The sequence below is a fragment of the Carcharodon carcharias genome, chromosome 7 (genome assembly GCF_017639515.1).
Source record: "Carcharodon carcharias isolate sCarCar2 chromosome 7, sCarCar2.pri, whole genome shotgun sequence".
Classification (NCBI taxonomy): Eukaryota; Metazoa; Chordata; class Chondrichthyes; order Lamniformes; family Lamnidae; genus Carcharodon; species Carcharodon carcharias.
The window spans coordinates 12,222,100-12,340,998 of NC_054473.1; the positions used below are offsets into that span (position 1 = coordinate 12,222,100).

Below are 118,899 nucleotides of genomic sequence, written 5' to 3' on the forward strand. Positions count from 1 at the left end.
ATGCCGGATGCAACTGCTGGCCTTGAGCTGCAGAAAAATAAGGAGAAATTACTTTAAAATACACTTTCGTTCTTATGATTCATCAGGAATGCTTTCCAAAATGATTACATGAAACAGTGATGCAATGACGTGCAGAGCTTTCTCCGCCCTCACAACACGCCCTGCAAACAAGCAGCCAAGTTAACCCTTTAGACCATAAGACCATAAGACATAGGAGCAGAAATTAGGCCAATCGGCCCATCGAGTCTGCTCCGCCATTCAATCACTGCTGATAAGTTTCTCAACCCCATTCTCCCACCTTCTCCCCGTAACCTTAGTGCTAACAATTGATTTTATTTTCATTCACCACACAGCTTTTGTTTTGCTATGGTGCATATACTATTAAATTTTAAGTGTCTAAATTTACAGATATGTTTGGACAAATTAACCCCTTGGGCTCCTAACCAGAGCCACAGTGGATTTTTAAGTTTTTTTTTAAAACTGCTGGCAATGGCTTTTCCAGGGCCACATGAGGATTGACCCCCCCCCCCGCCACAGCCAGAGATAGAAGCTTTTTTTACAAATTCAAAAGCTTTGCCTCTCAGAGACTTGTTCTTAACCGTTCAGGCCGTTTGCTGTCTTTCGAGACAAAGGGCAGAATTTTCCATTCGTCGGGTGAGCCTGGCAGGAGCGGGTGGGAGTGGTCGCGGAACCGACTGCTGCCCACGATCGGCTCCACACCGCGATTTCACGAGGGCAGGCCAGTTAGGGCCTGCTTAGCATGGATCGTGAGCGATAGCGCTGAGCGTGCGGGCGGTGGGGGGGTTAGGATGGAGAGTCGGGTCCAGCGCTCTATCACGAGTGCACGCAAAAGAGCGCTTCAATCTCCCCGAGGCGCGGAGCTGCCTCAGGGGGATTGAAACGATCGCTTAAAAATAAATAAATAAATACCGTAAAAAAATCAACGAAACACAGTCCCCTCATGTGACTGTGTCACGTGAGATGGGACACGTTTTTACTTTTCAAGTGCGGTTTTTATTTCATCTGTAACAGCTTCGGGAAACCTCATCACGCTCGTGGATGAGGTTTCCTAAAAAAAGAAAGGTAAAGGCCGCTTGGCCTTTTCTCCTGCCCCGCCAATCGTCAGGTTGGACGGGCAGCGTGAATTTGAAATGAATTAGTTCGTTAATGGCCTCAATTGGCCTTTCAATTGTCAGCGGGTGCACAGCCAACTCCAGTGAGTGCCCTCCAAGCGAAATAGCGCGCGACAGCGCAATGGTGTCAGGACGCACGCCTGACATCATCGCGCGTCATATTACTCTCCGGCGTGTCGGGCGCGGACCCGCACGCTGAATGGGAAATTCTGCCCAAAGTGCTTGAGAACGAGAGGTGTGGAAGTTGAGTGACTGCAGGTGCTTATTTCTCTGATGTGAAATCACCTTTGAAAACTACCAAACTTGGGCCAAGTTGTTTCTGACCATAGAACCATAGAGCCATAGAAAGGTTACAGCACAGAAAGAGGCCATTCGGCCCACCTTGTCCAAGCCAGCCCGAGGACACCCAGGTGCCCTTTCTAATGCCACCTTCCTGCACCCGGCCCATAGCCCTACAGCTTACAGCACTTTAGGTGCAGATCCAGGTACTTTTTCAAAGAGTTTAGAGTTTCTGCCTCTACCACCAACTTGGGCAGCGAATTCCAGACACCCACTACCCTCTGTGTAAAAAAAGTTCTTCCTCATGTCCCCCCTACACCTTCTGCCACTTATCTTGAATCTATGTCCCCTGGTTCTAGAATTCTCTGTCAAGGGAAACAATTTTATCCTGTCCACACTATCTATTCCCCTCATAATTTTTGTACACCTCAATCAAGTCACCTCTCAGCCTTCGTTGTTCTAAGGAGAATAACCCCAACTTATCTAATCTCTCCTCGTAGCTACTGACATCGGAATTGATAAAATAAATTGACGTGAGTGGCTATTTCAACCATTCAAGGGGAAATTTACCTGAGGTTTAAGGGGATAAATAAATTTTTATTTAAAAAAGAAAACTCTAACGGAGAAACAGGCTCGGTGGTTCCTGGGCATCAAAAAGATAAAGGACAGAGTTTTCCGGTTCCACCAGCAGTGGCGATCGTGGCGGGCAGGAGCGGAAAATTCAGAGCGAGGCCAAAAGTCGAATTTCCGCTGGTGGGAAAGTGGAATTTACCCCTCAGTCCTTTCACAGCAGCCGCTAACGGCAGGTCCACATACCCACTGATCCATGTGGGGAGCCCCGTTTGCACACATTAACCTATCATGAACGCTCATAAAAAATGCATCTCGCCAGTGTCACGTTCTCCCTCCTAATTACCTGCCACTCCAGTGGGAAATGATAGACCGGTCTAATTAATGACTGGATATGAGTGGCGTGTACCTGCCCACCTTCACTTCCCCTGTGACCTCGAGGTGCGTACAACATTGCAAACCCACCTGCAACAGCGCTCTTGCCATCTCTCACTGGCACTCAGGCCCTTCTCAGGCTAGAGTGCTAGAGTGGCAGGGCGCCAGCAGGCAGGGCTGTTCACACTGGGTGTTGTGGGGCACAGCTAAGGCTGCTCACACTGGGTGCTGTGGGGCACAGGCAGGGCTGTTCACACTGGGTGCTGTGGGGCACAAGTAGGACTGTCCACACTGGGTGCTGTGGACACAGGCAGGATTGAATTTGACCAGCATGGAGATGGGGCTGGGGAATAGCCAGAGACATGAGGGTGAAGAGAACAGGGGAGAAAGGGGGGATGGCAGGCAGAGGGATGACTGTGGATTGAGGGAGCTGGAAACCAACATGCAAGGGGTGCACACAGACTCGGGAGCGGGGTGGTGGGTCTTGGCATGGCATGAGAGGGAGGAAATGCACACAGACTCAAGACTGCTGGAAGGGGAGTTAATGTTGCACAAGAAAGAAGAGGTACACAGAGGCTCATGACTGTGGGAAGGAGAGTTCTGAAGGAAGCAGGCAGATGAGTGTCAGTCAGTCATAGCCCTGGGACTGAGGCCAAATGGCTGTGGTGACATATTAAAGTCTTTGTTTACCATATTGTCGGGATGAAATTTCTTTGTTATTCATTCATTGGGTGCGGGTGTTTCTGGCTGCATTTATTGCCCTTGAGAAGGTGGTGGTGAGCTGCCTCCTTGAACCGCTGCTGTCCATGTGGTGTAGGTACACCCACAGTGCTGTTAGGGAGGGAGTTCCAGGATTTTGCCCCAGTGACAGTGAAGGAACAGTGATATATTTCCAAGTCAGGATGGTGAGTGGTTTGGAGGGGAACTTCCAGGTGGTGATATTCCCATGTGCCCTTGTCCTTCGAGATGATAGCAGTAGTGCATTTAGAAGGTGCTATCTAAGGACCCTTGGTGAGTTCAGATAGTGCATCTTGTAGATGGTACACACTGCTGCCACTGTGATGGAGGGAGTGAATATTTGCGAATGGGGTGCTAATCTAGTGGGCTGCTTTGTCCTGGATGGCGTTGAGCTTCTTGAGTGCTGCTGGAGCTGCACTCATCCAGGTAAGTGGAAAGTATTCCATCACACTCCTGACTTGTGCCTTGTAGATGATGGACAGGCTTTGGGGAGTCATGAGGTGAGTTACTTGCCGCAGGATTCCTAGCCTCTGACCTGCTCTTGTAGCCACAGTATTTATATGGGTAGCCCAGTTCAGTTTCTGGTCAATGGTAACCTCCAGGATGTTGATAGCTGGGGATTCAGTGATGGTAATGCCTTTGAATGTCAAGGAGCAATGGTTAGATTCTCTCTTGTTGGAGATGGTCATTGCCAGGCACTTGTGTGGTGAATGTACTTGCCACTGTCAGCCCAAGTCTGGATATTGTCCAGGTCTTGCTGCATTTGGACATGGACTGCTTCAGTATCTGAGGAGTCACGAATGGTGCTGAACATTGTGCAATCATCAGCGAACATCCCCACTTCTGACCTTATGATGAAACAGCTGAAGATGATTGGGCCTAAGGCACTACCCTGAGGAACTCCTACAGCAATGTCCTGGAACTGAGCTGATTGACCTCCAGCAACCACAACAATCTTCCTTTGTGCTGGGTATGACTCCAACCAGCAGAGGGTTTTCCCCCTGAATCCCATTGACGCCAGCTGAGAAACAATAACGCAGCAGCACCCTCTCTGGAGAGGACTGGAGAGCTCCACCTGAATGGTCCAAACATCTAAATCACATCTTCAGAATGCCAATTGTTTGCTCTAATCTGGATCCCGTGCATGAATATACTGCATTGTATCTTTCCTCTGATGCACTTTGTGACAACAAATGGGTATCATTAGCCACGTCTTCAGTGGTTACCTCTCATCACCTAGCAGCCAACGCTGTAAGAGCCTAGGGCTTTCAAAGGCACCGGGGAAGAACTCAAGATGCATGTGAGAACTTGCAGATTACCTGGCGCAAATATGTGTTATCTGCCTCTGGCTGTCGCAAATCAGCTGTACATTGAGTGAGTGGAGGCTTTTTCTGCCAATGAGGATCAGTGACTGCTGCCAGAGAGCTTTTAAAGCCAGATGTGTGAAATCGATGGTACCCTGCACTCTTGGGAAGCTGGAGATTGCTGCAAATCCCACAGCTCCAGCACCCTGGTTTGCTTCATCCATGGTGAACTGGATGTAAGGGTGTGCCTTACTGTAAAGGGCATTGTTGGCTTCCCTTTAATATTGTGTGGACAACTGAGGGATGCTGCATAGGTCCCCAGTGGATCCCTGGAATGAGCCACTTGCAAAATAATTGAGCGCGGCACACACCTTTAGAGCCTCTGGCAATGGATGGTCTCTCAATCCATACAGAATCAGACCCTCACAAGGAATCTGGCAGATATGAGCCAACACATACCCGACAAGCGAAGGCATTGGCAGCACTGCCTTATGCTCATCTCCAAGTTTGAGAGGCGTCTCCTATAGACCCTTGGAAGTGCAATTCCATATAATTGGTCTCCCCCCCCTTAGCATCTGGGCTGTCATGAGGTCACTCTGGCCCAGGTCCCTCAGGCCGAGGCTCTTTCCTGAGCCCTGCCAGGCTGTGATGGACCCTTCTTCTCCTCTTCAGTCTCATCCAAGCCATCAAGAAGGCAGCGTCCCCAGTTTGTCCTCCTTGTTTCTATGGACAGATAGATGAGAGACATGATTGCATCTTGCCCTGCAACGATCACCCTCCATCGCCAATCCAGGCAGCCACAGGGAGACCTGTGGCTGATCTCATTCCATACACCCATCCCCAGGTCCACCCTTGCAACTGAGGCATGTCCTGAAGGATCAAAGGTGGCTGAGCAGTCCACCCCCAAACCCTGACCTCCGACCCACAACCCCCGCCCCGACCCCCCCGACCCCACCTGACCCCTGACATGACAGCGCATTCGCAAAGAGGCTTGGGTCTGGGTTAGTGGTGCCATGTGCTGTTACCCTCAGTTAAGGCACTGTTGGGCTGCCTCTTTTTGACTAGACTACAGTCCAGTACTAACTTAATGACTGAAAGCATTGTTCCCTGTAAGTCATGAACATTCCAACTACAATGTGTACGGTTTTTTGGAGCGTGTTGCATATGTCCTGCAGCTGTTTGATAGTTTGGGATGTAGTGACTGAGGGGAGTGGGATGTAGTGACTGAGGGGAATGGGATGTAGTGACTGAGGGGAGTGGGATGTAGTGACTGAGAGGAGTGAGGTGTAGTGACTGAGGGGAGTGGGATGTAGTGACTGAGGGGAGTGGGGTGTAGTGACTGAGGGGAGTGGGATGTAGTGACTGAGGGGAGTGGAATGTAGTGACTGAGGGGAGTGGGGTGTAGTGACTGAGGGGAGTGGGATGTAGTGACTGAAGGGAGTGGGGTGGAGTGACTGAGGGGCATGGGATGTAGTGACTGAGGGGAGTGGGATGGAGTGACTGAGGGGAGTGGGATGTAGTGAGTGAGGGGATTGGGATGTAGAAACTGAGGGGAGTGGGATGTAGTGACTGAGGGGAGTGGGGTGTAGTGACTGAGGGGAGTGGGATATAGTGACTGAGGGGATTGGGATGTAGTGACTGAGGGGAATGGGATGTAGTGAGTGAGGGGATTGGGATGTAGAAACTGAGGGGAATGGGATGTAGTGACTGAGGGGAATGGGATGTAGTGATGGAGGGGAATGGGATGTAGTGACTGAGGGGAATGGGATGTAGTGACTGAGGGGAGTGGGATGTAGTGACTGAGGGGAATGGGATGTAGTGACTGAGGGGAGTGGGATGTAGTGTCTGAGGGGAGTGGGATGTAGTGACTGAGGGGAATGGGATGTAGTGACGGAGGTGAGTGGGATGTAGTGACTGAGGGGAATGGGATGTAGTGACGGAGGTGAGTGGGATGTAGTGACTGAGGGGATTGGGGTGTACTGACTGAGGGGAATGGGATGTAGTGACTGATGGGATTGGGGTGTAGTGACTGTGGGGAATGGGGTGTTTGATCCTTCATCCCTTTTCACATTCTCTGCATGGATAAATGGTCAATCCAACCAACTCAAATGTTTGTTCCCATCCCTAATGGACCTTCACAAGAATGCACACCATGAGTTAAGATGCCCAAATCCTTCAATTTTCATTTGACTCATGTTAATATCTCACAGCTGAGCCTTGATCTCCATGTCTTCAACTGATAATTATTAGGGTGCCCCTTCAATCAGCCCAAAGGTGCAGTAGTCGACTCGTCTCACAAGGGCCTCAGATGCTCCCCTGGTGATTTTTTTCCAAAGTTATTTATTAACTGCATCACCCCATTGGGCTGTTGACATGATGGTGCTAAACTTCCATTTTGAGACCAGCTTCCAAGCTCTCCCTGTTACTATCCAAATCCCTCCTATCTCTCCGGTCACTCCCCTGCATCCCCCTTTAACCCTGGAGCCAATTGCCACTGTTGTCGACATCCATGTTTTGCCCAAACCGTTTACTGTCAATGTCCCAATGCCCCATATAGACCTCACCTCTCCCCATCTTGAGGCCATATGCACTGTGATGTAGACGGTCCCCTCTCCATGAAGCCTTCGAGTACCCCCCCACCCTCCGACTTACCAATTCCCCAGTTACAGGGTGCAGATGCCCCCCTCCGCCATCACTTACACTCTGGAGCCGAGTGACGAACCACCCACCCCAGGACCTCAACTATGAAGGACTGACCATGCCCCATACATCATGCTGTGCACAGCCAACAGTGCCCAGGCAGGACTCCCCCCTGCATGGACCAGGACCAGGGCATGTGTGCCATGCTCAGCCCTGTACCATGGCCTGCACAGCCCCAGGGCTCCCTTTGATTTCTAACCCCGACAACATGGCCCCAGTCCCAGGGCTGACAGACACTTCTCCCCGCTCTTCATCCAACTCCACGAGTCGCGAGTCTGTGTGCACTCCTTCCGTCCCGGGTTCCTCACGTCCACTTCCGATCATGTCTCTGCCTCCCAGCCCCTCCCCTGCCTTGTCCGGCTAACATCCACCCCCCCACCCCCGACCTTCCAGTCGTGCCTCTGCCTACTGCCTCTGCTCCACCCCACTTCCCTTTGATACTGAGCAACCTTCGTGTCGAGTCAGGGCCAGCCCTGAGTTATGGCGGCAGCAAGGCCGAAGGTGGGTGAACGCTGCGTGTAAAAACCTCGGAGTGGTGAGTGAAGCTCCCCAGTTACAACCACTTATACCTGGGTCATGAATCAGGCCGGTCTAATTACCCGCGGGCAGGCCACTTAATCTGGAGGGAGAATGTGATTCCGACGAGTTGTGTGTTTGATGAGCAGTCACAGTACTCCAGGTTATCACATAGCAATTTTTTAAAGTGCATAAAAATGTTGAATAGAAATACATAAAGGAAGGGGCAATTGACAAGGAAATGAAATCACTGAAACTGCAGATTAACCCTTTTGAGTACTTGCATGTTAGCTAACTGCCAAAACTGATTTCTTTCTGGTGATTAGACAAGGTGGCTGAAAGATGACCAAAGGTGTGAGCTTCAAGAAGGTTTGTAGAGGCACAGAGAGATGTGGTGAGGGTCGGGTGAATGAACAGACAAGCGAATTTGATAAACTGACTTCCATTTATTCTTCCTGATGGTGGGATCATACTGTGCACAAATAGGATTGCCAACTGTGATTAAATGTACTCCTGGAGGTTTCGTCGCATGACTTGCCCCCATGCTGCAGCCATTAGTCGGTCAACACATCCATCCTCGGGACACACTGCCTTCCAACGTCAACTGTGAAGCAAAAAGACTCATCAGCCAATTGGGACGATGATTGACTGTCGGCCAAACAGCCTCCCCGCCCCCCCCACCCCTCCACCTCCGTTTCCAATATTTTTATATCTGGTAAAAAGAAACGTTCAAAGAAACTGACGCCCCCCCCCAAAAAATTAATGTCCCAATTATTTTTCTCCAGGGCTCTATCTTCTGCTCCTGGAGACTCCAGGCCAATCCTGGAGGGCTGGCCAACCCTGTGCACAGATTGGCTGCTCGGCTTGCCCACATGACCATGGGGACTGCCCTTCAAAACTAAAAGTGGCTAAAAGTGCTTTGGGACATCTTGAGGGTCTTGGGGTGGGGGGGGGGGGAGCTCCACTTAAAGTCAAATTCTGTCCTTCATGGCTAATAAATAAATGAGGAGAAAGGTGGGGGGGGGGGGAGGAGACGTGAAGCATAAAAGCATTGATAAATAAACACAAGAGGGAAATCAGAGAAGAGGGACGCCCCAGGGCAAGGGGTTTGCCATGAAGAAGCCAAAGGGACATGGTACCAGAGAGAAAGAGCCAACTGACCTCACCAACATGGCGACCGGGCGGGGCCGGCGGGGGCACGGGGAGGGGAGAGAGGCGGGGCGATGACGGCACGCGCCCGCGGCGGAGGCGATGAAACGTCTGCGCGTCAGAGGTCGGTGTCACGTGGGGCCGGCGTCCTCCAGCCGAGCGGCGACAATGTAACAACAGGCGCTCAGCTCAGGTGTGTGTCCCTAGGCTGGGGAAATGTAACGAGTTGCGGGGGGGGTGGGGAATGTGTCCATTGGCGGCTGAAGGCGGGAAATGGGAACACTTGGGAATGACGTGTGTGTGTGTGTGTGTGTGGTGGGGTGGGGTGGAAAGAGTGGAAGGAACACACAGAGAGAGAGAGAGATGGTTCTCTTTAGTGAACTTGTTCATGCTCAGATTCTCTCTGTTGCATCCACTGAATTGTGAACCCGGTCAGTACCGCTTTAAATTGCAAGTCTGAGCAAGAATGTTCAACTTTGTTTTAAAGGAGGTATGGAGCAATGTTTCCTATTGGGGAATGGGAATGGGAGTGAGGGAGGAGTGGGGAAGGGTGGGGGGGGGGGGGTAGTAAGAAGTAGTAAGGCCCTAGGAGAAGAGATGTGCAAGAAACCAGTGGGTTTCATTCCTCCTCTAAAGATACCCTTGTTGAAACCTGCCCCCTTTGACCAAGCTTTTGACCAGTTAATTTCTCCCATGTGGCTGGTGTCACTTATGCATGTGTTTCGCAGTACTCCTGTGAAGCGCCTTGGGACGTTTTATGTTAAACGTGCTGTATCAGTAAGTTGCTATTGCTGTTCATTTGTGTGGTGTGCCCTCTTGACAGTGGAGCCAGAGATTGAAGTTAATCATAAATTGTGTGTGGACATGTTTTGCGGGGGAGTAGTTGATATCCAAACAGATCATTTTCTTAACGCTGGCCAAAAGTTTTCTGAAATTTAAAAAAAATAACCCCCAGCATTTCCAGGAAATGCTGGAAAAACTCAGCAGGTCTGGCGGCATCGACAGAGTTAACGTTTTGAGCCTGTATGACCCTTCTTCAGAGCGCTCAGACCGACCAGAAACATTAACTTTCTGTTTTTATTTCAGATTTCCAGCATCCGCAGTATTTTGCTTTCGTGTTATATTGAAAAAAAAAAGCTTCTGAGCTGTTTTGGTCCAATATGGAGACGCTGGTTTTTATTTTTCTCTCTCTCGCGCAATTTGGTTATGAAGGGTGGGTAAAGAAAGTGAAGCCCGGTGTAAATCTGTGATTCGTGTTTGCTCACTGACTGACTTTTAGGATGTTCGGTGGTGCCCGGCGTAAATTTAAGCTGTTGGAACGTTTTATTTTAGAAAAATCACACAAAGTGGGTGCTGAGTAGTCTGTGTTTTTTTTTGAGAAAGTGCATGCTAATCTGCGATAGTGTTTTTCAGAAACATTTGTAAATTGCTAGTTTCATTCTGACTGCTGCCTTTCTATTTGTTTCTCAGTTTCCTCTCCTCTGTAGGTGGTGGTTCTTGCCGCAGGCTCCTATGCTCAAAATAGTTGTTTTTCATTCATTTGCTATTCTAATGTACGCTGTCATTGCCAAACTTTATTCTGTTCTCACCCAATGTGCATACACAGATTGCCTATCAGGGCTCATTTGTGGGGATCAGGAGTGAGGAGATGCTGATGGAGACTCCCCCCCGCCCCCCCCCACCTCCCTTCTCTCCAGAAGGGCACTGAGGTCAGCTACCATGCCTCTGTCTTGCCACCAGGGCTGAGACCAGCTGTCGCTGCGGTGGGTAGACCGGATATCGAAGCTACAACTCCCCTCATCTGTGTAGCTTTCTGCCAGACTGCAGGTGCATTTTTCAAAGGGCTAAAATCTGCAGACTTCATGTCAAAAATACCCCCCTCGCATCCTGTAGCCGAAGACGTAGAAGTTGACAACGTGGAAGGAGGCAATCGGGCCTTTGTGTCTGCAGCTGACAAGTACCCCTCCAGCCCGTGCCCGCGTTCCAGCTCTCCGCTCACAGTTGCTGTCGGTCACTTCGAGAGCCCGTCTGACTTTTTTTAAATGTTAATGAGCATTCCTGCCTCTACCACCCTTTCAGGCGCTGAGCTCCAGATCCCCAACACCTTCTCGGTGAAAGAATTCCCCTTCGAATCCCCTCTGGACCTCCCACCTCTCAACCCTGAACCTATGTCCCCTGTTTATGGAGTGGGAGGGGGAAGATCCAGTTGTTGTAGCCCATGTAGGGACCAGTGACACAGGTAGAACTTGGAATGATGTCCTGCAAGTGAGTTTGAAGAGTTGGTGGGGGAGGGGGGGATCTAAACCAATATGCAGAAGATCAAAGGTAATCATCCCTAAATTGGTACCTAAGTCCACATGCTAATTGGCATAGGGTCAAACAGATTAGAGACTTGGCTCAAAGAGTGGCTTGGGAAGAAGGAGCTTTGATTCATGGGGCACAGGAACCAGCGCTCCAGGAAAAAGAGAGTCGCTCCATTGGGATGGGACCAGTGTCCTCGTGATTTGTATAACTGGGACTTTGGAATAGGACCTTAAACTTTTATTCATTCACAGGATGTGGGTGTCGTTGGCTAGGCCGACGTTTACTGCCCATCCCTAATTGCCCTTTCTCATTGGGCATTTAACCGTCAAATGTAGGTGGCAGATTTCCCAGATGGGCTTTTATGATAATAAAAGTCGTCGTTAGACTTTTAATTCCAGATTTTAATTGAATTCAAATTCTGCTCTCTGCCACGGTGGGGTTCGAACCCAAGTCCCCAGAGCATTACCCTGGGTCTTTGAATTGCCAGTCCAGTGACAATATCACTACACCACCGGCTCCCCTATCGGTGAGGAGAATTCAGGTGAAGGTGGATTTAGGAACCCAAAGAGAAAAGTCGAGACAGTAGAACAGTGTAGCGACACGGATAAAAACAAACAGAGCGGGACAAGAAGAGACAGGCAGTTTAACGGTAATTGTGCATCAGTGAGTGAGGCCTATGCAGGGATAGCGATTTTTTAAAAAAAATGAAATTAAAGGTTTTTTCTATTTGAATGTGCGGAGCACCCACAATAAGGTAGATGAGCTAGTGGCACAAATGATGCCTTAGATCTAATTGCCATCACAGAGACGTGGTTACAATGTGCTCAAGGTTGGGAAATAAATATTCCAGGGTGCGCAGTATTTTAAAAAAAGACAGATAAAATGGAAAAGGAGGAGGGGTAGCCCTGATAATGAAGGACGACATAAGGACGTGAGGGAGGGAGGACCTTGGCTCAGAAGATCATGGATTAGAATCAGTATGGGTGGAGATGAGGAATAGCAAGAGTCAGAAAATGCTGGTGGGAGCACTTTATAGGCCCCCTCACAATGATTATATTGTAGGACAGAACAGTAAGTGGAAGTTGTTGCTCATTTGCACTTTAAGGATGCGTGTAATTCAGTTTTTATAATGGGGGTGTGGGGGTGCAGAGATGGATGGAAAGTACGATAACCTTCAATCCATGTTGCCCAAACCTGCCGTTTTCCAGCAAATTGAACATCATTTTCCTGGTGGGAAAAAGTTGGGAAACTTTTGCACTGGTTTCGAAATCACTTTCCTTGCTGATTTTCGCTGAATTATAGTTTAGAGCTTTAATCTTTGTTTCCCTCCAAGTTTGCGATCCGATGTGATTTCATCCTGGATGCTTTGAAATAGGGACAGGGAGCGTCGTCGTCTCCTCCCCCGACCCCACCTCTTCTCAGGGGCTCGACACTGCCGGATTCCCTCACCTCCCTCCGTCGCTGCTTACTAGACCTGAAGCCCGTTTCTTCCAACTTTTCATGGCACGCCCTGAATTAAGATGATGAAGAGTTTTATGTGGATGTTGATCATCAACCTTTAGATGCACTCAAAGGGCCCAAGATAACATTATAAAGCAGTCTGAATTTTGCGATTAGAATGCACTCTTCACTCATGCTGTGGCATAATAGTAACCTGAACGTGATTAATTTGAACTTGTCCAATCTCTTTTACAGGCTTAAAGTCTAAGGGTTTGTACCAAGTGCTACTCGTGGCCGACATGTGTGGGCGCACTGCGTGCTCGCTGGCTGCCGATCAGATCAGACGTGCCTGTGCCTATCGCGATGGGCAAGGGAGGAGAAGGGACCCTGAATGGAGAGACGGGGACCGAGACAAGTACAAGCCCTCGTTCAACAGATGCCCGCATTCTAACAGCCCGGTGCTGGTGTCCAGAAAACACTTTCACAAAGTAATTCCTGTCCCGGTTTATCTAATGTGTTTCTTAGCGCTCGGGGAATGGAAAGACTTTTACAATTTATTTGATTTTATTTGTGCCGATGACAGTAAATTGAGTCATTGCACCCCCCCCCCCCCACCCCTTGCATTCAATCCAAAGTGAAAAGAACTTCCGGGCAGTGGGGAGAGGAAATCAGACGTGTTACTTTCTGCCACGTTTCTTTTCCTTGCTGGGGTACAGTTCCTCAGGTACTGACTAGTGCGTAGTTCCAAGTGCACTGGCAGGGGTGCATTCCCAGGCTCACCTGACTGGGAATTAAACACAACTACAAAAGCAAAACATTGCAGGCACTGGAAGTCTGAAATAAAAACAGAAAATGCTTGGCATATTCAGCAGGCCGGGCTGAATAACTCCGCGCTTAACCTTTCAGGGTGATCAGGACCTTCCGTCAGGTTCGGTGAGCTTATTTTTTTTCTCGTTCTGGCAAGGCCCCAACTTTGGCCCGTTCCCGTGAGAAGGTGATGGCTCCTTATTGATGGTGCTCCCACACAGTATTAGGGAGTTGCAGGATATTGGCCCAACAATATGGTGCATGTCAGGATGGCGTGTGACAAGGAGGGGAGCTCTGAGGCGGTAGGGTTCCAATGTCATTGTTCTACTTGCCGCTCTTGGTGTTAGAGGCTGCGGGGTGAAGGGAGATGCTGTTGAAGTGAACTCGGTGCGCTGTCGCAACGTGCCCTGTAAGATGGGACATTGGGTGGGGTGGCAGGGACACCAAAATAAACTGCTACCTCCTAGGTGCTGACAAGTGTCAGGAAGATATAATTCTCATAATGTTCTTGATTGGTAAGGGGATCAAAGGTTACAGGGAGAAGGCGGGAGAATGGGGTTGAGAAACTTATCAGCCATGCTTGAATGGCGGAGCAGACTCGATTGGCCGAATGGCCTAATTTCTGCTCCTATGTCTTATGGTTTTATGGTTATTGGAATTTATTGCAAAATAGAGTAATAGTAGAGTGTGTGTGTGTGACTTAATTGGATTAAAGGCAGCTGGTCTGAAGGCTTTGATGTAAACATGGGGGAAGTTTAGAATGTAAGGTATAAAAGGACATTTGCATTTTTAAATCAGACTAGATTGTTTTCAGAGGAGGAGTAAAATGCGTCACCTGGGCCAGGTGAAGTTTAGAAACAGTGTGTTTATTTTTCCCAAAGATTACTGGTAAAACTTAGTGCTCAGAGAGGTTTTTATTATCAGGAAGACAGAGAAACAATGGGAATTTGCACTCAAAGGGGAAAATCTGAAGGCTGCTGTGTAAGGGTATGCAGCTTTAAGATTCAACAAGTGTGAAAAGCCTGCAGCCTGTATGCACCAACCTGCTGCCCCCAGGGACTGAAGTGGAGAGAACTCACTTTGAATTCGACTCTTCAGGGCATCGCTTACTTTGCCTGGGTCTTTTAAAATCAATGTGTCTTACCGTTGCCTTAATGAAGGTATAACTGGGAATCAGATTAACGAGGGGATTTAAAAGATATTGTAGCGGTAATTTGTAGACATATTTATGTTCTTACAATCTTCTCTTTCTATTAATAAATGTTTAAGTTAGTTGTATAAAAACCTCCTAGGACTCAGTGGCCTTATTATTCCTGAATTCCAAGCCCACATCTTGAAACATACATAATTGAAAATTAGTTGTAACAGTTGTTTCAAGTTTACGTCTGGGATCTGAGCAGCTCAGCATTTACCATCTGCTGTGTCATAACACGAGCTTCTCGTGTGTTCTTATACCTGCGCCCATCCAGCCGAGTGTTGAGTGCTCCTTCACACACTTGACCTGAGCTGGGCGGATGGTGCAAAGGCCCGGAGGGCTCTCGGCATGAGCTGCAGAGGTTCCAGTGCCTGGCGTTGACAGGGCTGCGTCTGTACACCTTCAGCGCAGTGGTCCCACCCCCCCACCCCCCCCTCCTCACTCCACCCAGAGACGTTAATGTTTGGGTCTTGCTGCAGGTGAAGTCCTTATAGTAGGTCAAGAGGAGGCGACTGTGTGCTTTCCCACTCAATTTACCGGGTTCGTTCTCATGATTTTCTATGGTGGGATTTGGACACCGCGATCTGAGTTTGCTAGTTCAGTACCCTTAACGTGAGATGCTGCAGTTGTACAGGTCCCAGCTGCACTGTAACACGTACCTTCATTGTGTGTTTGGATAGTGGGTGTTAGCACCTCTTTTTTTTTTTTCAGCTGCTGCAGGGCCAAATCCGAACTTGTTGTCATCCAGAATCAGCTCGTGTGCTCTTTCCATCAGGAACCCCAACCCGGGGCAGGGACTGAGCCCGCACTGAAGATGGGGGCAGGACCCGTTTTATCTGGCCGACTGACTCTTTCTTTCTGTTTGTGTTGACAGGATGCGGAGAGTGCAGAGCCTATCCTGGCGGCCATGCGTTGGGGTCTCATTCCATCCTGGTTTCGGGAGAGTGATCCCAAGAAAATGCAGTACAACACCAGTAACTGTCGCAGTGATGGGATGATGCAGAAGAATTCGTATAAGGTGTGACCTTCAGTAAACACTCACCGATGATCTACCCCCAATAATCTTTTTTTTTGGTATTCTTTCATGGGATGTGAGTGTGCGCTGGCAGGACGAGTATTTGTTGCCCATCCTTAATTGCCCTTGAATTGAATTGCTGTGGGTCTGGAGTCACGTGTAGGCCAGGCCAGATAAGGATGGCAGATTTCCCTCCCTAAAGGACATTGGTCAACCAGTCGGGTTTATACGATCATGGTCATGACCGCATTTGCCATTAATGATAGCTAGCCGTACATTCCAGATTTATTAATTGAATTTAAATTCCGTCAGCTGCTGTGGTGGGATGTGAACCCATGTCTGCAGAGCGTTAACCTGGGCCTTTGCGTTACTAAATTTTTCCAGGTAATTCTGCTTTTGTTTTGGATTTCCAGCAGCCGCAGTTTTTTGTTTTTACCTTTGCGTTGCTGGTCTGGTGACATTATCACCATGCCACCATCTCTCCCTAAGTTCATTATCATTGTGCCAGACAACTAACTGGATTACGTATCACTGAGAAACAGGCCATTCGGGCCAGGCTGCTGCTTATGCTCCAAACATCCCTCGTGTTTATCCAGCTTCCCCTGAAATTCGTATATGTTGTTCACCTCAACTGCTGCTGATGGTTAGTGAGTTCTACATTCTAAATTGGGACTCAATTCCTCGGAGGAGATAAGGTTGCGAGGAGATCGGGTGGGTTCCGGACAGATTAGATAGGGAGAACCCGTTCGCATTGTTTTTTTTTTATTCGTTTAAGGGATGTGGGTGTCGCTGGCTGGGCCAGCATTTATTTATTGCCCACCCCTAGTTGCCCTTGAGAAGGTGGCGGTGAGCTGCTTTCTTAAACCGCTGCGGTACACGTGGCGTAGGTACACCCAGAGTGCTGTTAGGAAGGGAGTTCCAGGATTTTGACCCAGCGGCAGTGAAGGAACTGCGATATATTTCCAAGTCAGGATGGTGAGTGGCTTGGAGGAGAAACTTCAAGGTGGTGGTGTTCCCATCTATCAGCTGTCTTTGTCCTTCTAAATGGTAGTGGTTGTGTATTTGAAAGGTACTGTCTAAGGAACCTTGGACATAAGATTTAAGGTAGTTGTCAAAAGAAGCAGCGGTGACATGAGGAAAAGCTTCTTCACACAGTGAGCAGCTGGGATCTGGAATGCACTGCCTGAGAGTGTGGTGGAGTCAGGGTCAACTGAGGCATTTAAAAAGGAAATTGTATCATTATCTGAACAGGAAGAATAAAGGGATATTGGAGGCGGGGGGTGGGGGGTGGGGGTAAGGCTAGGGATTGGCAGTAGGTTAATCGCTCCTCTGGCAAGCCAGCACAGTCACAAAGGGCTGAATGGCCTCCTTCTGTGCTGTAATTATGGGAAACCCCCTCTTTGAAAGTTGAAACGAGAATATTGCAGGTCCCGAAACAGAAACTTCAGAAGTGTCTTCGAAATCAGGGCGTTTGGATCCAGGCTGCGCAGCCTCAGCTGTACGACACCTGTAACCATCTTAACCTGGAAAAACTCAGCAGGTCTGGCAGCATCGGCGGAGAAGAGCACAGTTGACGTTTTGAGTCCTCATGACCCTTCAACAGAACTAGGTTCTGTTGAAGGGTCATGAGGACTCAAAACGTCAACTGTGCTCTCCTCTGCCGATGCTGCCAGACCTGCTGAATTTTTCCAGGTATTTCTGTTTCTGTTTTTTGTTTTGGATTTCCAGCATCCGCAGTTTTTTATTTTTACCATCTTAACCTGTTCTTCAACAGGATCCTTTCATTAAAGGGCAGCGCTGTGTGGTGTTGGCTGATGGATTCTATGAGTGGCAGAGGCATTTTGGTGAAAAGCAGCCCTACTTCATCTACTTCCCACAGACCTGCGAGAAAGAGGAGGTAAGAAGGAGCTTGCGTTTCTGTCGGGCCTTTTACAATCCCAGAACGTCCCAAGCCTCTCTTGTAGCCAGTTCAGGTAACTCTGAAGTATAGTCCGCTGCAGGGAATGCAGCAGCCAATTTGCGCACGGCAGATTCCCGCAGATAGCCTTGTGACAATGACCAGGTCGCCTGTCCGTTTCTTTGTAAGTGATGTTGGTTGAGGGATAAATAGGGAGCCAGGCTCTGGGGTAGGAGTACTTTGGAACCCTGAGGGAGTAAATGTGTCCGTCCAGTTTCGGGGGGGGCGCAGCCTGGCACTGGATGAGAAAGTCCATCCGAACGGGGTTCAGCTCAGGCAAGAGTGCTGCACCGGCCTTTGGCCCAGCAGTGCAGTCGGGGCCTGGCGTTGCGCTTTTAAGGTTCTCGATGCCTGGCACTACCCGGGGACGCCTGTGTCGTGTCTGTTCTTCTGTCGACATGTGGCCCACTCCTTCGTCATCCAATGTGTCCCTGACTCTGGTCACGTTGGCGGCCCACGCTGTCCCTCCTGTCAGCCACACGACGCCAGACTGGTGGAGGTGTGGGTTCTTCCCCTGACCGACTGGTAAAAGGCAGCTTCTGCAAGAAGGCACGGAGACCCCCACCTCGCCCTCCCCCCAGGCTTATAAACAGGATGTGTGTGTCATAATCGAGGCCGTTTAGCTGGTGCACGTCATTTGAGAAGAGGTTCCACGTACAGATATTTCTGCAGCGTCTGAAGGCATGAAGGGGCTGTCTGGATGCGGAGGCGCACTAGCACCTGACTGCCCTCCCTAAAGCAAGAGATTCAGCACCATGGCACAGACCAGTGCACCCTTTTGTCCCAAGGGAAGTTGATGAGCTTCTCCCATAACGGGATGACAACCTCGGGGAGGGGCCCAAGCGGCCAGTTTCGTTTATGACCGGTGCTCGACCCCACTACGTGTTCAAAATATAATTCTTGCTCTAATAATCTCCATTACCACAAAACAAACATTGCCAAAGGCAGGGAGGCATTGATTTGCCCTGGCCTCTCTTACCCTATCTTTTTATAAATTATTTAATTCTGCTGAGTGTGTCCCCAGCAATCGGCTTTTAACCCTGAATCAGTTATTTTACTTGATTAAATTAATGGAGTTCTGATGGTGATTGCTCCCACGTCAGCATGTTTCCAAGAGGATAATCAGAGTGTAGGAGAGGGATCTGTGATTAGCTCAATGTATTTAATTAGCCAAAGAGGGAGAGAAGACTTGTGGAAACAGCGAATAAAAATTGTTGTCACTATTACCTGCCCGTGATTCATGTGGACATATGGAAATCCAACTTGTTTAAAGACTGCCTCTCCTCCGAACACCTTCCCCTCACTGTATGGTTTGATCCATGACTGCGCTACGTGGTGTGATTTGCAAATCAGGATGTCCCTTTTCTGCCCTATCTTTCCATTAAATTGAATTATCTCCACGGAATCGCACAGTGCAGAAGAGGCCCTTCAGCCCATTGTGTCCACACCGACACGTGAGAAACACCTGACCTACCTACCTACCAACCGAATCCCCCAGAAATGAAACGAGTCGGCAGTGAGCAAACTGTCTCTCCGATATCAGAATGGGTGCAATTCTGTCATGGCTAAAGCACAGAGTAACTGGGGAGAGTTGCTCTATTTGGACCGCGCAGTAACCTGACCCACGTTGGCTTTATGCAGCTGTGGGGTGGGAATGGTATTATTTCCTGATTTTTTTTTTTAAGCGATATTCTCCTTGTGAAAATAAAAGAGAAAAATTATACGTTTAAAAATTGCCAGCTATAGTTCCTGGAAGCAGATTCATATGCCGTAGGTTACACTGGACCGCTGTCCTGGTTGAAAGCGCAGCAGCCATTTTAGTACAGAGCAAGATCCCACACGCTGCCTCTTGTCTTAATAGAGTCATTATAGCATGGAAGATGTTGGTTGGGTCCATGTTAACCCTGCGTCGAGCAATCCAGTCAGTCCCATTCCCTCGCCCTATCCCAATAACCCTGCAAGTTTTATTTCCCTCGTGTGCCCATCCAGTTTCCTTTTGAAATCATTCATTGTCTCTGCTTCCACCGCCCTCGTGTACAGCGAGCTCTGGTCATTATCACTTGCTGCATTTTTTTTTAAAAAAACAGTCTTCCTCATATCACCTGCATATTACTTGCCCCAAAACTTAATCTGTGACCCCCAGTCCTTGTATCATCAGCCAATGGGAACGACTTTTCTTTGCCTACCTTATCTAAACCTCTCATAATCTTGTACACCTCTAGAAAATCTCCCCTCGATCTCCTTTGCTTCGAGGAGGATAACCCCAGCTTCTCCAACCTAACCTTGTAGCTAAAATCCCTCATCCCTGGAACCGTTCTGGTAAACGTCCTCCGCACCTTTGCAAGGACCCTCACGTCCTCCCTGAAGTGTGGTGACCAGAACTGGGTGCAATGCTCTAGGTGTGTCCTAACCAGAGTTTGGGATCAAGGTTCAGCACAACTTCCCTGCTCTTGTATCCAGTGCCTCTCTCTCTGTGTTCTTTTTCCTGCCCACCTTGTGCAGATTTACCAAGTCACCGGAAGGTTAACACCCGTGTGTTGTTGTTTCAGGTAGATGGCGAGGAGTGGAAGGGTCGACGGCTGCTCACCATGGCGGGGCTCTTTGACTGCTGGAGACCTCCGTGTGGTGGAGAGGCGCTTTACACATACACCATCATCACAGTGGAGGCTTCCAAAGCTATGGACTGGATCCACGACAGGTATGTAAAGGGAGCAGCCACATTTGTTGAACGTTAAAACCTTGGGAAAAAAAAAACCAAGAGATTTTTTCGGTGCGAAGGGGAGGGTCGAGTTCTGTCATCCCTCCGTTGGTATGTCTGCCCAAGCACTGCAGCTTGAAAAGTATTTTGCGACAACTGTAACCTGAGCCCCAGACCAGTTAATTCTGCGCAGACCAGAAACTAGAAATGATCTAGTCTCTGGTTCAGTACTATATAGCTCCGGGCAGTCCCTTTACATGTATATTAATCTCTAATGTACTGGTTATTAATTATCTTGTGTATTCTCAAATCTAAATTAATCAAAAATCCCTTCTAGACCCAATATGTAAAAAGAAACTCTTGAAACATGGAAGCAATGTAGAATTTTATTTGAGGCATGAAGTGTCCTGTTTGCAAACTGATCTGATTAGGAGCTGAAGTCAATTGTGAATGCTAACGGCTGGTGCAAGTTCCTTTAGCCTGGCTTTTGTTAACTCGCAGTCGTTTCCAGGTCAGGCAAGTGGGGAGATGGTGGCGCAGTGATAATGTCACTGGGCTAGTAATCCAGAGGCCCAGTCTGATGCTGTGGGGACACAGGTTCAAATCCCACCATGGCGACATTTAGATTCAATTAGTAAAATTTTGAATTCTAGCCTCAGTAAGGGTGACCATGATGACTATTATCAATTGTCGTAAAACCCACTATGCAGGAGCAACACGAGTGGCGTAACAGGATGCTACCATCAAGCCAAAAAGCCGTCCTGCCTATCACACAAATGAGTTAATGTGGTATGTGAATTTCAGTGGCAGCATGTAGTAGGCTGTACATCTCGAAGACTGGCAGATCTTATCAAACAGCATGTCCCAGCCTCTGTTCGCAACGAGCAAGATAACAGACCGCACCCAATCAGCCGGTGTTTGCAAAATTCAAAAACAGTGTCCAACGTTAGATGTGATGCCGCGATAGGACAACGCATGCTAAATAATCCTCGGCGTGCCAAGAATTACGCTGGCAACCAATTTAAGATTGTCAGCCGGGCTCAGTGTGGTGCGTTTGCGTGTACTGGATTACACAGGGACCTGTCCTTTACAGACAGAAAGAACATTTACATACACTGCATCCGTTTCAGCTAAACAAAATAAGTGACAGCCATTCACTGGTTTATTCCTCAGGACAAATGCCTTGACCAATCAGAGTCGAGCTGCCTGGTTTAATTTTCAAACAATGCTTGGCAGTTAACTGTCAGTCACCAGCAACTGGTGCATTCTCCATGGTAACGCCACTACCAATCAGAGTCCACTTGCCAACCAATCAGCATGCACTTCTCATTCAGCATAGATTGTTGTCCCCCTTTACATTTGGTTTTCTTGCAAATTGTCATGATGAGCGCAAGATGAAAAGCTTCGACAAAAAACATCTCTCTTCAGCAGTGCTCAAGTTCCGTACTACCAAACGACCAAAGAATAAATATAAAAAAGGTGGAGGTTTTAACTGGCTTGCTTTCTGTAAAATTGATCTGTACTCTGATGTTTCGGTCCAAAGCTTTTGCCATTCAAAATCTTCTCCGTCAGAGCTCATCCACAGCCCTGCTGCTCTTGTCTTAACTCGCAGCAAGTCTTGTTTCCCTATTACCCCTGCACGCTCGCTCTCTCCCACGTTGGCAATGTTTTGATTTTAAAATTCTCATCCTTGTTTTCAATCTTTCCATGGCCACTCCCACTGTGATCTCCCCCAGCCCCCACAACCGTCTCTGAAATATCTGCGCTCCTCTTAGACTGGGGCTGTTGAGCATCCTCAGTTTTAGTTGCTGTGCCTTTGGTGGCAACAGCTTCAGTATTTTTTTCCCTCGTTCGTTTGTGGGATGTGGGCGTCGCTGGCTAGGCCGGCATTTGAAGCCCGTCCTAAGTAGCCCTTGAGAACGCAGTAGCTTGCCAGGCTGATTCAGAGGGCATTGGAGTTACATGTAGGGCCAGACCAGGTAAGGACAGCAGATTTCCTTCCCTAAAGGCAGATTGCCAACCCAGATGGGTTTTTACGGCAATTGACAATGGTTTCGTGGTCACCATTAGACTCTTAATTTCAGAATTCCCCCACTAAATATCTCTACCTTTTTTTTTAAGACGCTCCTTAAAACATAAGCTTTGACCAAACTTTTAGTCACTTGTCCACTTGTCCGAATGACCCCTTGACTCCTCCTTCGATTTGGTGTCACATTTTACTCTTGTTTCCTCTTAACACCCAACCCCCACCCCTCCATGCCCCCGGTTCTCTCCCCCACCCCCCACCCCGGCGGTGGTAAAGTACAGTAGCTGGGAAACGAGTATATGTGAGTATTATCTAGATTTCCCCTTAGCGATGTCTGACAGCTCGCTTAAAGCCCGGATCGTCTGGAGCTGACCCAGTAAGGTATCACCGCTCCATCCCATCCCACCCTCCAGAGTGGAAGCAGAGACCCTGTTCCACTTTGTGAGTCAGCGCTGCCCCTATGTTTAGTTTGGGCGTAAGCAATCCTGCTGAATTTTAATTAGAAGACTTTAAGAAGTCAGCCCAGGTACTGCTGCCTGCGTGTTTGGGTCAAGGATGGTGAGATGGGGATGGCAGGGGAGAGGTGAATGGGATAATGGAATTGGTTAAATATAGAAATTTGACAACAAGCGTTTTGTAGGTCTTCACCTGTATTAAACGATATAAGCACTATATTAATGCAAGCTGTTGTTGAACCAACTGCATCCCTTATGCACAGGGTCAGTAGGAAACAGGCTGTGAACTCGATGTTCAGTTTGTACTTGGTGAGATTTCAATTGGTGGCTCACTCTTTTTCTATTATATATATCTCCCCTTCTGAAAGAAAAGACTTTTCCTCATCTCTGCCCTCAATGGGCAACCCCTTATTATGACCCTTAGTATGAGATCCTCCCACAAGAGGAAACATCCTCGCCACATTGACCCTGTCAAGACCTCCCCCCACCCCCCCCCCACCAAGATATTATATGTTTCAATCAAGTCACCTCTTACTCTTCTAAACTCCAGTGGATACAAGCCTAGTCTGTCCAACCTTTCCACAAAAGACAACTCGTCCAATGCAGGTATTAGTCTGGTAAACCTTCTCTGAACTGCTTCCAATGCATTTACGTCCTTCCTTAAGTAAGGAGATCGATAATGTACATAGTACTCCAGATGTGGTCTCACCAAGGCAATATAACTGAAGTATAACCTCCTTACTTTTCTAATCAATTGCCCTCGTAATAAACGATAACATTCTATTAGCTTTCCTAATTATTTGTACTACCTGCATACTAGCCTTTTGCAATTTGTAGATCCCTCTGCATCTCGGAGCTCTGCAATCTCTCACCATTTAGATAATGCTTTTTTAATCTTCCTGCCAAAATGGACAATTTCCCACATTATATTCCGTTTGCCAAATCTTTACCCACTCACTTAACCCTCTGTATCCCTTTGTAGCCTCCTTATGCCCTCTTACTATCCTAACTATCTTTGTGCCACCAGTAAATTTAGCAACCATGGGCGGAATCGTCCGTGCCCATTGGCATTGGGCATGTTCGGTGGTGTGAGTGGACAAGATGGCGAGAAGGCCAGAAATTGGTTTCACAACGTCGTGAAACCAGTTTGCAGTCGTCCGCTCAGCCCATCGATGACAGGCCACGTTCCCTACCATCAGACATCGAGAACCTCGTTATAATGCATCAGCATATCGTTATAAGGCCAGCCCGCCAGACTCATTCCCGCCCCCTGCTGGATTGTCCGCCTGGGTCGCCGGGAAAACACGCCGATGCAGAACATGTCTTGACACGTGTGACGTGCAGAAGTCGGGATTTACCGCCAGGGCCTTGCTCCCATTGTGGTTACCCGAGGAGCAGATGATGCTGGAGCCTGGCAGCAGCGACACACTGGACGCATGTCCATGGCCTGCTGGGTGGATTCTCATGGACGTGGCTCCACCATGAAGCAGCGCATGGAAGTTGGAAAGTCTCCTTTTGAGGCTCACAACAGATGATGGTCGAGGTGGTGGGAGAGGAAGGTCCAGGATCGGTTGGCAGAGGAAGAGGTGTCAGGGGGTGAGGTTGGGAGGGGGGAAATGTAGGTGTCGGGTAGGTCGAGATTGGGAAAGGGGGGAATGTAGATGTCGGTAGGTCAAGATTGGGAGAGGGGGGAATGTAGATGGGTGGGTTGAGATTGGGAGGGGGTGTATGAGGGTGTCGGGTGGGTTGAGATTGGGAGGGGGTGTATGAGGGTGTCGGGTGGGTTGAGATTGGGAGGGGGTGTATGAGGGTGTCGGGTGGGTTGAGATTGGGAGGGGGTGTATGAGGGTGTCGGGTGGGTTGAGATTGGGAGGGGGTGTATGAGGGTGTCGGGCGGGTTGAGATTGGGAGGGGGTGTATGAGGGTGTCGGGCGGGTTGAGATTGGGAGGGGGTGTATGAGGGTGTCGGGCGGGTTGAGATTGGGAGGGGGTGTATGAGGGTGTCGGGCGGGTTGAGATTGGGAGGGGGTGTATGAGGGTGTCGGGCGGGTTGAGATTGGGAGGGGGTGTATGAGGGTGTCGGGCGGGTTGAGATTGGGAGGGGGTGTATGAGGGTGTCGGGCGGGTTGAGATTGGGAGGGGGTGTATGAGGGTGTCGGGCGGGTTGAGATTGGGAGGGGGTGTATGAGGGTGTTGGGTTGAGATTGGGAGGGGGGGGAATGAAGGTGTCGGGGGTGAGGTTTTTGGGGAGGAATGAAGGTGTCAGGTGGAGTAAGGTTGTGGGTGGGAGGGAGTACAGGGGAGGAGGGGCTAATGGAGAAGTTGGCAGCTGGGAAGGGAGGGTAGGAAGATGTAAGGGAAGGAGTTCAGAGGGGGGAAGGGAGGGAGTCCAGGGCAGGAAGGTGTGCGGAGAGGGGAAGGAGTCTGGGGGGAGGTGGGGCGGGGGATGGGGGAGTGGGGGGGGGAGGAGGAGTCTGGGGGGGGGTGGGGGGAGGAAGGAGTGTGGAGAGGGGAGGGAATGTGTGTGGAGGAAGGATAGAGGAAGCAGTGAGGTTGCCTGAGGGAGTCAGGAAGGATGAAGGAGTAAGGCTGCAGGAAGAGGTAAGGCTTGAGGAAGGAGTTGGGGGGGGGGGGAAGGATTAAGGGTGTCGGAAGGGGGAGAGACTAAGTGGGGTGGGGGAGGTGGCAGTGGGAGGACTAAGTGGGGGTTCCCAGAGGGATGGGGTCCGGGGTGGGGAAGGGGTCTGGAGAGGGGCACGTCCAGATGAATGTGCAAGGGGACCAAAGTGAGGTTGGGGTGGTAGGAGGGACCGGTGAGAATGACCGAGGGCAAAGTGAGGCAATGGGATGGGAGAGTGAGGGTCCGATGGCAGCGATGGAAGGGACGGCGAGGGTGGTTGGTGGGGACCCGGAGACAGACACACACCCTGAGGATGGGAAGGAGGAGGTCGCGGAGGTGAATATGGATGGGGGTGGGATTTTCAGGAAGACAGGGAACGTTCATGTTCACCTGGACATCCTGAAGGGAAAGGCTTGTGGCTGGTAGGTCACAGAGGGGAGGTGGAAGGTGATGCAAGGGGGGGTCAACTGTGATGGGGGAGAGAAATGGGTGACTGGAGGAGAAGCGTACAGGATAAGAGAGCGAAAATGAAATTGAATTAGCACCATGCTGTCCAAATGGAAAGTGAAATGAGAGTCGTGGTGGGTGACATCAGGTGCTGCATGGGGGTGTGATCATTGGCGATGCAGGTCGGCTCAGATGGTCAACTGAAAGAGAACCCCAGCAGGCGGCATTGAAAATGCTCAGGACACCGAGATGAATGAGACATGGGAAGGATCCGTGTGTTTAGGAGAGTGCTCGTATGAGACTCCCAAAGGCCCTCCCACACACACACGCACACTTCCTCCTCCGGCATCACTCGTTGGCCGGCCGCTCCCATTGAGGTGACAGAGGACGAGGTTGAGGGGGTCACATGTGAAGGGGACTCAGCAGGAGAGAAGAGTCTCTGAGATTCCTGAGTGGGTGACCCAGGGGTTTCCACTTGCCCCTCGTCCTCCTCCTCCTCATGTGCCCGAGGACCCTGGCCTGACTCCTTGAGGGGAAGGAGCACCTGGAGGGATGTGGAGGTGCTCCATTTCCCTCTTGTATTGTCACTGCAGGAACTCACCCGTGGCTCCCGCGATGGAGTGCAGGTCTGTGCACATCTCTGCCTTCTACTGGACCAGGGTCTCCATAGCATCCGTCATTCTGCCCATGGAGACCTCCACATGCACACGTTAGTACCACTTCAGTAGAGAGCAGGCAGACGCACTCTTCCGACTCTCATGCCACTCTGTTGAGGGCTTCCAGCTGACTCTCCAGGATGAGTTGGAAGGCTGAATTCAGAGGTTCGTCATCTGACTCGGACCTCACAGATGCCTCTTCCCCAGCAGCCCTCCGAGTGACAGGGAGCTCGGCTGAACCTGCCTCCTCCTGCTGCAGACACGTATGCGTACAGTGACCACAAGATTGTGAACCCGGGCCTGCTGTAGATCTAGGTCCCACCGAGGTGTGTGTCTCTGCACTGGTGCAGGGTTGGGGTAAGCGCTGTGATGGGTCTTCCAGGCTGCTTATTTCCAACTTTTCAATGGAGGAGGTGTCCTCTTGGCTGGAGGTGAGGACCTGGACGGAGCTGAGGGACTGGCTGGCTGAGGTTGTCGGTCACTTGGCAGAGCTCCCTGTGAACCAAATTAGAGATAATTAGTGCGTGGCAACAGAGTCAAAAGCAGGAGAGAGAGCACTCACAGTTGTGTTGAGAGAGGGATGATCCTCAGGACGGTGTTCATCACTGACCTCACCGTTGCTGCAGGCATAAGAACATAAGAAATAGGAACAGGAGTAGACCGTTTGACCCCCCAAGCCTGCTTCGCCATTCAATAAGATCATGGCTGATATCTTGTGTTTCGATTCCTACATTCCCTCTGATTCCCTTGCCTAACAAGGACCTATCTACTTCTGCCTTAAAATTCTTCAGTGACTCCGCCTCCACCACCTTCTGAGGCAGAGAGTTCCAAAGTCACACAACCCTCTGAGAAAACATTTCTTGTCATCTCTGTCCTAAAACAGTGCCCCCTAGTTCTGGACTCACCCACAAGAGGAAACATCCTTTCGACATCCACCTTGTCAAGGTCATTCAGGATCTTGTATACTTCAATGAAATCACCCCTCACTCTTCTAAACTCCAGTGGAAACAAGCCCAGTCTGTCCAACCTTTCCTCATAAGACAACTCACTCATTCCAGGTATCAATCTAGTAAACCTCCTTTGAACCGTCTCCAATACATTTACATCCTTCCTTAAATAAGGAAACCAAAACTGCACACAGTATTCGAGGTGCAGTCTCATCAATGCCCTGTATAACTGAAGCATAACATCCTTACTTTTATGTTCAATCCCTCTCGTAATAAAGGATAGCATTCCATTAGCCTTCTTAATTACTTGCTGCACCTGCACACTAACTTTTTGTGAGTCATGCAAGAGAACACCTAGATCCCTCTGCACCTCAGAATTATGCAGCTGTTCTCCATTTAACACTCTGCTTTTGTTCTTCCTGCCAAAGTGAACAACTTCACATTTTCCCACATTAAACTCCATTTTCCAGATCTTTGCCCACTCACCCAACCTATCTATATCCATCTGCAACCTCCTCATGCCCTCTACACAACATACTTTCCTACCTATCTTTGTGTCATCTGCAAATTTAGCTACCATGTCTTCACTCCCCTCATCTAAGTCATTGATGTAAATCGTAAAAAGTTGAGGCCCCAGCACAGACCCCTGTGGGACTCCACTCGTCACATCCGGCACAGTCCACATCCTCGTCGGTCAACACGATGGCACGCTCCTCAAAGTGAGTGAGGGGTCTAATGTGGGCCACTCCACACAACACCGCACCACCACCACCCCCCCCCCCCCCCCACCGCACCCTTTGGTGTGGGACCTCTCCCTGCTGATGTGAGCCAGCTTCTCCTGCATGAAAACAGATGGGGAGAGTGTGAGCAGGACACATGGCACCGCGTGGAATGTTTGTGTGGTGAGTGGAGCCATGGACAGGAATGCTTGCTACCCTTAATGTCCCCATTAGCACAATTCTTAGCTAATATCACTACCGTCAACACCCCTATGTCCTTTTGTCTGTGACATCTTTTGGCAATCTCTTTGACTCCACCTATCACTGGCCCTCTATCCAGCTCTACCTGTCCCACCCCCCCCTTATATTTCACCTCATTTCTATATTTCCTCAGTTCTGTTGAAGAGTCAGACAGACTCGAAACGTTATCTGTGTTCCTCTCCGCAGATGCTGTCAGACCTGCTGAGTTTTTCCAGCTATCTTTGTTTTGTGTTGTGACAGGAATGAGGGCGTGAGCTCGGGAGGATATGAGCCTGATGGAGACGTGAGGGTGTGAGTGAGAGTTAGTGATGATGTCCCCTGAGGTGCGAGGACCCCTGTGGATGGGTGAAGGGTTTGAGAGTGTGTGAGTTGAGAGTGATGAGAAGAGTGAGTCACCCTGGTGGAACAGATGAGACCATTCGTCCTTTAGCGGCACTGGGTGGCCGTCCTCTTTTGCAGGGCATTGGCGCCGACCCCCCCCCCCCCCCCCCCCCCCCCCCCGCTGCCACCATGCTGGATTGGTGATGCCGCTGCTCCTCCTGCGGCCAGAGCGGGGTTAGGGGACATCACGACCGGCCTCCACAGCTCGAGGGACGCGTCACTAAACCTGGGGGCTGCGGTCTTTTTGCCTTTCGAGGCCGCCCTGCCTTCTGTGCAGCTGTCCCGGCGGCTGAAAGCCCCGAAGGGTGTGCGCGCCGCTGGACTTTAAACATGGGGTGCCCGGCGTGACGAAGCGGCGAGGCGATGGCGTGGCAGTCGAACGAGGGCCCGCCCACCGTGGAAGCGAGAATGCAGCGGGTTTGGGATGATACACTGTGAAAAGCCGCCATTGCGGCCAGTGGGTAAAACATCGTTTCACCCGCCCGTGGACCACACTTAGTGCAAATTGGGGACGATTTCACCCCCATCCCTTCTGTCCCTTCACCCAAGTCATTGATATAAATTGTAATACATTTGGCAGTGCGTTGTAATTATATACTGAAATGTTCACAATGGGGCAATCATTTTATTATCGTACACGTTTTATTGATTGTCGATAACTATGTTATGAATTGAGTATCCGTTTGATCTGAGTCATCATCACAATTCGGCACATTGTGATTTTTCAATAAACCAATGATCCATCTATCCATGTAACTCCTTCCCCATCTCCGCCTCTCCCTGCCCCGTGCTCTACCTCTCTCCCTCCCCTCCCCATCTCTGCCTCTCTCCCTCCCCTCCCCATCTCTGCCTCTCTCCCTCCCCTCCCCATCTCTGCCTCTCTCCCTCCCCTGAACTCTCTGTCCCCCCGCCCCCCGCCAGTAGAATGCCAGCTATCCTGGATGGGGAGGAGTCCGTGCGGATGTGGTTGGATTATGGGGAGGTTCCGTCCATGGAGGCTGTTAAACTGATCCACCCGACAGAATGTATCGCTCTTCACCCAGTCTCCACGGTGGTTAACAACACCAAAAACGACTTCCTCGAATGCATCAAACCAATCGAACTGGGAGTTAAAAAGGTAAGGGGGGTCTTATTTTAAAAAAAACTAGAGTTGATACGAATGACTGGGCAGAATGCGGGGCTGGATGTTTGTGTTTTTAATTCAGGAGCGTGTTTCTTTTTCATTCCCGACCCCTCTTCCTGAATGACCCTTCCGAAGGTTCACATCCACAACCAGCAGCCTCTGCCAGTACCTTGCTCACTCTCCAGCTGTGACTCCAGATACAGTGCAGGCTATTCAACTGCAGACTGCATTACGGAACCAATTCTCATCCCTGATGTGTCATTCACTTTCTGAGCCCCGCCCCCTCCCGGTGGGCAGTGAGCCCCGCCCCCTCCCGGTGGGCAGTGAGCCCCGCCCCCTCCCGGTGGGCAGTGAGCCCCGCCCCCTCCCGGTGGGCAGTGAGCCCCGCCCCCTCCCGGTGGGCAGTGAGCCCCGCCCCCTCCCGGTGGGCAGTGAGCCCCGCCCCCTCCCGGTGGGCAGTGAGCCCCGCCCCCTTCTACTGCTGCCAATCACGTAACAGCACTGACTGGGGGTCAAAGCTGTAAGATTCCTCACCCAGATGGATGACTGTCAGATTGGGAGGGACGTGTTACCCAAATTTCATTTTTAAAATTTATTCCTTTGTGGGGTGTGGGGGTCGCTGGCAGGGCCACCATTTGCTGCCCATCCCTAATTGCCCTTGAACTGTGCGGCTCTCTAGGCCCTTTCAGAGGGGCAGTTAAGAGTCACCCACATCGCTGTGGGGTCCGGAGTCACATGTAGGCCAGACCGGGTGAGGGTGGCAGATTCCCCTTCCCCTAAAGCGGATTAGTGAGCCCGATGGGTTTTTACAACAACCGACGATAGTTTTCGTGGTCACCGTTTACCGAGATTAGATTTCAATCCCAGGTTTGTTAATTGAATTGAAGTTCCACCAGCTTCCCTGGTGGGATTTGAACCCTTGTCCCCAGACCATTAGCCTGGGCCTCTGGGTTACTAGTGACATTATCAATACGCCACTGTCCCTCCAGCCTGTTTGTGCCAGGGGCCATGGGGCAAATAGTGCCCATCAAAGTGTGCCCTGCGCCCCCCCCATCCACAAATGAATTCCCCCCCCCACCCCCACGTCCGATGCGCCCTTCAAGTGAAATTTTAGCGTGTGGTTGCCAGGATGATGCAGTGGGTTAGATGCTAGGCTTTGACCACCGGGCTCAAATCCCGATAAGTGCTAGGCTGACCGGGTAGAGATCGGGCGATGGCGGTGAAGGGTTAGTTGCTGGCGAGTTTTGTCAATCTGCGTTCAGTTCCGAGTGGTCGTGGAGCCAGGTTAGCGACGTCACTCGGGGTGATGGCTGCGAGGAACGGCGGCAAGGTGGGTGGTGTTCTGACGCTGAGTGGCTCAGTTTGGGTGGAGCGGAGAGGCAGGGTAAACCTCCCCGAAGACGCTTCCAGACCTCCCTCCCGGACGTCGCGTCTGCAAAGGGTTTGGTGCGGGGCGGGTGCAGCACACTTTAGCTACGCTCTGGCGTTTTGCATCAAACCTCCAAAGGTGGGGCTTTCTTGCCGTTAATTTAATCCGGGTCCCAGAGATGAATGGGGGTGGGGGGGGGAGTGTTGTTACCCTATGTTGCTGGATAGGGATTCAGTGCCTGAAAGAAAACCCTACAATTTCAACACTTCTTAATGACAGTGCCCCCCACCGCCCGCCCCACCCCCCCCAAACTCAACAGCTCGCATGCCTCCCGAATTCTCAACCCTGGGGGGTCATGCAAAGTCTGGGACGTGAAATTGGGGTCGTGCCGGGAATAAGTTTGGGAGCCACTGCTGCAGGGCCCCTGCACTGAAGGGTCTGGGTGCTTGCGAACGACTTCCTAACCGGCTCCGCGTTTGTTTTCCGCTGAATTGAACCCCCGCCCCCCAGTTCGGCGGGGTGGCCCAACAGAATCGAAGTGGCCTTCAGGCACTTGAGTGGCCGCCCTCGGGCCGTCCCCTCTGATTGAGGTCCCCGGCCAACGCGAGCTGCCAGCCGATCAGAGGCTCGTTGCCGTTTGGCGCCACCAGGGAGCGGTGGCTGCTGGAGGAACTGCACCCACCAGGGGCCCAGGATCGCCAAGGGACCCCAGGCCAATGGTGAGGGTCCCCGGAAGGAGCGGGGGAGGCAGGGGTCGGACACAAGGGCCAAAGGTGTTAGCTACCATTTAATGAGCCTACTTGACATCCAACTCAAGCTGGGAATCCCGTGTCAGCCCCTTCCACCCTCTGACTTATCCTGGGGTGTAGGTTGAGGGGAGCACCCCCGCTGGTGAGAGACTGACATGGGCTCTTTACCGTGATTCAGTGAGCCCGGCTACCATGTCCATCTTTGTGACTGGATTAAATCCAACCCAGAGTTAACACTTTCAGTCTGTGAGCAACCCCCACCAGCCACTCCCTCTCCCTCTCCCTTTCTCTCTCTCTCCCCCTCTCCCTTTCTCTCTCTCTCTCTCCCTTTCTCTCTCTCTCTCTCTCCCTTTCTCTCTCTCTCTTTCTCCCTTTCTCTCTCTCTCTCTCTCCCTTTCTCTCTCTCGCTCTCCCTTTCTCTCTCTCGCTCTCCCTTTCTCTCTCTCGCTCTCCCTTTCTCTCTCTCGCTCTCCCTTTCTCTCTCTCGCTCTCCCTTTCTCTCTCTCGCTCTCCCTTTCTCTCTCTCGCTCTCCCTTTCTCTCTCTCGCTCTCCCTTTCTCTCTCTCGCTCTCCCTTTCTCTCTCTCGCTCTCCCTTTCTCTCTCTCGCTCTCCCTTTCTCTCTCTCGCTCTCCCTTTCTCTCTCTCGCTCTCCCTTTCTCTCTCTCGCTCTCCCTTTCTCTCTCTCGCTCTCCCTTTCTCTCTCTCGCTCTCCCTTTCTCTCTCTCGCTCTCCCTTTCTCTCTCTCGCTCTCCCTTTCTCTCTCTCGCTCTCCCTTTCTCTCTCTCGCTCTCCCTTTCTCTCTCTCGCTCTCCCTTTCTCTCTCTCGCTCTCCCTTTCTCTCTCTCGCTCTCCCTTTCTCTCTCTCGCTCTCCCTTTCTCTCTCTCGCTCTCCCTTTCTCTCTCTCGCTCTCCCTTTCTCTCTCTCGCTCTCCCTTTCTCTCTCTCGCTCTCCCTTTCTCTCTCTCGCTCTCCCTTTCTCTCTCTCGCTCTCCCTTTCTCTCTCTCGCTCTCCCTTTCTCTCTCTCGCTCTCCCTTTCTCTCTCTCGCTCTCCCTTTCTCTCTCTCGCTCTCCCTTTCTCTCTCTCGCTCTCCCTTTCTCTCTCTCGCTCTCCCTTTCTCTCTCTCGCTCTCCCTTTCTCTCTCTCGCTCTCCCTTTCTCTCTCTCGCTCTCCCTTTCTCTCTCTCGCTCTCCCTTTCTCTCTCTCGCTCTCCCTTTCTCTCTCTCGCTCTCCCTTTCTCTCTCTCGCTCTCCCTTTCTCTCTCTCGCTCTCCCTTTCTCTCTCTCGCTCTCCCTTTCTCTCTCTCGCTCTCCCTTTCTCTCTCTCGCTCTCCCTTTCTCTCTCTCGCTCTCCCTTTCTCTCTCTCGCTCTCCCTTTCTCTCTCTCGCTCTCCCTTTCTCTCTCTCGCTCTCCCTTTCTCTCTCTCGCTCTCCCTTTCTCTCTCTCGCTCTCCCTTTCTCTCTCTCGCTCTCCCTTTCTCTCTCTCGCTCTCCCTTTCTCTCTCTCGCTCTCCCTTTCTCTCTCTCGCTCTCCCTTTCTCTCTCTCGCTCTCCCTTTCTCTCTCTCGCTCTCCCTTTCTCTCTCTCGCTCTCCCTTTCTCTCTCTCGCTCTCCCTTTCTCTCTCTCGCTCTCCCTTTCTCTCTCTCGCTCTCCCTTTCTCTCTCTCGCTCTCCCTTTCTCTCTCTCGCTCTCCCTTTCTCTCTCTCGCTCTCCCTTTCTCTCTCTCGCTCTCCCTTTCTCTCTCTCGCTCTCCCTTTCTCTCTCTCGCTCTCCCTTTCTCTCTCTCGCTCTCCCTTTCTCTCTCTCGCTCTCCCTTTCTCTCTCTCGCTCTCCCTTTCTCTCTCTCGCTCTCCCTTTCTCTCTCTCGCTCTCCCTTTCTCTCTCTCGCTCTCCCTTTCTCTCTCTCGCTCTCCCTTTCTCTCTCTCGCTCTCCCTTTCTCTCTCTCGCTCTCCCTTTCTCTCTCTCGCTCTCCCTTTCTCTCTCTCGCTCTCCCTTTCTCTCTCTCGCTCTCCCTTTCTCTCTCTCGCTCTCCCTTTCTCTCTCTCGCTCTCCCTTTCTCTCTCTCGCTCTCCCTTTCTCTCTCTCGCTCTCCCTTTCTCTCTCTCGCTCTCCCTTTCTCTCTCTCGCTCTCCCTTTCTCTCTCTCGCTCTCCCTTTCTCTCTCTCGCTCTCCCTTTCTCTCTCTCGCTCTCCCTTTCTCTCTCTCGCTCTCCCTTTCTCTCTCTCGCTCTCCCTTTCTCTCTCTCGCTCTCCCTTTCTCTCTCTCGCTCTCCCTTTCTCTCTCTCGCTCTCCCTTTCTCTCTCTCGCTCTCCCTTTCTCTCTCTCGCTCTCCCTTTCTCTCTCTCGCTCTCCCTTTCTCTCTCTCGCTCTCCCTTTCTCTCTCTCGCTCTCCCTTTCTCTCTCTCGCTCTCCCTTTCTCTCTCTCGCTCTCCCTTTCTCTCTCTCGCTCTCCCTTTCTCTCTCTCGCTCTCCCTTTCTCTCTCTCGCTCTCCCTTTCTCTCTCTCGCTCTCTCTTCCTTTTGTCTCGCTCTCTCTTCCTTTTGTCTCGCTCTCTCTTCCTTTTGTCTCGCTCTCTCTTCCTTTTGTCTCGCTCTCTCTTCCTTTTGTCTCGCTCTCCCTTTCTCTCTCTCTCTCTCTCTCTCTCCCTCTCTCTCTCTCTCTCTCCCTTTCTCCGCAGATGCTGCCAGCATTTTCTGTTTTTACTTTGGATTTTCTAGCATCCGTAGTATTTTGCTTTGTTATTTATTATTCAGCGAGACTGAAAGTGAAGTTGTTGTGATAGATCACACAATGACTCATCACCGCATCTACCTGTAGCCCTGAAATTGCACTTTCTACCTCAAACCTCAAAATAAAAACCTAAACATATTAAGGAAGTCAGAAATATAGTTCTCCCCCCACCCCCCACCCTCCCCAAACCAGCTCCCTCCTTCAATGCGATCATGGCTGATCTTTTGCCTCAATCCACTTGACCGTCCTATTTTGGTGTCCCTGATTCCCTTCGTATCCAAAAATCTATCAGTGTTGAAGATACTGAACACGAACAGCTCTCTGGGGTTTCGAAGAGAATTTCAAACATTCACAGCCCTCCCTGAGTGAAGAAATTTCTCCTCATCTCAGTCCTAAACGGCCGACCCACTTGTACTGATCTTAAGAAACCCCCACCTCCTACCCCACCCCAGCTCTAGACCATCCAGCCAACGGGAATCCGCTCCTCTGAATCGGCCCTTGTCAAGCACTCGCAAGAACTTTGTGTATTTTTCAATGAGGCTGCCTCTCATTCCTCCAGCCCCTGATTAATGCAAATTAAAAAGGAGAGGTAGGTGCGCTAAGGTTGTTGCAGTTGCTCCCTTGTGTCATGCAGGTGCAGGTAGAAGGTGGATGTGATTAGGAGTTTGTCTTCTGTTGCGGTGGTGGTGGTGGGGGGGTGGGGGGGGTGGGCAAGGCTAGCTTTGCTGGCTGTGATTTCTCTCGAGTTCTCCAGCCAGTCGTTCCGCAAAAGCGGCACAACACTGTCATCTAGTGGTTAAACACTTGCGTTGTGTCTTCCTGTTGAAATAGAAGCTCGGGGTGGGGGGTGGGGAGGGGGCGGGGGGGTGGTGGAGGGGGGTTGGTGGCTGGTGGTAGTGGAAGAACATACCAAACAAAGGAATATTTCAAGGACAGTACCTTTAATTTAACCTTTAAAGAGCATTTATTTTTAAAAATAAGTAATTGAGACAAAGGCAATTTTTGCACACTTTAAAACCACAGGATTGGTTTTTCTTTGACAAGCACATAACCCCAGCTTTCAAACTAAAATTGCTTTTCAGAATTACAGTTCGCAGCACAATTAGGGTTTAATAAATAGTCGTTTGAGATAAAATGGATTTAATTTTTGGGGTGACAATTGCACACACGATTACTTGCCCCCTTGTTAAATTGTTTCTTGCGTGCAGAAGCTGACGGACTGTTTGGATGTTAACTCATAGTAATGTATGGTAGAAAAGGAGGCATCCAACTCCCCATCAGTGCTGACGATAGAGTTATGCAGCATAATGCTGCTTTCGTGCTCTTGGTTCAGAGCCCTGTAGGTTACAGCACTTTAAGTGCCCATTTAAATGTTTTTCAACTGAGATGAAGGTTTCTGCCTCTACCACGCTTTCAGGCAGAGAGTTCCAGCACCCCCCCCCACCCTCGGGGTGAAAAAAATTCTCCATTCCTTTACCGTTGACCAGAAACTGAACCAGACTAGCCATATAAATACTGTGGCCACAAGAGCAGGTCAGGGTCTAGAAATCCTGCAGTGAGTAACTCACCTCATGACTCCCCCGAGTCAGTCCACCATCTACAAGGAATGTGATGGAATACTCTCCACTTGCCTGGATGAGTGCAGCTCCAACAACACTCAAGAAGCTCAACGCCATCCAGGACACAGCAGCTCGCTTGATTAGCACCCCATCCAGAAACATGCACTCCCTTCATCACTGACACACAGTAGCAGTAGTGTGTACCATCTACAAGATGCACTGCAGGAACGCACCACAGTTCCTTAGACAGCACCTTCCAAACTGGTGACCACTACCATCTAGAAGGACAAGGGCAGCTGATAGTTGGGAACACCACCACCTGGAAGTTCCCCTCCAAGGCATTCGCCATCCTGACTTGGAAATATATCGTCATTCCTTCACTGTCGCTGGGTCAAAATCCTGGAACTCCCTTCCTAACAGCACTGTGGGTGTACCTACACCACAGGGGCTGCAGCGGTTCAAGAAGACAGCTCACCACCACCTTCTCAAGGGCAATTAGTGGTGGGCAATAAATGTTGGCCTAGCCAGCGACACCCATATCCCATAAATGAATTAAAAAATAATCCTCCAGGCGATTGTTTAAACCTATGTCCCTGGATTTTGATGTTTCTCCTAAAGGAAATGGGTTTTTCCTATCCAGGTCCTTCATAATTGTAAACACCTCAATTATCTCTCCTCTCAGCCTCTACTGTTCCCAAGAAAACACAAAAGTGATCTTCCTCGCAGTTAGAATTCTCCAGCCCTGGCAACACCCTCAAAACACCCTCTGCACCCTCTCGAGTGCAATCACATCCTTCCTGTCATGCCATTGCCACCAGGCAGCACTCTAGCTGTAGCCCAGATAGTGTTTGATATCGTTTCGAGTAGAACCTCCTCTGTACCGCCCAGATTCCCCTGGACTAGGGTATCCGTGTGTCCGCAGCCACATCAACTTAAAGACAGCGGTTAAGCGAATGTGTGACGGCGGGGAGTACGGTGAGCTCTGGTCGAGAATCGGCAGTTTAAGAGATGAAATTGGGAGCTCAGTATCGTCCAACGGAACTACTTCTACGCAAGGTGCTATGTAGAGGTTTAGCAGCCTCTGTTGCAACTTACTTGTAAGGCACTTGCCTGAGGTGGGAGCAGTGTGTGTGCGCGTGTGTGGGTGTGTGTGCGTATGTACCACAAATCTCCCCATTTCAATCTCCACCTAGCTAGCTAATCTCGGTTAGGTTGCCTCACTTGGGACAATGCTCTCTCATTGGGCTGGCGAAGGCAGCGCGGGTTCAGCCTCGGGATGGCTACCCAAGGACCCCTTGTGTGGGGCGGGAAGGAGGTACGTGGGTGTGGAGGGAGGGGGCTGGTGTGTCAGGGGCATTGGAGCCGCGTGTGTTTGGGGATGTCCGGAAGGATTTGCTCAGCTGTGTGGTTGAATTGCTTCAAATTGGAGTTTTACTGCAGCTCCACCAGGCCTTGATGAGACCACTTCTGGAGTACTGTGCGCAGTTTTGGTCTCCGTATTTGAAAAAAAAAAGATATAATTTGTGCTAGAAGCAGTTCAGAGAAGGTTCACTCGACTCATTCCTGGGACCAAGGGCTTATTTTATGAAGGAAGGTAAAACAGGCTGGGCCTGTACCCATTGGTGAGAAGTGATCTTATTGAAACATGTAAGATCCTGGGGGGATTTGGTAGCGTAGATACCAGGAAGATATTTCCTCTTGTTTTGGTGGGTTGGGGCGGGGTGGGAGGAGGGGGTGGGGGGGACTACAACCAGAGGGCACAGTTTGAGAATAAGAGGTCTCCTGTTTAAGCTGGGGATGAGGAAAGCCTTTTCTCACAAAGGGTCGTTACTATGTGGAATTCTCTCCCCCAGAAAGCATATCAGGCTGGGTCATTGAATATATTTAGGGCTGAGTTAGGTAGATTTTTGATACTCAAGGGAGTTGAGGGTTATGGGGAACAGTGGAGTTGAGACCACAACCATATCAGCCATGATCTTATTGAATGGTGGAACAGGCTCGAAGGGCCGAATGGCCTACTCCTCCCACTGTGGCTGGGTCAGAATCCTGGGACTCCCTCCCTAACAGCACTGTGGGTGTACCTACACCACATGGACTGCAGCAGTTCAAGAAGGCAGCTCACCGCCACCTTCTCAAGGGCAACTAGGGATGGGCAATAAATGCCGGCCCAGCCAGCGACACCCACATCCCATAAAAATATGTATATTTTTTAAACTTCCTGTTTCCTGACTTAACTGTAGAGATTAAACTAACTAACTGCCTATTTATGTGAGACATTGGAGAGTGACCAACAAGGGCAGGCCAGCCAACATGAAAAAGGGAAAAGGATTAGCTCATTTATATTTAAGGAGTTTTTATCCCGTATGTGTTAACCTGGAAAAATGTTGAGGAAGCCGTTTCTCCTTCCACCCCAGTCTGTGGTTTAACTATTTGTTAATTCATTCCTGGGACGCGGGTCTCGCCAGCTAGACTAACATTTATTGCCCATCCCTAATTGCCCCTTGAGAAGGTGGTGGTGAGCTGCCTCCTTGAAGCGCTGCAGTCCATGTGGTGTAGGGTACACCCACAGTGCTGTTAGGGAGGGAGTTCCAGAATTTTGACCCAGCGACAGTGAAGGAGCGACTGCCCTTCAGCTGGGACACAAAGGCACCTTAACTGGTTAACTCCCACTAATCAAATTAGGTGAAATTAAATTAAACAATAGCGCATGTACAGGGACTGAGTTTGTTAGTGAGGCCAGGCAGAGGATGGAAGGGACAGTAACACAGAGGGTCACAGCCTCTCCTTAACTGCAACTCAATAATCACCCGCTCTTTGCCGCAGTCCTGGTTTTCATTGTACGCTTCACAGACTGCTCTCAGAAGGCAGATGTGCTGAGTGTGGAAATGCTACACGTCTTTAAGTGAAAGACAGACAGACTTGCCGATTCAGGATAGTTTTTCACAATCCCAGAACGTCCCAAAGCACTTTACAACCAATGAACGCTTTAGTGAGTGGCGTGACTGTTGTAACATAAGAAACGTGGCAGCCAGTTTGCACAAAGGAGATAAATGATCAAATAATCTCTCTCTTGTGATGTTGATTGAGAGGGAAATACTGACCGGGACAGCGGGGACAACTGCCCTGTGCTGCTTTGAAATAGAGGCCATGTGGGATCTTTTACGTCTACCTGAGAGGGTAGCCGGGGCCTCAGTTTAATGTCTAACGTGAAAAGTTGATTCCGCTGACAGTGCAGCACTCCCTCAGTGCTGCACCCAGTGTTCCAGCTGGCCTTGAACTACCATATAGTAAAACCTGAAAGAAGAGTAGGGGAATCCTGGCCAATAGTTACCCTGCCAGTCCTGAGCACACTAGCACTCCAGTGCAGTACTGAGGAAGTGCTGCACTATCAGAGGTGCTGTCTTTTGGAAGAGATGTTAAACCAAAGCCACACCCACTCTCTCAGGGGGATGCAGAAGATCCCATGGAACTATTTGGAAGAGCAGGGGAGTTCTACCGGGTATCTTAGCCCATCAACATCACCTGGCCATTATTGCATTGCTCTTTTGTGGGAGCTTGCTGTGCAGGAATTGGCTGCCACTTTCCTAGATTTACAGCAGTGACCGCACTTCGGAAATACTTCACGGGTTGTAAAGAAAAGTTCTAAGATTGTGATCGGAAATACTTCACGGGCTGTAAAGAGCTCTGGAAAGTTCTAAGATTGTGATCGGAAATACTTCAGGGGCTGTAAAGAGCTCTGGAAAGTTCTAAGATTGTGAAAAGTGCACGATTAAGGCAAGTCGTTCCCCAATCAGTTAGCAGATTGGTTATTTATCTCGTGTAGACTCTATGCGTGCTTGCTGTGTACAAATTGACTGCAGCAATTCAAAAGGAATTCTTTGGCTGTGAAGCACTTTGGGCCATTCTGAAGGCAAGGCATTAATGCGGGCTCTTCCCTTTCAAAGAATATTTGAAATTAGATTTTCTTTTCCTTTCCCAAACTCCCCCCCCCCCCCACCCCACCGCCCTCTCCCTTCCACCATGCAAATAAACATCTCAAATCTTATGTCACGTTTGAATTAGGACAGAAGGAAACCATTCAGCCCAACGAGCTTGTGCTGGCGAGAGTCACCAATTAGTCCATCTCCCCGGCTTTTTTTCCCCCCATAAGCCTTTTACCATAGCCTGCGCTTTTGGTCGATAAAACCAATAGGTTTGTAGATATTTACAGGGTAATTGTGTGTTATATGTGAGGCCATGTTCTTCTCTGTGTGTCTTCCAAACGTTGGTCAAAAATCTCCCGGCATGAAACTGGATTCGCCCCAGTTCAGTCAGCAAGAGAGCATTGGCCCTGATGAGTTTGGTCTTTTATGTGTGTCCCCCCCGTCTGCTCTGCCAGGAATCCAAACCCACGGCCAGCAGCAAACTGATGATGAACTGGCTGCAAAACCCCTCTCCCAAGAAGGAAGAAGTCGGCGCCGGGAGTCCGCTGAAGGCTAAGCCGGAGACGCCCAAGAAAAGCAGCGTGGGGCTGATGCAGATGTGGCTTCAGAAAACTGAGGAGCCCTTGGCCAAGAAGCTGCGCACCACCTGAGATACGCGCAACACCGGCAGCCCGGCGAGCTCAGCTCCGAAGTGCTTCGTTGCAGATTGAACCTCGATAGGCGGCATTGAGTGAGCGTCGCTGGTCCTCACCAGATGTTGCAAAGGCGTTTGACTTGACTAGAAATTTCTAGCAGTTTTGTTCTTTGCAAAGTTCCAGTTGCCATGTTGTGCATTTGCCTAAAACAGTTAGAAAGGGAGGGAGGGGGGGGGGGTGGTGCGGGAATGGCAAATCGAGCCAAAATTAAGAAAACCCAAAACAAAAACAGAATTACCTGGAAAAACTCAGCAGGTCTGCTGCCAGACCTGCTGAATTTTTCCAGGTAATTCTGTTTTTGTTTTGGATTTCCAGCATCCGCAGTTTTTTTGTTTTTAAGAAAACCCAAATTGTCCACAGCAGGACCGTCAGCCCTATGCAGAAGAGAACGGTTAAGATTTCGGCACTCGTTGACTGGCAGCCTCATGCTGACAAGGCTGCCTGTCGTGTGGCAGTGCACGAGAATGTACAGAGGGGAGAAACCATCCTGAGAGTGGGGGCTGTTGGAGTGAGCTTTTTTTGTCCTGCTTTTGGCTGTGCTGCACCCATCCCAGGTAGCGGTGCGTGCCGCAGTTGTTACATAGTCCTGAAGATAGGCGAAGTTGGGACTCTGCCCAACATTCAAGGGGCCGGGTCAGTTTAAATGTTGGCCACAGATGGGATGCCTGCCCGGGGGAGAAGGGGGAGGCATGTCAGACGATGCCGTTGATTTTCACGCAGCATCCGATATCATTCTGTATCACTGAGATTGGCCTTCAGATTTTTAAACTCTCCCACTCCCCCCTTCAGCTCCTGCACCCCAGCACCTCATATGACCATTGCCTCATTGGAGAGCAGGTTTGCAAAGCGGGGAGAATCCTGACCTGCAGCTTGTTTTAAAGTAAGAATTAAATGCAGGGGTCGGTCTTCTCTTCGAGGTCAAGCGAGGACCCCATTTCCTCCTCCATTACCTCCCCCACCCTCACTCAGGACGTTGAGCTTTCCCTTCTCCTGGTTGCCTAGTCTCTCAGGATTTTGTTACAGTCTGTGGTTTTTGTTTCCTGCTCAGTGACGTTAAGACATTCAGGTTTTCATTGTTGCATTTGTTGCTGTAATGCTTTTTGAACATGCTGCATTAATTATAGTCACCCTAGTTATTAAAGCTGAATAAATGTCTGCCTGTCCGCTTAATTGTGTGCAATTCATTCAAACGTGCGACTGCTGGCGAAGGGATTTGTGAAATCTCAGTTGAAATTTTGGAGGAGTAGGGAGCGAGGTTGCTGGGTGACGCTGCAGAAGAGAGGGATTATAATGAGGGGACTGGTGGCACGGTAGATCTGGGTGATGACATCCTTATGTGTCAAGTTGCTTCCCATATCTACTCCGACCCCAATTTAGCCCATTACTGACCACCTAGTACTTGGACTTTTTCCTCAAGTGGGGGATAAACACCAACACAGACTGGATGGACCATTTGGCCTGTTGCCGTGTTGCAGCTTTGCTTCGGACAGGTGAGTGCGTCTGGCCTTGACATCAAGGCAGCCCTAGCAAAAGGGTCAGTGACCTTCCCTCAATCATAAGGTCAGAAGTGGGGATGTTTTCGCTGATGATTGCTCAGTGTTCAGCACCATTCGTGACTCCTCAGATACTGATGAAGTCCATGTCCAAATGCAGCAAAACCTGGACAATATCCAGGCTGAGGCTGACAAGTGGCAAGAAACGTTCATACCAGGCGATGACCATCTCCCCATGACATTCAGTGGCAACTGCAGCAGTTCAGGAAGGTGGATCACTGCCACCCTCTCAAGGGGGGAGCAATTAAGGATGGGCAAAAATACTGGCCTTGCCAGTGACACCCACATCCCATGAATGAATTTTTTTTTAAAAAAAGGCACCTGGACAGTGAGTGTTGCCAGGCTATTGGGCTCTAGAGGACTTCACAGCCAAGTTCAATCTTTTCCTCGCCTGACCAATCGCTGGATCGCTGCCAGGAGTGAGCTGTGGCAGATTGCTTTCCTTCCCACCCTCAGGAGGATAGAGGCCGCTGGAGGATGCAGGAGGCGCGGGGGATAGTTGCATTTGATTACTATCACTTAATGTAGTCTAAACCGGTGGGGCATTAGGACCCTGAAGGAATGATATCTGCTGGGTGGACTGGTCTTCCGTAAATTAACTGAAACAGCAGGAGATATAAAATTAATACAGAACAAGATTTAGCACCGTGCTTTAATTAGCTGTTTGCTCTGAGAAAGGAGACAATTACGTTCAACTGTAGTAGAGTTTTCAGCTACTCTCTGTTCTGACTTTCTGCCTTTCTGGAAAATAGGACCTTCTTTCCTTCAATGACTATAACACTGGCTTCACTGTCTTGTCTGTGGGTTAAAGATTTCATTTTTAAATTCTGTCTCTCACTCTGGACATACACCTAGAAATTCTTCAACTCTTTTAACCCACCCTACCACCCCACCCGAAAAATAATTGTTTGAGGGAGTGTGGGAAATCTTAAGTCTGTCTCTCCGTTCTGTGTCTTGAGGATGCAAGAAACATGTAGTCTTGCTGCACTGGCGATCCTGGTGTGTCGGCCAGGCTTGATGGATTAACCTAAGTCTTTCTTGTTCATTAATTTTGCACGTTTGCTTCAAGTCCACCATCAGCACTTGTACCTTCAGTCAACCGGATCCCCTCCCTAAACCACCACCTCCTTCGGACTCCCCTCTCCTGGTCAGCAACCCAATAATATATTTATTCTTTTTTCCCTAAAAAACCATCCCCCCACAACAGGGCCATCTGTTACTGGTGTCTGCATTGTGCTTTCAGAACCCTTGTTCTGCTATTAACACATTCTGCTCTCACCTTTATGCCACTATCAGCACCACCTTTAGGCTTTACCACTGCCATTAACACTCACTTTGTCTTATGTCCATATCAATCTCTCCCACCGATCCCTGACCTATTTTGCTCCGCCCCCTCAAACAGTACAAAATCCATCACATTTCTACTTCACTTTGGCTCTGAAGAAATCATACAGACTCGAAACAATTTTATCTCTCCACAGATGCTACCAGACCTGAGCTTTTCCAGCATTTTTTTTTTCTGTTTTTATTTCAGATTTCCAGCATCCGCAGTATTTTGCTTTCGCACTCCTGATAACCTTTGGCTCAGTGACCACTGTCTTTATTATGTCTCTGTGAAATGCTTTGGGATATCAGCACAATTTACATCAAAGGAATATTTCTTTTTAAAAAAAAACTAGAAAGCCACTATCTTTGATACACCAGCCACATTGTTTTGCTGCAAGCATGCCCTCATATATATATATATATATATATATAGCCTTCCAAATTCATCTCTGCCAGCCCATCCTGTGATAATTTTACACTTCTCTCAGCATGGAAGCCAACCCCCACTTCAAAATAACCAACAGATTTGAGATAGCAGCAAACTCTATGATGCTTGGGTGGCAAAGGGTTAATGCAGTAGTAATTGTGGGTCATTGAGGGAAGATTTTGGAACTCGGATTTCAGTATTTCTTTAACACTTGAGAGAAGTGTAAAATGATCACAGGATGGACTGACAGAGATGAATTTGGAAGGCTATTTATAATATACATATATATAAGTGCTCACGTCTCAAGAGGTGCGAGTGCTACCAACTGAGCCAGGACTGATCAAGGTGAGGGATGGTGGCGTGGTGAATGATGATCACTGGATTCCCAATGCCCGTTTAACTACTGAACTCTTCCAGCTGAGATCAAGATATTATAAACATCTCCCCCTCAGGGTTTGGCTAACTGATTTTACAGAGAGTGCCATCAGACTGTCTGAGAAGTGGGAGCTCTTTTCCTTTGAGCTAAATGATGATAGGTTTCAATAAAGGAAATGGCAGCTGACAGAAGTGTTTCCCCTGATCACTGAGTCAGTAAATATGAGATAACAATATTCACTTTTGGTGATAGATTATTTTTTGAAAGGGTTATTAGAAACACTGATGCCGGGAGAATCCATAATAGCTTTTTATAAGTAGAATGGAAAGGTATTTTAAGAAAGTCTCGAATGGGTTTAAATGATCACTCAGAGCTAGCACAGGTGCAAAGGGCTGAATGGCCTCCTGCCCTGGGTAGATCCTGGAAATTAAAATGTTTCCATATCCACCACAATTTCTCTTGTGGTTTTAAGTTAAATATTTTGTATTTCAGAAGTACAAAGTACTCCTACAACTGTAGGCCTTACAGTGGATGAGTGCAGGTGTAGGAAGACTCAAAAGGAGTTCACGCAGTCCCCTTAGTTGACACCTCAACCACTACCTTTAAACATTCATTCCCTCCACCCACAACAAGGTGGCAGTGTGCACCATCTCCTGCTTTGACAGCACCTCCCAAATCTGTAACTCCATCACCATGAAGGACAAGGCCAGCAGGTACATGGTAACACCTTCACCTTGGTTCATCTCCACATCATGCCAGCAATCCTGGCTTGAAATATATTGCCGTTCCTTCACTTGTTGGGTCAAAATTCCGCAACCCCCTCCCTAACAGCACTGTGGGAGTGTCTTCACCACACAAACGACATTGGTTCAAGGAGACCCAATACTGCCACCTTAAAGGTAATAAATGCTTTTTAGGGTGTAGGTGACACCTACACCCTAAGAAGGCACTCCATGTAAAATCTACAGCCTCAATCATTATGGGAACTGTGATGCTTCATTCTGCGTACTGTGCCTGTAAATACTAACTGTCCACCCCCAGACCTTGAACTGACCATTAACACTTTTTAACCCACTGACTGACCAACAGTGCAAATCGTAATTTTTTTTGCAAGCATCAACGAGCTGCGGAGTTTGCAATGTATAAAAGCTAACCAGCGGCTGAATCTGATGCGATGCATCTGGGGTACTGAAATAGTAATTTCACAGTTATACTATCAGGGCTGGTTTGTAATTTGGAAGTAGATATACTCTGCTGAATGCATGAGTGAGGAAAATTAGGAATTATAAGATTGCTCAGCAGTAGCACCCCACCGAGAAAATTAAATGTAATGCATGCTGCAGGAAAGAGCGGGGGATAGAACAGGTAGGGTCGTATAAACATGATTTTAGATCTAGTAATCAACTCATCATTCAGTGTGATTTTGGAACATTGATTGCACAGCATGAGCTGCATTAGCGAAACAAGAAATAGACCAAGATTTTTAACAACCGCAGGGGTTGTCAAAGACAGAATACAACAACACCTGGGGCTGCTGTTGGACGTTTGCAGGGAGGTGGGGGTAAGATGAAATGCTGCTTTGGAATGGCCCTTTTGAGTTCCACTTGGTGTTGAATGTAGCTGCAGTGGGGGTGTTTCAAAACTGGCCCGTACTCCAACATTGCACTCCGCCTGGATAGGCAATGAACAGTGTGGGGTGAATGGGGACAAGGGAGAGGGGGAAGAAAGCATATAAAAAAAATCTCTACTTCCTGTTACCCCCACAAAAAGCATGGCTACAGTCGAAGACTGGAATGGACCCAGGTGCAAGTCCACTTCAAACGATCAAACATCCAACTGCCATTAAAAACAAAAAAACTGCGGATGCTGGAAATCCAAAACAAAAACAGAATTACCTGGAAAAACTCAGCATCGGCGGAGAAGAAAAGAGTTGACGTTTCGAGTCCTCATGGCCCTTCGACAGAACTAGTTCTGTTAGGGACCCAGATGGGCTTTTTCTTTTAAAATGACAATCCACGATAGTTTCGTGGAGACCAGCTCCAACTCCAGATTTTTAAATTAATTTATGCATTGAATTTAAGTTCCACCAACACTCCCGTGGTGGGATTTGAACCCGTGTCCACGGAGCATTAGCAGTGACATTTCGACCACGCCGCTGGTCTCCCCACAGATTGCTGGGCAAAATGTAGGAGGGGAGGGGAGTGTCAAACTGTACAAGGAAAGGGACTGGGACTGAATCTTCTTTTTGCCGGTGTGGTTTGTCCCAATCGAGGACTAAGTGAAACAGAACAGACAAAAAAATTTGGAATAACAAAAGCCTTTTTATTCAACAGATGGGAAAAAGAGTCTTAATGCCAACGTGCTCCATATGATAGTCTGTGTTTATATATATATAATATATAATATATATGCTGTTTTTCTTTAATGTAACAAGTCCTCAATACAGACATGAAGGGTATTTAAAATTCCCTCTGATTTGCAGATACTCATTTCCTAAAATTGTACGAGTTATTATTACAAGTGACCATTTCACAAAATCTGTTTTCAGACGCAAAAGATCCCAACACCATCCGGTTTTTTTTTTGCATCACTGACCAAAGTTTGAATTTTTTTTTCCCCCATAATTAGCAATAAAATTAATGAACTGTGGCACTTTCTTAGAAACCTCTCGCCCTTCCCGATTTGACGAGAGCCTTTTCTTCACGGAAGAAACTAACCAACGGAGGCCATGATGACGTCGACAGGAACTTCATCTTTACTCCGTGCGGTCACTTGCATCGTCACGCCGTCCATCAGGGCGAGCCGGGCCCGCACGAGGAGGTCGTGACCTCCCCGGAAAACGCCTGAAACGGGGCAGAAGAAAACGTCAAGGGTGCAAGGCCAGGGCGGGGGGGTCAATGTCACTTTAGGGATGGGGGTGGGCAGCAGAGGGAAGAAAAGTTGCACAAAATACAGCACAGAAACAGGCTCTTTGGCTCAACAGGTCCATGTTGGTATTTATGTGCCTCACCAATCTCTTCCCACCTCTCCATTTCGCTCCATTGATATACCTTTCTATTTCTTTCTCCCTCGTGTGTTTCCTCTAGCTTTTCTTTAAGTGCCTCTATGCTTCTCCCCTCAACTACTCCCTGTGGCAGCGAGTCCCACATTCTAAAGAAGATCCTCTTGAATTCCCTGCCGGATTATCAGTGACCACTTATATTTATGGCCCCTAGTTTTGAACTCCCTCACAGGCAGAAATACCTTTTCCATATCTAAGGTACAGGATTGTTTTGGCTTATTTAAATGTCACGAACTTTTGACTCTGGTTTTTAAAAAGTTAACCTCAAACCACAGACATTGGGTTTGCTGTTGTTGCTGCTGGTAACAATCACGGAAAGTGGCCACTGAACAGAAAACAAATTTTGGAAGCTGCAACAAAAAAAGTGACAAAAGGAGGCTCCTCTCATGGTAGCTGGAAGCCGTTAAGACTCAGCCTCAAAACCGGGAGAGGCAACATGCAGACGACCAGGAGGAATTGATTCGGCAGACACTCACAGGCTCTCCTCCAAAACAGCAATCTGGTAATCTTGCGTTCTGAACCATCTTCCATGGTCGAGAGTATAATTCAAAGCCCTTGCTTACTGCTGTTTGGCAGTCAAATGAAGTGTACGGCAACCTTGATGCCTGGTATCAAGATTGCCGTACACTTCATTTGAGCCTCTGCTCAAGGTTAGCTCCAGTACTTGAAATCAGTAGTAGGCATTCAGCTTATTTCAACAGCCAAGATACCTCGCTGCAATCTTGCTGCGGAATCTTACCAGTCTTCGGAAATATGCTTCAGGTATAATAAATGACGCTGCAGGGAGTCTGGCAGCCTGGTGGACCAGCAACACAGAGGGAGAGTTCAAATCCCATTTCAGCAAGTTGCTGAGTTCAGTAAGTCTCACCACACGGGATGGCTTCAGAAAGAAACGACCTTAAGGCAAGTGAGCCCAACAGCCTCTCACCATTACCGCCCTCAACCCTCAGCCTGACTGGTATATGATTCCGACCCCCATAATATACAGCTGATCTTTAACACACTATGTTAGAAGCATCACGCTGCCAAAAGGAATGAGAAAACTATCAGATGGGTGGATGGATCTATCAGTAACTAGGACGAGAATGAGATCGTCGTCATTCAGTTAAACCTGTGAACCATTGGTATCTGGGGAGCTGCCACTTTGCCAAGTTACGTAGTTATTATTACAGACACAGCTTTGAGCCCACACCACATCCTCCACCACCACCATCCCTGGGCGTGTCTGACCCCATCAGGTGGGCTTGCAGCGATCAAAGGCAGGCAAGACGTGAAGTAACATCTGAATTTTGGCACAGCAGAAAATGAACAGAGCCCAGCAGTAGGCTGTTGCCGGCCAGTTGATGGCTCACTTTTGCATTCTTGCAAATTTGTGATGGCACCTACTGACAGGAGTCTGATGCGGGCACGCTAAAGGGCACATTGGCGCCCTGTTGCCAACATCACTGGGCTGGGATTCAAGTTCCTTACAGTTACAGCTGGCTTCCCCTAGTTTTCTCAGTCACCCTGGAAACTACTGGTTTCCAGTGTCCACGTGCCAAGGCAGTGCAGTCACCCTTAAAGTGGCAAAGCATTTCTCCACAGGTAGGTAGGAATAACCTCAAGGTCAAACTAAGGGCATGGTCGTGCAGCGGGTTACATTTCAGTAAGCTTAAGTTCCAAAGGAGCATTTTAAAATCTGAATTCAGTTCTAAGATGATCCGGAAATAAATAAAAATCTGGTATCAGTAAAAGAGGCCATGAAGCTGTCAGATGGTCATAAAAACACAACTGGTTCACTGATGTCCTTTAGGGAAGGAAACCATCCTTACCCAGTCTGGCAAATGCAACTCCGATCCTATCTGAATGGCTGCCTCTTAACTTCCCTCTGAAGCGATCTAGTAAGCTACTCAGATCAGGGCAACTAGGGAAGGGCAATTAAATGTCAGCATCGGCCGACACAGACTCGTCCCCAGAATCTTTTTTAAAACCACAGCGGCCAGAGCAACACAAATCAAAGTCTGATGACATTTTAACCATGTTAAAGGCACTATATAAATACAAGTTGTTGGTAGGCATCGACACAACCACGTACAACAGACCAAGCCTGAGGAAGACAAGTAGAGAATTTGCCATGATCAAACTTTCCTTCCACACTCACAAGAAACAGATCTCTTGAATACTGTTAAAAGTTGTAACAACAAGGGGCTTCAACAAGATTGCTGGGTGTGCTCAATTCACAATGTCCTATCCTAGTTAGAATTGACCACTGCTTGTTGGAGGGAGGTTAGGGAACCAGCTTACCTGCTAGGTAAAGCGTGTGCGAGTTCTTATTCTCCGGCACCTTATCAGATCTCTCACATGGCTGCATGCCCAGGAAGTTAACAATGTTATTCACAGCCTCTGTAAATACAAGGAGTGCAAGGCTTATAAGACGAACCATATGTGGCATCAACACAGTTCCTGGCCCGCACCCATCTGCCACAACTGTCTGCAGTCTAAGCCCAATCACTAGCTCACAGGTACGTCATTTACTGCTGGATATTGAAGATCACAAGGAAGCAACAAAACATTCAATCCGCTCCTTCACTCAGATGCACCACCAACACTATGTGTAGCTAACACCAGTGTTGGACAGGAGCAGAGCCAATCTCAGGAGACACACACACTGCATCCTTTTCAAAACTGCAGCAAGATGCAAGACAGATCACACCACACCTCTAGGAACAAGAGGGGTTTTACTTGCAACACAGTCACAGTACAGAACATTCAGACCATCTGTATCATCTACAGATTAGCACTATGTATGCTAACCACTGGTCCCTCCTCACCCTCAAGTGTTTTCATGCTCGACAAGGCAAAGGTCTCTTCCTTCTCAAAGTCACATCCCACCTCCTCCCAGGCTGCGCCAAAGTTAGGTTTCAGGACTTTCTGGATGTGATCTGCCACAGTGATCTCCACATCTTCCAGCTAAGAGGCAAAACAAAATAAAGTTGGCGGTGAGCAGTGGTATCTGGCATCTTGCAACAGCAGCTGCTACTCTGTAGCGAACGGTTACTCAGTCACATTCAAATTTAATATGGCGGGGTGGGTGGGGGGGGGGAGGCGACAAGTACAGAGAATCAGGAAACGTGGGCCCTCAAGGTGCTGCTAAGGACTCTCATTTACATTTACTGAAAACGTCTTCAACATATTTGCACGAGGGCTGCTAGTCTCAGATTGCACACGATTTCTTGAGCGCTGGTAGTTTTTAATTTACAGTGCACCCTCCCTACTGCACTAACACGGGCTTGAAGTTTGAGTTAAATGTAAGTACAGAAAATTTATGGCACAGGAGGCCCCATTCAGGCCATCATGTCTGTGCTGGCCAAAAAAAGCTATCCAAACTAATCCTACTAACCTGCTCTTGGTCCCCAGCCCTGTTGGGTACAGCATTTCAAGTGTATATCCAACTATTTAAAAAAAAAATGTTATGAGGGTTTCTGCCTCTACCACCCTTTTGAGTTCCAGACCCCCACTCCCATCTGGGTCAAAAAATTTCTCAAGTCCCCTCTAATCCTTCTGCTGATTACTTTAAATCCATGCCCCTGATTATTGGCCTTTCTGCTAAGGGAAACTGGTCCTTCCTATCCACTCTATCTTGAGACTCCTCGATTTTATACAGTTCAATTAAATTCCCCTGAGCCTCCTCTGTTACAAAGAAAACAAACCCAGCCTATCCAATCTTTCCTTAGGTAACCTTCTCCGTTTTTGGCAATATCCTCGTAAACCTGTGCACTCTCTCCAAGGTGATCACATCCTTCCTGGTATGTGGTGACCAGGACTGTACTGTGTTAGAATTTGCCCGATTCCTATAGTCAATCACATCGAGGAATTTGACTTTGTGTTAACATCAGTTGTTGGCCAGAATAGCTAATGCTGCCTACATTCCACGTCAGGAGTGAGTATTGGGTATTGGCCAAAACAAAACAAGTCCCCAAGCAGTATCACATACTCAACTATTTGAGAGTGTCTAGGTCATCCTGTTCCTTTTATGATATTAGCTGCTTAACAGTTAAACCCCCAAGATGGCCATTATGTCAAGTCTGGAAGTTGGATGAGAAGGAATTCTCTTCAAAGTACATTTTGGGCATCACATGATGTAACACGCAAAGGATACACAAAACAGGGAACAGCTCCTTTAAGGTCAGAACTCATCGAACAGACATCTACAAAGGCCAAGTTTGATCACCCCGGGTCTGCGGGAAGCCAGATTGTATGAATCTATTGTATGACCATAATAGTTATTTTAGCTATTGGTAGCTGAGTAATAAACTTGTATTTGGACAACACACTTGAGCCTTAATCACAAAGAATTATTTAACTGCGCTTAAAAGAGTTCTTAACACGCAGTACTCAAGCTGTGGCCTAACTAAGAGTTCTATTCAGTTCTATCATAGCCTCCTTACTCTTCTGTACTTTGGCTAATAAAGGAAAGTATTCCGTATGCCTTCATAACCACCTTATCTACCTGTCCTTATACTTTCAGGGATTCGTGGACATGCACTCCAAGGTCCCTCTGTTCCTCTACACTTCTCAGCATCCTTTCATTTATTGTGGATTCCCTTGCCTTGCTAGGCTTTCCCAAATGCATTACTCTGCACTTCTCCAGGCTGTATTCCATTTGTCACTCCTCTGACTACCCCAGCAGTCCACTGATATATTCCTGCAGTCTATAGCTTTCTTCCTCACTGTCAACCAAATGGTCAGTTTTTGAACCAAGGGAACACTGCACTGTTGGAGAGGCCATCTCTCAGATAAGGCATTAAATCAAGATCCTATCTGCCCTTTCAGGTGAACATAAAAAAAAAATCCCACAGCACTATTTCGGAGAAAAGTTGGGGCATTCTCCCCAATGTCCTGGCCAATAAATATCCACCAATCAACATCACTAAAATAGATTACCCAGTCAGCTGGCTGTGGGACCTTGCTGTGCACAAATTGGCTGTAACACACTTTGGGACGTACTGAGGTAACCAAAGATTCTATATGAGTAGAAATGCTTTCCTTTTACTGCATCACTAAGGCTGAGTATATTGGACTCAATTGGGTGTAAAGGCAGAATGACTCAGTTACACTTACCACATACTCATCTTCATATCCCTCCTCATCAGCTTCTCCTGTGTTAGGATCACAATCTTTCACGGTGAACTTTAAAGTACAGCTAAACGTACAGGACACTAAAGGAGAGGAAGGTATGAGCTGTAAGTTCAAACAGGGCTCAGAAGAAACATGTCACATTCATACATCAAGGAAGGGAGACAAAATGGCAAGCGTTAACTCAGTTGCTTGCTACAGCATCCTAACACTGCATGGGATACGTTGGCAATGAACATTCAACAGCTTGAATTTTTAAATGTCAACAGGTCGGTTGCGACTTCCTCATTGCCAATCTTAGACCTATCAGATGCAGAATTATCCACAGTTGCCCCAAGGGTCCAAATCATGTTCCTGTGTTTTCCTTGATGCACTGTATATACATTGAACACTTAGATTGACAGATGGGCAAGGGGATCAAGAAACATGGATCCAGGGTGGGTAAATGGAGTTGAGATCTAATTTAATGGTGAAAAAGGCTGGAGAGACTGAATAGCCTAATCCTGTTCCAATGGCCCTGTGGCAGTGGGTACATCGTTACCAGGCTCGAACCCTCCAGCTTGAGCTGAATTAGTTATTGAGTGTTGGAGAACTGGCTATAAGTGGCCCCAGCTTCCTTGTGCTAAAGACAGGGAATGAATATCAATAAATGATCCTCGTCAAGAAGGGCAGTGGTGTGCATGTCTAGTAAAGGAATGGTTTTGGGCTCCGCTATGGTACCACTCATAGTTCCTGCTGATAATCAATGTCAAGGCTCACAGCAGAAACATTACCCCAATTCAGCCATGGAGTGAATCTCACTTACAGGCTGCAAAATGGCTGAGGTGAGAAATAATTTTTTTTTTTTTAATTTGTTCTTTCGTGGGATGTAGGGATCGTTGGCAAGGCCACTATTCGTTGTCCCCTAATTGCCCTTGAACTGAGTGCCTTGTGAGACCATTTCAGAGCTAGCCACATTGTTTTGGTCTGGAGACACATGTAGGCCAGACCAGGTAAGGATGGCAGATTACCTTCCCTAAGAAGGACATTAGTGAACCAGATGGGTTTTTACGACAATTGATGGTAGTTGTCATGGTCACCATTCCGAAAATATTTTTATATTCCAGATTTATTAATTAAATGTTAAATTCCACTGGCTGCCCTGGTTGGATCTGAACCCATGTCCCTAACATTGGCCTTGGCCTCTGGATTACTAGTCCAGTGACATTACCACGATGCCACCATCTCCCCAACATGTTGCACTAATGTTCTTGTGAAGTTGAGCTTAGTCACATAACTTATGAAGTCTAGAGACAGATAGTACAGCAGAGGGCCATAGAGGAGTGGGAAAGGAGAAGGAAGGAGCTGGGACTAGACCTGGCAGGGTACTTGTACCTAGAAGCACCAGCAGGGGTAATTGGAAGTTTGAGAGCTGCCCCTCCCCATGGGAAATAAATTGCAGAGGGGGTGTGTTTCCTATCATTTCTGCCAATAATATCAGTGCAATCCAGGCAGAAGCAGCTGAGCTAGGGCAAAAGATCAGGGTATTTTAAACACATGCGAGTTGCATTCAAAACCACTAGCACTGATATTTTCCCCTACCTTTTACACTTCATATGATTAACTAAATTAAACTAATTCTAATTAATTTTAGGAGAAACTTGAAGCGTAAGCTAACCAGCACACTTTGAGCGCAGCTTCCAGATTGTATGCCAAGCAGAAACTTTACCCTCGGGAGTTAAACAAGTCTCAACTACACAAAATCCCCCGGGTAACCGCAAAGCCTTCCTCACCTGCTGTTGGATCTTCTTCCGGCAATGTCACCAACGTGTAGCAGATACCTGGCTGGTTATATGATAAGCTGGCCGCTGGGATACAGCACACCACTTCATAACCTTCTGTGGGTTCCATCTGCACTGTGACGTTTTCCAGGATTTGATCATTCAGGGTATTGGTACAATCAAACTGTATAGGCCCAACAGAAAATAATTTAACAAATGTGATTTGATAAGAATGCCACTGTATGGAACTGGTACTAGAATTTTGGAGCTAGCAGTCAGTCCACACTCCCTTCATCTGTGACCCTCAGCATCCTCCAGGCTTTCACACACGCAGCTTACCCAATTACGGGATGTTGAAAGAGTTCAGATTCCTTTCTGTTTCCTCTCTTCAACAAAAAGGCAACCAGGGCCGACAGTGTCATCTCAGCTTTCACACAGTAAGTGAAAAGTCCCTCCTCTATTACCAAGCACTTACTGGAACTTTTAATCCCCCCTCCCCGTCATTTCACAGCTAGTCAAAGCGGTCAACAATGAAATCAGGGTAATGCCAGGTGCAATCCCAGATCTGTGCATCCAATTGTTGGTTGTATAATCAGAAGGTCATGCAAATGGTCATTGCCTGGAACGTGCGCGGTGCGAAAGTTACTTGGTCAATTTTTTATCACTCAACTAACATCACAAAAATAAGCTACCTGAGCATTATCACATAATTGTTTGTGTGAGCTTGCAGTTTGCAATGTGGCTGTGGTGTTTCCTGTATTACATTTCAGAAGTACTCCAATGGCTACAAAGCACTGTGGGACACCATGAGGACGTGAAAGGTGCTATATAAATCCAAGTCTTTCTTTCTTTTACATCCCTTGACTCCAGGGTGTATGGTTCCTGGGACATTACAACAGTGACTACACTTCAAAAGTGCTTCATTCGCTGTAAGGTTCTTTGGGAGGTCATGAAAAGCACTGTATCAGTGAAATGCAAGTCTTATTTTTTTCCCCTTTACTGCTGTTTCAGCTCAAATCAAAAAGTTAAATGGTCAGCACTAAGGCTAAAAACAGCACCCACATAGAAACGTGATGAAATCGTAAACACAAAGATTAATCATTCTGCCCATTCAGCTTTGGGACACAAGCGGAGAGGAAACATCCGAGAGGTCTAGGAGTCGCTTACCTGGAAAACAATGTGACTTGCGAACGTGTGCTTGGTGCAGCGGATAACATACTCTGTCTCTGATTCTGTGAGGGGGACAGGGTTGGGCGACGACTTGAAAAGTGAGCCGAGGTCTTTGAACTCTGGGACGGCAGCAAGTTGTTCTGAAAAGGAATGAGATTTTCATCTGTACCGATGGTTCAGTGAATGCAGCAACTCTGAATTTTGCACTACAGGCTGCAACTGCTATAGTCATAGTCGTCCCTACCTTGGAAAATGTCCTGCCTGCTTGATGCCACCTTCTCTGGCATTTTGACTGCAGCTGCTGGAGAGATTTCTGGAATAATAAAATGTCAGTTAAAATTCAACAGAGCAATAGGGAGAAGTACTGTTGGGGAAGGAAAGATTTTCCAGAGAGGGCAGGCTTCAGCTCCAGAGCAATTCACCAAGCTCCTCAGTGATCCACAAGAAGTTGTCCCATGTCCTTCAGCATGGTTTCGGAAGGGGAAGAAGGAAGAAAAAGACCCAGCTTTAAGCATTTTTCAGTAGCCAACTGACCTATATCTGTCCTTCCTTCAGGCAGAGAATAATTCAAACAACCTTATGTGAAGCTTTTTTGAAGGAATGCAACACCAACAGTGCTGCAATTTCCACACTTCTGGAAGGGGGGGATTTTGAGGGAAAACTTTTGAAACCCAGCCATTATTAAAATATCATTCAAGATAAAAGATGACGAGAATCATTCAACTTAACTTAGCTCATTTACCTACTGGGGGGTGGGTGGGGGGGATTTCTGTCTCTACTGCCTTAGCGAGAAACTCATCCCATCTTTCAAACCCAAAAACTAGTAAACCAGTGAAGCTCATGGTGCGCCTGTGTGGGGAGTGGGGGGGGGCGCGACAGAAAATACTGCTCTTTGAAAAATGCACCTACCCGGCTTCTGTTCAGAGATGAGAGCCATCGACAGCGGAACTGATTTCAGGTCAAAGGGTTTCTCAGTTGGATCCAGCGTGTAGTGGTGCAGCGCTCGCTCCAGGCCTGGAATGGATACTTGTAGACCTGGACAAGGAGAAATCACATTTCTTTTTAAATGCTCCTAGTGTGAAGCGTTTTAAAATCTAAAATTTGAGATGCATTATGCGTTTTATTCTATAGTCATGTGGTAGAATAGAGCTTGAGTATTGCTGAAGAAAAAAAGAGACATGTCTAAGCTTTTCTTCTTGCATTCACCAGGGCACTCACAAGGATATCAATATAAGGGGAAAAGAACAGTTTATACTGCACGTGAAGAGGAAAACAACAATCAATCAGCATCCTCTTCACATACAGCATAAATTGATGTTTTCCCCTTATCTTGGTTTTCCTGCGAGGTGTCCTGATGAGTGCAAGACAAAAAGCTTAGACATGTCTCTTTTTTCAGCAATATGCACTTTACTCCTTTACTCTCTTCCATGTTCTTCTTGCAGCTATTGAAGATGCTGATGCTGGAGTACGAGAAGCATCTGTCACCTCATCCAAGTAAATATTTATATTTCAGCTTAACTAGTCAGGTCTCTTCACCCCACCATTGGCAGTCATGTCTTGAGACAAGCTCTAGAATTCCCTCCCTGAACCTCCCCACCCCTTCACCTCTGAGCATCTCTCCTAACCTTTCTTTCTTTGATTGGTGCCAATTTTGTTTCATTATGCTCCTGTGAGGCACTTTAGGTCATGTTACTAGGTTAGGGATGCTTTATGAATGCAACTGGTGCAGTGGAGAGTCATTTGATAACATAGGGCATCGGAGCACAGCCCAAACCTCTCCTCACTCTACATCCAAACATGTGAGCTGTCCTGCAGAAGTCACTGGATAGTCCTTAGGGGTGAGATCTCTAGCTAATTTTCCCATCTCTCTATTCTCAGCAAAGGGGCTCTGAGGCCAATTCTGTTCATATGGCTGACACCTGTTAACTTATACATGAAAATAATTCAAACTGGAAAAAAAAAAATCAGGGACGGAAACTGGCACCTTCTTGGGTTCCATGGCCCATGTGTCAACACAGGGTGGTTTATTCATTCGTTGAGCCTTTGGATGGGGTGGAGTTTGCTGCAGATGTTTATCGTCTATTAAAGTCCAAGTGTTAAAGCTGGGAAGACAATCAATATCAGAATTTGATGCTCCTTACCATTGAGGATGTAGGCGGAGTTCAGAGCCTTCTGTTTCTGCTCCAGCACACTCAGGTAGAAGGTGGCTCGATCTCGCACTTCGTTGTCATCATCCATCATGCATCTGTGCAGAGTACAGAGTTGCATTAGAGCACTTAATGGCAGCGGGACCGGCAACCAGAGGACACAGATTTAAAGGTAATTATAAACGAACCTAAGGAAACGAGGAAAACATTTAAGAAACGCACCGAGTTGTTTTGATCGGGCAGGGGGGAGGAAGCAAATTCAATTATAGCTTTCAAAAAGGAATTAGATAAATGAAAGGAAACAAAACATTTCGCAAGGCTCTGGAAAAAGAGCAAGGGAGTGAGACTAGTTTAGCGTCTCGTTCAGTGATCCGGCAGAGGCCTGATGAGCCAAAGGGTCTCCCTTTGTGTTTTTTGATTTTAGGATTGGATTAGGAGTTTGCATTGATGCTTTTGAGGAAAAGGACACTGGGGCTGTGACTTTGAATTGACATGAGTGTGCGCACGCACATATACATACACACACACACACACCATAAAACCTTTAATTACATGCATTTTAATCTATATTCTGGCCATTTATCTTTAGCAACAGTACAAAATTTTAAATAAAGTCCAGATCCCCTGATTTAAGATCAGAGCCAAGAGGACAGGCAAGTTGAATTTTCATTTCCACTGGAAACCTGTCAGATCATATCAGCCCTCCTTGTAAATAGGCTCCCTGACAATATCACCAGCAGAGAAGCTGGAGGTTGCCTTGCAATTCAGGTTGCCAAAATCCAGGATCAGAATGGAGTTTCCAAGAATTGAAGATTAATCTCCAGACACTGCTGCACACAACCCAGGATGGGATGATAGGGATGTTTAAAAAACAGTTTCTCTCACGTTTCTTTCAACACTAAAGTATATTAATTATAAAAGTATTGGAGATGGGGAAAAGGCTGGTTGACTGACACTCAAGGATTGCCCAATTGCATAACTAAATCTTTCCAATTGGTCAGAAAGACAGGTGCACCATGAGGTTGTACAAGTTAAAAAGTCAATGAAGGGATCGTGGGTTGGATATAACAAAAATTAAATATAAGACATAAACAAGGCTGAGGGGACTTGACAAGGTAGATGCTGGGAGGATGTTTTCCCTTGTGGGGGAATCTAGAACTTAGGGACACAGTGTCAGAATAAAGGGTCGTCCATTTAAGACAGAGATGAGGGGGAATTTCTTCTCTCAGAGGATCCTTAATCTTTGAAATTCCCTAGTCCAGAGCGGTGTGGAACCTGAATCATTAAATAAGTTCAAGTCTCAGTCAAACAGATTCTTGGGTTACGGTGATCAGGCAGACAAACAGAGTAGAGGTCAAGGTTCAGCCATGATCTTACTGAATGCCAGAGCAGGCTCAAGAGGCTGAATGGCCTACTATTGCTCCTATTTATTATGCTCTTATGGGGCTGGCAGGTCATGTGATGAAACCTCCAGGAATGCGCCAACCAGAATTGGCAATCCTACTGCTAACATTGGGAGCTCTAATGAGAGCATAGAGGGCCTCCAAAGCCTGAGCAGCCCAGGCGAAGGGAAATGGCCACCATGTCCTGGCTATTATGTTCCTGGGTTCAGGTGCTCCCAGGTCAGTCTGAAATCACAATCCCAAATGTTTTCAATGTTCCTGCTCAGGGGTTTCTCTCTTATCCTCAGTGGCATCACAGAGCACTCTTAACATGGAGGCAAAAAAAAATTGCATTTGCTTATTGAAAAAAATAACAAAGTTACTCAATGATTAGGTAAATGTAGTTTTTGACAGCAAGGGATTTTGGGTATAAAGTCATTTCTATCTAAAAGCAGTACAACTTTGACTCCCAACATTATTTACAGTTCCTTTATTCAAAGTGAATTAAGCTCCAGTGTAACATAAAGCAATCCTAAGATGTGCAAAGGTATGCAGAACCAGTGAATTATTCCAGTCAAATCCGACTTCACTAACCTAGCACAGAGGCTTGGCAAATAATGTAGCTCCACAACTAACCAGTAAAAGGAGACAAGGGTAGTTTGGAATGTTGTCCAGGAATGGATGTTCTTACTTATTTCTCAAGATAATTGGGTGAAGAAGATAAAAAAAAAGAGTAGGACAGACAGCCCACTCAAGTGTGCTCTGCCAGTCAATAAGATTTTGGCTGATCTTCGATTTCAAATGACACCCTGCTCTATCTGCATATCCCTAGATTCCCTTAGATCTATCAATCTCAACTTGAATATCCCATTGAATGAGCATCAGTTAGCCCTCTGGGATAGCGAATTCCAAAACTTCACAACCAGCGTGAAGAAATCTCAGTTCTAAACTGTTGAACCCTTAAGCAGAGACCAAGATCCCTCATTCCAAACTCTGCCATCAGGAGGTGGGGGGGAGAGGGGGGAAGGGGGGAGCATCCACCCTGTCAAATTCTCAAAGAATGTTGTGTGTTTCAATGAGATCACCTCTCATTCTTCTAAATTCTACAGAATATGGGCCCATTCTGCTTCATGTCTCCTCATAGGACAGCCCACACATTCCAGGTTCAAAGGGATTTACTGGGCTTTGTAGAAATTAAGTATACAATGAAAACTACTATTAATAATAATAAACATACGAACATTCGAATTAGGAGGAGTAGGCCACTTGGGCCTGCTCCATCATTCAATAAGATCATGGCTGATCTGACTGTAACCTCAACTCCACATTCCCGCCTACCCCCGATAATCTTTCATCCGCTTGCTCATCAAGAATCTATCTACCTCCGCCTTAAAAATATTCAAAGGCTCTGCTTCCAAAGCCTTTTGAGGAAGAGTTCCAAAGACTCTCAACCCTCTAAGAGAAAAAAAAATATCAATATATGATCATATATATTCAGTACACCTAAGCATATATTTATGCAGAATTCATATGTTACAGTTCTCAAGCTCAAAGGGTTAATGGTTACCAGGTCTCGTTGAATTCTGAAGAATTTGTTCTAACACCCACATTTTAGACCTCTTTCACTTTGTCTATGTGTGAATCTGCATGTTTCCACATTACCTCATCCAATTAGCTGTAATAACTTCAGAATCACTCCCCAAAGCTTCAACAGGAGGCAGCCACAGGGCTTGAGCAAGTTCTCTCAGGAGTTAGCAGTCAGAGCTACTGTGAAGTTTTAAGTTCTTGAATAGCTGGCACCACTAACCAATTATCGCACAGCTGTGAGACGTATGTAGCTCTCAAGGCTGAGCAAACTTAGATAGCCTGTGAGCCCCAGTGAATATCTTTATCAATTAAAACACTATCTGACTGGAACCCTTTTTACCAACTGAACGTCACAGAATTAAACAGCACAATTAAATGGCCGTAGCTGGCCGTTTGACCCACTGGCCTGTGTTAGTTCTTTGAGAAAGCTATCCCAATTAATCCCATCTCCCACCCCACACAGCCTTGTAGAATAGGGCATATTCCACCGCTTCAAATATTTATCCACTTTCCTTTTGAAAGGTACTATTGAGTCTGCTTCTGCCACCCTTTCAGTCAGTGCATTCCAGATTATCATAACTCGTTGTGAAAAAATATTTTTTGCATGTTGTTTCTGGTTCTTTTGCCAGAAACTTAAATCTGTGTACTCCGGTTACCAATCCCAATGTCAGCAAAAACAGTCGCTCCTTATTTATTTTATCAAATCCCTTCATGATTTGGAACACCTCTACCAAATCTCCCCTTGACCTCCCTCTGTTCTAAGGACAACAAGCCCACTATATCCTTGTTGCCAACAGGAGGTCACTTAAAACCTAATGTCAGTATAATTAATTAATCCTTTCCTTACAAGGTGTCTCTGTGCCTCCCTGCTGGGAAGTGCCTGATCTCTGTTCTGCAGTTTCCCTTGACAACGCCACAGAGATCAGAGGCTCACACTGAGGATGGGAAACAGCATGGTATCTGAGGTACAGGAATAGCAGGTGCTGGCGGAACCCTGCAAATCCAAACGATTTCGGCATGTATTTAGCACTGGTCCAAATCTGTGTTAATGCCAATTGCCTTTGCTCTCTAAATAGATTTATCTTTTCAAATTTTGAATCAAGTCTTTTAAATGAGTTATAACGATGTTGGATAGCCCTATGTCTGATCCTTCAGGTTTGAAATTCCGAGTGCTAATTTAGCACACTGGTTTTCACACACAAAATTGTCACTCGAACCTGTTTAAAACAATCATAAAACCTTTTAAAAATAATTCCTGAAATTTAATTGAAAACAATTTCATTAAAATGGTATACAGTGTAATTTAGCAGCAGCTTACAGAGCAGGACACTTAAAATTATCACAGGAAATTTCAGCCTCTCCAGATTGAATATAAATCAGTAACTTTCACAGCATCAGGGCTTTATTGAGAAAATAAACAGACTTGTACTTATAAACCATTGGGATATCCAAAGCACTTTACAACCAATTAATTACTTTGAGGTGTAGTCACCGTTGTTACATAGGCAAATTCCCCATAGTAAATATAAATAGCTAAAACCAATTCTAATGCAAAAATGTATCTATGCTTACAGATTTTAAAATGCCTGTCAAGCTTCTCTATTTGTACCATTTGGCAGCCTTAAAGGGAAAGTAAAGTCTAGGGCATGCAGTCTGTGCACCTGGCTGTTAAGTTCTCCTGGGATTTGATAACATGGAATCAGCTACGGGGCTGAGAGAAGATTGTAGTCCCCCCAGTACACTTGATGGAGCTTCCCCCAGACACCTCATTGTCAACACAACAACCCAATAGCCTGGAGACAATACAGCAGGTCTTAACAAACTTAAGGTAAAACAAAAAATCTTGCATTTATATATCAACTTTCATGATTTCAGGACATATTTAATTGGCTGAAGAGTGCTTTGGGGAGTGTAGTTAGTGTTATAATATAGGAAACAATTTTCTAACCAGCAAGGATCCCACAAACACCAACCCTCTCAATGACCAGATATTCTGTATTTTTTATTGAGTGATGTTATTTGAGAGGTAAATATTGGTTTACACACTGGGGAGAAACCTCTGCTGTCCTTTGGTAATGCATAAATCTTATAAGTTCACTTGAGAGGGCAGACAGAGCCTCAGTTTAACATTCCACCTGAAAGATGGCAACTATAAGGGTATACTTTTCCTTCAGTCCAGCAGTGGGAATGTCAGCCTAGATTGCAACTGGCCATTTTTTTTAAAAAAGAGCAAGATTATATTTCAGGAGAATTTTATTTCATTATATTGTATTAAACAAAGTTCTCCCCTCTTGTGCTTTTCCTTTAAGCAATTCATTAAGAAATCTAACCAACTATAATTATAAAAAGCAACTGACAGTGATATTGTGTAACTGATCCGGTGGGCACCATCGGTGCTCTCAAACACCAGTGTTAGGCATTCACAGTGATCCTAGGCGCCAGGTTGCTATAAGACTTCTCCAATAAACACTCTTAAAATGTGCAAGTACATTTTGAGGTGTTGTTGATTGCAGATGGATGAGTTTTGCTCCAGAAATGTGATTTGTCTGCCTATGCTTTTACAGCGAGATGACACCAACCATACATTTAGAAATTAGTGAAAACGTCCCCATAATCTGCTTCCCCTCCTCTGGATTCTACCCGAGTAATTTCTCCCATAGTAAAATGTAATTTGGCCTATTTTTTATAGAATGTGGGCATCGCTGATAGGGCCAGCATTTGTTGCCTATCCCTAATTGCCCTTGAATTGAGTGGTTTGCTAGGCCATTTCAGAGGGCAGTTAAGAGTCAACCACATTGCTGTGGGTCTGGAGTCACATGTAAGTCAAACCGGGTAAGGATAGCAGATTTCCTTCCCTTAAGGACATTAGTGAACCAGATGGGTATTTACTACAATCAATGATAGCTTCAATGGCTTTATAATGTAGGTCAGTGAAAATAGGTATGGTAGGGAATGGGTCTTGGTGTTAAGACACAGCATTAGTGAACCAGATCGGTTTTTATGACAGTTCAATAGTTACAGGGGCACTTTTACTCATATTAGCTTTTTCTTCCAGATTTATTTAATTAACTGAATTTAAATTCTCCAGCTGCCATGGTGGGATTTGAACTCATGTCTCCAGATCGCTAGTCCAGATTTCTAGATCGCTGGTCCAGATTTCTAGATCGCCAGTCCAGATTTCTAGATCGCCAGTCCAGATTTCTAGATCGCCAGTCCAGATTTCTAGATCACTAAAAAATCAAGTTATTGACTAACTTTATATTCCAGATTTATTCACTAAATTTAAATTCCACCAGCTGCCGTGGTGGGATTTGAACCCATATCCCCAGAGCATCAGTCTGGGCCTCTGGATTACTCGCCCAGTGACATTATCAATATGTCACGGTCTCCCATCCCACTGTCCCAAATGCATAGACACTTGCAATGGGACCTCCCATCTTCCACTAATTTGTCTTGATGATTATTTCTAATGAGAGCGCTTGGACAGTGTCAATGGTGAGATATAACCACGAAGGGCACTACAAACACATTAATGTGGAGCACTCTTACCTCCAAGTCAGAAAGTCCTGGATTCAAGTGCCACTCCACGTTCTTGAGTAGATATCCTAGATTGATACTTCAGGGTTGCACTGAGGGAATACTGTGCTGTTGGAAGTGCCTTTTTTAATGGATGCTAAATCATTTGCCCACTCAGGTGGACTTAAAAGGCGCCAAAGCATTATTCGCAGCAAAGCAGGGACTTATCCCATGCTTTGGCCAATATTTATGCTTTAGGCATTGGTTGAAAGATATGACCTCATCATTTATCTTATTCCTGTTTATGAGAGTTTGCAAATATTTAGGAACAGAAACTACGCTTCAAAAGTACTTCACTGGCTGTAAAGGGGTTTGGGATGTCCCGAGGTCGCACAAGATGATAAATAAATACTTGCCTTTTCTTTTCTTTTATAGTTGAGCGCAACCCTTTTTCATCCAATGCTCTTTTTTTAAATTTGTTCACTGGGCATGGGCATTGCTGGCAAGGCCAACATTTATTGCCCTTTCCAAAGTGTCCTTGAGAAGATGGTGGGGAGCCACCTTCTTGAACCGCTGCAAGCTGTGTGGATTGTCATTTCTCGTAAGGGGTTTGATACAACTGAGTGGCTTACCGAGCCATGCTGTGGGTCTAGGGACATATAAAGGCCACACCAGGTAAAGTCGGCAGATTTCCTTCCCCAAAGTGACAACAACTACAAAACATATTTATATAGCACCTTTAAAGTAATAAGACATCCAAAGGACCTCACAGGAGTATTATAAAACAGATGACCAAAAGTTTGGTCAAAGAGATAGATTTTTTAGAAGTGCTTTAAAGGAGGAAAGCGAGGTTGAGAGGGCTAAAGGTGTATGGAGACAATTCCAGAACTTAGGGACTAGGGAACTGAAGGCACAACCACCAATGGCAGAGCAGTCAAAATTGGGGATGCTCAAGCAGTCAGGATTAGAGAAGTGCAGATTTTTGGGAGCATTGTGGGGCTGGGGGAGATTACAGAGGTAGGGAGGGGCGAGGCCATGGAGCGATTTGAAAACAAGGATGTGCATTTTAAAATCAAGACGTTGTTTGACTGTAATGTAGGTCAGTGAAAACAGGTGTGGTAGGGAATGGGTCTTGGTGTTAAGACACAGCATTAGTGAACCAGATCGGTTTTTATGACAGTTCAATAGTTACAGGGGCACTTTTACTCATACTAGCTTTTTCTTCCAGATTTATTTAATTAACTGAATTTAAATTCTCCAGCTGCCATGGTAGGATTTGAACTCATGTCTCCAGATCACTCGCCCCGGTTTCCAGATCACTCGTCCAGTAACGTAACCATAATGCTACTACACCCACACACACTGGCTAGCAGGGCTCACCACATGGCAACTAGGATAGAGAACCTTGACTGATTTTTATTCATTTCTTCCTATTTCTAAGTTATCCCATCTCTGCTTGAGATCAGCTAACAGATGAGAAAAACTGTAAAGAGCAATCTCTCATCTTCCTTCCACCCCTCCCCCAACAAATACCTAAAAACACTATTTCTATTTGCAAAAAGCTGAGCTACACATATTTTATTCCGAACAGTCAGCCATATCGCAAACCTTCAGAGAACAGAAATGGAGCCAAGAGAATACTAACAAAGTCACGGTTAAATAGAAACACTTGCATCAGAGCTTTAAGTATCTGTGAAGCTGACGCTGTATTTCTGAACATGGTAGAAATATTCCACTGTATCCTCAGAGATCAGTACAATTATACTGAATAGTGTACCTGCCCCCTTTATAACAGCATGCTTAGAGTGGGTAAATTATACTGGGAGGGCTGACAGGACTGTACAAGAGGGAAATAGAGCAGTAAGTCATTCAGCAACTCAAGCCAGTTCCACCATTCAATTAGACTTCCTTCTAAGTATATATGCCATACATAAAGTAGATAAAATTATATTGAACAGAGTTACTTGCACTGTGTACCTGTTCACTGTGGCAGTATGTTCACACTGGGTCCTTAACATTATACGATGAAGGTTATCTGATTTGTGTACCTTACCTCTTCAACAGAACGCTTACACTTGGGTACATTTCTTCATTCTGGGCTCCAAACTTCGCCAAAGCACTTACAGCAGCTGCAAAAGTTTTAAAGGAGAGAGATACAATTTCTTAACGTGCAATAGTGTCAAAGTTAACATGGACGCAGTGAAGGCAAAATTCAGCTCTCCAGCTTCAACATCGGAAATAAGGCAATTTCGCTTGAATTTCACCCAAGCGATTTGCATTGCAGGACCCAGTGCAGCTGTCCATCAACGCACACAGGAACTCCATTATCTGCTCCTTGCACAAAGTGAAAAAAAAACTCCAAGAGAAGGCAGTTTGCTAGTCAGTCCTGCTGCTGGACTCAATATCTATTCCCACAGCCATTGGTGCACTTTGATTGTAGTATGTACTATCTATAGGATGCATTACAGTAACTCACTAAACATAGTTTGGTAGGAGCCACAGGGCTGGGGCACACTACCACTGAGAAAGGACAAGAGTTTCAAGGTCATGGGATCACCATTCAAGGCTCCCCCTCCAAGTTTCACATGATAATGTTGGGATAATTTATACCATGCCTTCATTGTCTCTGGGTCAATAGCATGGAATTCCCTACCCAGCATCATCATGGGCTCATGCGGGCTTACCACCACTTTCTCAGGTAAACTGGAGATGGCCAACAGGTGCAATCTTGTCTGCATCACCCAAAATCCCAGCCCCGAGAACAGACCCAGACATGTAACTTCCACTGTTTTAAAATCGAACGAAACATAAATAGCAAAATATCACACCAAGTCCACCTTCCAAACCCAGAACCTCTACAACTTGGAAGGATAAGGGCTGCAGATGTACGGGGGCACCAGCACCTGTAAGTTCCCATCCACGCCACACACAATCCTGACCTGGGACTATATTGCCATTCCTTCATTTGTCGCTGGGTCAGATCCTGTAACTCCCTTCCTAACAGCACTATGAGTGTATCTACACCACATGGGCTGAGCAGTTCAAGGGGATGGCTCACCACCCACTTTTTCAAGGGCAATTACGGAAGGGCAATAAATGCTAGCCCAGCAAGTGACGCCCACACCTCGTGAATGAATAAATATGGCATGATAACGTGGGAGAACGGGATCCTAAAATCAAGAAATGACTTGACAGCACTGAAGGAAGCCTTCGACCAATTGCTCCAGTGCTCCATCTTCATTATCTGCTCTATTCCCATTTACCTGAATCTTCTTACACTGTTGCTTTCCAAATACTTATCCAATACTGTTTTAAATTATGTTATACACTCTCTCAATAATTGTACAAACTGGGGAGCTGCCCAGCCCTTGGGAAAGCAACCTGGCACACATTTTAAAAAAAAATCTCACCCAGGGTCCAAGCAAACACACACACTTCCAAGCAGGGACTACCGGAATGCGATCAGAAGGAACCCGTTAATCTGCAGCACAAATGCTAATTGTTGTCCAAGCTGTGATCAAGTGAAGCCTGAAACCACCTCTTAACCACAGGAATGGAACCTTTAGCTTTCCCCACGGGCAGAGCGAGTGATTAATTCATTTTAACTGTGGGCAGTAAGGCAGCATTCTGGGTAAACGTAAAATTGAAGAGAATTATTGCATATAATGTAAAAAAACGGTAAAGCCAGATAGATCACTTTTCTCCAAAAGCACTTGTTTTTATTGCTTCTTTCTCTGCCTTCAGAAGCTCACTGACAACCCTCACCTTTCGATCACACCTCTGGCTTCCACACCCCACACACCAGTTTCTATTTTCCTTCCCTTTCCTGCTTGATCATCTTGTTAACCACTCTGCGACCCATGCTTTACACAAGAAGCATCACTGGGAGCAGACAAAGTGCAACTCACCAGCCCGGACCTCTTCGTTCTCCAGGATGACCCGGTTGTAGATGAAGCGAATGTATTTCGAAGGGTTGGGGGTCCTGGCCCCTTCCCTCCCGAGCAGGTGAAGGATGCGCGTGGCAAGGACTGTAAACTCACAGTCCTCGATGAACTCACAGAGGTGAGCTAACCCCGTCTCCTTGCTCTCCGGGTTGTCCTCGATGATACAGATGATGCATTCCACGATGGCACGCTTGTACTCAAATCCACCCTGAGGGGAAAATCAGAAGTCAGAACATGAGCCAATTTCCCAATTGCTCCACTGCTTGTGGAGTCACGTCACCTATAGGCTGTATAATAATAGAATATAATTCCATGGCTGAGTAGACAGAAAATCCTCAGCTGATTTACTTAATGGAAATTTTGAATTAACATGGAAAGTGCTATAAAAAGTGCCAATTAAGTCAAAAATGGTACGCGACACCCCAGTTTTACAAGAACATTTTTGATAGTCCCATTTTCACCCACTTACTTTATTTTCTGTGGTATTTATAAAAGTTGGCATGATAATGTGGGAGATCGGGATCTTAAAATAAAGAAATTAGTTGACAGCACAGAAAGAAGCCTTTGGCCCATTGTTCCAGTGCTCTCTCTGCTCTATTCCCATTTACCTGAATCTTTTTACATTGCTGCTTTCCAAATACTTATCCAATACGGGTTTTAAATGATGTTATACACTCTATCTCAATAGTCGTAAAAACCGGGGAGCTGCCAAACCCTTGGGAAAGCAACCTGGCACACATTTTAAACAAAAATTACTCTTCCTGTTGTTGGCCTGAAGGAACCTGCTTTGAATACAAACCATTATACAGCAACTAGACTCCAGAGTGTATTAAGCGAAGAATAATGATCCCAATAAATTCAACAAGATGATCACCTACATTTTAGCAAAAATAGCTGTTTTTTAAGTCTAATAACATTACTGCTGTGGGATATTGGCAACGACAAGTTAATACAATTTCATTATGTTCCTTTTCAAATGGTTTAAAATTTCTGCTAAAATAGCAGAGATGGGAATTCCAAACAATATGTTAACAGGGCTGTGTGCTAACTTCCACAAAAGGTGACCGGCGTGGACATGATGGGCCAAAAGGCCTCCTTCTGTGCTGTAATCCCACTGGTGTTATAATGGCCCTCCCATAACATTTTACTTTTCTCTTCGGTTTCTTGGATTTAGATTTCCAAGCACCAGCCAATCAGGAATCTAGCCACAGTGTTGTTCCAATATACCAAGGCACAAGGTGCAAGAGCCAACTGAATGACTTATCCTCAGGTTTCCATCCAGACAGAGCATGTTTCTCACCTCTTGCTAGTGCCTCCTGCCCAGCCTTGGGGCAGCTAGGCCGAGATCAGAAACTCGCAAGGAATAAAATCACCAAGCCTGAGAGCTGACTCTCCATGGCACTGCTACATTGCACTGCCAGCTGCTGTCTTTTAAAATGACAACAGACTGGGTGCCTGTGCTGCTGAGAACGAGTATGTAAAAATGGCCAAGCTTGGACATAATTCTGAACACCTCTATTAAATCTCCCATTAACCTTAGAGCAGAGAAAGAGAAGGAAAGATGTGTGGGGATTTTGACAGAATAGATAGGGGGAAACATTTTTCACTGGCAAGAGGGTCAGTAGCCAGAGGATTCTTAATTTTGGCAAGAAATTCAGGTCAATTAATTCATTGACCTAGTAATCAGTATCTATTGCTATTCACAAAGTATTAAGGGATGTAATTTAAAAATCACCAGAACAAAGAGCAGTTGAAAGAAATTTGATGATTGGAACATTGACTTACAGAGGGTAGGGAATAAGTATGTGATGTCTTATTAACAGTCTATTCTGTTTCTTTTAATTCAAAACAAAGCATCAAAAATGGGATTGGGCCAAAATCAGCCCCACAGTGCAATAATCTGGGAGTTATATCCAGCACAATACTGAAGTGCATTAGGTGAATTTGAAATGGGGTGGAGTCAGGGGGTTAAAAAGATTATTTCTACTTCAGTTGGAGTAAAAGTCTAAATGCAAAGCAACATTGATGCTTTTGGCATTAAAACTGAGAGGGAATCCATTATGGCTACAAAGTCAATTTAAGATACAGAACTAAAGATGTATTTTTTTTCCTTTGCTCTTTCATGGGGTATGGGTGTTGCTGACAAGATCAGCATCTGTTGCCTATCCCTTGTTGCCCTTAAATTAGGTGGCTTACTAGGCCATTTCAGAGGGGCAGTTAAGAGTCAACCACATTGCTGTGGGTCTGGAATAAGGTGTAGGCTAGACCTGTTAAGGATGGCAGATTTCCTTCCCTAAAGGACATTAGTGAATCAGATGAGTTTTTTAAAAAAATGACAATGGATGATGGTTTCATGGTCACCATTCCAGATTTCATTTATTGGATTTTAAGTTCCTCCAGCTGCCATGGTGGGATTTGAACCCATGTCCCCAGAGCATTAATCTGGTCCTCTGGATTACTAGTCCAGTGATATTATGACTATGCCACCATCTCCCAGCAGCCAGTTACAGTGATCTGGAGGGAACCGTCTGAAAGGAAGGTGAAAACAGATGCAACAGTAACTTTCAAAAGGGAATTGAATATGTACTTGAAATGAAAAGGTTTGCAGGGTTGTGGGAAAAAAGTGAGGGAATGAGACTAATTGGTTAGGCCTTCCAAAGAGCCAGCACGGGAACAATTCACCAAATGGTTCTGCTCCTTTGTAGGGTTCTACAAAGCTAATTAACAATCCACAACATTAATTTAAAAAAAAAACCTGTAAACATGATTCTTATTTAAAAGGGAAGGGTTATTTCTCTGGTTCTTAGGTTTTATATTAACATACCTCTTCCCGCAGCATGGTGAACAGGAAGTTCATCATCACAGAGTGCTTTCGTGGGTACTTCTGGCACAGCGCGCTGATGGCCTGTACCACCACCACCTAAACACACAAGATCATCAGGAGAACATCAAGCAGCCAGTTAGGGGAGGATTCCCTCCAGGCATCATTTGTTTTCTTTAAATTAGATCTTAAATTTTAAAACAATAAGCAAAAATCAACCTCCTGTACATGTTACAGCAAACTGGACACCAGCTGGGCAACACAGGGATGTGTTGTGGAGGAACAAGGGAGTTGCAGCTGATCTGCAGCATGCCAAAAATAACTCCCAACCACCAATGTGAGACCAAGAATCAACCCTTCAGGACCATGGATAATGTACTTAACATGGTTAGCTGCGGCTCAGTGGATAGCACTCTCACCTCAGTCAGCAAGTTGAGAGTTCAAGCCCCACTCCAGAAACTTGAACACTAAATCTAAGCTGATACTCCCAGTGCCAGTAATGAGGGAGTGCTGCACTGTTGGAGATGCTACCATTCAGATGAGATGTTAAGCAGAGGACCTGTCTTTCCTGTCAGGGGGGCATAAATGATCCCATGTTATTATATTGAGGAGGTGCAGGAACATTCTCCTCGATGTCCTGGGCAATAGTTATCCTTCAATCAGCTTCACTTTTAAAAAAAATCATTTTTTTCCTTAGAAAAACAGATCAAATGGTCATTAGCACTTTGCTGTTTGCAGGACCTTGCTGTGCACAAATTGGTTGCTACAGTTCAACAGTGACTATACTTTAAAAAGCACCTAATTGGTTCTAAAGTTCTCTGGGATATCCAGAGATGGCGAAAAGCTCTAAATGAATGAAAGTGCTTATCTATACTTAAATACTTTTGATTTTGGTGACCAGTGCCTTGTGATTATAAAGATGAAAGCTGCCAGAGGTTCTACATTCCACTGCTATCTAATGACCTCTCCTAGACATTCCTGTGATATAATAGCAGATGAGAATAGACTTAGTCTCCTCACACCCTCCTGTGTGAATAGCTCCCCATGTTCACCTCCTAGCTTATTAGAGGTAATTTCACAGGGCAGCACTGGTAGCTCAGAATATGCAGCATAATCTACTTAAAGTTATTACTGAAATTAAGCACTATAATTACAACCTGCTTCTCTGATGCCTTGGTGACTAAATATACCACAGAATGTGCAACTGGGCACAAGTATTATTCCCTGTGCTGAGTTAGCTGATCTCAGCCAGAGCACGGGTATGGTTGACTGTGGAGGCCCTTGGTCAGGAGGGAATAATCACCTTAAGTTTCTGCTCCTGCCCTCTGTCCAGTGGCCCTGCTGAAAACAGACAGCGAGTGCACGCTTATACCATAGTCACTGTCCAGGTGGATCTATGAAGCCTCCTAGGTAAGGAGCCAAAGGGGCTGTTGGTACCCAGTGATGTGTAACCCATCACTAAACATCAAGGAAGAAATGGTTACCTTGAACTCGTCTGAGATTTCAGACATGAAGGAGGAGATCTGCTTCATGAGGCGGTCAATGCTGCTCTCACTGCCCGTTTTAAGCAGGGTGGTGATGGCAAGGGTGGCAATGCTGCGGTTCGAGTCCGTCACCAGGTTTTCCAGGTCCAGGTTGCACGCAGTCACGGCTGACGGATGCTTCATCGCCACCTGGAAAACAAGTGTTGTGGCTATTTTCAAAAAGAATTAGCACGGTGACAAAAACTTTTCTCTTCTACCCGATTAATGCCACTGACAATATGTTAAAAATTCCAACTGAACAGGACTTGCCAGGAATTCAACGAGAGCATCAATGGCTTTATTGATTTAGGATTTTCCTTTCACACCATACTACAAAAAGAGTGTCCGAGTATTGGGCAGGCTGCACAAAACAACTGGAATGATTTCAAGTGGAAGAGGATGACCTGTCAGGAAAAGTTAAAATATCCCGCAGTGCCATGGGGGAAAGAGTAGGGGAATGGGACTCATTAACTAGCACTTGCAAAGTGCCATCACAGGCATGATGGCCGAATGGCCTTCTCCTGTGATGTACCATTCTGTGGTCCTACAGAGGAGACTATTCAAGTAGGGCAGCCACCTCTTTGTAGTATATAAAATATTAAGACCTAAATATAGTACTTTGAATTCAGTAAGCTGATAGGACCAGAGTCATGAATATAAACTAGTGAAAATAAACTTAGAAGGCACTTGCTGACTGCAAAGGGAAATAAATGTTTGTAATAATATCCCAAGCAGGTAATAGAGATTTTAGGGGTGTGCTAAATTTGTTGGGTTAGTAACATGGGAATATTCAAGAGACAAGCTTGAGTAGCCCTCGACTTTTCTGAAGTCTCTAAAAACGTACCTATGTTTTACTGGAACAAGGCACCTACTCTTTGGATTCTGCCACTGAGGTCTCCCAAGTGTAATACTGTATTGTTGCACCTTTCATTTTAATGAAGACAGCATAAAGACAAACCACCCAAATCTAAAGCTTTTAGAAGAATACATCTCTGAAGAAGCTTTCCCCCAGTTCTAATAAAAAAAATTAACTACAAAGTAAGTCTAGCCATGTCACTGGACTTAATTAGCATTTTTGTAGGAAATTATCAGTGAGTGGATGTGATGGGGGGAGGGAAGCCAGAAGCTTGCGGGTTCAACCCCTAGAGACTTCAGCACTAGGCCAGCAGTATAGTGCAGTACTGATGCAGTGCTGTCTTCCAGATGTCTGTCCATGATATTTTCTACAATGTTTAAGGAGAGTTCTCCCGATATCCAAAGCAATATTTATCCCTCAATCAACATCAATAAAACATTTATCGCATTGCTGTTCGCAATTTAGATGCTGTGGTTCTTGCAACAGAAACTACACTTCAGAAGTACTTCACTGGCTTCAGGAATGCACTTCCAAAACACATGACCTTTCTTTGAAAAGGATATGGTGTTTAGTAGCAATGACTTCGGAATATCATTTTATGACACTAACCATTAGCTACGATAGAAGTAACCACTCACAGAGAGTTATAGTGCAAGAGGTCAGTCACCCGAGTTTGTGCCTCATTGTTACAGCAATCGATAACTAATCTCACTGCTGTGCTCCTTCCCTGTGTCATCATTCGATTCCAATGTTTATCTACTCTTCCATTAAAAAGATGCAATGATCTCTGCCTCAATTTGTCGCCGTGGGAAATTATTCTGCTCTCCAACACCTCATCGAGTTCAGAATTTCTCCCACATTTTAAATCAGACACCTCATCACCGGCTCACAATCAGAGGAAATAATTCATTAAAACCCCTCATAATTTGTAAACAACTTTTATCAAATTTCCCGCTGAGTCTTTTCTGTTCCAGTATGTCTGGATAACTATTAATTTCCCATCACTGGCATCATCCAAGAGACATAAAGGAAGTTTTGGTGCAGAAGTGCGAAAGTCCTCTTACCTTGTTGAGTGTCCTCACTGCTGCGTATCGCAGGGCTGCTTTAGGTGAACTACAGAACAACTGCAGCACTGCAGGGAGAAGGAGATCGGCATCAAAAAATCACAAACAGCAGAAATTGCTGCATCCCATTACCACACAGGTCATCAGATGTTTCTAAACTTAACTTAAACTTAAGCACAGATGCTGTTTGGGATGGGATTGTGAAATGGCAATATGCAGCAGTTCCATTTTCTGAATGCAAACAAGTTATGGCTTGAAAAAAAATGTAGATTTGTAATAAAAAAAAATGGAGCACAAGGGCTGGTTTAGAATGTTCAATGTAGGATTTGTCCATTGTTCTTCAAGCAGTGAGCAATTAACCTCAGTCACGCCACGGTGTCTTAGATGTCCTCACCCATGGCCTTGCTCTTCCCAGTTTCTCTTGCTTCCTCCGACCCTACAACCCTCCAGGAACTGTGGCCTCTTGTACATCTTCCACGCCTTTTGCCTCACCGCTGGCAGCCATACCTTCAGCTGTCCAGGCCCCAAGTGCTGGAATTCCTTCCCTAAACCTCTTCACTTCTCTCTTTCTTTAAAACTCTCCTCAAAACATCTTTGATTAAGCTTTTAGTCACCTATCCTAATAGCTCCTCCTTTGCCTCAGTGCTGATTTGCCTCCAATTACGTCCCTTTGAATGTCTTGGGATATTTTACTACATTAAAAACACAAATTGTCAATGTAAGCAAGAAAGTGAATCATCTTTTTTTTTTGACATCACTTGCTATGTGGCTACACCGGAGGAGGGCAGGTGCTTTGTCAGCTGTCTCAGGCCCGTATTGATGGGGGAGTGGAACTGGGAGGCCACCTGGCTTCATTCCTTATTGTGAACTGTTTGGCTCTGTTTAATTTGATACATTGATTAAGAGTACGAACATTTCAATCATTGAGCCAGCACAAGAGTAGTTCTGAAATGATTTCCCCTTAATATTTATTCCAACCATTTCTCTTTGCTTTCACGCACTTACCAGAGACAGCAGGGGCCAGTTCTTTGGCTGTACAGTTTGGCAGGTTGACAATAGCAGAAGCTGCTTCATAGACTACCATCTCGTGCTTGTTCCTCATGCAGTTCTCAATGAAGTCAAACAGTGGATTATCACGGCTGAGAAAACAATAAAGTAACCTATTACCACCCTGTAGATGCTGCAAATCTGTCTCTCACAATTCAAGCATTTTAAAAAGGCAGGTCTGGGTTAAGGACTGAAAAGGGCCACACTTCTGCGGAGCACAAGCAAACCCAAAAAGTTGACTAGTACTGAAAATTAAATAAGCCTTTAAAGGAAAACGTAGCAGTGCCATGTGCAACGTATACTCTTGGAATGGGGGCTGCTTATATTCACAACCAGGTTGTGCTTCCTCACCAAAGGCATCTTGCTGTTTTTTTAATTAACCATAATGATATCTAGTCCCAGGATTCTTAATTATTAGGGCAGGCTGTAGGAATTAGGATCTTTTTCTTTGAAGTAAGCTAAGTGGGATACAGATGCTTGCACTAAACATTCAACTGACTGTGCACCTTATCACTCAGTTATAGAATGTTGCACTCCTGTGTTTGCTGGCTCACCCCACACTAAGCTGGCGGTTACTCAAAGGAACACCACTATGCATCTTGTGCAGGCAAACTGCACCCTACTCCGCTGCCACGCTAACCAGTCCTCTAAAATATAAAATATATGTATTTCATGCAGATGCAGCAGTAAAACTGGTAAATAGACTTTGTGACAAAAGCTTGTTGAAAATGGACTGATTGGTTCTATCCACCCACAGCACGGGTTTCTGCAAAACACCCATTAAGGCCAACCTCTCCCCATTCCTTTGCTTTTCCTCATCAACTCACTAGCACGAAGAGTGGGCAGATAGTCCTACAAATCATCTGTAACCCTACAGAATGTCAACCAAGTTTCAACCAGCCCTGTTGCAATTGGGCATTACTGAAAAGAACCTCTAAACTGGACAGAGATAGTTTTCCCCAAGAATGAATTTATGGCGTCTTTGAAGCAATGACATAGGGCCACTAACTAAAACAAACACAGATGCACAGGCACAGTAATGTTTTTTACAAATTTCCTCCCTCACCTTCTGGAAATTCAGGCCAACTCTGGGATCTTGTTCACTATTATACACTGAGGCTGCTTATTGGACTCATTTTGTGATCTTGATCATGATCAGCAAATTCAGCATGGTCCAGCATGCTCTAAGCACCTCCTCCATTATGCTCTTACCCACAGGGGGAAGGTCGGATGTGTAAAAGATATAAAATGGAGGTGTTCATACTTGGCACTGAAATCACTAATATTTCAGTGTGATAGTTACACTTCCAAACACACCACAGAATGACGTTATAAAAAAAATGCAAGCTTTACACGAGGTTTCATAGTGCATCTCCTCCTACAAGTATGTTTGTATGTGATTAGTTCTGTTTCATAACGATAACGCTCTGAATGATGGGGGGGAAGACAGATTGCTGAGAACGCTTGCTGTGCATCCTGAAGGATCTTGGATACCATGCTGGATGAGGAATTCAGAACTGTAAATTTTGGATGCCAGCCTAACGTTCCCTTTTGGAGCTGGAGCCCCAGTGAGTGCATTTGCAAGGAACGGTGCATTCAGTATCATTTACATTTCTACATGCCAATCAGAAGCTGTGACTCGTATCTTAGAAAGGATCTCGCTCAAGGTCTCAATTTGATAATAACCTTTACTTCAATTTGAGCCACTATTGCACCTATTAAAATGGCAACCTTTCTGCAGATTTCTTATTCTTCCCTTTAACTAATTTGCTTCCCCTCCTTGCTTGAAGGCACCGGCTTGGTGACAATATACTTCCACAGTTGCCAGGACCCCTCTTGTGCGGTATGCAAACCCAGGATTATCTATGTGTGAACCACAGCAGCCAGTATTAGCAGGCTTGTCAAATATGGAGCAGCTTCACAGTCTGATCTTGAGCTCACCAGGAGGAAATACTCAATAACAATCAGGTGTGGGAGGACTGGTTGGCTTTCCCTATGAGATACTGAGAAAGATTGTAGTGCACTAACTCAACACTGACCTTTAAACCTAAGGCCTCTTTGATCTATATGTGCTGGATAAAAGCAGTAGCATTTGTGGGGGGGTACACAATCTTAAAACCAGCGCCAGGCTAATCAGGGGAGAAGTCAGGAAACACTTTGGCACACAAAGGGTGGCAGTATTGTGAAACTCTCCCACAAAGAGTAGGTTCTATCCGAGTTGATCACTTTAAATCTGAGATTGCTGGATTTTTTTCTCTAGACAAGGGTGTGAAGAATATGAAGCCAAGGCAGGTGGATGGTGTTTAGATACAGATCAGCCATGATCTCATTGAATGGTTAAATGGGCTCAACGCACTGCCTCCTCCTATTGTTATGTTCCTATGAAAGGCCACACCCAACACAACCTGCAGTGTGCAAATAACCCAATGTAAGCACAGTGCATGGATCTTGTGATTGCTGAAGTTAATGCCATGGAATAGGGGCATTTTTAACTTCAGACCATTAGTGTTACAAACAAACAGTAGGTAAAATGTGGCTAGCTGCAGATTTCCAGCATCCGCAGTATTTTGCTTTTAGCATTAGGTAGAATGTGGCTAGCTGCAGAGCAAAGTCCTTTCTATTGTGCCTCTGCCCCAACTTCAAAATATTATGATAAAAACAAAAACTGCGGATGCTGGAAATCCAACACAAAAACAGAATTACCTGGAAAAACTCAGCAGGTCTGGCAGCATCGGCGGAGAAGAAAAGAGTTGACATTTCGAGTCCTCATGACCCTTCAGCAGAACTGGGTGAATCCAAGGAGAAGGGTGAAATATAAGCTGGTTTAAGGTGGAGGGGGAGAGATGTGGAGGGGGTGGGTGTGGTTGTAGGGACAAGCAAGCAGTGATAGGAACAGATAATCAAAAGATGTCACAGACAAAAGAACACAGAGTTGTTGAAGTTGGTGATATTATCTAAACAAATGTGCTAATTAAGAATGGATGGTAGGGCACTCAAGGTATAGCTCTAGTGGGGGTGGGGGCATAAAAGATTTAAAAATAATGGAAATAGGTGGGAAAAGAAAAATCTATATAAATTATTGGAAAACACAAAAGGAAGGGGGAAGAAACAGAAAGGGGGTGAGGATGGAGGAGGGAGTTCAAGATCTAAAGTTGTTGAATTCAGTATTCAGTCCGGAAGGCTGTAAAGTGCCTAGTCGGAAGATGAGGTGCTGTTCCTCCAGTTTACGTTAGGCTTCGCTAGAACAAGGGTGATCCAGTGAAGCCCAACGCAAACTGGAGGAACAGCACCTCATCTTCCGACTAGGCACTTTACAGCCTTCCGGACTGAATACTGAATTAAACAACTTTAGATCTTGAACTCCCTCCTCCATCCTCACCCCCTTTCTGTTTCTTCCCCCTTCCTTTGGTTTTTTCCAATAATTTATATAGATTTTTCTTTTCCCACCTATTTCCATTATTTTTAAATCTTTTATGCCCCCCACCCCCACTAGAGCTATACCTTGAGTGCCCTACTATCCATTCTTAATTAGCACATTCGTTTAGATAATATCACCAACTTCAACACCTGTGTTCTTTTGTCTGTGACATCTTTTGATTATCTGCTCCTATCACTGCTTGCTTGTCCCTACAACCACACCACACCCCTCCACTTCTCTCCCCCCACCCCCCTCCACCTTAAACCAGCTTATATTTCACCCTTCTCCTTGGACTCACCCAGTTCTGCTGAAGGGTCATGAGGACTCGAAACGTCAACTCTTTTCTTCTCTGCCGATGCTGCCAGACCTGCTGAGTTTTTCCAGGTAATTCTGTTTTTGTTCAAAATATTATCCCAGGTCAGCATATGGATTGCAGCAATACAAGGAACAAGGCCCACCAGCAACTTCTCCAGGGCAAATGGGGATGGGCAATAAATATTAACTTACCCAGCAATGCCCAGACCCCAAAAATAATTGTTTTTAAAATGGTGATTTTTTTTTCCCAGTTCTCAATACAACCTTCAAGTAGTATCTATGAATGAAATGGCCAATCAAATGCTGACTGGGGATTGTTGTATACAGTCCAATGGGATCTGTATTCTTTACCCTGTGTGGTTAAAATATGGAACATGCTATCACAAGGAGAAGTTGAGGCAAATAGCACAATTGTACATAAGGGGCTGTGAGAGAAGTACATGAGGGAGAGAGCAATAGAATGAAATTCTGATAGGGTGAGACGATGAAGGACGGGGAGAAGACTCGCTTGGATCAAACATCTTTCATAACCCAGTTGTGCTGAATAGTTTGTATCTGTGCTGTAAATTTTACGTAAACCTATACATTGAGACTGACTAAACTCATTTCATACATGCTCCTTTACAGGAGCAGACTTCCCACTCGTTATACAATTTGAGCCTAGGACCCAGGAGATGAAAGGCACCAACTCAATTCTTGCCAGGTATATGAGCCCTTGTCACAAATCTCAATGGTATAACAGAAAAGCTTAGTTCATTTGATTCTGAGAAGTTCTCACCTGTTGTCATCCTCCTCCAGCAGCTTACTGGCGATGCGGATCATCATACAATAGGCAAATGGTGACTTCAGGCCCTGGCGTGAGAACTTGGTCACCATCTTGTTAACTGCGAGCCGGTCATTTTTCCGGATGTGGTACAGTAACCCCAGAGCATGATACTGAAAGAGTGAAGAGCAGTCACTGTTTACTAGCAAATACAACAACCAATTTACAAGCAAACAAAAAACTAGTTAAGTTGTTTTTAGCAGAATTGGTTGAGGGAATGCTGCCCGGTCACTGGCAAAATCCCTGCTCTTCTTTCAACAACATAATGGGATCTTTTAATTCCTTTTGAACAGGTAGATAACGCAGCAGTTCATGTTAATCGAAAAGCAGCGCTCCTGACAGTACAACACTCTATCAAAACCTTTAATCATTTTTAACCCTCTATTAAATTACCCCATAACTTTCTCTGCTCAAAGTAGAACAATTCCAGTTTCTGTGGTCCCTCATCTCTGGTGCCATTCTAGTAAATCTCTTCTAAAGTTTGGTGCTCAGAATTGGACAATTATGCCAGCTGCAGTCTAATTGGTGATTTATAAAGGTTCAGCATAACTTCTTTGCTCCTAATATCCTATGGTGAAATCCCATAGAATCACAGAAAAATTACAGCACAGAAAGAAGCCATTCAGCCCACCATGTCTGTGCTGACTGAAAAAACTAGCTGCCTATTCTAATCTCACCTTCCAGCACCCAGTCTGTAGCCTTGCTGGTTACAGCATTTCAGATGCAGGTCCAGGTATTTGAAAATGAGTTGAGGGTTTCTGCCTCAACCACCAATCTGGCAGCGAATTCCAGACACCTACTGCCCTCTGGGTGAAAAACATTTTCCTAATAACCCCTTTAATCCTTCTACCAATCACCTTAAATCTGTGCCCTCTGGTAATTGATCTCTCCACTAGGGGAAACAAGTCACTCCTGTCTACTCCATCCAGGCCCCTCATATTCTTGTACACCTCAAGCAAGTCACCCCTCAGCTTCCTCTGTTCTAAAGAAAACAACCCTAGTCTACCCAATCTTTCCTCATAGCTGCAATTTTCAAGCTCTGACAGCATTCTTGTAAGTCTCTTTTGTACTCTCTCTGAAACAATTATGTCCTTCCTGTAATGTGGTGACTAGAACTGTAATCAAAACTCCAGCTGTGGCCTAACCAGCATTTTGTACAGTTCCAGCATTACATCTCTGTTACACCTGTTCTACACATGGTCCAATAAAGGAAAGCGTTCCATATGCCTTCTTTACCACCTTATCTTTCTGCCCTGCCACTATCAGGGACCTGTGGACATGCATTGCAAGGTCACTACCTCTACCCTTCTCATTGTGTATTTCCTTGCTTTATTTGCCCTCCCAAAATGCACTGCCTCATATTTCTCCAGATTGAATTCCACGATCAATTAATTCAGTGCAAAGTATTGATTCAACACTGGGCCTTCGAGTCAGTGTCTGGCTCCGTTGCACACTGGGCGGTGTACAAACCCACTAAGTTATCAGTGAATTTTTTTGCAATGCTTCCGATTGTGCCACCATTTCATTTACCTGCACCATAATGTTATCACTAGAGGCTGCCTCCTGAGCTTCGTTCACCCAACGTTTCACCACATCAAAGCCAGTCTTGAGCAAGTGCTGTGAGACACAAAGGAAATGGATTAATGATACCTACTCGCCTCTCCCAACCTACCCATCCAATAACACTTGCAAGTGAAATGCAAGTCCCACAGCAGAATGTTAATAACATATCCAAAATTGACAAAACAAATGCTATTCCTTCTTAAAGTGTTGCTTTTCCAAATAAGAGCGATGAAATTACTATGAAGGTCTCGTAATAAGAAATGGAGTCAGGCCGTCTAAATAACCTTCCCATCTACAGGTCGAGCCAACGTTACTCATATCCCACAATATTATGGTATATTTTGCAGCAGACAACAACACTCACCAAGGAGGAAAGCAATGCGGAGCTGGAGACGCTGGGCACCTTGTCCACGATCGCCTGCTTCATGTAACGTTCAATGGCTTGGAGCATGGTGCTCTGTCAGGAATCATACAAGAGAGTGAATGAGAGATCTGAGGCACCAACTTCAGAAAAAGTCACTGTTTCAATCATCAGGTAGACAGACAAGTTATTAAAAGTTCAGAATAGCAACAAGGCAATGACACTGAACAGGTTGATACATAACGCTCTTATCTGCACTCCTTGCAAGAACACATTATGAACCCACTGATGTATCAGAGGACACAACTTTAAAGTTCGCAAGCCTCGAGCAAAACTGAAAAACATCTTTTTAGTGTTTATGCACAACAGAATAACCTGAAGGAAATCCAGGTCAACTGACAGAACAAGTTATATTTAACATAGTTCCTTCCTAACAGCACTGTAGGTATACCTACATCAGATGGACGGCAGTGGTTCAAAGCAGTGGCTCACCATTATCTTTAAGGGAAATCAGGGATTAGCAACAAATGCTGCCCTTGCATTCACATCCCATGACTTTTTTCAAATCTCAAGGAACTTCACAGGAATGGTATCAAAGATAATCCAACACCATGCCACGTAAGGAGGTATTAGGACAGGTAACCAACAGCATGGTTAAAGAGATATTTCCTTTTAAGGAAAGCCTTAAAGGAAATGACAAGGCTTGAGAGCAAAGAGGTTTAAGAGGAGGAATTCAGGACCTTTGGATCTTGGCAGCTGATGGCACAGTCACCAAAGAATGAGTGAAGAAAACAGGGACGTAGAGGAGGCCATAACCGGAGAAGCACAAAGTTAAAAAGGGGCTATATCTATAATTGCTAAGGAATGAGATCGAGGGTGATGGCCAGTACAGATCTGTTTGATTCACGTGGGGAAGCATTTCCCCACCCCCCCCCAACATCGGCCAATTATGGCCTGCTAAGCAGAGGGCAATTAAAAGTCAACCACATTGCTGTGGGTCTGGAGTCAGGTGAGAACCTAAAGGTACATTAGTGAACCAGATGGATTTTTATGATAACTGACAATGGTTTCATGGATTTTTAATTCCAGATATTTATTGAACTCAAATTCCACCAGCTGCCTTGGTGGGATTTGAACCCGGGTCCCCAGCGCATCGGGGTCTCTGGATTATCACTACACCACCCCAATTTAAGGAGGTGAAAACAGAGCCAGGGCTCCTGACACCCTGTAACTCCTACTGCAGGATGCCCCCTTGTGTGAAGATGCTGGGTCAGGAAGGCATCTAAAGAGGCAGAGAGATTTGGAGAATTCCAGGGTTGAGGCACCCAAAGGCATACTTACCAATAGTGGAGCAATGAAAAGCAAGGATGTGCAAGAGGTCAAAACTGGACAATGATATGATCAAAGTAATTCACAGATTCATGTGAATACAGGAATAAGTTCTCTTAAAGAAAATGATCTCACACATAGAAATAATAGTATATTTAATTTTTTTACAATTATGATGAGTGACATCAGTACTGGGGAGTAGAATGTTTCCCTTTTGCACCAGTTATGGTGCAGGTTAGATGCCAGGTGAAGCTCTCTTTTACTTTATCCCAACAAATTGCCTCAAATCCCAGCACACTAATGTAACAATTTCCACAGCAACCAGCCTTTGTGCCTAGTCAACTCAGCGCCACGCTGATGGGGCATCTATAGTACTCATCACTATTGGAAGCTTGGTTAGCTTGGCACTGTCCAATTTAGGGCCCTCGCTGGAAAGAGCAGCAAGAGATTCAAACACAGGGACACAGCGTGCTAGCAACAGGGCGTCGATATGTTCTGCAGAAGGGTCGTACAGGCTCGAAACGTTAACTCTGTTTCTCTCTCCACAGAAGCTGTCGGGCCTGCTGAGTTTTTCCAGCCCCTTCTGTTTTCATTTCAGATTTCCAGCATCCACACTATTTTGCTTTCATCGTCTACATATGTTCTGATTTTTTAAAAGAGGTCTCCGTCTTATAAATTATATCTATGTACTTCGATGATTTGCTAGTCCCCCTTTTGAGCACAGTACTTACATCAGTAATTTTACACAGCGCTCTTACAGCAGGTCCACGATAATTGTCTTCTTTCCCTGTCATATCTTTTGTCAAGCTGAGGGGGAAAGAGAAATACAGACTAATAACTGAGACAAAAACTTAGCAAATGACGTAAATTAATTATTTGATGTCATCTATAAAAGAGCATTTTTTTCAGGATAACATATGACAAATTAAACTGCTACACCACATTTACCTCCACTGAGATTTTTTTGCATGATCTTGAAATCAAGGAAAAAAGAGAACTTTCATGTATATAATGCCTTCTACAATCTTGGGACAGCACCTTCAAGTCAATTTTGCAGTCACCGTTATAATGCAGCGTCACCACAGCCGATCTGAGCACAGAAGGCTCCTGCAAACAGCAATGTTGCTTCAGAGATAAATACTGGCGAGGACACCAGGGAAAACTCCCCTCCTCCTAAGGAATTAGGGCCATGGGATCTTTTATGCCCGTCTGAGAGAGCAGACAGGGTCCCCATTATGTCACCATTTGAAAGACAGCATTCCCATACTGTACAGCCCCTCAGTACCGCACCAGCCTGTAAGTCAAGATTATGTGCTCAAGCACCTGGAGTGGTCCGAGATGCAGAGGCAAGAGTGCTGTCCACCAAGGCTCAGTGCATTGCCTCCTACCATGGCTCACTGCTTCCCACAGACCTCAAAATTATGCAACTCCCTAATTTTCAGCCAATTCAGTGCCATGCTGATGGGCATCTATAGTACTCATCACTACTGGAAGCTTGGTTGGCACTGTCCAATTTGTTCCTCTCCTACAATCGGATTCTACTTAAACAGATGGCCAACACTCCTCAGCACAAACTATCAAAAACATACTCGTTGGTCATTTAATTTCCATCCATATGTCAGAGAGTTAAGACAAGGCGGCCTCCCCTAAAGGGCCCCAAGAACTCTCTTTTTACATTCTGAAGTAATTGGGCCAAGGGAAAGATAATGTTGAAAAAAAAATGTAAAAGAGGATCGTTACTGTGGAAACAGTATGCTCTGTGATGGAGAATGAATGTTATTAACAGCCCTTGCCTATGAAGGTTGTCTTGTCTGCAGCTGGTATTATAGCACTTCTGCTTTGATTTATTTCCCATAAACCACAATATAATAGAAATTACAAGACATTGGAACAAAATTACTATACAAGTAAAACCTTTATTGCACATGCTGCAGTCTTCATGTTCCTCCCATGTTTGTGTTTTACTGAGTGAAATTCTGTGTGTTAAAGCTGCTACTCCAATTGCTTTTACAGGCTGTAATATAAAACTGTCATAAGTAGGTGCTCTAATGTGGCACAGCAGAAGGAGCCTTTTACTCTGGCACCTCATCCAAGTATCCAAATGAGGCGTTGCTGGACTAGGAGCCAATGCAGGTCAGTTAGGAGAGGGGATGGTGGGTGAATGGGACATTAACAGCAAAGCTGACAAGAGAGCAATCCCAAGCCCACAGCACTCACGTGTGAGAGTAAAACTAGGAATAAATAACGCCAACAGTCTCCACAGGCTGGGCTCTCCCACTCTTCTAACACTAGAAATAACGTGGGCTCAGTTTTGTCTGGAGAAGGAGTGGGTAACCAGGAAAGTTGGGAGGAGAGGTAAATGACTGAAGTTGAAGTTTTTTTTTTCACCTGCTAATAAACTCTCTGTAACACAGAGATAAAAACAAAAAAACTGCGGATGCTGGAAATCCAAAACAAAAACAGAATTACCTGGAAAAACTCAGCAGGTCTGGCAGCATCGGCGGAGAAGAAAAGAGTTGACGTTTCGAGTCCTCATGACCCTTCGACAGAACTCTGTCGAAGGGTCATGAGGACTCGAAACGTCAACTCTTTTCTTCTCCGCCAATGCTGCCAGACCTGCTGAGTTTTTCCAGGTAATTCTGTCTCTGTAACACTGACCTGCTGGTAACAATGATGACATCCTCAGCAATGGTAGCCATCTCTTTGATAGTCAGGTAGCACATCCTTCGTAGGGTGGGCTGATCAAGATAGCAAAAGAAACAATGGGTAATTTAGTTGATGCTTTGTCAACAATAATTATTTGACAATTCGCCCATGAAACTTTTTAAGCCGTTCCTTTTGTTTCATTGAACTGATTTAGAAAATTAGTCACTATTGAATGTCAAGGGGAGATGGTTAGATTCTCTTGCGTTATAGATAGTCACTGCCTGACACTTGTGTGGCATGAATGTTACTTGCCACTTGTCAGCCCAAGTCTGAATGTTGTCCAGATCTTGCTGCATGTGGACATGGACTGCTTCAGTATCTGAGGAGTCGCGAATGGTGTTCAACATGGTGCAATCAGCAGCGAACATCCCCACTTCTAACCTTATGATGGAGGGAAAGTCATAGATGAAGCAGCTGAAGATGGCTGGGCCTAGGATACGGCCCTGAGGAACTACAGCAGTGATGTCCTGGGACTGAGATGATTGATCCACAACAACCACAACCATCATTCTTTGTGCTAGGTATGACTCCAAACAGTGGAGAGATTTCCCCTTTACCGCGATTGACTCCAGTTTTGCTAAGGATCCTTCTTGCCATACTTGGTCAAACATTACAATGATGTCAAGGGCATCTATTCTTCACCTCGTCTCGAGTCCAGCTCTTTGGTCTACGTTCGGACCAAGGCTGTAGTGAGATCAGGAGCTGAGTGGCTCTGGCAGAACCCAAACTGAACATCAGCCAGCAAGTTACTGATGAGTAAGTGCCGCTCAATAGCACTGTCGACAACATCGTCCATCACTTTGCTGATGAGAGTAGACTGATGGGGCCGGGTTGGATTTGTCCTGCTTTTTGTGCACAGGACATACCTGGGCAATTTTCCACATTGCTGAGTAGATGCCAGTGTTGCCGACACTTTGTAGCAATCAATCCATACCAATATGTCGACAGCAGAGCCAGACATGAGGTGCCGAAAGCTCCCAGTGGAGAGATTTGGGGACAACAGACCCAAAGTCCTCCTTCTGAGCCGTAACATCTCGGAGGTTCTGTTAAGTCACCTTTTCCTCCAAAGCATGCTCCATTTACCACATGACCAGTCTCAAATTACTTGGGGGTGAAGGGGAAAAGGAGGGAATTCACTCATCAGTAACTGGTCCTAGCGTTGCCTTCTCTTGCCCTCCACCCTGCCAAAGACATCCCCATTGTACTGCCAGTTTACCCACACCACACAGACTGCAGCGGTTCAAGGCGCTGGCTCACTTTCTCGTGGGTGATTGGGGCTGAGCAACAAACGCTGGCCTAGCCAGCGACACTCACATCCTAAGAACGAGTAAAAGCATTTACTGATTACACAAAAAAAATGCAATCATAACTGTAACAAAGTTAAAAAGCTGTTAATTATAACTCTTTGGAATTTTTTTTTCAAAAAAGGGATCTGCTTGATGAGATTCTCTAACCCAAAACCCATAGTTTGGCTTCACAACATGAAAGAAAGTGAATTTCATGTGTTAAGACTTGGGTCACATGATTGCTTCTCATCCTATCCAATCAATTAAACATGAGGACTACACTGTCCAAACAATTCATTATGTTGACTTTTGGATTTCATTAAAGGTCCTCATCAAAAGGTAAAGTTCAATTTGTGAATGGCAGGTGCTGTCACTATGATTTCTGTAAAGTTTAAGCATGGGTATTTTGAATTTTCACACAATGCTCACTTGAAGTGAGAAACAGCGCAAGGGAATGCTAGATTTTGCCTTCTCCTGCACTATGCCTAGAAAGAGCATTTTGAACTGTATAATACCAGGGTCAAGTGTGAGTGGCTCCAACCCATTCGTTGGTGGTGGAATCAACTTGAGGTGATGAGTTAAGAGCAGCGCACATGTAATGCATTATGTTAAAGGATTTAGTTTAAGAGTGATTTTGTTTACTGGAATGCATTGGGAACTGATTATTAAAATGCGGGCACAATTTTTTTAATGCCAACCAATTACTAACACTTACATCATTTGACTGGAAGAGTTTGGTCATGGCAAAGAATGCCTCGGTAGCCTCTATGGAACCCAAATGCTCCCCCTATATAAAAACATAAAAATTCTAGGTTACTTTTTCCCATTAACAGAGCAGCCAACAATAAGACCTTTCGGTAAACATACAAGACTGACACATTCTTGAGTCTTACCACAAGACACAACAGGTTATATATTTTGCAGGTATAGACATGAAAGGCTTTCCACAGTTTGTTGGCGGGGTGGGGGGGGGGGGTGGGGGGTGCATTCTGAGAGGCTCAGGTCAAGCAAGAAACTCACTGGATGCCAGGTCTGAATGTGCATATTCCCTGCGAGGGGTTAGGAGAGTATAGTGTGCGTTGGGATCTTTAACTCATTGAGAGTCCATGGCTCATTTTGGGGGAGGTGCAGGTAGGAAGCTGACATCTTTGATCAGTGGCACTTCCAACATTCAGCCCTTACACGTCCTTTTTTATGACAAGAATAACGCCAGTCCTTTCAAATCAAACTTACCCCCCAGATTCTCTCTTTTACCAACTGCAGGAGTGCTGGTCTTTTCACCCAGACTTGGATTTCTTTTTTGCTATCTAACCCCCATCTCTCCAATTTCTCTGCGAGTTTCCAAACTGGGACTTGCTACTAATATGCCCGAGAGTCAATTTGTAATCATCTGCCAGTGCCATATTGTGCTTTATTTTATGAAGTTTACATTCATCAAGGTAGGACCTTATTCCCAAAGGGATACCAGTTTTAACTTCTTCCACCAGAAACACTTCTCTAAGGTTCCTAAAGTCTTGTTCAGCCTTTATCCATCTATCCCACCTATCAAACACCATCTCCTTCTCTCTAGCAAATTCCACAAAGGTTTGACTCTGTTTGAATTTTCAGATTTCTAAAATTCTACCTGTAGGTTTCTGGTACCAACTCAGACATTGAGACCAACATTCCTTACTCTGTCATTGTCACCTGATTGCTCTTCGGAAAGAGATGGGTACACCTGCAAAGCTTTTCCTATAGAAACACTCTGTAGGAGCATAGTCCAGTCTTCCTTAAGCTTCTTCCAGTTTTGTGGCAACTTATTCAAATGATATAAAGTACATTTCTACTTCTTCCTCACTAATTCTAAGTACTAAATAAATATTCCTTGCCAAAACAAAAGCACAAGGTGTTGGCCCCGAGTTATCCTCATCATTCGCTTCCAATGAATGGGCTTTATGCTTGTCTCTTTCCAATTCCTTGTCTTTTTGCTTACTCCTTTCCTCTCTTTCTAACTTCTTCCTTTCTAATTCAAGTCTTTGCATCTCTGGGCAGGGTTTTAAGTACCCCGGGCAGGTGCGCACCCAACCCGACTGGGTGTAAAATAGCGTGTGATGACATCGGGTGAGCACTCTGATATCGTTGTGCACTCGCGCAAGAGTTGATAGCGTGCCCGCCGACAATTAAGAAGCCTATTAAGGCCCTTAATCAATTAATTCAAAGCTAATTTTCACTGCCCCGTCTAAACCTTACGGTAGGCGGGTGGAGGAATCAGCCAGGCGGCCTTTGGGTTTTTTAGGAAACCTCATCCACGGGCGGGATAAGGTCTCCAACATTAAATTTTGTAAACATTTTTACATAATTTTTGTTACGTTTACGTTCATGTGAGTCAGTCCTATGAGGGGGCATGTTTTTCATATTTTCTGAGTATTCATTTTTGAATTTAATATCCTTCAGCGCCCTGCTTTCAGGGAACTTTCAGTGCGAGCTCCCCTGCACACGCGCAGGCTTTTGCGTTCACGCCCCCACCCTGACAGCGCTGAGGTTCTCTGTGCGCCTTTCATGCCGCCTGGTCGTTAACTCGCCAGCCAGCGAGGAACCGTGATTGGGGGCCTATCGTGGGTGGTGGGCCATTTCCCAGCCACTCCCGGGGGCACACCCGATGACCCGAAAATCTGGCCCACTCTCCTTTTCTTCTCGCTCTCTTCTGAATTTCAATTTCTCTAGTTCAAATGGTCTCGCTTCCCTATCACTTGCTAGTTCCACTTGATCTCCAATAGGATCGCCCTTTTCCTCCTTCAGCTTCAAGTGCTAAGCCAGTGCTGCAACAATCTGTTTTCAAATTATCCTTTGTTAATTGTTCTAAAGGAACTAAACAGAGAAATTCTCGCTCTCTTAAAAAAAACTTTGAGCATTAAAAGTAGCCACGTTGATCTCCCACTGTATACGGGAGAGATACACATGAAATCTTAAACAAAAACAGAATTACCTGGAAAAACTCAGCAGGTCTGGCAGCATCGGCGGAGAAGAAAAGAGTTGACGTTTCGAGTCCTCATGACCCTTCGACAGAACTTGCTCCAAGTTCTGTCGAAGGGTCATGAGGACTCGAAACGTCAACTCTTTTCTTCTCCGCCGATGCTGCCAGACCTGCTGAGATTTTCCAGGTAATTCTGTTTTTGTTTTGGATTTCCAGCATCCGCAGTTTTTTGTTTTTAAACACACAAAACCTTGTTTGTTCAAATTCTGGAAATTTCCAGCGAACCTGCTTTACCGGCTCAGCGCGTCCATCCTAGACAAGCCTCTAATTTGCCGCCGTCACCATGGAGATCAAAAACTTTTTAAAAGAAAGAAACCCCCACAAACAACCCCAAAGGAAAGAAACCGATTGACATGATTTCACTTTTTAAAACTTTTACTATAAAAAAATCAAACCAAAATCAACATAATTCTAACATTAATTAACAGGCAACCGATACTTCAAACGGAAAGGCAAATTTCACTTTAAATACTCAATTCAATATAGATGGGTCTCACAAAATACTTCCACTCTACATCATGCTTCTGGCACACATGGGCATAACAACCCGACTCCCATATACACTTTTCAGAAGTGATCTCAGGCGAGCAATGCTGGTCATAGGTTTCTTCCCCAGAACTTAATTTCAGTCTGGATTTAAAGAAGCCCTCACAAAGAGAAAATAAGCTTTTTGCAAAGCACAAAGTTCATCACAACTCTCATGGGTTAATAGCATAAAACTCACAGGGTGTCGCAGTGATTGTATCACTGAGGCTGGGAGTGGAAAGAAGATATGTGGATAAATAGGGAAGGTAGCAAACTTGACCCTTTTTAAGGATTTTACTCCCTTTCAGTTCTGAAGCTTAAAATCCGATCTTTGGTCTAACTCAGTACTGGTTTTCAGACAGCAGCAGGTGATGTTTCACTGGGAACAATTAGTAAAAACTCCTGCACTGCACCTACTGCAGTCCCAAGGCTGGTCTCTTAAAAGTGACAGAAAAACGCATGAAGTCTGCTTGTGGTGCAACAGCACCATCTATTGGCTACAAGACAGCAATGCATCAGAAACACATTAAAAGAGTTAATGGCCCCTTAAAGCAAAGGGTGCATATGACATATTTTCTCCACCACACATCTTTAAATGCAACAAAGTCAAGGTTAATATGTCCAGTCACCACAATGAAGAGAAGTAGCAATCAATAAATCAAATAGGATACCGAACTATATCAGTTAAATCTGTGGAGTACAGACCTGAATGGTCTATTTCTGCACTGTAAATACTTTCTTTTCCAGTTGGTGGTAAAACAGTTCTTCCATGCAGGCTCAATGGAGATCTAAATTATGATGTACAGTTTTGGTCATCACATACAAGGAAGTAGTACAGACACTGGAAGCAGCACAGAGAGAAATGAATGAGACAAGTCTATGTTATGAGAAATATAGAGCTTCGGACCAGGAGGAGGCCATTCACCCTCAGACGCAGGCTCATGGACGTCTTCAACACAGAAGGAGGCCATTTGCCCACTGTGTACACGCTGGCCGACAAAGGTCTGACTACACTAATTTTCCAGTGCTTGGCCCATAGCCCTGGAGGTTATGGCAACACGAATGAATATCTAAAAACTTATTAAATGTTACAAGTGTTTCCGACTGAACCACCCTTTCCAGATTCCCACCACCCTCTGGATGAAAAAAATTCACTTCAACTCCCCTCTTAGCCTTCCACCTCTTATGTTAAATCTATGCCCCTGGTTATTGACCCCTCTCTACTAATGGAAAAAGTGCCTTCCTATACACCCTATCTATGCCCCTCATAATCTTATACACCTCTATCAGGTCCCCTCTCAGTCTTCGTTACTCCAAGGAAAACAACCCCAGATTATCCAGTCTTTCCTCATAGCTCAGACCCTCCAGCCCAGGCAGCGTCCTGGTGAATCTCCTCTGCACCCTCTCCAGTGCAAACACATCCTTCCGATAATGTGGTGACCAGAACTGCACGCAATACCCCAGTTGTGGCCTAACCAGCGTTTTATACAGTTCCAGCATAACCTCCCTGCTCTTGCATTCTATGCCTCGGCTAATAAAGGCAAGTATCCCATATGCCTTCTTAACCACCTTATTTACCTGCCCTGCTACTTCAGGGATCTATGGATACGTACACCAACGTCCCTCTGATCGTCAGTACTTTCAGGGTCCTACCATTCACAGTGTAATCCCTTGTCTTGTTAGCCCTCCCAAAGTGCATTACCTCATACTTTTCCAGGTTGAATTCCATTTGCCACTGCTCTGCCCACCTGACCAGTCCATTGATATCCTCCTGCAGTTTATCCTCCTCACTATTTACCACCTACCAATTTTCGTGTCATCCACTAATTTGATTATACCCCCCACATTTAAGTCAAAATAATTTGTGTACAGCACAAACAGCAAGGGCCCCAGCACCGAACCCTGCAGAACACCACTGGAAACAGACTTAAACATCCTTCTATGCTTCCTGCCTCTCAGCCAATTTTGGATCCAATGTGCCACTTTGCCTTGGATCCTATGGGCTCTTACTTTCTTGACCAGTCTTCCATGAGGGACCTTATCAAAAGCCTTGCTAAAGTCCATGAAGACTACATCAAATACATAACCCTCATCAACACTCCTGGTAACCTCCTCAAAAAATTCAATCCAATTTGACAAACACGACCTTCCCTTGACAAGTTCACGCTGACTATCCCGGATTAATCCGTGTCTCTCCAAGTACAGGTATATTACGCCCCTCAGAATTCTTTCTAGTAACTGGCCCATCACCGAGGTCGGACTGACCCCATTGAGCCTGCTCCGCCATTTGATAAGATCATGGCTGATTTGGTCATGTTCTCAATTCCACTTTCCTGTCTGAACCTATGACCCTTGATTCTGCTGTCTATCAAAAATCTATTGAACTCGGCCTTGAATAAATTCAATGACCCATCCTCCACTGCTTTCTGGGGAGAGAATTCCCTAGAATAATGAGCCTGTGAGATAAAAATTCTCATCTCCATCCAAAAAGGAGACCTCTTATTCTTAAACTGTGTCCTCTGATTCTAGTCTCCCCCACAAGTGGAAACACCCTCCCAGTATCCACCCTATCGAGTCCCCTTAGGATCTTATATGTTTCAATAAGATCACCTCTCACTCTTCTAACCTCTACAGGAATGGGCCTAATCTATTCAACCTTCCCTCATTAAATAAGTCCTTCAACCCAGGAATGAATTGAATGAACCTTCTCTGAAGTGCTTCTAATGCAATTGTATCCTTTTTCAAATAAGGAGACCAAAACTGTACACAGCACTCCAGATGTGGTCTCACCAAGGCCCTGTACAGCTACAATAAAACTTCCCTACTTCTATATCCCATTCCCCTTGCAATAAACAACAACATTCCATTTGCCTTCCTAACTTGTGCCAACTTTTTTGTGATTCATATGCCTGGACACCCAGATCCCTCTGTACCAAAGTTCTGCAGTCCCTTTCCATTTAAATAAATTTATATTTGTCCTGCCAAAATAGGCAAGTTCGCCACTTTCCCACATTATATTCCGTCTGCCAAATTTTTGTCCACTGACTTAACCCATCTATACCCCTTTAAAGACTCTCTGCCTCCTCTTGACAACTTACTCTCCTACCTATCTTGGTGTTATCAGCAAATTTAGTTACCATACGTTTGGTCCCTTCATCCAAGTCACTGAGATAGATTGTAAATAGCTGAGGCCCCATTACTGATCCCTGTGGCGCTCCACTAGTTACAAGAAGTAACTGCTGGAAAATATCTATTTACACCTGCTCTCTGCTTCCTGTTAGCTAACCAATCCTCTATCAATGCTAATATGTGCTCTTATCTTGTGCAGCAACCTTTGATGTGGTATCTTATCAAATGCCTTTTGAAAATCCAAGTACACTACATTTACTGGTTCTCTCTTATCCATCCCTTGCTTGTTAATTCCTCAAAACACTCTTTAATAAATTAGTTAAACAACATTTCCCTTTCACAAAACCATGCTGATTCTTCCTGATCCCACTACGATTTCCTAAGTATCCTGTTATAACCTCCTTAATAATGGATTCTAGCAATTTCCCTAAAACAAATGTTAGGTCGACTGGCCTATAGTTTCCTGCTTTCTGCTTCCTTCCTTTTTTGAATAAATGTGCTACATTTGTTATTTTCCAATCTGCTGGGACCCTTCCAGAATCTCATGAATTTTGGAAGATGATGTGTCTACCATCTCTGCAGCCACTTCTTTAAAGGCTCGAAGACCTGGGCCATCCAGTCCTGGAGACGTGTCAGTCTTTAAATCTAAATTTTCCCAGCACCTTTTCCCCGGTGATGGTTACTGTTTTAAGTTCCTCCCTCCCTTTCACCTCTTGATCTGCAAGTAGCTTTGAGAAATTTTCTAAATGTTCTGCAGTGAAGACAGACACAAAATACCTGTTCAAAACCTTCACTGTTTCCTTATTTTCCATTATCGATTCTCCATACTCGCTCTCTAGAGGGCCAATACTAGCTTTTGCAAAAGCAAGAAACTGCGGATGCTGGAAATCCAAAACAAAAACTAGCTTTTGTTACTCTTTTCCTATTTAAATGCTTGTAGAAACTCCTACTTTTTATAATATTACTTTTTTTAAAAATTCATTCATGGGATGTGGGCAACATTTATTGCCCATCCCTAATTACCCTTGTTCAGAGGGCATTTAAGAGTCAACCACATTGTTGTGGGTCTCAAGTCACATGTAGTCCCGACCAGTTAAAGACAACAGATTTCCTTCCTTAAAGGACATAAGTGAACCAGGTGGGTTTTTAAGACAATCGGCAATGGTTTCATGGTCATCGTTAGACCTTTAATTCCAGATCTTTTTTATTGAATTAAAAATTCCACCAGCTGCCATGGCACAATTTGAACCCGGGTCCCCTGAGCATTACCCTGAGTGTCTGGATTACTAAAACAAAAACAGAATTACCTGGAAAAACTCAGCAGGCCTGGCAGCATCGGCGGAGAAGAAAAGAGTTGACGTTTCGAGTCCTCATGACGCTTCGACAGAACTAAGTAGAAATAGGAAAGGAGTGAAATATAAGCTGATTTAAGGTGTGTGTGTGTGTGTGTATGTGTGTGTGTGTGGTGGGGGGAGGGTGGGTGGGGGGAGAGAAGTGGAGGGGGGGGGTTGTACTTGTAGGGACAAGCAAGCAGTGATAGAAGCAGACCATCAAAAGATGTCACAGACAACAGAACAAAAGAACACATAGGTGTTGAAGTTGGTGATATATATCTAAACGAATGTGCTAATTAAGAATGGATGGTAGGGCACTCAAGGTATAGCTCTAGTGGGGGTGGGGAGAGCATAAAAGATTTAAAAAGTTTTAAAAATAATGGAAATAGGTGGGAAAAAGAAAAATATATATAATTTATTGGAAAAAAACAAAAGAAAGGGGAAAGAAACAGAGAGGGGTTGGGGATGGAGGAGGGAGGTCAAGACCTAAAGTTGTTGAATTCAATATTCAGTCCGGAAGGCCGTAAAGTGCCTAGTCGGAAGATGAGGTGTTGTTCCTCCAGTTTGCGTTGGGTTTCACTGGAATAATGCAGCAAGCCAAGGACAGACATGTGGGCAAGAGAACAGGGTGGAGTGTTGAAATGGCAAGCGACGGAGGTTTGGGTCATTCTTGCGGACAGACCGCAGGTGTTCTGCAAAGCGGTCGCCCAGTTTACGTTTGGTCTCTCCAATGTAGAGGAGACCGCATTGGGAGCAACGAATGCAGTAGACTAAGTTGGGGGAAATGCAAGTGAAATGTTGCTTCACTTCAAAGGAGTGTTTGGGCCCTTGGACGGTGAGGAGAGAGGAAGTGGAGGGGCAGGTGTTACATCTTTTGCGTGGGCATGGGGTGGTGCCATAGGTGGGGGTTGAGGAGTAGGGGGTGATAGAGGAGTGGACCAGGGTGTCCCGGAGGGAACGATCCCTACGGAACGCCGACAGTGGGGGTGAAGGGAAGATGTGTTTGGTAGTGGCATCATGCTGGAGTTGGCGGAAATGGCGGAGGATGATCCTTTGAATGCGGAGGCTGGTGGGGTGATAAGTGAGGACAAGGGGGACCCTATCATGTTTCTGGGAGGGAGGAGAAGGCATGAGGGCGGATGCGCGGGAGATGGGCCGGACACAGTTGAGGGCCCTGTCAACCACCGTGGGTGGAAAACCTCGGTTAAGGAAGAAGGAGGACATGTCAGAGGAACTGTTTTTGAAGGTAGCATCATCAGAACTGATGCAACGGAGGCGAAGGAACTGAGAGAATGGGATGGAATCCTTACAGGAAGCGGGGTGTGAGGAGCTGTAGTCAAGGTAGCTGTGGGAGTCGGTAGGCTTGTAATGGATATTGGTGGACAGTCTATCACCAGAGATTGAGACAGAGAGGTCAAGGAAGGGAAGGGAAGTGTCAGAGATGGACCACATGAAAATGACGGAGGGGTGGAGATTGGAAGCAAAATTAATAAATTTTTCCAAGTCCCGACGAGAGCATGAAGCAGCACCGAAGTAACCATCGAGGTACCGGAGAAAGAGTTGTGAAAGGGGGCCGGAGTAGGACTGGAACAAGGAATGTTCCACATACCCCATAAAGAGACAGGCATAGCTGGGGCCCATGCGGGTACCCATAGACACACCTTTTATTTGGAGGAAGTGAGAGGAGTTGAAGGAGAAATTGTTCAGTGTGAGAACAAGTTCAGCCAGACAGAGGAGAGTAGTGGTGGATGGGGATTGGTCGGGCCTCTGTTCGAGGAAGAAGCTAAGGGCCCACAGACCATCCTGGTGGGGGATGGAGGTGTAGAGGGATTGGATGTCCATGGTGAAGAGGAAGCGGTTGGGGCCAGGGAACTGGAAATTGTTGATGTGATGTAAGGTGTCAGAGGAATCACGGATGTAGGTGGGAAGGGACTGGACAAGGGGAGAGAGAAGGGAGTCAAGATAACGAGAAATGAGTTCTGTGGGGCAAGAGCAAGCTGACACGATCAGTCTACCGGGACAGTTCTGTTTGTGGATTTTGGGTAGGAGGTAGAAGCGGGCCATCCGAGATTGGGTGACTATCAGGTTGGAATCTGTGGGAGGAAGATCCCCAGAGGAGATGAGGTCAGTGACAGTCCTGGAAACAATGGCTTGATGTTCAGTGGTGGGGTCATGGTCCAGGGAGAGGTAGGAGGAAGTGTCTGCGAGTTGATGCTCAGCCTCCGCGAGGCAGAGGTCAGTGCGCCAGACAACAACAGCACCACCCTTGTCAGCGGGTTTGATGACGATTACTAGTCCAGCAACAGTACGCCTAAGCCATCGGCTCCCCGAAAGCTAGCTTTCCCTCACACTCTCCTTTCTTCCTCATTATTTTGCTGGTTCTTAAAATCTCCCAAATCTTCTGACCTACCACTAATCTTTGCAGATTTGTACAGTGCTGTTTTCAATTTGATACCAAGCTTAACTTCCTTATTCAGCCATGGGTGGTGCATCCTTCTCAAAGAGGCTTTCTTTCTCACTGGGATAAATCTTTGCTAAGTGTTATTAAACATTGCGTTAGAAATCTGGAACTGCACCTCTATGGTCCTACCTTTTAACCTAGTTTCCCAGTTCACTTTAGCCAGCTCCACCTTCCTATCCTTACAGTTACCTTTATTTAAATTTAAGACACTAGGTCTTAGACCCACACTTCTCTCCTTCAAACTGAATGCGAAATTTCACCAGGATATGATCGCTGTCACATGGAGATTCCTTTATCATAAGTTTATTGACTAACCTGTCTCATTGCATATTATCAGGTCTAGAATAGCCTTTCTGGTTGGTTCTAGGATGTACTGCTCTTGGAAACCATCCCAAATACACTCTTTGAACTCATTTTCTAAGCTACCTTTGCCAATCTCATTCACTCAATCTACATGTAGATTAAAGTCACCCATGATTAATGTGGTACCTTTCTTACACACCCCATTTACTTCAAATTCTCCAAGAAAGTGAGGAATAAACTCAGGTTTTCATCATTGAAGTGAATAAAAGGGAACCCAAGCATAAGAGAAATGGTGGAAAAGGTACATATGGAACATTATTTCAAGCTAAACTGCGACAATCGGACAACACAACAGAGGACAACTTGAGGAAACACACATTTCAGACTTCCTTCGCAGAGATTTCAAAACATGGAGCTCTCAGTTTGGTAATGGAAATAAAAGCCCTGCAATCATTTAAGTAACTGAGATATAGCAATGGTAGGATAGTGGGAGGGAGACTCATAGGTTTGTCCTGAATAGGTGAGCTAGAATCAAATGCAGGATACTCACCATCCACATTTAACCTTTTAAGATCTCTTCTGCATCCATTACAGACTCTGTGACGATGCCTTCAAGAATTTGTATAACACCACAGCACAGGAGATCATTCAGTCTTTTGTGTCTTCTCTTCGAAAGAGTTAAACAGCTATTCAATTAGACCCAACTCCCCCTCCTCACTCTTTCCTGATAGTCCTACAAATGTTTTCCTTTCAGCATATTATTTATTTTCCCTTTCTTCTGCCAGTATCCTTGTTAATTAAACACTCCCTTCACTGCACAAAGCTTATGTTGTTGGAGCGCCTCACTAATATTTTATGTTTATATTTTACCTTTATCTCAGTGTGACTTGGAGAAAAGTATTGTTACACGTAGCAAAAACACTGCATTACTTAATTTTGCAGAGCTTGACAAACTCACCCTGGAATTTCAGTTACAATAAGTATTAGTTGATAAATAATGAGATCCCTAAATGAGAAATAACTTAAGTAAAAAAAAACTCTCTAATCACTATAGTTTATATAAGTCACATCCCCATATTTAAAAATAATTACATCTATATGGCATCATATCAAAAACAAACAAAACTAATTTCAAATAACCTTTTCGGTGGTGTTGGTTAAGGAATAAATGTTCACCAGGACACTGCAACTCCTTTCTACACATCGGATAGTGTCATGGAATCCGTTATGGCCAACTGAGCAGGCAGATGGAGTGTCTTGATTTCATGCATTATTCAAATGAAAGGCAAATCTGACAATGCAGCACTCCCTCGGTACTGTGCTGAAGCATCATCCTAGATTATGTGCTGAAGCCCCTGGCGGAGCGTTCCAACTTGCAACCTTCTGTCTCCGAAACAAGAGTGCTAATAACTAGACCAATGGATATTTACATAACTTAAAATTGTGCACTAGATACAGCTTCCAGCACAAGATGGGACACTTCCTAGCTCATCGAGTGACTGCATACCAACGGTCCAAGGGAAGCTAAATGTCCAATCATGGAAATAATGTAATTATTGGAGCTTTCAATTCTCTGCTGCTGATTGGCCAACCCTGTACCTCACAGAATCTTTACATTGCAAAAGGAGGCCATTCTGCCCATCGAACCGGCACTGGCTCTATGAAAGAGCATTCCACCTAGCCCCGCTCCCCTGCCTTATCCCTGCAGCCTTGCACATTCTTACTTTTCAGATAACCATCCAACTCCTTCTTGAATACCTCGATCGAACCTGCCTCTACCACCCTCCCAGGAAGTTCATTCCAGACACCAACCACCCTCTGGGTGAAAAAATTTTTCCTCAGGTAACTTATACTCCTTTTGCCAATTATTTTGCACCTCTGCCCTCTAGTTCTTGATGCTCCCTTGAGTGGGAACCGTTTCTCATTATTTACCCTATCCACACCCCTCAGGATCTGGAATGCCTCCATCAAGTCTCCTCTCAGATTTCTTTTCTCCAAGGAAAACCGTCCCAACTCTCCAATCTATCCTCATAGATACAGCTCTTCATCCCTGGAATCATTCCTGTGAATCTCCTCTGTACTGTCTCTAATGCCTTCACATCCTTCCTCAAGAACGGCATCCAGAACTAGACACAGTAAACCAGATGAGGTCTAATCAGTGTCTTGTACAAGTTCAACATGACCTCCTTACTCTTGTACTCAATGTCCTTATTAAGAAAGCCTGAGATGCTACATGCTTTAGCAACTGCTCTCTCAACATGCCCTGCCATCTTAAATAACTTAGTACATATACACCACAGTGCCTCTGTTCCTGCACCTTCTTTAGAGTTTCTCCCTTTATTTTATACAGGCTCTCCATATTCTTCCAGCCAATATGAATTACCTCACACTTCTCTGCATTGAACTTCATCTGCCACTTGTCTGCCCAATCCACCAATATGTCTATGTCCTTTTGAAGTTCAATATTGATATGTATTATTTATAGATTGCATTGTTCTAAATAATGTACATTTGCCATTCATATTACGTAATCAGTTCTACTCATACAAATGTCATATACAATCCCTACACAGCGAGATCTAAATATATGCACAGAAATTACGTGAAAAACTAAAGATGCAACAATTTAGACTTTAAATGTTTTGTCTTTTCTTTCTCTTAAATAAGTGTTATTCTGAAATTTAATACAGTTGTCTTATTGCTGAAAAAATTAGGCAAATCAAAGCTTTTCACTTGCACTCATCAGGACACTTCGCAAGAATACCAATACAAGGGGAAAACAATTATTTATACTGTACGAGAAGAGTGTGCTGATTGGCAAGTGGACTCTGATTGGTCCAGATGTGGTAACTGACAGCTACCTAAGCATTATTTGAAATTTAACCAGGCAACTTGACCCTGATTGGTCAAGGCCTTGCCCTGAGGATTGAGTTAGCGAATGGCTGTAGCTTATTTTGTGCAGCTGAAACAGGTGCACTGTGTGTATATGTTCTTTCCGTCTGCAAGGAACAGGGCCCTGTGTAGTAATATATGTAGCTTCCAGTACAGGCAAATACACCAGGCTGTGAGCCCAAATGACAATCTTAAATCGGTTGTCAGCGTAATACTTGGCACACTGAGGATTATTTAGCAAATATTGTCCAAACGCAGAATCATATCCAATGTTGGACACTCGCAGAAACTGTTCTTTTAATACTTATTTAGGTTTTTTTTTGCATTACTCCTCTATGCTTTTAGAGAAAAAAAATGGTCTTTGCAAGAAACATGTGACAAATCAGAACTGTGGCTTAGTTATTTGTTCTTTTGTTTGGGCACTTGTTACAAGTGGTTCCAGGGCGAGGTTCTCCCTGTATTTGTTGTTAATCTATGGTTATTTAGTGATTATTGTAGGCAAGATGTTCAAAGGTGACAAGAACAGTGAAATATTACTGTAGTAATGTTTAAATCATAGGAATGGAAATAGTCCATTCAGTTCCTCGAGCCTATTCCACTATTCAATGAGATCATTGCTGATCTGTACCTTAATTCCATCTACCTGCCTTGGTTTCATATCCTTTTATAACCTTGTCCAGCAAAAATCAATCAACCTCAGATTTAACATTATTAACTGGGCTAACATCTTACTTCTTGCGGGAGAGGGTTCCAGATGTCAACCACCCTTGGAGTGAAGAAGGATTTCCTAACTCCTCCCCGAATGACCTGGGTCTGATTTTAAGATTATGTTCCCTTGTCCTAGACAATCCATCAGCAGAAAGTATCTTTTCATTAACCTATCAATTCCCTTCAAAATCCTAAAAACCTCAAACAAATCATCCCTTAACCTTCTGCTTTTCAAGAAATACAAACCAAGCTTGTGAGCTATGGAACCACTGAAGTGAATAGCATAGGTGCATTTAAGCTAGAAAAACCCAGGAGGGAGAAAGGAGCAGAAGGATATTGAGGTAGGGTGAGATGAAGTAGAGTGGGAGGAGGTTCATGAAAAGCATAAACACTGGCATGGACTAGTTGGTCTGTCTCTATTCTGCGCATTCTATGTAACTATAAAACAGACAAACTTGAACAGGTATTTTCAACACTGGGACCACTTAGTGCTGGGATCATTTTGGGAGAATGTCACTATATTGGGCACTGTCCCCCAGTCACAGCCTCATCCAGGTCCACCACCACCAACCATCTTTTCTGTCAACAAGCTTATAAAGCACGCGCGGAGTTTCCTCTGATTACAGACATTAATGGTTTCTTCAGTAATATTAGTGGTTTGGCTCCACTACACTCCCTTATATTTTTACACTCTTGTTGGCAAAGCTTCCCAACATTGACCTTGAATGTGTCTTTTAGATTGAAAACACCAGTTACAAATTGCTTACAAAATTCAAAAGACCCGATGGGCCGAATGGCCTCCTTCTGGTGCCATTAATGACTATGAACTTAATGTGCAACAGTTCAAAATACTGAGGTTATTTCTCAAAGCTACGGAGAGCAGCCCAACCTGGTTTATCAGATACAGGATCTTGGTGAGAATATGAGCACATTTCCGAGGATTGATGGGAGTTTCGTTAAACACTCGAGCCTGCAAGGAGAAAACAGCAAAAAAGACAAGTGTGTGTGTCATATCATCAACAATCTTAGTGATTCCATATGAAAAGCAGAACAGGAGGCAGGGACGACAATGTCCATTCAGTCCAATGAATCTCTAGATTATTAATTATCTGATCATAAAATCTAATGCTGTTCCTGACACCAATTCATTTCCATTTATGACATAGTTAGATTGCCTCTTCTTTTGAAATGCAACAACCAGATGCTCTAATTATAACAAGTATTGTCTGTGGTGTCATAAAAATTTCTGAATCAGCTGGATGAGGCTAGACAAAACAAGAGTAAATCATTTCAGTCAGTGAATGGAAGAATGCAGCACTTCACATTAACATGCGACTAACTTCCCTCTGGAGATATTCAATTAAAACCACAAACTTCAAATTAACTTACTTTCCATTCTCTCTGGAAAAGATATGGTTGAGGGTGCCCTAACAGAGATGTTTAATAGTATGAAGGGATTTGACAGGTGAGATGTGGAGAAAATGTTTCCACTTGTGCAGAGGTTCAACCTGAGGACCAGAAATAGAGGATAGGCACCAACAAACCCAACAAGCCTCTTTACTCAGAGAATGTGGAACTTGCTACCACAAGGAGCAGCTAAAACAAATAGCAGTTGCATTTAACAGCAAGTTATAATTGAAAACGCGGGGGCACAATCTCAGGATAAAAAGCCGATCATTCAGGGCTGAGATGAGGGGAAATTTCCTCACTCAAAGGATTGTGAATCTTTGGAATTCTCTACCCCAGAAGGTTGTGGATGCTCCATCATTGAATACATGTAAGGCTGGGAATCAAGGGATATGGGGAGTGGGCGGGAAAATGGAGTTGAAGGCCAAGATCAGCCATGATTGTGTTGAACGGTGGAGCTGGCTCGATGGGCCGTGTGTCTGCTCCTGCTCCTATTTCTTATGTTCTTATAAACTCATTAGAAAGGAATAGAAGGAAATGTTTCTGGATGAAGTAGGCTGGGAGAAGGTTTCTGTGGGACATAAATACCAGCTTAGGCCAGCTGGGCCAAATGCCTGTTTCTGTGCTCTTTTTAAAAAGGCACTATTGGGATATGGGGTGCTGCTAGTAAGGCCAGTGTTTATTGCCCTTCCCTTACTGCCCCTGAGAAGGTGGTGGTTCACCACTTCCTTGAACCGCTGCAGTAGAATGCGGTGTAGGTACATCCACAGTGCTGTTAGGATTAGAGTTCCAGGATTTTGACCCAGCAACAGTGAAGGAACGGTGAGATAGATAGGTTCTTGATCTGAGATAGATAGGTTCTTGATAGGTAAGGGGATCAAAGGTTACAGGGAGAAGACGGGAGAATAGGGTTGAGAAACTTATCAGCCATGATTGAATGGCGGAGCAGACTCGATGGGCTGAATGGCCTAATTTCTGTCTCTATGTCTTATGGTCTTATATAGTTCCAAGTCAGGATCATGTGTGGGTTGGAGGGGAACTTGCAGGTGGTGGCATTCCCAAGCATCTGCTGCTCTTGTCCTTGGTGGGAGAGGTTGTGGATTTGGAAGTTGCATGTCAAGGGAGCCTTAGCAACCGGCTTCAGCGCATCTTATAGATGGTAAACACTGCTACCATCGTGGATCAGTGATGGAGGGAGTGAATGTTTAAGTTGGTGGATGGGTTGCCAATCAAATGGGCTGCTTTCTCCTGAATGTTGTCAAGCTTCAAATGTTGTTGGCTCTGCGCTCATCCAGGCAAGTGGAGGGTATCTCATCACACTCTTAACTTGTGCCTTGTAGATGGTCCTTAACAGGCAGTGCAGGCAGCTCACCCCAGCCTCTATAATCAAGTCAGACGGCCGTTGACCTGTGCGTGCCACTATCTCTGGTATTTTACTTCCTGTTGTCATTTCAATCGAGTTTCACTGGGAGGCTAGAGACCCAAGATCCTAACAACTGAAAGGGAAGGCTGCCAGCTCCAGGCATCCAGATAGACACACATTCCAGAGAGGGTTGCTGTATACTAATCCACCATAGGAACACTTGCTAACCTATAGCCTCCATGGGTCAGTATTGCTGAGGACAAAGTGGCATCCGACCAGCTGACCTGAATGGAAATAGCAACAATAGCATGGTACAGAAATCACTGCTCACCTCCTGCAGTACAGAACTCTTCTCCAGGTGCTGGAATGGGTTTGAGCCCCCACCTAGTGGAAACAAGAAGGAGTTTTATAAAAACCATCTAAACAGTAAACTCAGTAATGAACAACGGACATATAATGCCTTAATAACTGCCCATAAGAATATAAGAAATAGGAGTAGGCGTCTTGAGCCTGCTGCACCCTTCAATAAGATCGTGGATGAACTTCTACCTCAACTTCATTTTCCCCTCTATCCCCATATCTCTTCAGTGTCCAATCATCTATCAGGTCTCAATCTCAAATATACTCAACTACTGAGTATTCCTCTTCACTTCACAATGTAGATAAGGGAATGGAAGAACTAAGAAAGGAGATTAGGAGAGGTGCCTGAAAGCTGAGTCAAAAAGTTGAATCATGAAATGGTTTATTCATTGCAGGCAAAGGGAGGGGCCTTTACAAAAGAGACTGCAGTGATAAAGCAGGGCAAGTCTATTGAGGGATTTAAAGACAAGTACCCAATTTAAGGCACCAACAGAGTGAGGGTGGGAATGATGTGGAAGCAGGACTTATATGGGATGGGAGAGCATTTTGTGCCAGTTTACGAAAGAGCAGGTTGAAAGTCTAGAGATTCCAAACTTGTGGTTGAAGGTTTCAACAACACAGGGGATTGAGGTAGAAATGGAGACAGACAAATTTGCAGAGGTGTTAATGAAAACTTTTGATAATGAATGGCACGTGGACTCTGAAGCTCAGTTTAGGGTCAAATAGGACACCCAGATTTCATGGGACAAGGGAAGGGATGGGGTCAGCATGAAAAGAGTTTTACGTGGGGCAGAAGTTATGTCTTGAATTCTCCTCTGACATTCATTTCCCTCTGGCCTCCCAAACCCATGACCACTACCATCTAGAAGGACAAAGGCAGCAGATAGATGGGAACACCACCGCCTGGGAGTTCCCCTCCAAGTCACACACTATCCTGACTTGGAAATATATCGCTGTTCCTTCACTGTCACTGGGTCAAAATCCCAGAACTCCCCTCCTAACAGCACTGTGAGTGTACCTGCACCACAAGGACTGCAGGGGTTCAAGACAGCAGCTCACCACCACCTTCTCAAGGGCAACTAGGGATGGGCAATAAATGCTGGCCCAACCAGTGAAGCCCACATTCCGTGAATGAATTTTAAAAAAAAGTTGGAGAAAGTTGTGACTCATCTGTGCCTTGCTGCCACACAAATCAGACACTAAGATGTGGGGTTATCAGTAACTTGAGATATATGCGAATTAATGGGAATACACATTTAACCGTTCTACATGGCTCAATCTCCATAAAGACAACATCCTCAACAGCCCAGATAGAAGAAAGGAAAAGGGGTAACTATACTACAAGTATTATGTGGCATAGATAAAGTGACGTCAAAATAGTATTTCAAGTTAATTCAGGCCTATAATAGACAAAGACAAAAGCGAAATTTTGCGGATGCTGGAAATCTGAAACAAATCAGAAAATGCTGGAAAAACTCAGCAGGTTTAACAACATCTGTGGTGGAGGAAAAAAAGAGTTAACGTTTTGAGTCCATATGACTCTTCTTCAGAGCTAAAGAGAAGTAAAAATATGACAAAATTTATACTGTTTAAGGGGGATGGAGCAGGTGAAGCTGGGTAGAAGGCTAGTGATAGGTGGAGGCAAAAGAAAGATTGCCAGAGATGTTATGGACAAAAGGACAAAGGGGTGTTAATGGTTAACATATTGGCTAAAGGAGGTGCTGATAGTGGCATTAAGGTCAGAAAACAATGTGATAATAGCAGGACAAGGGTAAGCACTCTGGAAAGAACAACATGAACAAGTGACAGACAGCCCTTGTGAGGGCGGGGGGTGGAGGGGACGGTGATGGGAAAAAAGATTGAAATAGGATAAAAGGAAGGGATAAAACAATGAATAAAAATGAAAATAAATATAATATACAAATGATGTAAATTCAAATTTAAAGCTGATCTTAAAAATATCCTTACTCAAAGAGTGATAATCTCCCAGTTAAGATTACAGAATGAGTTCCAAATACAATTTCCAGGCTGAGGTGCAGAGCTGAAGGGAGTCATAGGGTCAGAGTTATACAGCACAGAAATAGGCCCTTCGGCCCACCGTGTCCGTGCCAGCCATCAAGCGCCTCTCTGTTCTAATCCCATTTTTCAGCACTTGGCTCATAGCCCTGTATGCTGTGGCGTTTCAAGTGCTTATCTAAATACTTCTCAAATGTTGTGAGTGTTCCTGCCTCTACCACCCTCTCAGTGTGTTCCAGATTCCAACCACCCTCTGGGTGAAAAAAAGTTTTCCTCAAATCCCCTCTAAACCTCCTGCCCCTTACCATAAATCTAAACCGCCCCCCCCTCCACCCCCGTTTATTGACACCTCTGTGAAGGGGAAAAGTTTCTTCATATGTACCCTATCTATGCCCCTCATAATTTGGCATACCTCTAGCAGGTCCCCCTTCAGCCCTCTCTGCTCTAAGGAAAACAACTCTAGCCTATCCAATTTCTCTTCATAGCTGAAACGCTCCAGCCCAGGGAACATTCTGGTGAATGTCCTCTGCAACCTCTCCAATACAATCACATCCTTCCTATAATGTGGCAACCAGAACTGCACACAGTACTCTAGCTGTGGCCTAACTAACGTTTATACGGTTCCAAGATAACCTCCCTGCTCTTATATTCTATGCCTTGGCTAATAAAGGTAAGTATTCCATATGCCTTCTTAACCACCTTATCTACCGTCTGCTGCTGCCCTCAGGGATCTGTGGACATGTACACCAAGGTCCCTCTGATCCTCTGCACTTCCTAGAGTCCTACCATTCATTGTGTATTCCCTTGCCGTGTTAGTCCTCCCAAAAATGCACCACCTCACACTTCTCAGGGTTAAGTTCCATTTGCCACTGCTCTGTGCATCTTAGCAGCCCATCTATATCAAATACTAAACATGTATGAGTTCAATGGGCCAAAATGCCTTTTCTCATCTTTGACAGTTCCTGTTTATTTTCCTGACTTTAAGAAAAACAAATTCAGATTGCATTCTAGTGCAATGGATGTTAAGTCAAATGAAGTAGGAAAGCAAGCATCAAACTTTTTCCTTAATACTAGAATTATTTACAGAATGCAACATTACATGTCAACTTCCTCCTTAACCAACACCCCATGTCCCAGCAGTCCCTCTTTATATGCCATTTCAAACAAAACCACTAATCATCAAAATAAACTAATAAAAGGGGGTGACAGCCTGATGGGGCACTGTAACAAGAACAAACTTTAAAAGAAACTTATATAATTAAATTAAAATGACATTTCTGGGGCTGAAGATGCACTCCAACAGTCTCTCTTTATATGTGCTCAAGGTACTTAATCAATCACTACCCTCCATCTGTATATCCTTAACTTTAAGAACATCATTAATATACCATTTGAACTAAAATGAAAAACATAAAGCTGGCTACTGCCATTTTCACATGCAATCTGTTCCTTCGCCTTATATTTATATAGCATCTTTTACAGGCTCAGGACTTCCCAAAATACTTTACAGTCAATTAATGTAGTCATTGTTGTAAACATGGCAGGCAGTTTTTACCCAGAAAGATCTCACAAGCAGCAATGCAGTAATGACCAGATAATTTTGTTGCAATGTTGATTGTGTATTTATTTCTTTCTCAAAAAGACCAGAGTTAAAATCCTTGGTTCCATTTCAGCGATGGGGATATGGGTAACAACTCCATCAAAGCACCTCTAACATAGTAAATCATCCCAAGGCACTTCACAGATGTATTATCAAACACATAGCCACAGAGAATCATCTGCTTACCTTCTCTTCCTGCTCGGTCATTGTTAGGTCCTGGGGGGGGGGGACGCCAAAGCTAACCATGGCCGAGCAAAAAGAAGGTCCTGCAAGTGCCTCTGACTAGTCCTCTGCTGCACTTCCTTGTTGGTGATGTTGTTTCAGCATGTGATGCCCAGGCTCTTACATAGGCAGCACTGGTGAAAGATGTCCAACTTACATGATACTTTGCTGTTCTCTTCTATGTCTCGCTGGCATAGGTTGCAGTTGGCACTACTATGGGCATGTAGAGTTGTAGCTTCCATGGCCGTGTTGATGGTGCTGGATTCCCAAACCCTATGGAGCCACTGGAAGATCGATACTACTTTTCCGATTCTTGTGTGGACCTCAATCTCTACGTCACCCTCCCTGGAGATGTTGCTTACCAAGAAGGGGAAGTAGTTGACGTCCTCAATGATCTGTTGCCCGATGGTGACGGGGAGGCCTTGTTGCCATCCAGTCATCATTGTCTTGGTCTTCTCACAGTTGATGCGTAGACCAACCTTTGCGCCTCTACTCTCAAGACTGGTGGTACATTCACATTGTGTAAAAACAAGAAAAATCTCAAGGATCTTCACAACCAATTGCAGAAGTGAAAACAAAGATGGGAACTGAGCGATTAGGAGAATAAAAAAGCTTGGGGAAAGTAAAGGGTGAGAGGGGTTCCAGACAATGTTCTGCCTCCACCACACCATAAACCCTGGTTATCATAGCACTGGACATTAAAGCTAAATGTGGCAAATAACATTTAGCCTCAATTAGCTCAATACTGGTCAGGGACCTCCTTATCAATAGTGCCAGCAGTGACACAGTTGGTAGCATCCTCACCTTTCAGTTAGAACGTTGTTGGTTCAGGTCTCACTTCAGAGATTTAGCACAGACATTTATGATTGACACTCCAGTGCTTTACTGAGGGAGGCACCATCTTTCAGATACAGCACTAAACGGAGGGCCATCCTGCTCTCTCAAGTAGGCCTAAAAGATTCTACGGCACTAGTTCAAAGAAGAGGTCAATACTTGTCTCCCAATTAGTGCCACCAGAAAGACAAGTTACTGTTACTATCATATTGTTTGTGGAGCTTGCAATTCACAAATTGACTGCCACATTTCCCTATATCACGTCAGTTCAAATCATTACAAAAGTAACATTGGCTGTGGGGTGCATTCAGATGTTCTGAGGCTGTGAAATGCATGTAATTTTGATAACCAGTAAAAGCAGACGTGTGGTTAGGTAAATCTTCAGACCAATCAGAATCCATTATTACTTCCTGTTTCACTTGCCAGCAGTATTCATTCTGGCACTGCTAACATTTTTAAAAAGTAGTTACTCAGGCTGGTAGATCACTCTGTACAAACAGCTAATGCCTTGTCACCTACTCAATGTCTGATGAAAGCTTGTTCACTGGAGCATGGCTGCCTTGGCATCCACACATTCAGCCAATCAGGAAAATGCTTCTATAACTAAAGAATGAACTCACACTTCTAATTATTGATTAAAAAAAGATTTTATTTTCGTAATAATCTCCAATCTTAAATATGCTGCATTTTGCCAGGGTACAGTTGTACAGGCTTTGGCAGATCTTAAGAATGCCATCCTTTTCATCGTGTGCATGGATTGATAGCAAATATTGATGGGTTGTTGAACCACAGAAGGAAGCACATCCCTGTTCCCTCCTAACATGCCACAGCAGAAGTCATTGAATGATCAGGCCAAAAATCTAGGCTACTTTTCCCGATCACTTAGGTGACTTACTTAGTCCACGGTCACTGGGACAAATTAAGCTTTTACGCTCAATGGCACCTATGTTCAAAAGTTAATTGCACCCTATCAATTCACTCACCACTGGTCCATCTTTCCCTGAAAATGAACCCTACTGTGCAAACTAAACATTGAACAAAGAGCTCACTAGAGTCTTAACCTAGTATAACTAGGATAGCAAGGACAATAGCAGGTAATATTAGACAGAAACCAGGTAGGAGGAAGGAAATATACAAAACTAAAACATTGCTGAAAAAAGAGACATGTTGCCTAAACTTTTTATCTTGCACTCATCAAGACAAATGCAAGAATGTCAAATGATCACAAAAATTTATATTACGGTTGAATGGTTGACAATTGGCCAAGGTGTAGTCATGGAGAAAGCAACAAGGAACTATAGGCTCCCTGGTAATTCAAAAAAGGTACAAGGCTTGAACATATTCCTTTTCTTTGCAGAGAACAGGCCCCTGCATGTCACTTCTAGCAATAATAAATTGGCCACATTACGAGCTTGACTGATTATTATCTTAAAAATCAAAAACAAGATAACACGGCTGTTTTGTAAGAAGAAAAAATCACAAATGCCAGAATTACCAAGCAACATCAGGAAAAGTGAATGAAGGCCGATGTATCTTTTCTTGTATGCTGACAGATCTCCTGTACATTTCCAGCACACGTTTAAAATATGGACTAGCTTTATCTTGAAAACCAAAAGAAGGATCCCATTTTGAATAGACTAGTCAGTGAGGTCAAGAGTGTTTGAATATTCAGGAGGGAACTGGAGAGATATTTGGCAGAGCAAGCAAGGTAGAGCAGTGTGTAGGTTATTTGAACTTTGAGACCAGCCAAGTAGACTTAGTGGTCTTTTCCAGTTGTGCACACCAAAATATTAGATATCAACACACTCACTGGGAACTCCTACAAATGTTTTCAAATCCCTAGAGACTCTCGACAAACACTGACAGAATTGGCCTATTATAAAAAGTAGCGCTAGCTGCCCAAACAAAAACTCTGCTCATGATTCCAAATTTTTATTAATTAGCATGCAACAAAATTAACTAATAGGTCAACAAATACAGAAAAATATGAAAAGCTGATTCTATATGGACAGGAATCCCACGGGCAGTCTGTATTCCCTTAAAAATTCTAAGTGGACCAGGATCCAAGCTTGAAAGTAGAGTATCAGCTGTTGCTCGGGAGTAGTACCCTCACCTCTGTCACTAGGAATTGCACCATAAAAGCTGCCAACTTGAGACATTAAACTGAGCCCCTTGCTTGCCCTAAAGTGGGCGTAAAAGATCCCACGATATTATTGAAGTAGAGCAGGGTATCTTAGCCTTGATATCTTAGCCACCATTTATCCCTCGAGCAACACCTAAAGCAGATAACCTGGTCATAAACAAAAACAGAAAATGCTGGAAAATCTCAGGTATGACAGCATCTGCGGAGAGAGAAACAGAGTTAACGATTTGATTCCAATATGACTCCTCCTTGGATGATCCGACCATTTATTTCATTGCTGTGCGCAAATTAGTTGCGTCACTTAGTACAACAAAATAATAACTGCACTTCAAAATTAGTGCACTTTGGGTCATCCTGAAGTGGTGAAAGGTACTATAGGAACGTAAGTCTTTCAGATGAAAGGTTACCCTTAACTCTTTCCTTCTCTGATGCTGCCAGACCTGCTGAGTATTTCCAAAACTTTGTTTTTATTTCAGATTTCTAGCATCCACAGTATCTTGCTTTTGTCTTTCTTTCTTTACATTACTCTTTTCAATACATTTGAGAAAACTTGAATTTACAATGTTCAAATATCAAATATTATTTAGTTAAGATTGTTAACTTATCAGATTCACCAAGATTAAGAATGCCGAGGGATGTCACACTTTAAACTGCTAAATTATGAAATACAACGCAACCAAACTAAAGACCAAGGATGAACCTCTGCTATTCAAACTATTTTACTCAGTTGAAGACTAACTCAAAAATCTTAAACTCCTGACATTTTCTAGGATGTCAACATCTGCCCAAACTGTAAAATTTATTCGGGGTCTCCAGCCCCATGAAAACTTTAAAAGAAAGTGAAATTTGTAAATTCCGAACAGCAAAAGCTCTGCTTATTTTGAAGACCCTGATTTTTTTTAAAGCAGTGCTGCTTGGACCAGGTAATTTGATAAATTACATATGAACATGCGAATTAGGTGGAGTAGGCTACTCGGCCCTTCAAGCCTGCTCCGCCATTCAATAATTCATGGCTGGTCTGCCTGGAACCTCAACTCCACGTTCCAGCCTACCCCTGATAACCTCCCTCCCCCCACTTATTAAGAATCTATCTACCTCTGCCTTAAAATTATTCAAAGGCTCTGCTTCTGCTACCTTTTGAGGAAAAGAGTTCCAAAGACTCATGACCCTCTTACAGAAGAAATTTCTCCTCATCTCTGCCCTAAGTGGGTGACCCCTTATTTTTCAACAAGGGTCACTAGTATTAATTCTCCCACAGCAAGAAACATCCTCTCCACATCCACCCTGTCAAGATCTTACATATTTCAATCAAGTTGCCTCTTACTCTTCTAAACTCCAGCAGATACAAGCCCAGCCTGTCCAACCTTTCCTCAGAAGGCAACCTGTCCATTCCAGGTATTAGTCTGGCAAACCTTCTCTGAACTGCTTCCAATGCATTTACATCCTTCCTTAAATAAGGAGACCAAAACTGTACACAATACTCCAGATGTGGTCTCACCAATGCCTTGTATAACTGAAGCATAACCTCTCTACTTTTGAAACAAAAACAGAAAATGCTGGAACAACTCAGCAGGTCTAGCAGCATCTGTGGAGAGAAAAACAGAGTTAATGTTTCAAGTCCGTATATTCTTCTTCAGAGCTTGAAGAGTCATATGGACTTGAAACATTAACTGTGTTTATCTCTCCACAGATGCTGAGACACCTGAGTTTTTCCCAGCTTTAATATAAAGTTCAGTTAAAGGGTCATGAGGACTCAAAACGTCAACTCTTTTCTTCTCCGCCGATGCTGCCAGACCTGCTGAGTTTTTCCAGATAATTCTGTTTTTGTTTTTCCCAGCATTTGCTGTTTTTGTTCCAGGTTTCCAGCATCCGCAGTATATTGCTTTTATCTCCCTACTTTTGTATTCAATTTCCCTCACAATAAATGATAACATTCTATTAGCTTTCTTAATTATTTGCTGAACCTGCATACTAACCCACGAGGACACCCAGAGCCTTCTTCATCTCAGAGCTCTCACCATTTAGATAATATGCTTCATTATTTTTCTACCAAAATGGACAATTTCACACATTCCCACATTACACTCCTTTTGCCAGGTCTTTGTCTAGTCACTTAACCTATCTGTATCCCTTTGTAGCCTCCTTGCGCCCTCTTCACATCTTACTATCCTACTTATCTTTGTCTCATCAGCAAATTTAGCAACAATGCCTTTGGTCCTTCTGTCTCAGCCATTTATATAAATTTTAAAAAGTTAAGGCCCCAGCACTGATTGCTGTGGCACACCACGCATTACATCCCGTCAACCAGAAAAATATCCATTTATGCCTACCCTCTGTTTCCCGTTAGCTAGCCAATCTTCATGGTGAAAGAGGAGATAGTTCAGACACTTAAAGGGTTTAAAATTGCTGAGGAGGTGGTAATGGATAGGCTGCTTGCACTTAAAGTTGGGAAAGCACCAGGACCAAATGAGACATATTCAAGGGCACTGAGGAAAGCGAAAGTGGAAATTGCAGAGTCATTGGCCACTTTTCCAATCTTCCTTAAACTCGGGTGCTGTCAGAGGACTGGAGAATTGCAAATGTTACACCCTTGCTCAAAAAAGAGCATAAAGATAAACTGACTGGCCTGTAGTTGCTGGGTTTAACTTCAATAGTGAGGAAGCTTTTAGAAATGATAATTCTGGACAAAATTAATAGTCATTTGAACAAATGCAGGTTAATTAAGGAAGCCAGCACAGATTTGTTGTGTTTAACTAACTTGTGAGTTTTTTGATGAAGTATCAGAGGCAGTTGATAAGGGTAATTTTTTTATGTGGTTAACATGGACTTCCAAAGACATCTAACAAAGTGCTATCCAACAGACTTCTGAGCAAAGTTACAGCTCATGGAATAAAAGGGGCAGTAGCAACATGGATATGAAACTGACTGAGTGACAGGAAACAAAGAACAGTGGTTTACTTGTTTTTCAGACAGGAGGAAGATTTATGGTGGAATTCCTCAGGGATCAGTGTTAGGATCCCTGTTCATCACGATGTATATAAATAATCTAAACCTTGGTGTACAGGGCACAATTTCAAAATTTGCAGACGATACAAAATTAGGAAATATTGTGAATTGTTAGGAGAGTAGTTTTTTTTATTCATTCAGGGGATGTGGGTTTCAGTGGCTGGGCCATCATTTATTGCCCATCCCTATTTGTCCTTGAGAAGGTGGTGGGGAGGTGCCTTCTTGAACCGCTGCAGTCCGTGAGGTGTAGGCACACCCACAGTGCTGTTAGGGAGGGAGTTCCAGGATTTTGACCCAGCAAACGTGAAGGAACAGCGATATATTTCCAAGTCAGGATGGTGAGTGACTTGGAGGGGGACTTCCAGCTGATGGTGTTCCCATCTATTTCCTGCTCTTGTCCTTCTAGTTGGTAGTAGTCTTGGGTTTGGAGGGTGTTGTCGAAGAAGCCTTGGTGAATTCCTGCAGTGCACTTTGTACATGGTACACACTGATGCTACTGTGCGTCGGTGGTGGAGGGAGTGAATATTTCTGGATGTGGTACCAATCAAGCGGGCTGCTTTGTCCTGGATGGTGTCAAGCTTCTTGAGTGTTGTTGGAGTTGCACTCATCCAGGCAAGTGGGGAGTATTCCATCTCATTCCTGACTTGTGTCTTGTAGATGGTGGACAGGCTTTGGGGAACCAGTTGCTGAGTTATTTGGCGGGTCCAATTCAGTTTCTGGTCAATGGTAACCCCCAGGATGTTGATAGTGGGGGATTCAGTGATGGTAATGCCATTGAACATCAAGGGGCAATGGTTATAGATTCTCTCTTGTTGGGGATGGTCACTGGCTGGCACTTGTGTGGCGCAAATGTTACTTGCCACTTGTCAGTCCACAGTACTGCTAGGGAGGGAGTTCCAGGATTTTGACCCAGCGAAGAAAAATTGTCCAGGTCTTGCTGCATTTGGACACGGATTGCTTCAGTATCTGAGGAGTCAAGAATGATGAACATTGTGCAACCATCAATGAACATCCCCACTTCTGACCTTATGTTGGAAGGAAGGTCATTGATGAAGCAGCTGAAGATGGTTGGGCCAAGGACACTACCCTGCGGAACTCCTGCAGCGATGTCCTGGGGCTGAGATGACTGACCTCCAAGAACTACAACCATCTTTCTTTGTGTTAAGTATGCCAGCAGAGTTTTCCCCCTGATTCCCATTGACTCCAGTTTTGCTAGGGCTCCCTGATGCCACACTCTGTCAAACACAGCCTTGATGTCGGGGGCAGTCACTCTCACCTCACCACAGGACTTCAGCTCTTTTGTCCATGTCTGAACCAAGGCTGTAATGTGGTCAGGAGCTGAGTGGCCCTGGCGGAACCCAAACTGGGCATCAGCAAGCAGGTTATTGCTAAGCAAGTGTTGCATGATAGCACTGTTGATAAACCCCTTCCACTACTTTACTGATGATCGAGAGTAGGCTGAAGGAGCGGTAATTGGCAGGGTTGGATTTGTCCTGCTTTTTGTGGACAGGACATACCTAGGCAATTTTCCACAAAGCCGGGTACATGCCAGTGTTGTAGCTGTACTGGAACAGCTTGGCTAGGGGCACGGCAAGTTTTGGAGCACAAGTCTTCAGCACTATTGCCAGAATACTGTCAGGGCTCATAGCCTTTGCAGTATCCAGTGCCTTCAGCCGTTTCTTGACATCATGTGGGGTGAACTGAATTGGCTGAAGACTGGAGTCCGTGATGCTGGGGACTTCCAGAGGAGGCTGAGATGGATCATCCACTTGGCCCTTCTGGCTGCAGATTGTAGCAAATGCTTCAGCCTTTTCTTTTGCACTGATGTGCTGGACTCCTCAGTCATTGAGGATGGGGATATTTGTGGAGCCTCCTTCTCCAGTGAGTTATTGAATTGTCCACCACCATTCACGGCTGGATGTGGCAGGACTGTGCTTCAAAAGGACAGAGCTTGTTGAATGAGTGGAAAGTGGCAGATGAAATTTAATGCAGAGAAGTGCAAAGTGATTCATTTTACTAGGAAGAAGATGGAATGACTTTATCAAATAATGTACAATTCGAAAAGGGGTATAGGAGAAGAGGGCCCTGGGTGTATATGTGCATAAATCTTTGAAGGCAGCATGATAAATTGAGAATACAGTCAATAAATCTTACAGCATTTTCGACTGAATCAATTGGGGTATATATTACAAAGGCAAGGAAGTTCAATTAAAACTGGCTCAGCCTCAGCTGCAGTATTGTTTCCTGTTCTGTGCACCACACTTTAGGGAGGATGTGAAAGCATTAGAGAGGGTGCAGAAAAAATTCATGAGGATGTTTCCAGGGATGAAGAACTTCAGTTACATAGATATAGCAGAGAAGTTGAGGCTGTTTCACCTTGGAGAACAGAAGATTGAGAAGAGATTTGATAGAAGTATTCAAAATCATGAGGTGTCTGGACAGGGTAAATAGGGAGCAACTGTTCCTATTGGTGGAAGGATCGAGAATGAGGTGGCACAGATTTAAGGTAATTGGTAAAAGAAGTAATGGCGACTTGATAAAAAAACTTTTTCAACCAGTGAGCGTTAGAAATTGGAATGCACTTCCTGAGAGTGTGGTGGAGGCAGGTTCAATTGAAGCATTCAAGAGGGAATTGGATTACTCTCTAAAAAGAATATTTTGGGCTATGGGTAGAAGATGGGGAAATGACACTAGGTGAACTGCAGACTCCTCAAGGACATGACAGGTTGAATGGCTTCCTTCTGTGCTATAATCTGTGATTCCAACCTTTTCCTGTCCTGGCAAACTGTATCATATTCTCAGGTGTCACCAGAAAAAGGAGTGAGCTGTAAATATATTTACTGAAATGTTTTAACCCCAAAGAATCACAGGAGGAAGCTATTCAGCCCATCTTGTCCATACTGGCTCCCCATGAAGCAATGCAGTCAGTCCTGCTTGTCCGCTCAATCCCCGTAGCCCTGCAGGTTTTTTTTCCACCAAGCGCCCATCTGATTTCCTTTAGAATTCATTCATCCTTTCCACTTCCAGCACGGGTGGCGAGTTCCAGGTCATTACCATTCACTGTGTAAAAACTGTGTTCTCTCACATTTCCCAGGCACCTCTCACCTAAGATCTTAAATGTGTTTCCTAGGCCTTATACCATCAGCAAATGGGAGGAGTGTTGTTGTTACAATCATTAAGGGCAGAGGAGGTCATTCAGCCCATGCTAGTTCTTTGAAAAATAATCTGATTTGACCCACTAACATTTTCTTTCTCCATTAGCCTGCAAATTTTTACTTTTCAGATTCTCGTTCCCCGTTTTCTGTTTCTCTTTGTAAGTGATTATTATCGATGGATTTGATTTGTTCTTGCCTACGGAACATTCCTTTTTATCTAAGTCTGCGACAATCTTGTACACCTCTGTCCAATCTTCCCTCAGTCTCGGTTACTCCAAGGAGAACAACTCCAGCCTTTGCCAACCTAACCCTGTAACTAAAATCCCCCGGTCCCTGGAACCATTCTGATAAGTCTCCTCTGCACTCTCATTATATTCAAGGCTGAGATAGGCAGATTCCTAGTTTTCAGCCCTCCTGACTATTTAATAACTAGGTCTTTGAGTGAGACTTTAAGCACCTGAAATGACTGCTCCTGCTCCACATCAGTAACTTGCCCACCAGCCTGACTTGGTCCACAGGCTGCTGCTACCATAGTAACCAGTGGAGGCCCGGCAGCTCATCCATCCTGACAGCAACTTACCAGACTCCTCGTCCTTTTTGTCGAACTTTTTCAGCATCTTTCCCACCCTGGGGTTTTATCGGTCGATCTCAAAGGCACTCAGAGCCTCCGGTGTTTCCAGAAACGTCTCTAAATCTGCCTGGTCCCTGGCCTCTCAAACCCTCCAGCTCATACTTCCGGTCCCAGTCCCTTCACTTCCTGCCAACCAGTCACATCGACACGTCATTAACATGGCCAGCCTCCCCCCCCCCCCCCCCCTGCCCATGCCCGATGCCGAGTCCCGGGCATGCGCAGGACCAACCTCGCTCGCCCCGCCCCGCCCACTCCGCGCGCGTCAGAAGCCCAGCCGCGGAGCCCCTCCGTCTGCGCATGCGCGGGACAGGCCTCTTCCCGGGGAAGGACGCCCGGAGTCAGACCTCGGTGCGCGTGCGCATTGTGCATTCAGGCTGGGACGACCAAGCCTGAACCGAAAGCCGCCCATAGACAGGAGGATCCAGGGTTGGTGTTGTGGTGCACCCACAGTGCAACTTCATCCCAGCAATGAAAAGGCCA

At 45.5% G+C, this 118,899-nt stretch overlaps 2 protein-coding genes across 3 annotated transcripts; one reads left to right on the forward strand and one right to left on the reverse strand.

The window, feature by feature from the left end:
- The first annotated feature begins 8,868 nt into the window (after nt 1–8,868).
- hmces (5-hydroxymethylcytosine binding, ES cell specific) lies at nt 8,869–41,001 on the forward strand. 2 transcript variants are annotated; one of them, XM_041191935.1, is made up of 7 exons: nt 8,869–8,957; nt 12,764–12,996; nt 15,385–15,528; nt 17,300–17,422; nt 20,032–20,180; nt 29,614–29,809; nt 40,602–41,001. In XM_041191935.1, exons 2-7 carry the CDS (start codon nt 12,808–12,810, stop codon nt 40,794–40,796), a joined length of 996 nt encoding a protein of 331 aa, XP_041047869.1. In that variant the 5' UTR covers nt 8,869–8,957; nt 12,764–12,807; the 3' UTR covers nt 40,797–41,001. The 2 variants fall into 2 exon arrangements, with proteins under 2 accessions (XP_041047869.1, XP_041047870.1); XM_041191936.1 differs by having other exon boundaries at nt 29,617–29,809.
- Nucleotides 41,002–46,824: 5,823 nt separating this feature from the next.
- On the reverse strand, nt 46,825–118,555 carry LOC121279826 (coatomer subunit gamma-1). The gene is made up of 24 exons (XM_041191247.1): nt 118,369–118,555; nt 104,784–104,836; nt 102,572–102,652; nt 88,033–88,104; nt 85,984–86,063; nt 84,057–84,132; nt 82,000–82,092; nt 81,603–81,689; nt 80,028–80,185; nt 75,475–75,608; nt 74,470–74,537; nt 72,511–72,699; nt 71,030–71,125; nt 68,170–68,413; nt 66,315–66,390; nt 57,771–57,874; nt 56,539–56,664; nt 55,874–55,942; nt 55,627–55,769; nt 54,472–54,643; nt 52,685–52,782; nt 50,395–50,533; nt 49,868–49,966; nt 46,825–47,366 (listed from the first exon to the last, which is right to left on the reverse strand). The coding sequence occupies exons 1-24, from the start codon at nt 118,403–118,405 to the stop codon at nt 47,236–47,238; spliced, it is 2,625 nt and encodes an 874-aa protein (XP_041047181.1). The 5' UTR covers nt 118,406–118,555; the 3' UTR covers nt 46,825–47,235.
- Nucleotides 118,556–118,899: the final 344 nt, after the last annotated feature.

Excerpts from the sequence above, each read along its gene's own strand:
- hmces (XM_041191935.1), top strand. The coding sequence starts at position 12,808 with ATGTGTGGGCGCACTGCGTGCTCGCTGGCTGCCGATCAGATCAGACGT. Across the intron at positions 15,529-17,299 it reads TGCAGAAGAATTCGTATAAG|GATCCTTTCATTAAAGGGCA; the intron begins GTGTGACCTTCA and ends GTTCTTCAACAG. Across the intron at positions 20,181-29,613 it reads ATGGACTGGATCCACGACAG|TAGAATGCCAGCTATCCTGG; the intron begins GTATGTAAAGGG and ends GCCCCCCGCCAG.
- LOC121279826 (XM_041191247.1), bottom strand. The coding sequence starts at position 118,405 with ATGCTGAAAAAGTTCGACAAAAAGGACGAGGAGTCTG. Across the intron at positions 56,665-57,770 it reads CTCCGCCTACATCCTCAATG|GTCTACAAGTATCCATTCCA; the intron begins GTAAGGAGCATC and ends CTCCTTGTCCAG. Across the intron at positions 47,367-49,867 it reads GCACACGCTTTACCTAGCAG|GCGTTTTCCGGGGAGGTCAC; the intron begins GTAAGCTGGTTC and ends GCCCCGTTTCAG.